This window comes from Prionailurus bengalensis, chromosome D2 (assembly GCF_016509475.1).
Source record: "Prionailurus bengalensis isolate Pbe53 chromosome D2, Fcat_Pben_1.1_paternal_pri, whole genome shotgun sequence".
NCBI classification, from domain to species: Eukaryota; Metazoa; Chordata; class Mammalia; order Carnivora; family Felidae; genus Prionailurus; species Prionailurus bengalensis.
The window spans coordinates 30,934,407-31,073,200 of NC_057351.1; the positions used below are offsets into that span (position 1 = coordinate 30,934,407).

The 138,794-nt window shown below is 54.9% G+C and overlaps 4 protein-coding genes across 4 annotated transcripts in view; 2 read left to right on the forward strand and 2 right to left on the reverse strand.

The window, feature by feature from the left end:
• The window catches only part of EIF4EBP2 (eukaryotic translation initiation factor 4E binding protein 2), a 20,583-nt gene extending 15,283 nt beyond the window's left edge, over positions 1–5,300 (forward strand). Inside the window, exons 2-3 of the mRNA XM_043596542.1 lie at positions 1,987–2,172; positions 3,092–5,300. Coding sequence (XP_043452477.1) covers positions 1,987–2,172; positions 3,092–3,123 — 218 coding nt within the window. The 3' untranslated portion in view covers positions 3,124–5,300. The remainder of the gene's footprint in view (positions 1–1,986; positions 2,173–3,091) is intronic.
• Positions 5,301–12,686: 7,386 nt separating this feature from the next.
• On the reverse strand, positions 12,687–20,285 carry NODAL (nodal growth differentiation factor). The gene is made up of 3 exons (XM_043596543.1): positions 19,589–20,285; positions 14,784–15,481; positions 12,687–13,355 (listed from the first exon to the last, which is right to left on the reverse strand). Exons 1-3 carry the CDS (start codon positions 19,782–19,784, stop codon positions 13,203–13,205), a joined length of 1,047 nt encoding a protein of 348 aa, XP_043452478.1. The 5' UTR covers positions 19,785–20,285; the 3' UTR covers positions 12,687–13,202.
• A 26,160-nt stretch (positions 20,286–46,445) lies between these two features.
• On the forward strand, positions 46,446–119,598 carry PALD1 (phosphatase domain containing paladin 1). Its single transcript, XM_043596544.1, has 20 exons — positions 46,446–46,704; positions 80,995–81,208; positions 84,021–84,123; positions 85,362–85,541; positions 86,939–87,103; positions 87,927–88,087; positions 88,318–88,393; positions 89,117–89,268; positions 89,622–89,721; positions 89,922–90,026; positions 92,299–92,394; positions 92,834–92,962; positions 93,459–93,575; positions 93,653–93,808; positions 94,119–94,301; positions 95,406–95,546; positions 95,784–95,855; positions 97,879–98,019; positions 115,940–116,095; positions 117,987–119,598. The coding sequence occupies exons 2-20, from the start codon at positions 81,024–81,026 to the stop codon at positions 118,137–118,139; spliced, it is 2,571 nt and encodes an 856-aa protein (XP_043452479.1). The 5' UTR covers positions 46,446–46,704; positions 80,995–81,023; the 3' UTR covers positions 118,140–119,598.
• Positions 119,599–137,263: 17,665 nt separating this feature from the next.
• The window catches only part of PRF1 (perforin 1), a 5,059-nt gene continuing 3,528 nt past the window's right edge, over positions 137,264–138,794 (reverse strand). The window contains exon 3 of the mRNA XM_043596545.1: positions 137,264–138,794. This exon is cut by the window's right edge and continues 614 nt beyond it. Within this exon, the coding sequence (XP_043452480.1) occupies positions 138,280–138,794 (515 nt within the window). The 3' untranslated portion in view covers positions 137,264–138,279.

Genomic DNA, 138,794 nt, shown 5'->3' on the forward strand with positions numbered 1-138,794 from the left:
AGGGGGGCAAATTGCAGGGTAGAGTGTCTCCTGGCCACTTTCTCACCTCGAAGCCATTAGTGTGACTCTTATTTTCCATCCAGCTGAAAAGAAATGACTTCCTGGCATTTGCATGAAAGTGTTGTCGTGGTACTAGCACAGATTTGAATCCCAGGAAAACCACTGAGTTTGCAATTCCTTTTCCAGCCCTTTAGCGTAATGTTGGTATCATTTCTTTAGATTAAATGTTCATCTCCTTCCTTCTTTAGAAACACTGTCCAGAGTTTCCGTTCCTCTCGCAATAAATGCCTCGCTTTTTTCTACCTGCTTCCTCACATTTCAGGTAGATGTGTTAGCTGTTTTATTTGTTCTTCTGTTTCCTGGGGCATAGCTGTCACATGTTGTTTGAGGAAATCTGCCTGAATCAGACTCTCATTATTATGACGGGAGTATTTTCACTTGAGAATTTAAAAGCATTGAGCAGCAGGTGGTGTTTACATTCTACCTCTTTAAATGGATGACTTGGTACACAATCTCATTTTCATATAATATTGCTTTTAACGTCGATGCCCGAACCGTTTCCTTCTCTGGATTTAAGCCTGGTGTGAGCAAGATGCCTTCACTTCCCTTTGTTCCGTAGGCAGGGGTGGCGGGTGCGCATGGCTGCCATCCCCCCCTTCTCCCCTCCCGCCTTCAGCAGACATCGTTAAATGGTGGCCAAGTTCTTTATCACTGAGCCAGCTGTACTCAGAGTCAGCAGCAGAGCCCCAGGCATCCACTACCTTAAGCCAACATCAGGCTCCTCTAAGTTGTTGTTTACTTTTATTTTATTTTATTTTATTATTATTTCTTAATGTTTATTTATTTTTGAGAGAGAGAGTGAGAGAGACCACCAGCGGGGAAGGGGCAGAGAGAGGGAGACATAGAATCGGCAGCAGGCTCCAGGCTCTGAGCTGTCAGCACAGAGCCTGACGCGGGGCTCCGACTCACGAACCGTGAGATCATGACCTGAACTGAAGTCGGACACTCAACCAGCTGAGCCACCCAGGTGCCCCTGTTGCTTAGCTTTAGATCTTATTTCTGGCCATTAGTACCTTGGGAAGACCATGACAGAAGAGACAGCAGCAGCAGGTTTTCTTAACTGTTCGTCAGGTCAAATGCACTCCTCGGAACTATTGTGAAACACTCTGGTGGCACTTCTTGGTATGCAGATTGTTTTGTAAAGTAGAGACGGGCTGCCCCTTCTAGCTTCTACTCAGTTCTTCTACTCTAGCTTCTACTCAGAGACGGGCTGCCCCTTCTAGCTCAGTCTGGGAAGAACGTTGGCCTCAGTGCCTTTAGAAAGCCTTTAACTTACAGGCAGCTATCTATCTGTTGGTGATTTTTTTTTTCACATACTTATTTATTACTTCTTTTGAAACTTTCTAGGGGGCGCCTGTGTGGCTCAGTTGGTTAAGTGTCTGACTCTTGATTTCGGCTCAGGTCACGATCTCACAGTTCGTGTGTTCGAGCCCTGCGTTGGCCTCTGCGCTGACAGCAGGGAGCCTGCTTGGGATTCTGTCTCCTTCTCGCTCTGCCCCTCCCCAGCTGTCTCTCTGTATCTTTCTCAAAATAAATAAAAGTAAGCTTAAAAAAAACTACGTGGCAGGACCTTGGTCAGAGAGAGAAATAAGACCTAGCCCTGGCATAAGGAAGTCCCAGTCTTTACAGAGGGAAATCGATAAACTGGACATTTATGATAGGTGATATGTATTGAGTAAGGTTGGGGGCAGAATTTTTTTTTTTTCAAGGTTTTTTTTTGTAAAGGTAGCGATGTTGGGGCTGAGCCTTAAAAGATGAGTGGCAAAGGAGCCTGGGCCCAGGCAGGGAGGGGAGAACTTAGCCTGTTTGCTTGAACTGTGAACCCTCAAGGCCTAGGTTTGGATGGAATTTAAAATAAATTCCTGGGGAATATTATCTGTTGAGAACCCCTTAATTCGTTTCAGACTCTTCAACCTTGTTTTCCAGGAACGCGAATCATTTATGATCGAAAGTTTCTGTTGGATCGTCGCAATTCTCCCATGGCTCAGACCCCGCCCTGCCATCTGCCCAATATCCCAGGGGTCACCAGCCCTGGCACCTTAATCGAAGACTCCAAAGTAGAAGTAAACAATTTGAACAACTTGAACAATCATGACAGGAAGCAGGCAGTTGGTAAGAGAGGGCTGGTTTTGGGGGACCAAGAGGGTACGCTTGGGAACTCAAATGTCATTCGGCTGTGGGTTGAACAGTTGTCGAGGCCTCAGTTACAATTGACATTCATTCATGTGTCTCTCAGGTTCTCCCCTCCCATCAGCAAGGCTCATGGAAATGTTCTGGAAATCCTGTGTTCTAAATCATAAGCAAATCTAACCCGAGGGCGGCGGGAAATCCAAAACCAGGGAATAGTAAATCCTTAAGATGCGTCATGAAACCAGGTCTCAGGTACTGCCTAGCCTGGGCTGTATTGGACTGGGAGTCCCACACAGAAAACAGAATTGAATAGGTTCCTTTTCCATTGCCTCCCAGAAATAGACCCGTTGCTCACAAGAAGAATGTTCTTTTTGTGGTGCCAGGGGAAACAATATGGTTTGTTTCCCCCATTTTCCAGGACTGCCACCTGCAGACGGAGGGGTCGCTAGGCAGATTTTCACTTGCATTTTTTTCCCCCAGATGCTCCTCCATGTGGGTGGTTCGACTGCCAGTCTTTTTTTTGTTGTTTTTTCAGTTTTAAGTATTTTGAGAGAGACCACAAAAGAGAGCAGGCGCGTGGTGGAGGGGCAGAGAAAGAGGGAGAGAGAGAATCCAAGCGAGCTCCGTGCCGTCAGCGATCAGCCTGACTCAGGGCTCGATCCCACGAACCGTGAGATCCTGACCTAAGGGGAAACCAGGAGTCGGATGCTTAACCGCCACCCAGGGGCCCCGACTGCCACTTTTCCCCCTCCCAGATTAAAACGCCCAGCCAAAGCAAACAAATCATTGTTGTAAGGCAGCAGAGAATGGGAGCGTTTGGATTATTTTTTGACCCACGTGCAGAGAAAAGAGCTGCCTGGCTTTTCCTTTTTGTGCTAAACTTTGTCTTGATTCTAACTAGGGGATGACGCTCAGTTTGAGATGGACATCTGAGTGCCCTGCAGGATCGGAAGAAAAGCGGCAGCACCGAGGCTGTGTCACCGGATGGGGCCCAGAGGACCAACAACCAGCAGACAGGAGGGGCGGTGTCGGCAAGCGTCACAGCCCCCGCGTCCCCTTCTTCCTTCCTCTGGGTGCCAAATGATGCAAAGATGAGCTTCATCTGACTATTTCCTCTCCGTTTCCTGTCCCCCTTCCCAGGTGGTCAAGTTCGCTCCAAGGTCCTTGGCATATTTCCCTAGACCTAAGCAGCCCACAGAGGAAAGCAGTTCAACTCTGGCTTCCGTGGTCATTTTACTGTTGAGAAAACCTCTCCTCCCTCCCCCAGCCCCCTCTTTCTTCTTTTAATCCCAAATCAAGTATCAGCCTACCAACAATTGCCTGCCTGGGAAGCCTGGGGAAGTGATAGGTTTGCTGGGCTCAGCATTATGCATGTTCTAACCCTCTGTCTGCCCTCCGTGTCTCCCATCTGTGGTTCAGAGCTGCAAGAATCTGGGTTTTCGGTCTTCACAGCCACCAGAGGGAAATGATGAGCGAGAAGGGCGCGCTCTCCCTTTTACCTTGAGGTGTTTGTCCTTAGGGGCAGAGCACAGCCTGTGCGTTCTGGTAGCATCCCTGTGTGGTGCCGTTTGGAGGCCCGCTTCCCCACCTTCCTCTGGCAGGAGTGTCTTGTGTCTTTGAGAGCCGAGTTCAGCTTCCCAGGCCTTCGCTTAGCACATTGGTGCAGAAAGGTTTGAGCTCTACCTGAGAAGGGCGTCCTCGGTGAGCAGCGGGGCTCTCCTCCTGTCCTGCCTCCCTGCTGGCATTCCCCTTGCCCACGGTCCTCTCGTCTCTGAGCCGCCCGAGTGGCTCTGTCGCTCCTGGAACAGGCCTGTCCAAGTGACACAGGCGCTCTGGGGAAGGCCTGGTCATCGTGTTCTGCTGGGCGACACCGAAGAATGACCTTGGGAGCGTGGCGAACCCCGGGGGTGCTTGGTCTCAGCAGTCCTTGCTTTTCAGTCCACTGGGCGTTGTGATGTTTGCTGTCTCTGATTGCAGTTTCTTATGTTTTGAGTTTAAAAGGTGACTTTCAGAATGCTCTTAGAAAAGAACGAAACTGTTTTTCTCTGTGGACCTGCTTAGGCTGCTGGGATAGATGAGCATGGGCTTAAAAGTGTGTCCCCACCCCCACCCCCTCCCCGGTTCTCTTCCCTTCCCCATCGTACTCGGAACTGTCCCTCTCTTTCCCCGCTTCCCGCCCTCCCTCCCACCTTGTTCTCTGCCAGGCCATTTTTCAGATATACATCAAAGATACCTCAAGTGTTGGTATCTGATAAGATCTCACTCCTCTTATCTGAGGAGGGGTCTTTTATTTTTAAGATGACTACAGACCTATTTTTAGATATGTTTTCAATACAGTTTTGAACAGCAACTTTTTAATTACACATCTTCCAGCGTTAGGAAGGTGAGAGATGTCCACAGGCGAGTCTGCTGTTCCGTGTCACCCTCCTCTGTCTACCGCAGTTCCCGACGAGCTCTTTGCTTCTCCCTCTAGTTTTGGGTGTGCATGTTTGCGGTTTGTAGTGGGTGGTTTGTAAAACTGGACCATTCTCCTTGCCGTGGGTTGTTTATGAAAGCCTCATTCTTTCCCCTCACCCTTTGCTTTTTCATTCCCTGTCCTCCCTGTCCCGCTCTCCTCACTATTGACTGGCACGGTGATCCCGGGAGAGTGACCCCCTCGTAGAAAGACTTAACGCCTCCGTCCCCTCAAAGAACCACCAGGAAAGTAGCCACTGGTGTCCTGGGAACTTCTGGTTAACGTGTGGTATCCTGAGCCCTCTGAAGAGATCACATCCCAGAGTGAGAATAACAGGCCAATTGCCTAAGAAAGAAAGCTGTTTGTTTTTCTTTCGAGCTATGAAAAGACCCTGTTAACAAACACATTTTAGACAGAAGAGAGGAAGGATGTCTGAGGAACTTTGTTCTGGTTTTTTACTACAAAATGTGAATAGTTCAAAGAGTGAACCTTTTGTGATGGTTGATGTCTCTCAGGAATAAGCTGGAGCTCCAAAATGGGGGGGGATGCTTTTCAGTCTCAAAAATTGATGATCAGAAAAGTATTTTTTGTTTGTTTGTTTGTTTGTTTAATGTATCCCTGTTCTGATTTTAATTAAACTCCAAATTTCACTTTACCTACTCTTGGAAAATCTTCAGTTGCACTGCAATTTGCATGGGAAGGTTGCTCAGGACCCCTTTGTCCCCTAGGAGCATGATTCCTTGGGAATGAGGCTTCTCGTTCTTCATAGCTGACTTTGGCATCCGTGGAACCTGGCTCCAGCTCCCGCTAGGCTGGTTGGACCACGAGCAGAAGAGCGCCCCCTTCTTGATCTTTATTGCTGCACATGAAGACCCGGCCTCCTTGCTGAGCAGCGGGGAGTGCCTTGAAAACATGCCAGCTTGGGTAATATCAAGGTGCCATTTTCCCCTTTTTGGCCATTCTGGGGAATCTCTGCACATAGCTCCCTAATCGAAGGCCATTTTTCTAGCAGCTGTATAATAGAGCAGCGGCCCAGTCCTTTAGTCCCTCTCTGCAAGGAGTTCCTTACTGCTTGGTGCAATTCTCTCCTGGAGGCCACTACTAGGAGAGATACCTTAACCTCCGTGAGTCTGCATTTTAAAGATCATTTCACAAGGCAACAGAGTAGCTTGTAACAGACGGCCTCATAGAATGATTTTCAGGGCAAGCCAGTTCCAGAAGAATGAATAATCTGTCCCTTGGGGAGGGAGTCCCCTGAGGGTACCATTTGAATGAGATGGTTCTTAAAATCTTGGTGATCATTTGTTGCCCTTATGGGGAAACCATGTTTCTGTGCTTTGGGGCCAGTCCATCTTAATGAGAAATGACCTTGTTCCTCCAGATTCCAGCAGGAGACGCCCATTGTCTTGGTCTGGCTTCCTTCTGGTACGGTTTGCCGAGATCCCCACTCGCTCACATTCTCAAGAGCACATTGTAGAGCAGCGGCCTTCGTGTTTGTCCTTCCACCTGTCTTCATTCTCTGTTGCCGTGTAACAGATTATTCCCACACCGTGAGTCTTGAGAGAGCAAACATTACCTGTCAGCTTCTGGAGTTAGGAATTGGGAAGCGGCTGAGCAGGACGGTTCCGGCACAGGGTCTCAGGAAGTTGAGGGCAAGATGTTGGTAGGGTCTGCAGTCATCTGGGGTTGGAGAGGCCACTGCTACGCTCTCTTTGTGGCTCTTGGTAGGAAGCCTGGGTTCCCTCCGCAGGGGTGTCTCAGTAGGGCAGCGTGAGTGTCCTCGCACCACAGGGGCTGGCTTCCCCTGAGCAGGGGGTCCCAGGGAGAGGGTAAGTCTCCCAGGGAGGGAGTCTGCAGTGCCTTTCGTGACGTCTCTGAAAGCACACGCCAGCACCTCTTCCTGATTCTGTTCCTTAGAAGCAGGCTCCGAAGTCCGGCCTGCATTCAAGGGGCCGGGAATTACACCCCACCTAGGAATGGGGTGGTAGCGAAGAATTTGAGGATGTACCTTAAAACCACCTTACCCCCAACAGAGGATAAAATCAGTCCGACGGGGGGCGTTGGTTAAACTAGGTAACACACCAAGAGCGATGCTGCTACTATGTCTCCTGGCTAGAAGGTGAACACTCTTCTCTTTCTCCAAAGCCACCTGCTGGCTTTAAGAGTGACAAGAAATGACATCTCCCAGGAGAATAAAGAGCCATACATTTGCCTAATGACCAGCAGCGTGTGACAATGCATCATGACGAGTCCCAGGCTCGGTGACTCTGAGACTCCATACCACTTCCTGGTATCTCCCGTAGCCAGGAACTGCCAAAGGGAATTGGATCCTCCTAGCGGAGCCCCTAAAGCTGACTTCATTGGAGTCAGGGTTGGTAAGCAAGAGGAGGAAATGGGAGTCAGATGTTGGGTTACCGGGCTGGGTAAAAAGCTTAACGGTTCAGATTCAGGGTGAAATAGATGATAGCATCTGGAAGCCAGGTCCCTGTCAGAGTCTGTGCCTGGCACCCGGTCTTTGCAGCCGTACCAGCTGGAACAGGTTGGGGTTGGCTCTCTCACCCAAGAAGCCACTTCGCCAGTGAAGTCGGAACATCTGGGAATTAGAGATGTCTGGCGGTGCTTGATTGCTCCTCTCAAATCCGGTTTTCTCTGACATGTGCGCCCACCTCGTCCTGGGCTTCCTGAGGGGAATGTGTTCTTAAAGAGAACTGACCCTGTCTTCACCTGTGAGAGGAGCTTAGATGAGGCTAGTCAGTTGAACACATTCTTAGTGAATGTCTGCTGTGTTTCTGGCACGTCCAGCCACGCTGTAGAGATTTCAGACCTCTTCGAGATGCACATTCCTGTCTGGCTTTAGGCCCCGCCTCTTCCCCGGCGTTTTCTTTAGCCCTGCTTGGTTTTAGCGTGAACTTGAACCAGAGGCACTGCTGCTGAGGCGGCTGTAAGAAAAAGGGTACTTCCTCCCCAAGTAAGGAACTCCTCTTCACGGCACTTTCAGATGAGTTGTGTTTTTCCTTCTGATTTTGAGGCGGATTCAGAATAGATGGTCTTTTATTCTTTGTTGTTCGGGTTACCGGCTCTTTGGGACGCTCCGACCTCAGGTCAGACATTAGCCCGCAGCCTGCTACATGTGTGGGATTCACCCCCAGAGTCCCATCGTTCAGTCGGCACACGCTGAGTGCCTCCGTTGGGTCAAGCCAGCTGGTACGAAGGGCTCATCATGTTGGCAGTCATGTCCCAGAACCAGACTCTCTACCCATTCTCCCCTTCTTGGATATTTGATGGGGTGTCAGGCGTCTTGGCTGCTTGAAGCCAGGGCCCTTGGCCCTTTGCATTCTCCTGGAGAGAGGAGGTCGACTGCGTCTCCGTCTGGGTCAGAACTTTCCCCTCTAGGCAGGTTTCTGGACTACGGGCACAACAGCTGTTGACTAATCTGTGAAAACCCAATCACCCTCCCACCCATGACATCTGGGACGGGGTAATACTCATTTTAAAAAAGCATTATTTCTTTGGAAGGGCGATTTCTGTCTGGACTTTGAAGGGGGTGTGGTTACCACACACACACACACACACCCCGGTTCCTTTAGCTTTGGGCTTTTAATAAAGGACAAAATCAGATCTTGAGGCAATGGGGTCAGAATTCTTTTGAATGCTTATACCCCAGGGGCGTTTCCTGTTCTAGTAAGGATTTTCCGGTTGAGCTCTGAAGTTTCCTTGAGGCTAGCTCAGAGAAATTTGGAGGGAAATGGATACAAACTTATTTTTTCAAACAATCATTCACGTCACCTTGCCCATCCTCTGGAATTTAAGTTTCTGTCTCTGGGCTGGTCCTGGAAGTTCATACCTTTTGGCAAAGGTAGATTTAGGAAGGCTCAAGTCCCTGTTCAGATGGTCTTTGGTTTCTCTTTGCTTACCCTCTGCCCGCAGCTCTGGCATACCATCATACCGAATGGATGGCCAGTGCGAAGCATCGCCGAGATGAAACACGGTTCCTGGGGGCTTTGAGTTCTTAACTCCGCTACCTTTCCAAGAGCGGGAAGCTGACAGTTGCCGCAATGCTTGATAATCATGTGGCCGCGCTGAAATTTCCAAAGGGAGCTCTTGCCGGTGCTTAAACCCCAAATTCCTGGACACTCCCGAGACAATTCCGTGAATCTAGCACAGGATACCCATTCTTGCACCCAGGGTACCCCACCCCTCCTCTCCATCTAAATCTTTAAAAGCAAAACAGAAAAACCCAAACCCGAGCCGAGGGTAACTTTTACTTGAAACCAGGAGGGTGGGGGAGGATCACTCGAGATAAGGATGAGTTGCACCTGTTAGCCATCCTGCCCCTGGTGGCTGTGTCCGAGTCCCTGAGTACTGTGAGCCAGTGCCTTTCCTTCCCCTGGAGACGGAGCCCACCTCTTCCCACCTGGGTGCCCAGGGGACAGACCTCAAAGGACGTGTCTTGGAGAGCCCAGAGGACACTCAGTATCCAAGTGTCCATTTTAAGCATCTTTAGAAGATTTTATATATAAGACAAATGCCCTTTCCCGTCTTTGTGCCACCAGTGGCCCATTTCCATGGGCTCTGAATGGAAAAGTGGAGAGTGCCAGCACTTTCCTCGGTCTTCCCCTTCGTCTCCTTTGATGTGATTGTCCCTCCACTCCTCCCATCCATTTCACGGCTGTGGATGGATAGCAGAGGGCACCATGCAGTCTGGAGGCAGCCCTGTGTGAATCCGTGGTCAGTTTTTTGTTGTTGGTTTTTGGTTTTTTTTTTGTTTTTTTTTTTTTTTTGGTAACTGTCCTAAACCAGCAGGTGTTTGGAAATTAGGGAAAAAATTAAATTCTCACCAATGGTTGCTGTTACAGTGAAATCAATAAAGATCTTGAGTATCACCTTGCGTTTTATTTGAGTTTGTAAAATTTCAGGTGACCTCCCATTTGGAGGGCCTTGACTGGTGAGGTAGGTGGACCCAGACGGTCAGTCACTTCGCGTGTGTGTTCTCAGCATTCGTGGAGCACTTTCTTTGTCTATCTGGCCTTGTATATACAGCGAGGTGACGTGTCCCTTTCCTCAGCAGCTTGGTGGTGAACAGGTGCTTGTGGAGCCGGACACACCAGGGAAGGCCCTGTCCAGGAACCAGCCTCGCAGAAGCCCAAACAAGGGCTTTTCCTCTTTCTGAAGAGGGCTGCCTGTGCCCCCAGGAGCACTTGTTAGGCATTCGTCCCATCTGGTCTTAAAACTAGGCTGTGCTGCCTGAGCATCCGATTCCTTGCTATTATTAATCCAGGAAGTCTCCTATTAATACCAAGAGCAAGAACTCCTGTCGTGTTCTAGGTGTGAACAGAGGTCCGCAGAATAAAACGGTAGACTCGAGGAAGCATTCTCCCGTCGGGACAGTGTAGAGTTTCGTTCACAGGCGTCCGAGTGAGACAGCCTTGAATTCCAGGTGGGCTGCTTAGAGGCCTCATCCCTTCCAGCAGGACTCTCTGCTGTAGGCTAGGGTTAGGAACTACAACTTTCCGAGGTGGCTGTGAGGCTCAGCTAGGCTCACGGCAAGCGCTTAGCTTAGCTCAGGGCCTGCTTCGGCAGGAGTTCAGCAAAGGACTGGAGCTCAGCAAGGTTGGCGTGGCGACCAGAGGTAAGCCACTTGGGCCTCCTTTCCCTCAGGAGTGAGCCGAGTCTGGGCGTGGAGCCTGCAGCCACCACCTAGCCCTGGACCTCTGGAAGGACTAAATCTTGAGGGGAAGATGGGGCCAAACTATTTTGGTAGCACTTCACGCATCCTTTACTTTGTGCAAAGGCAGGTAGGATGTTAACTTCCAAGGCAACTTAAGGGGGCTTTGCCCCTAAGAATGGGAGACTGGAGAAGGAGGCAAACCCCTAATGGTGCTACTGGAGTCACAACCGCTTCCCATCTCCTGTGTAGCCCATGCTTCTGCTGCTCTCCCTTTTCGTTGTCCTTCCTTTTCTCCACTCCCACGTGCCACCGGCTCCACCCGCTTCCCCAGCCAAGGAGAGCCAGGCATCCCATTTTCCCCACTCAGCTACCGGCTTAGCACTACTCCAAGTACAGTAGGCCTTTGGCTGGAGAGCAAGTTCAAATCCCTGTTCTGTAAAGCCCCTTCCTGGCCCCCAGGTTAGGGCTCCGTTCTTAGAGACGGTATTTCCTCTGGTTCAAAGCCTTACTGCAGGGCCCAGAGCATGAAGCAGTGTTTCTAGGCTTGACTCCAAGTGCCTCTGGCCAGGCAGCAGGGTGACCTACTGCGGACAGGCCCAGGGCTGAGCTCCCAGCAGGGGTCAGCAAAACGTAGCCCACTCCTCTGCCTCCATCTACGCGCCTTGTCTGTGAGGTTTGTTTGGAGTCCGTAAAGCTGCTAACTAAACACTCCCACAAGCTGTGGCCACAAATAGCTTGAACTTTTGCTCTCCGGGCCCTAGCCGTAGAAGAAATGTTGGGGACCTACCTAGTGAGGAAGATGCTCTAAAGCCTTAGGATGGGATTTTTCCCTCCCAAGAACTTCAGTCTGGTAGCGAAATTGGGTCCAAACATTTGGTTCGAAAGGCCAGGCCTTGACCTAAAGGTAGGGGAGCAGAAACCTCGCGATTCAGGACAGTGTCCCTGGGGCGGCTCCGGAGACCAGAGCTGAGTTCTTGACGCAGCCACTCCTAGCTGTGGGCAGGCCTCTAGGCCGCCGCGGTCTCTCACTTAGGAAAGCAGTGGGATGAAAGCTGGCCTCGTGAGGCCTCCCCACCTCTACTGCTTTCTGAGTAGAACCCGATGCGGAATCCTACTGTGATTCGGGACTGTGGTGAGGGCTGGTCTATTTCCACTCCAAGGAATGCACAGCTCGGATCAGCTTTGTTGCTGAATCAGGGCTTCGAGGTTTCTCAAGCCCAGGCCTGGCTTCAGCTTAGCCAGCCGATGCTTAGGCCAGGATTACTACCTTGACTCCACCAAGGCTGTGGCTGAGTCACGTCTAAAGTCAGGAGGGATTCCCACGCGGTGGGGATCATTCTGGAGCACGGGGGGACAGGCTTCTCGGGAAAGAGCAGCAGAACTACTGTAAACTCCCATCCCCGGTAAAGCGCCCCTCCCCCTCCCCCCCCCCCCCCCCCCCCCCCCCCCCCATCCCTGCCAAGCAAACAAAAAGTCCGTTTTGGCAATGCTTAATGAGTCAACTAAAAGAAAAACAGAATCGCTGCCTTTGGGGTCTTTTTATCCAAGAGGCAAAGACACGCTCTGTTGTTTTTGCGGGAGAGCTTCCTATGAGAAAGCTTGGGTTCTTTCTGCTGTGCTGCTAGGCGGAGCCTGAAATTAAGCCAGACTTAGAACCCTGGGCCGATAAAGGTTGGATAAAGGGGGTACAGCAGGCCCCACACGTTGTAGAGGGGGATGGGGATGAGGCCCAGAGGACAGTCCAGGACCTCAGGCCTGTGGCGCTTCTGCACCCACTAACAGACGTTTTAACAGGAGTGCATTAGGATCCATCCACTTTGATTTCACAGGAAGAGGTTGGGCAAGGAATTACTCGCCTGAGGTCACACGGCTTCTCAGTGGCTGAGCTGTGTGACCATAAACCAAGTTCACCCGAGTCTTCGGCTACTTCACCCCTCCGGCTGGGAAGCTCCGGGGCCTCATTAACAGCACACAATGAGAGGCCAAAGTGAATTGTCACCAACTTTAATAGACTCGGATTGTGTCTGCCCGAGCAGGCTGATGGGGATGACTGAGGGCTCCACCACTATAGTCCAGTGTGGCCAGTTCAGAGTTCCTGCCTCTCCCTTCAAAGGCACCAGCTGGCCTAGGAGGATTTCACAATGGCTTTATTGTTTGTGCAACTCATTAGCAGAGACCCACTCCAGGGAGCCTCTGGACAAGGCCGACAGATTGCCACTGGCCAGCCTGAAAGATGCGGGGGCTCCCCTCCACCAGCCGGAGGCAATAAGAGCCAACTCTTTATTATTGTCTTTTGATTTATTTATTTTTTTATTTTTGAAGTAGGCTTCACGCCCAGCGTGGAGCCCAAAGCGGGGCTTGAACTCACAACCCTGAGATTAAGACCTGAGCTGAGATCAAGAGTAGGGCGCTTAGCCAAACCAACTTGAGTCACCCAGGCGCCCCTTGAGCCAACTGTTTTTAATTTAACACAGTGAACTCAATCTTGGCAGGGGTGGTCAAAGACCACTTTTGAGAATACATAAAAGTTATAGATAATCTGTCCCACCTCAAAAATGAATGCACGTATGCCCCAACATTTGCATATAATTTCTGGGGGTTCACAGGTTAAAAAGTCAAAGAACCCTTTTCGCTAGTGCTTTTATTCACCACTGTCTCTTCAGTAAAGAGAAAACCCAACAAGCCTGCTTCCAGAGGCTTGCCCTCTCTCCTGACGGCAGGAACCTTCCTTTACAGCGTGGGCGCCTTCCTCCTCACATCTGGCAGGCAGAGCAAACTTCCCCCCACTCTCCTCATTGGGTTAGACGGCTATCGTGTCTTTCAGGACCTTCCCGAACCTTCTAGAACCTTCCCAGGGTACAGGCAAATCCAGCTCCCACCAGGATCTCCTCAGAGGCACCCACATTCTTCCACAATCATGTCTTTGTGATGGTCTAGAAGGACTCTGCCATTGTCCACGTACAGCATGCTCAACGGCTTGGTCTTCACTGGGGCACAGCAGGTAGAAGGGACTCGGTGGGGCTGGTATCGTTTCAGCAGGCTCTGGCGGGGGGAAATAAGGTAAAGTCAGTTTCTGGGTACAAAAACAGAAGAAAATGGTTTTCATAAAGGAATCAGCACGCTAACACATCATGAAGTCTGACATGCAAAGTCTAACTTTACAGGCTGTTTAAAAAAAAAAAAAGGAGCTAAACAGAAGATCCTAAAAGCCCTCTCTGGGTAGAGCAGCAGCAAACTTAACATGTCCTTCTATTGTTCTAGCCTAGCGTGCCTACCAATTCCAAGAAACTCCTGGTTTAGTTCCAGAAACATGAAGCAAAAGCGAGTCATGTGGAAATTCTTGTGGGATTTGTTTTGTTGCCCAGAGAAGGGCGAATGGAGTCAATAGGAGAAAAGGTAACAATCCCTTGGCACTCTGGAACTGGGCCCTGTCCCTGTGGTCCAGCAAAGTCTTTTCAGATCCGAGTGTCACCCGCGAGTTGCCAGTTGGGACTATCTGGGTCTCTGCAGGCCCCCTTAATCATGCAGCAGGTAGGTTAGTGGCGGGAAGTCCCGGGAGAGGCTCAGGCCTCCGCCCAGGGAAGGTCCCACAGAGCTCTGGCCCCACCAGTGCTTCCCTTGCATGAGCTCAGCTCACATACTCCCCAGAGGCTCTGAATCCAAATACTAGGGTCATGATGTTAGGCCCTCTTCTCTGTTTTCTCCCTCTCATTCTCCCTTTGCTTTCCTCCACCACCTTCTAGACCTTAGGCTGATGGGTGTGGCACCTGGGGGTAGCCTCGGGCCTTCTCTACTGCAAAGAAACCTCCTCTTTCAGGCAGCAAAAGTACAGTGGGTGGAAATGGTATTATGCCAACCATGGCCCCATAAATGTGGCCCCCATTTCATCAGCGAATCAGACTTCTAGTAATGATAATACAACATCACACGTGCTGGTTATCTGCCCACAGATGTACATGGGTATATGTATCGTCTCCTTGAACCCTACGACATTCCTGTGAAACACGGCGTTGCCGTCCCCATTTCATAGGTGGTAAAACTGAGGCTCAAAGAGACTAAGCAATTTGGTCAATATCACCCAGCTAATCTGTAGGAATCAAATCCAGGTTTATTCCCAAAATCCAGATTCTGAACTCCCTTTCCTAGAAATCAGGGCCGAGGGGAAGCTGAGACCTTCTAGTCTATACCCCGCCACCCCTAATTTTACGAAAAGACCAGGAAGAAGTCCTAAGGGAGCGAGGTGTTCGAGGTTACCCGGTGGGGCATGACTCCTCCTAGGCCCCTCTGAGGCTGGTGCCACAGGCCATCCCTATATCCCAGCACAGCAGCTGGCACACTGTTGGTGCTCGGATAAGTGAATGAATGAACAGCAATGGGATCGCAGAGCTCGAGTCCTGTCCCCCGATCCGGCAGTATGGCCACTTCTCCCGCAGAGCCCGCCGCCTCCCCTCCCCTGGCAGGGCTCCGCACCTGGATGTATGCGTGGTTGGTGGGATGGAACTCCTCCCCCACAGGGTTAGGACACTCGCCCTCACAACGGTAGGCGTTGTACTGCTTGGGGTAGATGATCCAGGAGCCCCATCCGATGAGGTTGAAGTCCACCTGGAACTTGACCTTCCGACACAGCTGGCTTCTGTCCGGCAAGTGGTGCCGGCGGTGCCTCCGGCCCCTCTCCTGGGAGAGCTGTCCCTCTCGGGCCCGCCAGGAGCTCTCCGCCTCCCACAGCAAGGTGGAGCCACCCAGCCGCCTCTGCTCCGGGGAGAGGTTGGAGTAGAGCACGAGGAGCGCACTGGCGACCGGCGGCACGGGAGGCCGCTGCGGACACTCTCTGGCCAAACTGGACGCCTGCTCCGCCAGCTCCCCAGGGTGCTTCAGCCACTTGGAGAGAGGCCTGGTCACCTCCAGGACCATGCTGCCTGAGGAAAAGGTCATCTGGGACAGAGGAACAGTGAACGAGTCCATCCGAAGACGCTCCCGGCAGTCGGCTGGGTCCTGCTCCGCATCCGGCTTTAGCTGGTGCAAAATCTCGATGGAGGGCAGCACACCAGGGGGAAGGTCCACAGGGCCGGCCAGCTGCAGCCGGAGCTCGGCCCACACCAGATCCTCCGCTTGGCTCAGGAAGGAGAAGTCAAAAGCAAAGGTCCAGTTCTGCCCATCGGCGTGCACATCTGGGTGGGGAGAAACCAGGAAGGAAGCAGGGTGAGTGGGGGCCCCCTGTATGCTCCCCAGAGCTCATGTTGCAGCCCATCTGACAGGGACCCTCTCAATCCTCACCCCAACCCTACGAGTTGGGAATGTGGAGTCCATTTTAGTCCAATTCAAATCGAGGCTCAGAGAGGTTAAATTACCTGCACGAGGTGGCGGGGCCAAGAATTGACCCAGATTTGCCCAACCGCAAAGCCCACACTCCAAATCCCGGTCCTGCTGTTCCCACTAAGACACCCCCCAGCCAGAGAACAGCTCGTAGACGCTGGATGCGTTCTCCCTGCTCTTTGGCCAAACCCTGAGCTTTCTCACCTAAACCCTGGGCTTCCCCTCACCCTGTGACCCTGAGCTCCCCAGACTCCCGTTTTCTCATTGGAAACGGTGGCCTGATTCACGGGCACGTGGAAAGGCCCCGAACCTTCTTGGGAGGCCCAGGCAACAGAAGCCCAAGGCCGGCCACCCTCTCCTCCACCTATTCCTAAAGATGGAGGCAGAAACTTCCGGGGTTTTTGACAACCTCACACATTCTAAGCATGACTTTGCACTGACCTGGCAGTTTTCCAACCAGTGGGCTTTCCCATCTACCTGCAAGGTGCTCATCACCGCCCCCTGTCAGGTCATTCACACACCTGGGGCAGACACAGCCTGCACACAGCTGGTCCCAGCCCCCTCCCCCAGCCTGGTCCCAGCCCCCTCCCCAAGATGACAAAACCCAAAATGGATGAAACAGAATGGGGAAGCGTGTTCCATTCATCTTAGTCCCGGACTAATTTGGCCCAATATCTGGGAATAGCATGTATGTGTGCATGCTAAAAGTGACCTTGAACTTGTTTCGAGCCCAGTTTCCTCTCCTTTGCAATGGGAATGGTCATGCCCTGCCCATCTCGGCCTCATCACAAGCTTTCATGGAAATAAAGAGGGTTGACCGTCTGTTGCTAAATAAAAGTCAGGGATTATTCATTCCTTAGAATAAAAACACTGACCCTTTTGCGAACAGATCTCAAGGGTAGTGACGATCTCCGATTTGGGTCCACTCTGGGCAGACCGCACGACAGTTTCCTTTTTTTATTCCCTCCTAGAGCATCTTTGGTGAGATGATGTAAGTGAATTTCCCTGAGAAATCCAGCCTGCATTATTACAAGGAAGCAGTTTCCAGCTTCAGCCTCCTGGCAGCTTCTCCGAGCCCATCCCCAGAGGCTCTTCACTTAATTTCCACTTCCCTCCTCATTAGCACCTGTAGGGGGCAATAACCCGCCCCTGGCTAGCAACTCTCCCTGGAGGTGTGGGGAGAGGCCTGCATTACCCATTGCCCACTGCAGCACCCCCTAGCCACCTGGGGATTCCGTGGGACGCGTAACAACTCCTGGCCACCTGCACCAGGAGTTAAAGACTTTTCATCTCAAGTATCCACCAATGAATGGCCTTTTAGAGGAAGACATTCCAGCTCAGTGATCAAGAGCAGGGGCTCTCGTGCCTCCTATGATGGTTCAAATCCTGCCACTTGCTGTTTAACACTGGGCAGGCTAGTTTCCTTCTCTGGGCCTCAGTTTCCCGCTTTGCAAAAGGGAGCCAGTGACAGTATCACCTCACAGAAGTGTTAGGATTCGCTGAGATAATGTGCAGAAAGTGTTTGGCCCAGCACAACCAACGTGCAATAGGTGTCAGCTGTCATCAACCACTTCCTTATTATTGCGGACGTCCAAGGTTAGAAACGAAGGTGTCCAGATAGGTAGTGAAAGACCTGGACAGAAGAGCAAAGTCAGCCATTACCAGGATGGACAATGTGTATGGAGCGCTCCTTCCCAGTGGGGCGGAGTCTCTGACTCCATGACCCCACCCCCAGCCAAGGGGTCCTTGGGACACAGTGCTGATAGGTTCTCTTAGATCGGTCTCTGGTTCTTGTTAGGATAGGGGTGCCTAATCTTTTGGGGGTCACCGATGCTTGCTACAAGCCAAGAATGCTCTCCCCAGGAAAGAAAGCATCTCCCACTTCCACAGCAAATGTGATTTGTTGGTATCAGGTATCAGGAAAGGGTTCGTGGACACCCTGAAACCTATCCACGCAACTCAACAGAATCGGCCACACAGGCCCCAGGGATATTCTTGACCCGCATCCAATTCTAAAGAAGAAAGTGGTTGGGCCCATGCCCTGGGGGTTCCCTCACCCTCAAACAGGATGCTGAGGCCGAGTTAGGATTCCAGGCTCCGTAGGAAAGGAGGGTGTGGGTATGACGCTAAGTGTCCACTCTACATTATTACAAACTAGCAGTTAATTGCCACTCATTGCTTCCCGGGCCAAGCATTGTCTCTTTGAATCCTCCCCACCATTATCACGGTTTCGCAGATGAGAGAAAACTGCAGGTCAGAGCTGAGGCTGGCTCCACAGCCACAGACGAAGATGCAAACCCAGTTTGGTTAGACTCCAGCACCCCGTTTCCCGCTTTACAGGTGCGGCAAGACAGATAAACCCAAGAGGGAAAGGAGCAGTTAGACCATCCCTTCTCCACCCGTGTCCCTCCAGGCAGGCTCCTCTGGCTGCTTTCAAAAACTGAAACCAGTTCACAACACTGTGAATGTACTTAAAGTCACTGTACATTTTAAAAACAGTAAAATGGTAGGCTTTGTCATGTATATTTTGCCGCATTCACACACAAATGAGGCAGAAGGAAAGCCAGCCCCCGGTTTTACAAAAGGGGAAACTGGTTCTGCAAGGGATACACCAGGAATTGGGAAGCAGGGTTTGAGGGAACTGAACCCAGTTTTCCAGTCTCCCAGACTCTCAAACCACCACGAACCTTCCGGAACTCTCCAGAAGGAGAGAGTGAACTAAAGAAGGGCACTCTCTGCCCCTTTGCCCAGCCTCCTCCCCACACCAGCTTTCCGGTAGAGGGACTGAGCAGAGCCCTCCAGTAATTTCCAAGCCCCTCGGGTTAGCCCCTCGGGTGTCCCTAAATCTGGCTGATCCCCAGATGACCCTTCAAGAGGGGTCATCGGCTGTCTGACCCCAGACGTGGCAGGCCAGGGAGCTAAGAGCCCCCACCCCCGCACCCGACCAAAGGGCTGGCGGGTGGCCAATTAGGTCAGATGATCGGATGTGGATTGCGCCCCAGCGTGGGGGAGGGCCGTCTGGCCCCAGCCGGCAGAGGGAGGCACAGGCCGGCGCAGGGCGGCAGGGGTCTGCCCCCGACCCCAGGAGTCAGGATGTGGATTGCATGGGGCAAGGGGACCCCGCGGAAGGGGTCCCTCCACTCAGCACCCACCTGTCCGTCGTGCCCGATGCCCAGAGCGCCCTGCCCCGACTCCGAGGGTGAAACTCCCGCGTCACCACGGCCGCTGAGCGTTTCCCCCAACCAAATCTAGGCCCCGAACCCGGTACTACTCGGGACACTGGCACCTTCCCGGCCTGGACTCGAGTCCCCAAGCCTGCCTCAGTTCCCGACTTCGGGGCACTCCACCTCTAGTGCCGTATCTCTGAACTATAATCCCTGATGTTTGTTACGCGCTCGGTGCTGGGTTTCGAAGTTCGTGGTCAGCCTCCGGCATCCATTCACCCTGACGCGCGAAAAGAAATTCGACAGAGCGTATGTAGCAATAATAACGACCACTGTATTACCATGCCTGGTTTTGTGCTAAGCGTTTTATGTGCTTTGTCACCTGGCGCTCGCCACACTTTTATAAGGGAGGGACTGCTGTCCCCATTTCACGGAAGCGCAAACCGAGGCGCCCGGAGGTTACTTGGTTGAACAAGACCGCATCGTCGACTGGCGCAATCGGGCTCCCACCCTCCAGCGCTGCGCTCTACCCACCCTAAACCAAGGCCCAGAACGCAGGGGTCTCCGCCCCGGGGCCCTTCCCGATGCCAGAATCCCCTCCACCCGCCGACCCTGCGCGCCGAGCCAGTGCCGACGCCGGTGCCACCCCAGACCTGGACCCCCGATGCTCCTCCCTCCCAGCGCAGAGCGCCCTCAGCGGCGGGGTCCCCAGCCCGGAGCCACCCTCTCGCAGCATTTCCCAGCGCCCTTCCGGAGTCCCAAGGCGCCCCCGGGGCTCGGCGGGACTGCGCAGCCTACCTTGCGCCTGCAGGCTGCGGATGATGTCCGCCCGGGGCAGCGGGTCGCGGTAGAGGCTCAGCATGTACGCTAGAGGGGACGGCGACGAGGGCTGCCCCTGCGTACGGAGGGGCGACGGGGTCACGGTCGCGGCGCCCGCCTGGAGCAGGGCCCACCAGGCGTGCAGGAAGAACCAGGGCAGACGGGGGGCTTGCATGGTGGGCTGGCTGGGCCCGGAGCGGCGCCTCCGCCCCTTTTATCCTGGGCCTTCGCTGCCGCCCCGCCCTCTCCCTCCTTCCCTGGGGGAAGCCTTGGGATCCTGTACCTCCCCCCCCACCACCCAGGGGGGTGGCCCCCAGAGGGACCACCTGCTGCGGGAGGGCCAGACCTGAGCCTGGGAGGGAGGAGACCCGCTGAGCTAGAGGAGCCCATAGGTCCCGCGACCCTCTAGTTTGCCGCGTTTGAGGACCCTGGCACTCTGCTACTTTAGATACTCCAGGCCATGTTTCTGAGGCCCTGGTAAACTCCTCACCCTCAAACTGGCAGGTCAGAATTGTGGCTTCCTTGCTCTGCCTTAACGTCGGATCCCTGCCCTTTCCTGTTTCTCCAAGCTCCAAATGGATGTATGGCTCAACAGCAGCAGGTAGGGAATGACAGTGCATCCTGGAGGCTCTCAGGCCAGGTGAGGCCCCAGGCTGACCTGCGATGCTCCCCCCCCACCCACCCTGGCCAGGTGCCAGCCTTCCGGGCCCTCACCCAGATGGCCTCGGGGAGCACTCCTGGCCTTAACTGGCAAGGCCTGTCTGGATGGCTCTGGGAAATCAGGGGTGACGGTACTGGGAGTTGCTGGAACCAAGAAGGTGAGCTCCAGAGGAAGGCCCCTGGGGACCTGCCTCAGACAGGGATGGAAGTGTTCTCTAGAAGGCAAAGGGCACAAGTGACCAGGATGAAGGACACACTTCTCCATCAGAAAGGGGAAGTGTTTCAGCAGAAGCCGGAGCCCGGGGCATAGCTAACAGGGTGATCCCGGCCCCTGAGAGTGGAGCACGTGTGGTGGGCATCATCCCAGTGATTTCAGGAGAAAGGTGTGTCCTGTGTTGTCCATGGCCTGCAGTCCCTGTCTGGCCTGGCAGTTGCCCCCGGGGGACCTGGGTTTCAGCTCAGGACCTCTCATTTCCCTTTCTCTGGGCCCTGCTTTCCTCAGCTGCTTGGGAGTGATCCTCATGCGGCCTCCCTTCCGGGTGCCGTCACATCAGAGCTGGAACTACCTATAAAGAAATATAAATCCCTGCCCCTTGTCAGGCCCCGGCTGTTTCCCTCAGCACAGGAGGGCTCCTCCTCCCCACGTCCTTTCTTAGCCTGGGCGACATTTACTGAAATGCTCTGTGCTGGGCCCACGTCCAGGCCTTTCACAGGACGCTCCGGCTCCAAAGAACCACAGGCTCGGCCCGGAGCAGGTACAGAGAATGGGAGGAGGCCCAGCAGGTTCAGCTGGGAGCTCCAAACTTGGGGGGTGGGGGGGAGGCAGGTAGCTGGGGTGGAGCTGGTCCACCCAGCAGGAAGGAACCTCACTGTCACCGGGAAGAGAGTGGGGGAGGGGCGGGGACAGCGAGGGGGAGCGGCAAACCACGGGACCTGGACAGTCTGCTCTACCAGCAGCTTTTAGTTCCGTAAAGCTAAGGACCGCCTTGTTTGTTGTGTTTTCACCATTGTACACATTACAGTTGGGATCCCAAAAATCTTCGCTAAGTGAGTAAATCAGGGAATGGCACTGTGTCCGGACTTGCCCGAAGACAAGTGTCACCCGGGGGTGTTTGTTAAACTATTGACTCCTGACCTCTCGAATTAGAATTTGGGGAGAGGGCTTGGCCATCTACATATTTAACAAGCACCCCATGATCCTTACCAGACAACCTTGAGAACCTGGGTGGCCTGGAGTTCTCGTCACCGTTTGGACCCCCGCTCCCTGCGTTCAGGTTCCTTCCTCATCTATAAAACATTACTGGAGATCCTCCTTCCATACGGATTAAATGAAACCATTGTGAAAGTGCCTTGTGGACTCCAAACCCTGGTGTATTTGTAAATCCTTATGTGTGTGGATATTATTATGCTCCCTGGCTGTCATTCAAATTTCCCAGCGTGGGAGCTTGTCGGTTCTGGGTTGTTGGTCCCAGCCCTCGCATCAGACCCTTCCCCAGAGGCAGAAGGCAACCCTCCTACGGGTTGTGAATATACAGATTAAAAACACAATGACAGATTATGGTTAGTGCAAGGGAAACCCCTGGCGAGGACATGGGAACCAAGAATGGCAACAGAGGGGAGTGCCTATAGCTAGACAGAGGTACAGGAATCAGCCTCCCCCAAATCCAGAGCTCCCCAGTCTCCACGTGACCTAGAATCCAGGTGGTCCCTGTTCCAACAGGGACATTCAGCAGTCTTTACCCACCAAGGTTGGGAAAGGAACAACAAAGAAGATACATCTATTTCTCATAGTGGACCAGGAGCTCCTTGAAATTAAGGAGAACGCTTTATTCATCCTGTGTCCCTTGCACTACGTGACACATGGGAGGTCCTCGATAAACCTTTTAGCTAAAGTGAATGATTACGGCAACAGCTAACATTTATTGAGTGCTCAAAGCAATTGGCACTCTGCTAATCACTGAGCTGATTTTATCATCACCCCTACTTCAGAGATGAGAAAACAGAGGCTCAGAAGAAACATGGTAATTGGCTCAAGGCCACAAATTTACAGGTGGGAACAGCCAGTACGTGAAGGGCAGGTCTCTGCTTATCACCTAAACCGGTGCTTTGAGCCTTACTGCTTCCCCGCAGATGAGAGGGTGAACGTGTGCCTTGTACTAGGACGTAAAAAACTCTCAGTCTTACCTTTCCCGGGGTCCAGGAGCGGCAGACAGAGCTCCTTCCTGATGTGTATTGGCCCAGAGCCACGTAGGGGCCTGGAATCGCTCTCTGACCAGCAAGAGCCACTCTGTCAAAGCCCATCCGTCACGGATCTTTCTGCAGCTCCGGCACCCCAGAAGAAACCGAAACTGTCACCTCTTCGGGACAAAGGCTCACGGTCCTCCTTCTCATTTTTCAAGGGTATTTGTCCGTCCAGGATCTGTTTCCTGCAGGAAGGACCAGAACGGCCCTCTTCCCAGGCGGGGAATGACACCTTCTCGCTTCCCCTGCCCCAGACGGACTGGCCGACGGATTACCTGACCTGGGAGATAACCTCTCAGGGTCGTTCCAGCTGCCTGGAGGAGGGAGAGCAAAGTCCCTCGCGGTTCTTGAATGCTTTCCATCAGGCTGTTCCACACCCTTCCTCTACGTGAGTAACATATGCGGCATGGTTAAGTGCTGGGGCCGTGAGGTCAGGCTGCCAGGAGGCAGAGTCGGGATCCCTCTCTGTCACGATCTGAGTGTATTAGACCAGTCACTGACCATCTTGAAGCGTCTGCTTCCTCGGCTATGAAATGGAGATACAGGATAGGTAGTATCTCCTTGACAGGAATGTTGTAAGTAGTAAACGTGAGTAAAGCGCATAGTGCCGGTAGCATCCGGCAGTTTGTGGATTCATTCATTGAACAAACCTGCTTTTCTTCCAGTGAGTCTACAGCAGGTTAACTGCAAAAGCTAGATTTTCTCGGGGGGCTAGGCAAGAAGGCATTTCAGGTCTGCACATATTTAATGAGCATTTCCTCTGTGCCAGTGTGACATTGGCTATCTTACTTTCCCAGCACACCTCTGCATTTCATGTGCCCCTTTTTCTGCATGTATGTTTCCATCGTATGCCCCTGGTGAACTGCTTAATTACCAACACACCTCTTAAAAATCCCTTCCTCGGGGTGTCTGGGTGGCTCAGTCGGTTAAGCATCTGACCTTGGCTTAGGTCATGATCTCACAGTTCTTGTCGGGACACGGGACACAGCCCGTGTCGGGCTCTGTGCTGACAGCTCGGAGCCTGGAGCCTGCTTTAGATTCTGTTTCCTCTCTCTCTCTCTCTTTGTCTCTCACGCTTTGTCTCTCTCTCCAAAATAAATAGTAAACAATTAAAAACATTTTTTTCGAAAGTCCCTTCCTCTGCAGACCTCTCACCAACTCCCCAGCAATTGAGCAGAGGACACTTCTAAGTATGGCACTCATAGATCAGTTGCCCAAATTCTCTTCAGTGGCTGCCACTGGGCTGTGAATTCCCAAGAAGCAGGGATGGCTCCTGACTCACTTCTCCTGAGGCGCTAGCCGCTGGTTCATGGCTGAACTTTGCTTGCTGTGATTTGCGGCATAGATGAATGAATCCAATAGTGGAAATGGTGGCTCTAAACACAGGCTCTTGGCTTCCATTGTGGCTCTCTGTGATCTGGAGATAGAGACCCCGCCCTCCCCGCCCCCACAATGCCCTTGTTCCCCAAATGCACTCCAGCCCCATGGAAATACCGACCCTTCCCCCAAAGTACAAAGCCATTCTTCCTCAGTCCAGAGTAATTTTGCCCCTTCTTCATTCACACAAGACACTCCTGTTTATCCCAGTGTCCAGCTTAACGGTTTCCTCTTCCACAAGGGCCTTCTTACGTGGTCTCTCTCCCCCTGCAGGCTCTGATCCGAGCCATTCTCTGTTGAAGGTTGAGGTCCTCGAGCCCTTAGGAGTTTTCCACCAGGGAGCCTGCTGCCTGGCTCACTTTGCATTCTTCATCCTTAGCAAAGGGTTTGGCGCTAAGTGGACGTTACAAACCATGCCTGTGGCCAGCCTTGGCTTATAGCGCTCTTTTGTCTACTCCCAACAATGTTTCGCAACGTTTTTATTTAAATCGCCAACACAAAAAAATGCTTTAGATTTTGAATAACATAGTTTTGCCTCTTTTTAAAGTAATCTGTACACCCAACCTGGGGCTCAAACTCACACCCCTGAGATCAAGAGTCTCATGCTCTACCGACCAAGCTAGCCAGGTGCCCTTGAATAAAATAGTTTTATTTCATCATTTGAGAAATGGAAAGGTCTTGACCCTCATTTCAACGTGGCAAGTGTTCCCTAAAGCTGAATAGTACCTGCTTTCTTTAGGAGGGTCTGTTCTCTACACGCCACAGTCCCCAGCTCTCCTTAACATGCTATACCCATCTGCCCGGCCCCCGGGACATATGAGTTTGAGACCCCTGCTGTAGGTTGCATGAGAAAAAGACACTCTGGAATCAGTTAGGAAACACGGACTCGGGAGTTTTCTCCACAGGGACTAAGCCACAGACTGTGGGTACCCAGCCCAGGCTGGATAAGCTAGAGATAATCTATTATTTAGTAAGTGCTTACCATAATGTGCTTGCATTATCTAATTTACCCTTCCTATCCCTGTGAAGCAGACTGGATATTTACTCCCATTTCACAGGTGAAGAAACTGACATGGAGCTTGCTCAGGACCGAACGCCTAGCGAGTGGTAAAACTGTGCTGGACCCTCAGTTATTCTGATCCTGGAAGTGATACTGGACACGACCGCACCCAGCACAGTCATTTCCTAGCCCCCTTGCACAGAGAGGCCTCTCCCTGCTTACCCCATCTCAGCTGACCTCCTGCACTCTGTCATGTCACCATGTTCCTTTCTTCCGTGCTCAGAAATTGATTTGTTCGGTGCTGTTCATTTTTGTCTGTTCCCTCCCGCTCTGGGCGTTAAGCCAGATCCACTGTCTGTTCAGTTCACCACTGAACCCCCGGGCTTGGCACAGTTCTGACCCATGCAAGTGCTCAGTACATATTTATTGAGTGAATACATTGAAGCCGGTCCCTGGACTGGGGGGCGCACAGGTAAGATGGTAAGGATGGGGAGACGCTGCTTGATCCAGTGGCCACAGGTAAGCCCCACAGGTCACCAGCTTCCTCTGGTTCCAAGTTCGTCCATCTCGCTGTCCTCAGCACGTGGTGGTGGGGGGGGATCATAGTAGATGTTCAATAAATGCTCAGTATCCCTCTCTTAGCATGCTGATGTTTTACATCAGCAACAGAATGCCTCCTTAGTGCTCCTGGCTCCTTAGGGCCACGATTCATGTTAGGGAGTCCTGTATGCCACCCTCTCACTTCCTTTCTGTCTCCGGATCCTTTCACGAGCTGCGTGATCTGAGCAAGGCTGGCATCACCCTCCTAGAGGGGGACCAGCCTGACATAGTACAGCTGGTAGGGGCCAGGCCTGTCTGACTCCGAGTCTCATGCTCCCTCCAGCCCCGGCTCTCCTTCCCAACCCCTCCTGGGTAGAGCCCAGACTCAACTTGTGCTTCCCACAGGGTCAGGAGGTGAAGGCTCAGCCCGCCCTGGGAAACAAACAAAGAGACCACCAGGAGGATCCCTCTCCTCCCACTGGGAAGCTTCTCAGAGATTCCCATAGCCCAGCCAGCCACCCCTGCCTCCTGCCTCCCACCTCCCTATGTCCTCCCACTGAGACTCACTGGTGCTGAAATTGGGCTGGAGTTGGATGACACAACCTAGTCTGGGGCTGGAGAGCCTGTGCGAGTGTGTGTGTGTGTGTGTGCGTGCGTGTGTGTGTGTGTGTGTGTGTAGGGCAAGGAAAAGAACCAGAACTAAGGGCAAGCACTCAAGGGAGCACATACTGTGGGAATAAGGAGTGCTTAGGGAGTGCCCCCCGGGTGCCAGGCATGGGCTATGCTGAGAGGTCTATGTGCACTACGACTTGGGGTCTCCCTAAACTGATCGCAGTAATCCCCTGGAGCACTTAGTAAAGATAAAGGGAGCCCCAAGAGTCAGGGTGCACTTTTAGTGCTCTTTGAAATGTTAACCACATCAAAAGTATAAATGCTAGAAACTTACAAAAACCATCCGTTGGTAAGTGTAATTATTTAAATTCCTCTTGTACTTACTTGGTTTCGTGAATTTGTAATAAGACATTTTAAATTTAATTTTGTCGTTTCAGTCAACATTTGCTATCTTCCAAAAAACACAAAATGAAAATTTCATTATTTGAAATTCAAAACAACCCAAATGTCCATCAGTGGGTGACTGGATAAACAGATTGTAGCGTATCTGTACGTCGGAATGCTACTTGACAATTAACTGTTGAAACAGGCAATGAGGCTGGCCCTCAAAATAATGATGCTGACTTAAAGAAGCCAGACAAAAGATAGTGTATACTGTTTGATTCCATTTCTGTCCCATTAAAAAAAATTTTTTTAACGTTTATTTATTTTTGAGACAGAGAGAGACAGAGCATGAACGGGGGAGGGTCAGAGAGAGGGAGACACGGAATCTGAAACAGGCTCCAGGCTCTGAGCTGTCAGCACAGAGCCCGACGTGGGGCTCGAACTCACGGACCGCGAGATCATGACCTGAGCCGAAGTCGGCCGCTTAACCGACTGAGCCACCCAGGCGCCCCATTTCTGTCCCATTTTAGAAAATGCAAACTAGTGATTGTAGAGAAGCGGTGCAGAATGTGGCTCAGGGGTTGTCTAGGAGGAGAGGAGAGATGGAGAAATTACAAAGGGGCACAAGGGAACTTGTGGGCGTGATAAATACATTCAGTGTCTTGATTGTAGGGATGGTTGTGTAGTATGTCAAAGCTTACCGAAATGCACACTTCAAATATTTGCAGCTGTTGTGTATCAATCATACCTTACTACAGTTGTAACAATGGGGGCAGCTGGCTGGTTCAGTCACCAGAGCATGTGACTCTCGATCTCCGGGTTGTAAGTTCGAACTCCACGTTGGGTGTAGAGATTACTTAAGAAAATATTTTAAAAAAGGAAAATACGGTTGTGACGATGGATGCAAACATAATAAACCTTCGAAATATGAACATTATTATTCAAAATCCGTAAGACTAACTACACATAAAAGAAAATTAAGCTGCAATGTTCTTTGTAAAGTTGTAGCATTTATGGTTCTGGAATAGAAGTGTATGTAACAGACTATACTTCCGCTAAAGCTTAAAAGGGCACTGAGACTTTTGGAACATCAAAGTCCGCCAGCTCTATAGACTCACTTGGCGAGTCTTAATAAGTGAGACGGAAAACAGCACCATTTCTTTCATTGTCTTTTTTTTTTTTCTTTCTCTCTCTTCTGTCTTTCCAGAAACCCACAAGCGTGGCGCTGCTGTCGGCTTTCTCTACAGTTGGGGGTCTGAGGCTCAGAGGGGCTGGGTGCATTGTCGTTAAAAGCAGTGCTGGGATCCCAGTCCCGGGAAGTCTGACGTCAAAGCCTGCGCTTGGGGTAACTCAGGCAGGGTGGAGGGACTTGTATTTCCAAACTCCACCAAGCCCTGTGCCCCGTTAGCTGCTGACCACAAGGCTGGCCAAATCCCAGGCTGGTGCCTCCCCCACTCACATCAAAGGGCCCCAGACTTCAAAGGCAAGTTGAGGGGAGATGCACATACCTGGCTTTCCCAGGAGAGCCCAGGAGAGCTAATATGATTAACCAGAGACCCAATGGGGCAGGAAGAGTCTTCACGGAGCAGATAATTCAATGGAAGGAACTCGAAAACATTCTCACCCACCACCCACCCTCAGCATCTTTCATTCTGTGGCTACTAACACTCTAGACACCTGGGAATTAGGGGTGAGGTGGGGGCTATATCAAATGTGTGTCCATTCCACAGACGGAAAAACATGCTGGAAACCAATTGTTTACCAATTTTGTGCCAGGCATAGTGCTGAGTGTTTTGGACACATGCCTCCCATTATATTCTGTAAGTGTAATTATTCCCATTTTACTGATGGAAAAACTGAGGCTTGGATGGCTTAAACACTTGCCCAAGTTCAAGTCGGCACTAAGCAGCTGAGCTGGTATTGGAGCCCAGGTCCGTTTTGACGCTAGCCCTCATTCTCTATCCTATCATTTGGAAGAGGACAAAGAGCTAAGACCCCAGGTCTTAGCTTCCCTCCGGTGTCTTTCCTTCCGGTCTTTCCTTCACTCCGGTGCGAGGGCGACAGACACAGGAGGTGGCACTGTGCCTGGCTGCCCACTCACCACATTCGCATCTTTGGGGGACAGGGACTGGGTAATAGTCCCCACGATTTGAGATGTTATAAATCTATAAGACCCCTCACGTCCCCACCCCATCCCTTGGCTCCCCTTGTCCGTCCTCCCTGTGGACTGCACCCTCAGAACCATGTTCTTTCCCTACTGGGAAGATTTAAGATCCCAGGACCCTGTTTCCGCCTGTACCTGCCTCAGGTCCTGAGCTGCCCTAGCAGGGCTGAAGGGACTGGTAACAGAGACCTACAGGGCCCTGCCCTGGGCGGCATCCCTCCAAGAAACTCACGACCCTCAGGGGGCCTGCACGGGGAGAAGGTTTTGGTTTCAATCAGTACCAATTACACTTGTGGTAGTTTGCGGGGAGGTGAAGGGAGTTGGGCCACCTAAGATCTCTCAGCTCAACCCAGACCAACATGGGACCTTGGCCAGGGCACATGGCCTCGTGGAGCCTGTTTCTGCATTTGGCCTGGTTCCAGGGCCCTTACATCATGTCCCCTGTTACGCACCTCCTCTTAGGCTATGAGCTGCCAGGGGACAGAAGTCTCCTTTGACCCTGCGCCCAGTGCCCTGTGTACAACGGGTGCTATAAATGAGGCCACAAAGGGCACTTTTCTTGTCAGAGAGCTTGCTTTCCCCATGAAGGTTGGTTGGTTGTTGTCATAGGGAGGTGGCCCAGGCAAAGGAAAGGAGCCCCCGCTTTGGAGGAGTCAAACCTGTGCCCGTTAGGGTGAGTGCCTGCCTCTGGTTCGCTTCTGTGTTTGTGGAGAGGGTCTTAAAGGGATGTGAGGGGGCGGTCGGCCTCTCACGTCTGGCGCTGTGCGGGTACAGCTGACATGCCCAGAGGTCACGGCGAAGGCCAGGGAGTGAGCGAGTGCGGGCACCCTGCGGGACCCGCTCCCAGGGCGGGGGAAGGGGGGAGCATGCCAAGGACCACCCCGATGACTCTGCCAGCAGGCCCAGCTGCTGCAGCGTGCCAGGGGACAGGAGGCCAGAGGCAGCAGTGAGTGTCCCTCCGGGGCCGTTCTGGCGGGGAACGCTCCCTCCCCAAGTCCCAACCTGAGCCCGCTGGAAGCCTTGGCTGCCCTGTGGGTTCCGCCCAGAACTCAGTGCCCCCCTGGGGCATCTCCCCGGCCCTGCGGGTCCTGGGAGCCCCACCAAACAGGGGCAATCTGAGGTGAGCCCCTGCTTGGGCAGCAGGGGGGTCAGGGCTGTGGGGGCAGCTGGATGTGTGCCCCTCCCACTGCCCCATCCCCACCTTGGGCCTCTGTCCAGTAGCCTAATTCTCCTGCTGCTGGCCTGGAGGCGTGGCATGTACCTGCTCTGTGAAACGGGGCCGGCAGGATGAAGTCCTAGTTCAGGGCCATGTGCAGAGCCCCCACTTGGTGCCAGGTTGGCTCTGGAGTGGGGGCAGGACAGTCAGGGTGGGTCACACACCCCCCATCCCCCTTTTGTTCTCTTCAGTGCTTCCTACCCCAGAAGCTGCTCTCCCTGCGCTCAGGGAGAGCAGGGGCCCTCCCCACTGCCCTCCAGCCACAGGGGAGCCCAGGCGACAATAGCAGGTGCCGCACCGTGCCCCAGCGCACCGGAGGCTGACCCAGCGACAACGCGGGGTTGTCTCTGCTGGTGCTCACAGCTCTACAGGATGGGCCCTGAGAGGTCAGGCCCCTTGCTTGAGGTTATGGAGTTACCCTGAGGCCAGTGAAGTGTAAGTTTCAGACCCTTCTGAGGCTCCCCCTACCCTCTTTTGTATTTGTACTTTTGTATTCTTTCTCTTAAAGCCTCCCTCCCCCAACAGTATGAGGCTCAGGCCCCTGCAACAAGTGATCTCTCTTGGGTACCTCCTCGGTCTGCTGGCCACCGTCATGCTGCCCAGGGTGGGTGGGGGTCAGGGACTAATGGAGATGGGGAGCCTGACAAGGAGGGAAGGGCACCCAGACCCGGTCAAGGGGCTTACATGACCTCGCCATGATTCTGGGCTTCCCGTGACTCCAAACATCCTGCCACCGCCTCCCCCCCCCCCCCCCCCCCCCCCCCCCGCTCCCTTTGCCCGCTGTGGAAGGAGCCAGCTTGGGCAGAGCCCTTGTGTTTTCCTCATCAGAGGGAGGGGCGGGCATGACAGGGGTGGCTGCGGAAACCAGGGTGAAACGGGGTGGAGCAGAAGAAAGAGGTTCTGGAAAGCCGCTGGGTCCCATAGCCCTGCCAACGTCGGCCCCTAATCCCATCAGCGCCCTGACACCCCATCTTCACAGCTGCCCCCCACCCCCTTCCAGATGCTTCATCTTCTCCCCACAGCCAACTTGTTGATGGGTGCTGCCTCCCTACGATCCCTGCCTCCCGGTCACTCCCTCACCCCCAAGAGTGCCTCCCCCCATCACCCCCACCCACCTCAGAACCTGCCAAGCCTGGGCCGTGGGGCACGGTGTAGCCAAATTGGTTCTAGGTCATGATCTCACGGTTCGTGAGTTCGAGCCCCGCGTCAGTAGGACTCTGCTGTCAGTGCAGAGCCTGCTTGGGATCCTCTCTCTCTCTTTCTCTCTGCCCCTCCCCGGCGCATGTGCTCTGTCTCTCTCTCAAAATAAATAAACTTAAAGAAATGACCTCCGAGGAGAGGCCTCTCCCCACCACCCTGTCCAAAGATGACTCCCCCCGACACTCCCTCAGATCCCCCTGTATTTTTCCTTCAGAGCCGCTGAGGCTACATCTTGACTTGGGGGGCTACTGGTTTATGTCTGCCTCCTCCCCCAGACTGTAAGTCCACCAGGGCTGGTGGGTTTACTGTCTGTGTTGTTCTGCATCTGTACACTTAGCACGATGTTGAGTTCACAGTGGGCGCCCTGGAAACACCTGTTGTTGAGGGAGGGGAGGAGAGGCTGGCTGCTGAGGCTGTACCTCTGCCGTCTGTCCAGCAGGTGGCCTCCCAGGACAGAACATCATCAGCCCTTGCATTCCAGGATGTTCCCTCGGGGCAGGGGGAGATGTAAAAGGCAGGTGTGGGAGCCAGCCTGCCCTCTGTCCTTCTTGGACACTTGTGGCTCTGCATCGTGGTTATTTTTACCCACATCTCCTGCAGGGGGCTGGTGGCAACTTAAGCCAGAGACCAGATCTAACCCATTTTTTTTTGCCTTGGTGACCATGCAGAGCTCGGTAAACCAATGACAAGTGGGAAAAGGAGGTGACTCGGTCCTGTGGAGAGGCTCTCCTCCGGATGGTTAACGTTAAGGCTTTGGACCCCAATTGCCTGGGTTCTAATCCTGGCTCTGTTGCTTACTAGCTGTGAGATTTGGGGCAAGCTCATTAACCAATCTGTGCCTCCTTTTCTGCAAAAGTGAGACTTGCACTTGCCACAGAGGGTCATTGTGAGACCAGAACGAGGAAATGCATAGAAAGTATTTAGAATGGTACCTGGCGTGGAATCAATGCTCGGTGAATGACAGCTTTTATTATTTTTTTTTTTAATTTTTTTTTTTTTACATTTATTTATTTTTGAGAGACAGAGAGAGACAGAGCGTGAGCAGGGGAGGGGCAGAGAGAGAGAGAGACACAGAATCTGAAGCAGGCTCCAGGCTCCGAGCTGTCAGCACAGAGCCCGATGCTTGGGCACGGCATACCCCCCCCCCCCCCACACACATACACACACACAGGAAAAAATGCAGGAACAGCACTCAGCTCTTCCGGCCACAGTTCAGACAGGCCAAGGTGCCTCCCTTGCCAGGACAGGGGAGCCCAGCAGATGCCCTGTCACCTTCCTGGCACTGTGCCCCCTGCTCTCAGTGCCACTGGCTTGACAGGACAGGTTGCCATGGCAGCGGGTGGTGGGCCTGCAGGGGCACACTGGCTGGCCTTGGTTGAGCTCTCTGGCTTTTTAGAAGGGGCTGGCTTCTTGCCAGAACACAGGCCCTCCTGCCCCCCAGACATTCATTCAGCTGGCTTGGGCAGCCATGGCCACACCCAGAGCCATCACGTTTCCCTGCCCTGGGAACTGGGAGGCTCACTCTGGGTGTTTCTCCGGCCCTGGGCGCGGGCCCCTTTTGCCCATCCCTCACACTCTATTAGAGATGTCTGATACGGGCCTCCTTTCTCTTGTGCTCCATGGTGAGCCCCTTGAGAGTTCAGGTTGTGCCCGGCACATAGAGGCCTGTCTTACAGGTTTGTAGGATGACTGAAAAAACAAAAAAATGAATTCCCTCTCAGCACCTTGAAGAGAGTAAAGTTGCAGGACGTAATCTGACCTGCTCCAGAGATGGCCTGTTCGTGCCACAAATATTTATTAAGTGACGACTGCTGTCTGCCAGCCATTGCTGTGGGTGGAGTTAAGATGTGAATCCAGATGGGCATGTTTCTGCTCTCAGGGAGCCGACATCCTAGTAGGGTGGGGGAAACATACACAAACAAGCAAACCGAGAAAGGGAAGCATCCGATGGTGATGGGTGCCGTGCTGGGGACGATCCCAGGGTGCACGGCAGCAGGGAGGGAATGAGTGGCGGCTCCAGGTGGAGGCGTCAAGGAGGCCATGTTTGACCCAAGGCCTAGACAGAAGGAAGGAAGTTCTGGAGGAAGAGCATTCTAGAAAGAGGGACCAGCAAGTGCAAAGACCCTGAGGGGGACCTGCGTTGGCCCGTTTGAGGAACTAAAACAAGTTAGGCTGGAACTCAAGGGGGTGAACAAAAGAACACAGTACAACAGATCTTACAGTCCCAAGCTGACGGGTTTTCACGGATGTGTATGTCCCTGTAACAGCGACCTAGATCAACACATAGAACATGCCCAGTGCCCCCAGAAAGCTCCCTCAGGTCCCGTCCCGGTCAGTGTCACCCCTCACCCAAAGGTGACTACTCCCTGACCTTGACCATCACAGGCTAGTTTTTCCTGTCCTAGGACTTCAGTGGAGGAAATATGCTATGTTCTCATCTCTACCTGGCTTCTCTCCCTCATGGGGCGTCCGGGATTCATCCAGGGTATTGCATGTATGGCTAGTTCATTCATTTTAGTTGCTGGGGAGCTTTCCATTCCGAGATGACACCACGATGTGTTTATCCACTCTCCTCTTGATGGATATTTGAGTTGTTCCCAGGACCTTCTTGGTAGAGGCTGGGTCTCCTAGCCTCCTAGCCTTCATTGGCCTGACAGGTGCCCCGTGCTCCGGGACTGCTACCAGGGAGGAGGAAGGGGAGAAGTGACTTTGGGATTTTAGGGTCTTTGCCTCCCACACACTGGTCTTCCTGCTCAGAGCTTGGGAAGGCTTTTTGTGTGTGGGAGTGGGGTGTGTGTGATTTGTGATTATTTTCTTCATTCTGTGGGTTGTCCTTTTTTATTTTTATTTATTTTATTTTATTATTTTGTTTTTTGAGAGAGAGAAAGAGACAGAACATGAGTGGGGCAGGGGCAGAGAGACAGGGAGACACAGAATCTGAAGCAGGCTCCAGGCTCCAGGCTCCAGGCTCCGAGCTGTCAGTACAGAGAGCCTGATGCGGGGCTCGAACCCACGAACTGCGAGATCATGACCTGAGCCGAAGTCAGACGCTTAGCCGTCTGAGCCACCCAGGCTCCTGGGTTGTCTTTTTTTGAAGTTGTGGTAAAATATACATAATGCAAAATTGATCATTTTAACTAACCACTTTTAAGTATACAGTATAGAGGCAGTAAGGTTATTCGCATCGCACAACCGTCACCGCCATCCATCTCCAGAACTTTCTCATTATCCTCAGGTGGAATTCTCTACCCATTAAACACTAACTTGCAGAGGCTTTCGGGATAGTGGTTTTCAGAGGGGCGGTGGGGGGTGGTCGTCCCCGAGTAACTTGGGGGAAGCCGAGAGGAAATGACAGAGCATGGGACGAGGGGTTTCTGGGGAAACCAGGGCCCCCGAGTGGGACACTCAACATGCCCACCTCCAAGACCCTGCCGGGGCTTTCCTGACCCCCTGCGCTGGGCTCTTTATTTCCTTCCTGCCTCATCCTGGCTGCTCCCTCTCTGCCCCTACAGAACGGAGGACATTTTAACAGTTGCATTGTCTCCTGCCAATGGCAGGTCAGCAGTGCACCCCCACAGGCCAGGAGGTGGCTGGTGGGCCCAGAAGGAGACTTGTCTACAGGTCTCTAAATGTCAAATGTCAGCCAGGTGTGAAGTCAGAGCCAGGAGACCAGCTTCCTGGGGGGTAGGAAGCCTGCTGAGTGGCGAGAGAAAGAACAGCTTCATTCTCTTCTTGCCCCCGCTTAGAAAGGAGCCTCCCGGGGCCTCTGGAGGTACAATAACACTTAAGGTCTCTCCTGGTTCTGGAGGTTCCCACCGGCTTTTGAAGGCCCCAGGGGTGCTAAGCCGAAGACATCTGGGGCTGGGGGGCATGAGATGGGTATTTCTCAAATATTTGAAAGAAAGAGGTACTTAATGAAATGTGATCCCATTTGTGAATCTGGTGGTCCCAAGGTTGGGGGGGAACAGGACCAGTGAGGACCGAGGGGAGTGACTGGGAAGTGAGTGTCAGCTTCACGTTAGGAGAAAGAAGGACGTCCTGTACCTGTCACAGTTCTGCAGGGAAGGCTCCCTAGGGAGCAAGCCCCCTGTCCCTGGGAGGATTGCAGCCAGGGAGCAGTTTGCCGTCTGGGCACAGAACTCTGGAGTCAGAGGGGGCTGGGGGCCATTGCATGAGTTCTTCAGTGACTCTGTGCCTCTGTTTCTTCCGAAAATAAGGATAGTAATGGGATATCCTTTTCAAAAGTGAGTAACGGGGTTGTGGGTACGAAGTCTAACACAGTGCTGAGCGTGTAGAATGCACCCAGTGAAGGGCCCGGATGTCCTGGGGAGCATTCCGAGGTGAGGTGAGGCGTTTGGTTGCATCCTCACCAGCGGTCCTCCAGCCCTGATGTTCCATGGAAGGGGAACCAGGGGGCTCATTGTGACAGCGTTCAGAGTTACCTGGAGTTTGTCCCCTGCCACCAAATGCACAGTCTGTCCACCTACCCACCACAGACCCGGTGTGAGCAGAGGGCTTTGTGTTTACGTATAAGACAAGAATTATTTACTCCACTTTACAGATGAGGCCAGAGAGGTCCCTGGACTTGCCCGGTGTGGACGTGGTGAGGCAGGAGCTAGGTTAGGGGCTCGGGTCTCCGCAAGCCTGGTCAGGAGCCTGAACACCCAACCTGTCTGGTCATGGCCCCCATCAAGCCCGCCCCTTGGTTTTCTGCTTGGTTAGAGGGGCTTGCCAGGGTGAGGGGCACCTGGCAAGGTTTTTAAGGAAGCTTCCTTTCTTTAGGTCTCAAGCGTGGATTTCCCTGTCTTTGTCCCAGGAGGAGCCCCTGCCCGGGAGCACGGCAGAGTCTGGCGTCAGGAGAGCCACCTCGGATGAGAGTCATCACCACCTGAGCCTCAATGCTTCGGGAGGTGGGAGTGGCACCTACCCCTCAGGTGGGTTGAGCGCAACCAACATGAGAAATTCGAAAAAGCCCTTTGTAACCCCAAAGGCATTTTACAGGCCTTGGCTCCAAGCTTGGCCTATAGTAAGTACATCCAGACTTGATTTTCTTCCTTGTTTCCTCGGCCAGGATCACAGTGGAAGCACCACTCTGCTGATCGTAGGCTTATACGCCAATTATGAAGTTCCTAGTCTACGCCATGCCTCGGGCTGGGATGCAGAGATGAACAGAGCTCGCGCCCCTGCCCTCGGGGAGGTCCCTGCCCAGGGGCGGAGGGGACAGGCAGGCCGTGACCGGAGGGTCAGGCCACGGGTGCCAGCCTTGAGGTGTGCCGCTCGGAGCTCCCTTCCAGAGAACTCGCTGCAGGACGCAGTAAGCTGACTGCCCCCGGCCTCCACACCTTCAGGATCCACATTCACACGGAGGCCACCGTCTCCCTGGGCCGCTCCCGGCCGGTGGCTGAGCCCAGCTGAGGCACCAGCGTGGGCCACGTTTGCCAGATGCAGGACCGCTTTCCTGGGCAGTCTTTGCTCCGGCCGTCCCTCGGCCTGGCCGCGATGCGCAGTGCGTGACGTGCTCGGGGCCTGTGCCGGGTCTTGGGCTCTTCCTCCCCGCCCTCCTTCCTGTGCCTCCTTTCATAGATGGCAGGCCTGCACTGCGCTCTGAACACGCTCCCTCTTACTCCTGCCCCAGTCTTTCCCACGCTTTCCCCCCGGTGAGCTCTTGCATGGCTGACCTGGCCTTGCTGTCTGCTTTCCGGTGGGTCGTTTCTGACGCAGAGTATAAAATGGCACATTCTCTTCTGGTAGCAGGCCACGGGGGACATCAGATGTCTCACTCGGTTGCTGGGTCGCGGGGGCCGCCAAGTGTTGTGGTGGGGAAAGGCGAGCTTTGAAGCCAGGCTGCCCGGTGAGAAGCCCACTCCGCCCCTTTCCCAGCAGTGTGCCCTGGCCAGCGTAGTTCACCTCCCCGAGCCTCAGTTTCCTCATCTGCTAAAGGAGGCTACTCCTGCCTCCTGGGACGGAGGCAAGCTTTCAGTGAGTTAATATACGTGCTGCCGAGGCGAAGCGAGTTAATGCACACGAACAGTGGCACAGGGTGAACGCTTAGTGTCTATCCTTCCCGGTGGGAGGGAAGACTGTGCGGAGGAGGGGGCAAGATGCCGTCTCTGAATCTGCTGCCTCTAGTTCCAGAAAGCACCGTGGATTTGGGGGGCCGTATGTGCTCCTCTGAGCCTCGGCCGGCACACTCGTAAGGGGAGTTGCCATCACCTGCTGCCCTGTCAGCTGCAGGTGGGAATGTTGCATCCGTGCTAATGGGTGGGGGAAGGCCAAAATCTTCGTTCAAGGGCAGGCGGCTAAGAGTTGGAAGGGACTATTGGAGCTGGAAGAGCGCCTCGGAGTTTATTGGCCCAGTGGTTCCCAAACACCAGACTCGACTGCGGCCTTAAAACCAGCCAGGGGGCTTTCCCAGTTGCCAGCCCTGGAAATCCTGGCTTAGGAGGACTGGAGGGGAGCCTAGGGGTCTGAGGTTGAATCTTTCTTGCTGGCGATTCCAACGCGCACACAGGCAGGCTGGGGAACAACTGTCCAGTCCTGGCCCAAGATTTACCCCTGACTGCCAGGGCAGTGAATGCCTGTGTCACATAGCCCACATAGCCTGGGCCCCGGGGGGCGGTGGTGATGATGGTGGAGGGGTGCCTGTCCGGGCCTTCCAAGCCAGCTGAGCTACAGTGGCCTCCAGTTTCTGTGAATATGCACGGTGTGCTTTTATGCTTCTGAGTTTGTTTTGGAGAGGAACAGCCTCTAAGGAGCTGGCCTGTTTCCCTGTGGCTTTGAGCTGCCCATGCCCACTGCCGGGTGCCTCCAAGACAGCAAGGGGACAGTAGGGTGGTGTCTGTCCCTTCTGAGAGGCCAAGTTGTAGGCCATTACGGACACAGAAGGAGACTGGGGCAGGTAGTGAGTTCCTGGTCTCTGGGAGCAGTCAAGCAGAGGCAGGGACCACTGCCTTTGGGGATTTCATACAAGGAGTCCTTCCGCATCCGGCAGGGTGCACTGCTTCACCTCTCAGCCTTTGTTTCTTTAAACCGCATTTATTACATCCATTGTATTCTGGCACGGGTAGGGAGGAAACCGTGTGATATGGAGGGGTTGCTTTAAGATACGCCAACAAGAACACCAAAAGAAAAAAAGAGACAACAGTGGAGGAAGCAAAATCTTGATAGTTGTCTATCTGAATGGCGGGTACATAAAATCGAGTATACTAGTCTCCATCTTTGTTCGTATAGAAAATGTTCAAAATAAAAATTAAAAATGACTTAACTATTAGACTATGTCATAGACGGGGCGCCTAGGTGGCTCAGTCTGTGAAGCATGTGACTTCATTCAGCTCAGGTCACGATCTCATGGTTCGTGGGTTCAGACCCCACGTCAGGCTCTGCTCTGACAGCTCGGAGCCTGGAGCCTGCTTCAGATTCTGTGTCTCCCTGTCTCTCTGACCTCCCCGGCTCACACAGTCTCTCTCTCTCAAAAATAAATAAACATTTAGGGGCGCCTGGGTGGCGCAGTCGGTTAAGCGTCCGACTTCAGCCAGGTCACGATCTCGCGGTCCGTGAGTTTGAGCCCCGCGTCGGGCTCTGGGCTGATGGCTCGGAGCCTGGAGCCTGTTTCCGATTCTGTGTCTCCCTCTCTCTCTGCCCCTCCCCTGTTCATGCTCTGTCTCTCCCTGTCCCAAAAATAAATAAACGTTGAAAAAAAATAAATAAACAAACATTTAAAAAAAAAAAAAAAAAAAAGAACACGTCATAGGTGCATGGGCTGAAAACGTCGGCTGTACCAAAGGCTAATGAGTGGAAGGTGAGTGGGCTTCCCATTCCGAGGCCCCAATTCCCCTGCGAGGGCTAAGCTCTCTCCCTGGAATCTACCATAGCCTGTCAGAGACGGAGCATGTGTATACAAATCTATGAGGTCATTTAAAAAATTATTTTAAACTAAATAGCACACACACACACACACACACATTCATACCCTTTTTGCAGCTCCTAAGTGCTAGAATATTAGACATTCTGTCCTACAGTTTCTTCTCCTGGCTCCCTCCCTCTTGCCTCCCCTCCTTCCTTCTTAACTCAGCCGCAGAGTTGAGTAAATAATTTTCCTGAACCCTCAGCACCTCATCATGATCGACGTAGGCAAAGCTTTTCTCCTGTGTGGTTCTCTTTGTTTTATTTTCCCTTTGTGTCATCCTTTTCCTCATAGGCACCCGTGGTAGAGGGTGGGATAGATGTTTTCGTGTAATGTACATAGCCTCGCTTAGAGAGGCTCCGGTATTTTTCTGCGTGTAAGCGTTGTTACTTTCCATCGAGGGTATTTTGCGGCCCGTTGAGCTCTGCTGATGAGTTTGCCCCGGAACGCTGCATTTTCCATGTTCGCTCCGCATTTCTGCGTGTCCCCCTGGATTGTTGGGTGGAACTGTTGTGCAGGATTCCGTGGTTGGAATCCCCGTGGCTTATCCATTCCTCTCGAGACAGGCCCTGCACCGTCACAGACAACACTGCCCTGACCTTCCGTGTCCACGTCCACGTCTGGACTTGGCTCCCAGCTCTCGAGATCCTTTCCCATCGGCCCACATACCTCTGCCTTGTGTTTTAAAACAGCTGCGTGGTATTTTCCGCTTCCGGATGCTCCGTGGTTTATCTAGCCGATCCTCTCTCTGTCCACAGGCTTTTTGGTTGCTCCCAATCTTTCACCACTGCCAAGTGTGAATACCCTTGCACAGTTGTCAGTTGGCACGTGTGTACAAATGTGGGTGAATTTCCCGGAAATGGAGTTGCTGTGGCAGAGTTTGTACATGTTGTCCGACAGTGTGACAGTGCCCCTCTCCTGCCCCGCCACGGAAGCTGCCTTCTAGCCCGACGGTTCTTTGGGGCTCGGAGAGGGTGAGTGACGGGGCTGGGATGACACAGCTGGTGAGTGTTGACACTGAGACTGGAACCCCGGAGGCTGAGTCTCGGCTAGTGATCTTTCCAAGGCATTTATTTGGCTGGCTCCTGGGTGTCCCAAGCTGTCCCTGTGTGTCCCAAGGACCTTCCCTGTAAGTCTGGGGGCTTCAGCCCCTCCTGGAACGTGTCTGGTAAGCAAGTGCTGCCCACTGGTCTGGTGAGGGGTCTGCCCAGGCGCTTGCCACATGAAGGCTTCGGGAAGATGCCGTGTCGGGCCTCTCAACCCCCGCCCTGCCCCCACCTCTCAACCCCCGCCCTGCCCCCACCTCCCCTGCAGCATCTTCATAAATGGTTCTGTCAGGCTGAGGCATCCTTGGGAGCCTGAGTGGTGTTGCTTGGAGACAACTGGGCAACAGATCTGGGTTATTTAAAGGAGAGAGAGGGAGGGAGGGAAGGGGTGACAGCCTGTTTATTCAGGAATGCATGATCTCCCTGCTGCAGGGTTTGGCAGACCCCCTCTCAGCCTCCCCCTACCTCCTGCCTCATTATTCCCAGTGTGCAGGGCCTGGGATTCTTCAGTGAGACCCAGCAGAAGGCCACTTGGAGCTCCTTTCTGATAGCAGTGGGGGCAGGCGATTCTCTGTGTGTTCTAGGGAGGCACCATGCAGGTGCCGACTAGGGAAGGCGGAGGAGGGAGGAAGTGAAGGCAGACAGACGAGGTCTCAGAGGGAAACTTCTGATGATAACAGTAGCCACAAGGACTGTTATGTATTGGGCTTCCTCTCAGCTAAGTTTTGAGAGCTCTAAAAACCCCGTCAAGGGAGATGTGACTGTCCCCATTTTAAACATGTAGAAACAGAGGCTCAGAGGTGCTCAGAGACTTGCCTGAGGTCGCACAGCTAACAAGTGGCAGAAATTGAATTCAAATTTGGGTTTGTCTGATGCCGAGGCCGGGGCAAATCACCTCACGCTGCCGGAGTTGGCAGGGCCCTTGCGGGTGGCCCCGCTTTCATCCTGAGCTGAGCTGGGAGGTCATGCTGAGTTCCCCCCAGCCCCGCTCCCCCAGCATCCTGGTCCCACCTCCCCGTTGCAGGAAACACCTCACTCTGAAACGATCAAAGTACCTGTCTGCCTCTCCCTCGGTCTCTGAGCACCTAGGGTGGGGTAGGATCTTGCTTATCTCTGTGCCCTGAACCCAGGGTCAGGCATATCGTAGGTACTTAGAGAACATTGTCACGTGGAGCTTGGATGCCTGAGCTCTGAGACAGGGGACAGCTCTCCTTGAGACAGGGTCCTCACCTTCACCCTGACACCTCTGCAGGGACCAGAGCACAGGGACCTCCCCCCACCCAGCTTTCTCTGCCCCCGTTGGACAGATCTGGGCTCTTCAGCATCTGCCTGGGGCTGGGTTTCAGATCTGCAGCCCCTCGCTGTCTTGCTGGGATGTTCTTGGGCCGGCGTGGTCTCATCAGCTGGGAGCCCTGTGAAGCACAGGGTTGGGTGGTGAAGGCTGCTGGGCGTGGCAGCCTGGGGTATCTGGCCCTATGTGGTCTGGGCCACCCCCCTAGAAAGAAGTTAACTCTTCAGTGCCCTAGCTTTTAGAGAAAGCACAGCTCCAACTGGGCTGTGGTGAGTAGGGAGGTGGGGGCAGAATGGAGAGGGACAAGGCAGGCAGGCTGTGCAGAGGGACGAGTCAATACGCGTGTGAGTCCTGGGCTTGTGCCCTAGCTGGCGTTGACCCCTCAACCTCCTCTGAACCCCAGTGTGATGCTTTGGGGGACTTCTCGCGGCCCGCCTTCAAATCAGGCCGTAGTTTTCCATCTCACAACGATGGTGAGAAAGGCCACTCTGTGCCAAGGTGGTGCTGTATACTTTGACTTCCTCACCCTGTTTACGTCCAATAACCACCTGCTCAGGTAAGTGTCATCGTCACCCTTTTACAGATAAGGTACTAGAGGCTTTCAGAGGCCCCCATCATTTCTAAAGTAGCCCTACCCGTACAGTCTTCGATACCGTTCTCTTGTATTATTTTCTCCATAGCATGAATCCCTCTGGAATGATCTTGCTTCTGGTTTTGTTTACTTGTTTATTGCACCATTCACCCCCACCTTACTAAAATGTCAGCCCCACGAAGGCAAGATCTCATCTGTCTCATTCCCTGCTCGTGGCCTAGAACGGGGCTTGGCATACAGAAGGGGCTCTGTAAATGTTTGTTGACTGACTGACTGACTGACTGACTGAATGGAATATTTGTTGAATGAATGAGCCAGGATTTCTTCTCCCTTTTCTCTTTTCTTCTGATGGAGAACTCTCTCTGTCGTCCTTGAGGAATGTTCTGGAAACAGAACCACCCTCCTCTCATATGTCCTGGGCAGTCTTCAGTTAGGCACTGAGTGGCCCCGGGGGAGGGAAGGGAGGTCCCCCTGCCCTCAGGGGCAGAATTTTCAAACTGTAGGTCACAGGTAAAATCAGTTTTGTGTACTGCAATCAGCAAGAACAGAAACAGGACAGAATGCATGAGAAAGTGTCAGAATGCACCACACACAGGAGGCTATGCATTTTTTTTTGGTGAAACGCACACATTTTCAAGTCTCGGTAGAGCTGGTGGTCCCAGCACAAAACATATTTCTTTCTTTGAGTATCAGTCAAAAAAGTCAGAACCCAGCGTATGAATTTCAGTCAGGAGAGATGTCATCGTTGAACCTAGACCCGAAAGAGGGTACAAGCAATAAAACGAATGACCCTGCTGATAACTACAATGCCAATTATTGAACATATATTCTGTGCCAGGTGGGGGTGCTCAGGTCCAGGGCCCCGCACAGAGGTGAGGGGCAAAGAGTCCTGAGCAGACAGAGATCCTGTCCGCAGGGAACGCTGCCTGGAGGAGGCAGAACTCAGTCTTGAAGAAGCCCTCTGCCCTGGCAGGTTCAGGGCTGGGTCAGGGCACGAGTACAGGTGACAATAATGGTAACAATGCCAATAGTTGACATCAGTGAGCTCTGGCTGAATGCCAGACACCCCTTCAATCCTCCAGACGTTCCTGGGAAGCAGGAGCCACTCTTATCATTTTCCAAATGAGGAAAATGCGACTCCCAAAACGTGGGAACTTTTAGGTGGTAAAGTTGCTGAGGCTAGACCCAGGGCAAGCGTGCTCTGCCCCAAGCCCATGTCCGTAAGCCCTGGGTCATGCTCAGAAGGGGCTTGAACGGATGAGGGGTGGGTGCTGGGTCCTGGAGAGGGGGCAGTGGGCCTGGAAGGCCAGGCAGCCACAGCAGGACCCCAGGCAGCCAGGCAGCGGGAAGGGGTCTGTGCTGGGTCTCAGCAGCAGATGTGTGATGCTGGAGGCTCAGAGACCGCCTGGCTCAGGGGGAGGGACCGCAGGCTCCAAGACGCCCAGCGATGCTGGTGGGCCCGTGTGAATCCCAGATCACGACCGTAACAGTGCCACGGGGAGCGAGGCGAGGTCGGCTCCCTGCCCTGACTCTGTCTATTCCCCGGGCCCGGCGTCCCGTGGCCTGCAGTGGGCTTGGCAGGGAGTGAGGAGCAGAGGAGAGCAGGAGGGTCTGTTTCTTGTCTTTCGTCAAGTCTCATCTCTGCTGGTTTGAACTCAGCTCCCCTACCTTCCGGCGAGTCATTTGTGCCTGTCAGGAAATAACTCTTGGCCTGAGTGTTCCCATGGGGGACCCGGGGCGTCCACAGCTTATGTTTCTGCGCAGGGACTGAACGTGGGAGTTGTCTTCCAAGAGCAGCGGCACCTCGCTCGCTTGGGCAGAGGGGGAGGCCACGGGCGGTTCTGGAAGTGTGAGTAGTGGGGTTCTTGGCTGTTCTTGGTAGCTTTGGGCTGTGGTAGGTTGGTTTGTGTGTGTGCTACACGTATAGGCATGTGGACCCATGCTCACTTGTGTTGGACACTTGTGCAAACGCTTCTTCACATCTCTGCAAACGTGAGCTCACACGTGAGCAACACAAGCGTGTACGTATGCACACACGAGTGCATACATTTGTACAGGGCCACCTACTGGGCCCTGCCATTCTTTAGTCGATGAAGTGATGTCTTGGGTGCTTGTGTGTGTGTGTGTGTGTGTGTGTGTGTGTGACGTGGGGTGGTGGCAGGGCTGGTGGGGGTGCCGGCAGAGTGGGCATAGGTCCAGAGCCCTCTAGTTTCTGAGGTCCTGTTCTGGGACCATCAAACCTTTCTCTGGGACTTTTGGGCTTTTGCTCTGAGCTTCCAGACCTCTCAGGAAGCTTCTGGAGAAGTTTGGGCCAAAAGAGTTGGCACAAGGGATTTTTCCATTCTGCCTGGGGCTGGGGAGAGAACAGAACGCCTTCTCTTGGGCATACCTAGGGCTGCTCTGTGTCCTTTCCTCCTCCCTCAGTATTCAGCCCTCTCTCCCTCCCAGGCTTAGGATGGGGCAAATCTGGTCCTGAAGGCTTTCTTGTGGTTGTCCCCCCCCCCCCCCTGCTGCCAGCCCCATGATCATCAGGGACTTGGCAGAGCCCCAGGAGCTGGGAGTGAGCTGGCGAGTCTGGGCGCTGTGGTCTGGATACAGTCTGTGGCCTGTCCCTGAAACACCTTCGAGCCCCCGACCCTTTACTTCTGGGGTCCACCAGCTGAGGCTCGAGGCTGTCTATTGCGGCTAGAAGGGCTTTGATTGCTGGCTCTCCTGGGGACACTTCTGCCCTGGGCTTTTCTGCTTGATTCAACTAGAACACCTACTGTGTGCATGGTGAATACAAATGAATGAGTCCGGCACTGCGTTGGGGACCAAAGGACGGGTCAGAGCCAGAATTTTGTCTTCCAAGAGCTCAGTCTAGACCACTACAGCCCCCAGCACCTGTTGGACAGCCAGGGAGGAAGAGCAGTGTGTATGTACGTGTGCGTATTTGTGCACCTGCGTGTATGTGTGCATGTTTCTGTGTGCGCTCATGCTAGTGCTGGACCCTTACTTAGTCCTGGCCTCAAGGGGGCGTTATCCAGGAAGGCAGCATCCTCAGGATGGCAGCAGGGGCATCAGTGGGGAATCTGGCAGGGGGTGGGTGAGTTAGGCGTCCCAGCACCCTGGCTTCTCAGCACCTCCTTGAAGGAGAGCAGGCCAGCTTATGGATGAGGAAGTTGGGGATCAGAGAGTTTATGTCATGTTTCCCAGACCACACGGCCAGTAGTAGACTGTGAGCCAGTTTGAGCCTAGCTTTGCTGGATTGTGACGGCCATCAGATGTGCATCTCTGGCCATGCCTGGACTTTCTCCGCCCTTCTCACACATCTCTGTCGGGGAAAAGGCAGGCCTGGAGCCGAGGGCAAATCTTCCCTGGGCCTCAGTTTCCTCATCCACTAAAATAGGGGTAATAACAGTACTTAGCTCATAAAAATCATCCAGGTGAATGAAGCATTTGAAAGGTGCTGGAGACCTGGTAATAGAACCACAAACGACGACCATTTCTTTCGTCTTCATTTATTCCCAGGGCGAACTGGGGTGCTCTCTGTTCAGCCCAGCGCCCTCTGGCCTGATTTTGGAAAGAGGTGAAGACAGCGCTGCCTTCCTCCGGGGGAGACCTGGCTCCACCGACTCCGGCTCCAGCCCTGAGTGGGGGCGAGGCAGGTAGTGACAGGTGAGGAAGAAGGATTTCCCGTGTGGAGAGAGGGAGGAAGTGACTCACTAACCACAACAAAGCTAGTCTCCCGGAGAGGAAGCAGCGGCGGGAGACTGAACGCACATGGGGACCAGCGGGGGCGTGCGAGCCACCGGCCCACGTGGGCTGCTGGGGCATCGGGATGGGAGCGGGGGCACCTAAGGGGCGGGGCTTGTGCGTGTCACTGCCGACAGTCCTGGAATAGGGGCAGAGGGACCCCTCCCCTTCCAAAGTTTCTGCCCCACTCTTCCCTTTAAGCCTCTGGGAACTGAGGGGCGTCCAGGGCTTGGGAAAAAACCCACGACTGAGAGGACAGTCTGCTCTTTACGCCCGTTGACACTGCGGTGGCTGAGGCCCAGAGAGGTCAATCGTCTAGCTCAGGTTGCACAGCACTGTGGGGCATGTATTCAGGCTCCTGATACTCATCTGGGTCTCACCGAGGCACAGCCTGGCTTTAAAAAGCAGAGAGGGGCGAGGGAAACCCCGGCCTGCAGATCTCCCGGGGAGCTGGAGTTTGGGAGGGGGTGTGGCGCCGAAAGCCTTTGCTTCTTTCAGCCAGGGAGGCTGGATGGAGGCTTTGGGGATCTTCCAGAAGGAGCCGAACTAATGACAAGGGAAGAGGAACTGGCTTCACAGGCATTCTCCCCCGCCCCAAACTTTTCCTCCTAGCAGAGGGTGGGCGGGCAGAGGGAGGAAGCGGGGCCGGAGAAGGTGGGGCTAGCCGTTCCCTCTCCGCCCGGGAGCTGCGGATGCCAATCCGGACGCGGCTTGGGTGAGTGTGTCTTTAAATCCGAGCCCCCCGCCTCCTCGGCGGCTGGGGCGGGGGCTCAGGCTGGCTGGTGGTGGGGGGGCGGCAGGCGCGTTGATTGGCGGCCTGGCCGGGTCCGCCCCTCGGCGTGGGGGGCGCGGGGCGCGCGGGGCGCGCGGGGAACCGAGCTGCGCGCTGGCTCTGGGGCGCGCATCTCCCACCGCAGGCTAGCGCGGGCTGCAGTTCTCCTGGCCTCGCCTCTTGCGCCCGGCCTGCCCGCCTCCGGAGCCGCCTCTGCCCACGGATGGGCTGGGGAAGTTGGGAGGAGCGAGCCGGAGCCCGCGCCGGGCGCGCCCCGCCGCTGCCTGACTCGGCGCCCGCAGTCCGGGCGCAGCGCGCCAGCCGCAGGAGCGCGGATGCCCCCCGGAGCCGCGTGTTGGCAGGTACCGACGCGTCCGCACCCGGGGCTGGCGAGGGGAGGGCAGATCTGGAGTCCCCTGGGCAACCCCGGCCCGGGGGCTGCTCAGACCACCCACTCCCCACCCCCCGGGGCGCATGCCTCCTGGGCTCCCCGGAGGGGAGAGGTTCTGGGCTCCCATCCAAACCCGCACGGAATTAATGCCTGGGAGAGAAGCGGGACCTCAGTAAAGAGTGGGAGGTTACGGAGTCGTTTGCCGGGCGCTGGGCTATCTCCTCCCCCACGGTTTCCCTCGCACCAGGCTAAACGTGGGCTGGCAGCGCCTCCACTCTTTGGGGCTAGGCCTGGGACACTGGGGCTAGGCCTGGGACACGGCGTCTGAGCCAGGCTCACTGTGCAGTCGGGAGGAGGGAAGCCGCCTCATGATCTACTCATGGGGTCCCTGGGCTCATCTTTAAGGGGCTTGGGGCCCATGGAACTGGTTAGAATTAAGAGGTCACAGTGGGCTTTGCTTCTGAGCCCCTTTGGCCCTCTCCCTCTCTAGGCCTGGGTCTCCCAGGAGATCCCCTTTTCATCTTTAGAGATTTTTCCTGAAGAGTCCGTGACTTGTAGGAAAGCAAAGTGGGGTGTGGGAGACCTGCTGCACCTGACTCGAAAGTAGCCAGGATGGCTGGAATGTGTTCTTATCTCTTGGGGAGTCAGAGATGCAAACAAGCTTCCTGGCTTCAAGAAGCTTCTGGGATTCTTTCCTCTCGCAACCAAAGGTCTAGGGACCAACTCTTTGGCTTCGGTGCAGAGCAGCTAGACCCAGTGTCTGAGCACCTCTTAAATGCCACGCCCCGGGCTCTGCTGGGGAGGATGGGAGGATGGGAGGGTGCTGTCCTCAGGTGGCTCAGCCGTATGGGGAATACAAGACAAACATACAGAAAAGTTTGCTGTTATAGGCTTTCAATACCAGTCCCGGACTAATAATAATAGTTGAAAGCCAAGAGGCTACCCATGATTAATGGCTAAATGAGTGACACAGGCTGCGATCCTTGGGGGAGGAGCTGGAATCTCATGCAGTCATATGCATGTGTTCAAATCTGTTTAAAATGTTCCAGCACCATTCCCATCCCTCCTTGTTACTCTGCTCATAGTGAGGACCTCTCACCACCTCTGTGGACAGGGAGCAGCGGGGGGGTTCAGGAGATTCTCTTGCTTGTATGCGCCCCCAGCCCCACTCTCGGTCGGTCTTTCCCTGCTGGTAGCTTTCTGAAGAAACCCCCTTGGTTTTTGGGGTCAGGCTGAGCATGGGACTCCCCCAGGTTCTTTGGGGCTTGTGAGATTTGAGGTCTAGTTCCAACCTTGTAGGAGGTTCCGAGGCCAGCAGGGGTAAGTCCTCACTTCATTTCCGAAGAGCCTCTATTGCTGGGGGCTGGGGATGTTGTTGGAAGGCTAGAGGCCCTGAGCCCGAGTTTCCTGTGAGTCCCCTTGCTGGCCATCAAGTATTGAAGTTGGGGTGATGGAGGTGGGTGGGTAGGGCAGGACTGGCTTGATGTGGGTGGTACCGGGGCAGCCCTGACCTCACTCTGAGGTTCTGCTCTGTCTGGGGCTCTGCCCCCCTCCCCCATCATCTCTGGTAGCTTTCTGCTCTCTGGAACAATTGGTGGAGGTGGCATTGTGCTTGTGCCCATGGCCTTGGGCACCGTTCTGGGAGAGGGCGTTGCTGAGCTCCCCCCCACAGCCGTGGCTGGCATTGTGAGCCCTTGTGCGAATACACCCACCCGCCTGCAAACAGTTGGCACACACAGAGTCACCCGGGCACAGGTGGGGGATACTGGCGTGGGCAGAGATGTGCGCGTGCTTGGGTTTACAGCTGCGTGGGCAGAGACAGAGAGCAACTGGATGCGGACATGCGTGAAGACCCGGGAAGGCAACGGAAGTGGGCAAGCAACCCAGGGGTATAGACGGGTGCAGGGGCAGCAATGTGGACACGTGAACGTGGACCACACTCGGGCCACCGACACCGTATGGGCGGATTACACCTTCACGGGGGCTCGAACCTCCCCATACAAAAGGCAGATGTATAATGGGCAGGCACATGGATGGCGGGCGTGGATGTGAGCTCACATGCGTGGACACGAGACATGGAGTCACATGGAAGTGACTCGAGTCCCTGGGCAGACGTGGAGCTGGCTGTGGGCTCCCGGGGGATATGGGCACATATACCTGCTGAGTCACCTGACGGCAAGGCCAGGACATGGACCCAGGTGGGTCTCAAGATGCAGTCGAGGTGTGCACTGTTCGGTTATCCCCGTGACTCCGTGCGGCAGCGGGAAGTTGTCCTGTTTAGGGTGGTGGGGGTGCAGGTGATCTGTGGTGTGGTTTTGTCTCTAGACCCCCACTGGGGTTTGGAGCCCCCAAAGAGCTTGGTATTCTGTTTTACTCCGAGAATCCTTTGACCTCCCCTCTCCCTAAGTTACAGGGCTGGGTACGTGCTGTAAGCACCAGCAGGGCCTCCTCGAACCTTTGAGTTTCATCTTCCTGTGGTTTCCAGAAGTTTCCTCAAGTGAGGCTGTGTGGCCTGGGTAGAGGAGGAACCTGACTGGGGACTCTCCTTCTGAGCCCAAGACTGAGGGTCTCTGGCAGGGAAGGGACCATTCTTTTTTTTTTTTTTTTTTTTTTTTTTTTTTATTAATTTATTTTCTTTTTTTAGTAACCTCTACACCCAACATGGGTTGGAACTCATGACCCAGAGATCAAGAGTCTCAGGTTCGTGGTACCTGGGTGGCTTATTTGGCTAAGTGTCTGACTCTTGATTTCAGCTCAGGTCATGATTTCACAGTTCACGAGACCTGCTTAGAATTCTTTCTCTCTCTCTCTTTCTCTCTCTCTCTCTCTCTCTGCCCCTTTCCCGCTAGGGCGCTCCCTCTCTCTCAAAACACATAAATAAACTTAAAAGAAAAGTCTCAGACTACCGACTGAGCCAGCCAGGGAAGGATCATTCTTAGGGGAGAGAAAGAGTAGACACGCAGTGGGGTCCTTGGTGAGACCATTGCCCTCAGGTGTGGACTGCCCCTCCTCTAAACCCTGGGCCTGGACAGACAGGGAGGGGGGCCCCCACCTCTGGCTGTGGTCGCTTCCGCTCTGCCCCACCTGGAGATTGGGAGCCTGCTCAGAGTCGAGACGTAGCTTGACACTTAACTTACGTTAAGTGACATGTAACTTACTGCATGACCCTGTGAGAGTTACTTAATGTCTGAATTAACTTGCCTTTAGCGTGAAACTCCTCATCTTTAAAATGGGGCCAGTAACCCCTAGCCCTTGAGAGCGTTTTAAAGGTTAAATGGGAGAAAAGCAGTAGAAGGCGTGTAGCCCAGGGTATGGCACAGAGCGAGTGCCTGTCAGTGGAGCTTTGATCGCGAGCCTTCCCCTGTGGCCAGGACCCCCCACCCCCACCCCCATAGAGCTGCTTCAGCAGGCCACGTGCCTGGGAAGGCTGGGCAGGCAGACACCTCTCATCTGAAAGCTGGAGGGCTTTGTCCTCACCCCTTGCCCACCAGCCACTCCTTAGCCCTGTGGGATCTCCACATGCAGGGTCAGGAAATAGCAGGCAGGGCGTATGGAAGCTTGGGTCTGCCGCCTGCCAGGCCTCTGGGAGGGGAGCCAGTGGTTTGCTAAGAATAGCCCCAAATCACGGCTCTGCCTCCCAGCAGGCAGCCGTGTGCCTCCCCAGTACGGGCCAAACTGCAGGGCCTTGGATGTTTCTTACAACTGGCGCTCGGCACCCGGATGGGGCCGGGAGCAGCAGGCTCAGACTGGGAAGAGGTTCTGCCACTGTCCCTGGGTCTTTGGCTGGGACCTGGGGAAAGAGAAGGCCTGGGAAGCACTGGCCATTAGAGTCTCTGAGTTCCTCTTCCACTCAGAGCCTGTCCTAGCAACTGCTCCCGGAGCATCTTCCTGCCCGCCAGTGGATCTGTAGGGATGGAGAACACCGGTTTGGAATTTCGGGTCCTGTTCTCACTAGCTGTGTGCCCCTGGGCAGCTCACTTACCTTCTCTGTGCTTGATTCCTTGTGTGGCAGGGTTAATGATAGTAACTCCCTTATAGGGATGTCGCAAAGATGAGAGGAAGATCTTTCATGGAGAGCCCTTGGGGTGGCACGTGGGCTCATAGTAAGTGCTTAGTAAACATCAGGTGCCGCTGTCATACCCTGATTACTATTTTCTCAGCAGAAGGAGAGATGTGTGAGGCCAGGGTGTTTGAGCAGTGCCTGATGGTCGGAAGGCAACAGGGTGCCTCTAGATGGGGGTTCCTGACCCTGGGTTCAGTGCGAGGTGCAGGGGACCAAAGGTGAGTGAGACCCTGTCCCTTCTGGGTGAGAGAGGCACATTCATACGTTGTATCATACCCGACTGGCACCTTCCCAGGTCTGTGCCATCTGTGGTGGGAGCTGGAGGCAGCCGGAGGGAGTGGCCTGCTAGGGGGTGGGGCAGTGCTTCAGGTGGGCTTTGAAGGATGGCCAAGAGTTTGCAAGGGTGAGGCAAGGCTTCAAGCAGAAAGAGCAGCCCGTGCAGAGGTGTGACCGCTTGGTGTGTTTAGGAACGTGGACAGATCCGTGCACATGGGGAGGGGACCCGCACTTCGCATCCTGGCCCGTCCAGAGAGTCCTTGCATGCTGGGACCTTCTGTCCCTCCCACCCTGGGCTCCGAGGCAGCCCTGGTTTCCCTGTTAGGACACAAGCCGGAGGCCTCTCACTTTCCTTTTATGAATCACGTCTGCTCTCCCCTCAGTCTCCAGAGACCCTGCTGCCTCTTATAAATGCCTGCCAGCCCTCCCTGGGGGCGCTCGGTTTTGAGCTGGGGCTCCAGACGGTTCCTGCTTCAGGCACATGCTTATTTTTGCTCTTAGTTAAGATACCCATAGGTTAATAGGTCTCCCTTCTTGGGAATGAACTGAGAGCCTTTGAAAACTCCTTAGCTTTTCCTGCGGAGCGAATGTCTGTCTAATAGTGGAATTCTGGGACCTTGGGAGGTGTTTTGTATATTTCCTATAACCGACTTGTGAACTGGCGTTAGCTCCGAGGGGTGCCCCTTCTTGGCTGGGGTTCTCTGATGAGAAAGACACAGGGCATCTGGGGCTACCGACATGCCCAAGGCAGGCAGTAGGGAGCATCTGGGAACTGGGTGTCTCATGCTGACCCCAAGGACTCCCAGGGAACTAGGGCTTTTGGAAATTCCAGGAGGGAGGGTGTGGTGTTGGGAGGGCCGTGGGTCCATTGCGGTGCCTCCCGCCCTCGCCCATGAGGAACGACCCCACTGCCAAGGGATGGTGTTGGCCCCATGCAGGTGGGTGCCCTCAGATGACCTTGGCCTTGCCAGCCTCTGCAGCCTGCCAAGCCCCAGGGCCTGCCTGCCTGCAGGCTGCGTGGCTTCTGTCCAGCACTTCCCCAGAGTGTAAGACAGGGACGCTTGGATGTTTTGAAGATTGTTGGATGTTTAGAAAGCACAGAGGGGAGTTTCCCCTCCTCTTTTCTTTTCCTTTTCCTTTTCCTTTTCCGGGAACTGTAGACCCCATGAATAAGTTAACCCTCTTCTGCTGGTCCCAGGTGGCCGTCGGACATGTCCTCTCTTCCTGGGGTCCCTGAAGCTGGTGCTGACCTCTGAATTCTCTGGGGCGGCCCTCCATCAGAGCCCCAGGGCCCAGCCAGGATGACCTCATCCAGCCTGGAACTGATGGGACCTCTTCCCATCCACATCCTGGCCCAGCAGCTTTTCAGCCTTAGTATGATCATCTTCTCAGTGGGTGCTCACTCCCAGCCCCATTGGCAGCCCAGCTCATGGACTTTGGGGGTCTCAGGAGTTCCCAGGGGCTGCTCTGTTGGCTCACTCCAGGGCCTGTTGGGAAGAGAATCTGGTTTTCAGATGCCCCAGAGAGAAGGGCCCTCCTTGGAGATCGGGCCCCTTGAGGGAGGTGAGCAGATCTGAGCAGATCTCTCCTCTACTGGGCCCCGAACCAGGCCTGAGGCATAGGTGGATAAACCCTAGACTGGCATTTCACTGCTGCGTTTGAGCCCAGTTTCTCATCTGCAAAATGGGTGTAGTAAGTCTTTCCCTCCCTCCCTTTAAAAAAGTTTTTTTTTTTTAAATTGAGGTGACATTCACTAGACATAAAATTAGCCATTTTTTTCTAATTTTTAAATGTTTATTTATTTTTGAGAGATAGAGAGTGATCGAACGAGCACAGGGAAGGGGCAGAGAGAGAGAGGGAGACACAGAATCTGAAGCAGGCTCCAGGCTCTGAGCTGTCAGCACAGAACCCGACACGGGGCTCGAACTCACAGACCGTGAGATCATGACCTGAGCCGAAGTCGGTCGCCCAACCGACTGAGCCACCCAGGCACCCCTAAAATTAATCATTTTCAAGTGTCCAGTTCAGTGGCCCGTACATTCACAATGTTGTTCAACCACTGCCTCTGTCAAGTTCCAGAACGTACCCATCACCACAAAGGGAAACCCGGACCCACTGAGCAGCTGCTCTCCTTTGTTTTACGAGTGTGATGCGGTATGTGTACCATGAGATTCATGCACTCTATAAACACACAGCTGCATGAGTGTTGGTAACTGCCAGGGACTTACGGCCACCCCCTCGGTCCAGTCTGGCATCACTTCGCCGCCCGGAAGGCCCCCGTGCCCCACTTCCTCTCTTCACCAGGAAGAGGTAATGCCATCAGCGGTTTGCTGAATATCCCGGGTGTTTCTTCTGTGCCTCTGGGTGAATTTGTGTAGTTTTGATTTGGGGATGTAACTCGCCCTGGGGCCGTGGCCCTGGGGCCTGCCTTTTCACTCAGCTGTTGGTCTTGGGAGGGTCCCAGCACTGCCGCGGGAGCTCCTTGCACACCCCCTGGGAGCCCAGGGCCCAGAGACGGGAGCCTGGGCCATGCAAGTTGGTGTCCCTCTGCCCCTGGCTCCGAGCTGGGGCTCAGCCGGGCTGTGGGGAGACAGAGTGAGGGCTTCCTGAAGGTGGTCCATTCAGAGCGGGTTTCTGGAGGAGGGAGGCGTTGGAACACAAGAGATCAGACTGTCCTGGGGGTGGGTGAGTTGGTAGCTGGGCATCTGGGTGGACGTGCGTTCCTGCTTCCGTCACCACTGCCTCCCAGCCGCGCGGGCTTCCTCTTCCTGCCTCCTGACATGTCGCTGGAAGGATTAGGCCCAAAGAGAGAATGATTTGTTGGGCGATCAAAGATGGAACCTGGAGGCCTCCCTTCTTGTCGCAGTGAAGATGCACCTTATTGAGGCAACAGGAACCCTGCCTTGGGTGTGGGGGTGGAAGGTGGGTGGAAGGTGGGGAGTCTGTGGCCTCCTGAGGAAGAGGGGCCTCCTGTGCTCAGATTTGCATGCTCCTGGCTCTACCTGATCCCAGCCAGTTGGGTCACGGAGGCTCTGCATCCGTATTGTCATGCTTCTTTCCTTGACCATTGCCATCCTCGTATAAATGGGCCACACTCTGTGCGTACTTACAAACATCGGTTGTTTTCATTGTTTTCAAGTTTTTCCTAGTTTAATAATTCAACATAGTGTCTCACTACTGTTGTATGAAGTGAGTCCCGTGACATAGGAATCTTGAGTTGTGTTCCGATATGGGCTTGTCTTGTGATTTAGGATTTCATCTCAGCCTCCTTCTCTGAGCCCTTGGGGATGGTCTAGGGGGAGGGAGAGGGGAGTGAGCCTTGAAACTAACAACAGGTGGGTTTGCTGATTTCCCCTGTGATTTCTACAGCTTCATGTTGCTCAAACCTGGGTAACATGTGGACCCTTCCCCCTTTTTAAAATCGCTTTTTGGGATATAGTTCAGATGCCATACCATTTCACCAATTTAAAACATACGATGCAACTAACATGCCTGGGTGGCTCAGTCGGTTGAGTGTCCAACTTCAGCTCAGGTCATGATCTCAGGGTTCATGGGTTCGAGCCCCACGTCAGGCTCTGTGCTGACAGCTCAGAGCCTGGAGCCTGCTTCGGATTCTGTGTCTCCCTCTCTCTCTGCCCCTCCCCCACATGGGTGCTCACGATCTCTCTCTCAAAAATAAACAAATGTTTAAAAAATAAATAAAACATATGATTCAGTAGCTTTTAGTGTATTCACAGAGTCCTGCCTCTGTCACCACCATCTAATTATAACATTTCATCAACCCTAAAAAGATACTCTGTACCTATTAGTCGTCACTGCCTATCCCCAGCCCACTGGTCTACTTTCTGTGTCTATAGAGTTGCTTACTCTGGACATTTCATATGGAATCATACAGTGTGTGTGTTTTTGTGGACTCCCTGTTAAAGGAAAAGAAAAGCCTCACTTGTTGATTTAAATGTTCTTATTAGAACATAACTAAAATGTGTCCAGATATAAAACTAGATAGGAATGACTCAGGCTTACTTAGTTTCTGTATGACCGTGAAACAAACATGAAACACCAATAAAACCAGAAAGCCAACCCATTGCGGAGGAACAGTGTTAGTTTATTGGAAGGACGTAAGCTGCACCTGCGTTGCCAGTGTTGTGTTGACAGTAGAGAGCCGGGACTCTTCTGTTTTCCCTTGCTTCTGTCGCCTGAACTTGCTGTACAAAGTGGCATTAATGAGGTTGGCTGCGTAATTCTGATCACTCACTTTAGAGCCCAGACTGCCAGTGAGTAATCCCCAAATGTCTGTTTCAGTAGTGTATCGTTTTGTGTCTGTTGGTCTTGGGAGGTCGTGGAAGCTCTGCATCTGTGGAGCTTGTTTGAAGGGAAGGGTAGAATAGTGGTGTTCCTGGAATCTGCCTATAGTAGCTCTTAAACCCACTTCTTGTGGGGATCAGGCGTTTGGCACTAACAGGTGGGTTTTGCTCAGTGCGCACAGATGCTGTTGACATGAACATGGTCCCGACTCCTAAGAGGCTGGGCCTCTGGGCACATCCAGGCTGCCATGGGCTATGTAGGGGGTGGCTCAGTTCTCCACCCCACCCCCTCCTCTGTTTGAACCACCACCTTTGTTTGTCCCGTGTGCAATGATGTCATTTGGCCTTCACAGAAGAGGAACTCGGTTGTAAACAAACTTCAGCAGACTTCAGCCCCAAATGGCATGGCAGTGCTTGCTTACGAGGTCACTCAGATGACCCAGGGCATGCTCTCATTACTTTTTTTTAAAAAATTGAGGTGAAATTCACATTACACAGAATTAACCATTGCAAACATTTTTTTCTTTGTGTTTATTTTTGAGAGAGAGAGAGAGAGACAGAGCGAGTGAGCATGTGCACAAGTTGGAGAGGGGCAGAGAGGGAGACACAGAATTGGAAGGAAGCAGGCTTCAGGCTCTGAGCCATCAGCACAGAGCTCCATGCGGGGCTCAAACTCACAAACTGCTAGATCCTGACCTGAGCCGATGTCGGACACTTCTCCGATCGAGCCACCCAGGCGCCCCTTTTTGCTGAATAATAAAACCATTGTATGGATATACCACATTTCCACATGTTTTAGTCCGTGTATCAGTTCATGGACATTTGGGGTGTTTCCACCTTTTGCTTGCTGTGAATGGTGCTGCTGTGAACATGGGTGTACAAGTATTTGTTTGGATGCCTGTTTTTAGTTCTCTTGGGTATATTCCTAGGAATGGCATTTCTGGGTCATACGGTAATTAATTCTATGTTTAACTTTTTGGGTTTGATATTCGACAATTAGATAGTGGTGATGCTTGCACAACATTGTGAAGGTACCAAATGCCACCAAATTTGTACTTTAAAAGGGTGACTTTTATGGCGTGTGCATTAAATCCCAGTAAAAAAAGAGACCGAGCTCACAGATCCCAGAGCAGACATCCGTGGAGTCTGGATTGAGTCACGTTGTCAGCGCTGGAAAGCCCACGGTCCTGAGTTGCCTCGTGGGGTCCTGCAGACTTCCTGCGTGGTGGGGACGTTGGGTCCCAGCTCCATGGTCCCTGTTTGGGGTGCTAGGTGAGAGCGGTAGGAACCCAGTGGGCCAGCTGGCCGCCTGCCCTCCACCTTAGCTCATTCCGTGTCTTTCTGGCTTCTCATCGACAGGTATTCACAGCAGAACTCTGTTCCCTCGGTTTCCCCATCTGTGAAGTGGGCCTGTGAGCAGCCGGCCTTGGCCGTGGCCCAGGCTCTGTGGGCAGGGGAAGCCTGGAGACGTGCCGTGCTGACTTCCCCTCTGGATCCACTTTTTCCCTCTCTGTCTTTCGTATCGCTTTCCCCACGGGCCTCAGGACCAGCTCGTCTTTCTTGGCAGGTCTCCAGGGCCTGCTGCTTTCTTCTGAGGCTGCTGCGGGGGGCGCGAGACCGTGGCTCTCTTGTCTGCTGGGTCCTCACTGCACGCTTGCCTCCCCCCGTCTGTCTCATCTCGTTCTTTAGGCCAAACACCTGAGTCATCCATTCCTCTGTTTCTCCCACGCCTCCGCAGGCCCTGTCGGCCTCCCTCTCACAGCGGATCCAGGGTGAACCTTTTCCCTCACCTTCCCCACGCCACTGGCCGAGCCTCCAGGGTCCCTGGCGGACTCCACACAGGTCCCTTTTCTTCCACCTTTGTTCCCCCCTCGTTCCCCGACAGATTCTTCTAACGTAGCAGCCAGGGTGACCTTGTTAGGATGTGAAAGTCAGAGCAAGGCATTTCTCTGCCCAGGGGCTCTGGTGGCTCCCCATTTGCTCACAGGGAGAGCCAGCGTCCTTAGTGTGGCCTCCAGGACATCCCCATCTAATACCCACCCCCTCACTCACTCTACACCACCCAAACTGCCTCATGGCTCCTCCAACCCACTGGGAACACCCCCACCTCAGGGCCTTTGCACAGGCTGTCACCTCCACCTGGGATGCTTTTCCTCCAGAGAGCCGCATAGCTTCCCATCCTACTTCCTTCAGATCTTTACTCAAATGCGAAGCCTCCCTTAGATACCCCGTCCAAAATCTCATGTCTAACCCCCATAACCCTTTTCTTTCTTATCACTGTCACCTCTCCATACACTATATATTTTACTAATTTATATACCATGTTTCTGTGCCTCCAGCTAGCATGTGTAAGGCAGGATTTTTGTTTTGTGTTGTCAGCTCCTAGAACAAATTCTCCCTCCTAGGAGATGCCCCAGAAACATTTGGAAGATGTCTGCCTGAAGAGGGCACGAATTAGCCCATTTTATAGATGGGGGAACTGAGTCTCAGGTTGACCTGAATCTAGTCTCTTGACTCCCATCCAGTTCAGTGTTCTTTTGCCGAGCCATGGTTTCTACCTCCTTCTCCCTGTATCCCTGTTTCCAGGGAAAGCCATGCTAAACCGTGTGGGTTTAGGCACTAGGCGTTAGGCGCTAGGCGCTGAGCTTCGCAGATTAGATGACTTTATTTCGATTTGAATCTCACAGTGTCTTGAGAAGAAGGAACTGTCATTGACCCCACTGTACAGACAAGGAGGCGGAGCCATTTCATATGGGCAGAAGGGACAAAGATCGATAACTTCTTAAACCAGTGAAGATGTGGGGACACTGGCCCCCTTTTTTAAAAAATTTTTTTAACGTTTATTTATTTTTGAGACAGAGAGAGACAGAGCATGAACAGGGGAGGGGCAGAGAGAGAGGGAGACACAGAATCCGAAGCAGGCTCCAGGCTCCGAGCTGTCAGCACAGAGCCCGACGCGGGGCTCGAACTCACGGACCGTGAGATCATGACCTGAGCCGAAGTCGGACGCTTAACCGACCGAGCCACCCGGGCGCCCCAACACTGGCCCTTTTAAGCAATGCTGGTTGCTGGGCAAAAGGCTGCCGACTTTTGGAAGATGGTGGAATCGACTACAGCTTTTACACGCACATTTTTATCTAAGCAGCGTGAATTCGGGTAGCCTGTTCTAAAGACGCAAACTATCAGGATGTGAGTCTGCGCACCGGGATTTTGTGGCCGGTGAGCTGGAGACCACATGGTCTCCTTTCAGTTCTGGGTTCTTCCCTCCCTCGGGGCATTTGCCCCTGCTTGCCTGGCATGCTTTCTCACGTGGCCCCAACCTTCCCCGTCCTCAGGTATCAGCACAGACCTTCTGTGACTATGGCACCTAAAATACATCTTTTCCCCACCTCGCTCGTTGCCTGTCTGAGCTTCCCAGTCCCGCATCACAATGTACACGGTGTGTCGTGATTGTATTTCTTTGTTGTCTCCCTCCATCCCTGTCTCCCTCTCTTTTCTCTCTCTTGTTGGAATGGATGCCTGCTCCATGAAGGGGCAGGACCGTGCTGGTTGGTTGACACGGGGGATACTTAGTGGCCATTAGCTGAAGGAGTGGTGCTACAATGAAATGGCGTGCCAGCATGAGACAGACGGGGTTGGGGTTCCGTGTATGAACTGGAGGGGCGTTTGTGTTGTCTACTTAAGGGGGAAGAAACCTTGTAGTTTACGAGGTGGGCTTAGAGGAGTATGGAAGGGCGTAAACTTTTTCTTTATAAATCCATCTGTCTTGGACAGCAAGTACACGTACTTATGGAATAAAAAAGCCTGGCCAACAACAGGAAAAGAAATCAGAGAAGGAAAAAAAAAAATGTACCCAATCAGAGGGAGCATCAGGATTGGAACCCCGGCCCTTCTGCCTCCCAGGCCACATTCTTCCGCACCACCCAACCCTTTCCACACACAGACTCTCTGTATAGCCTCGCTGCAGTCTTCAGAGGAAGGCGGAGTGTGAGTTACTAGCTGTTTGTTTTTCATTCTGTAAATCAAGATCTAATTTACAGACAGGAAGTCAGAGCATAGTTTGATGGATTGTAACAGGTGTATCACCTGGGTGACCCCCTATCCAGACCAAGATGTGGAACATTTTCAGCACCCTGTAAGGTTCCCCGGGGCCTCTTCCTGGTCAGCGGCCTGTCCCCACACTCTCAAGTGTCCGTGCTTTGGAGTGCCCTCCCGAGGGTTAGTCTTGCTCGCTCTTCTACTCTGTGTAAATGGAACCTGCGAATATGAACTGTTGTTATCTGGATTCTTCTGGCTTCTGTCTACGTGAACCCTGTGAGCTTCATCTGCGATGCTGCAGGCCTCGGCGGGTTGTCCCTTTTCATTGCTGCGTAGTATTCCCCCGTATAGGCGTACCACCACGTGCCGATTTTTCCCCGAGAGATGGGCTTCAGGCTTGTGTCCGGCTTTTTGTGACTGTGAAAAAGGCTGCTGAGCACCCCTGCCTGTCTCTTGGTGGACACACACACACACACACACACACACACATTTACTTCTCTAGGATGTATGTATTCCCAGGGGTGCTTGCTGGGTGCTGGGATAGAAGGCTCATTTTACCAAGTAGGAAGCGAAGGAGACTTCAGAAGATCTGGAAGGGGGAAGGGACTTGCCCAAGGTGACACAGTGACCCAGGCCCTCTCACCCCTGTTCTTACCCACCTCCCGCCCCCAGGGTGCACCTGCTTCTCAACCCAGCCCTGTGGGTACGGTTGTCCGGCAGGCGTCCGTGTGGGGGGTGGGCCTCTGGAGGGTCGTATTTCCAGGTCTCCTTACACTGGGCAAGCCCACGGAGTTCTTGCTCATGCTCCTCCCCCTCCATCCCTGGCCCTAGAGATGGTGGGCGGGCCACAGTTTGCCTTCCTTGGTGGTGGGTGCTGGGACCGATGCGGAGCTATTGTTGTTTATTGGATGCTGAGGCTGGCCAGCTGGCCGGGCACAGGCTGGGATTGGCATGTTTCGGCTACCCTGGCATTTTTGGCCTGGGAGTGTAGTGTGTGCACGTGTGAGTGCATGTGCACACATGCACGCACGAGGTGTGAGTGTGGCCCTGCATCTCACACTCACTGTGCTCCTGCCTTGTGCAGACCCCATCTCGTACTGGGAGGAGCCTGGCGGAGCGGTTTGGGCTGATCGGTGCACCCCTGACTCGGGCCCAGGAGGAATGCGTGTGCCTCTTTCCTCAGCACCCACCACCTAGGTCTCTGATGGCATGAGTTCCCTGGGAGGTGGTGCCTTTAGCTCTTTCCGTGCCTGTCCCACCTCTTGACCCTGAACTATCCAAGGGCGGGCACGACAATTAACATGGGCATCCACAAAAGCAGTTTTTTGAATGAGCCCTTTTAAAAATTAAGATAAAAAAAAAAATATATATATATACCATAAAGTGTGCCCTTTTAACCTTTTTTTTGTTTGTTTGTTTTTGAGAGAGAGTGTGCACAGGAGAGAGGCAGGGAGACAGAGAGAATTTCACGCAGGTTCATGCTCAGCGGAGAGCCTGATGCAGGGCTTGATCCCACGACCCTGGGATCATGACCTGAGCCGAAATCAAGAGTCAGACGCTCAGCCTCCTGAGCCTCCCAGGCGCCCCCACTTTTAACCATTTTTGATTGTACAGGTCGGTCGTGTTACGTACGTTCACGCTGTCGTGCACCCATCTCCACCGTGTCCAGAACGGTTTCCTTTTCTGAAACCAGACTTGGTGCCTGTGAAACGCTGACTCTCCACCACAGTATTATCCTCGGTTTACAGATAAGGGGATTAGGCTCAGAGAAGTTGAGTAAGTTGGCCAAGGTCACACAGCAGGTCTTAGGCCAGCCAGGATTGGAGGCCGGGTTGGCCTGCCGGCACAGCCCATGCTCCGCATTCCCGCCCCCAGGGCAGTGCCCAGGCCAGGCTCAGAGTCATTTCCTTGAATGCTTCTTGTCACCTCTCCACAGCTGAGTGTGGAGCTGATCGGTGCCAGCTGGTGCTCAGGAAGCAGTGGCAGCGGCCCCTCCTCCCTGGCCGGGTCCTCGTGCCTGGGCCCCAGCTTCTGTTAAAAGCGCCTCTGTGGAGCAGCCACCCTGGGCGAGGCAGGGGTCTGCGGGGATGTGGTCCTCAGTGCCCCCCGGCACAAGGCTGGCAGGGGCCGCCGGGTCCAGGGCGGCTGACGGCAGGATGTCGCTGTTGGCAGGACTTTCCCTGTACGAACAGCCAGCCACCAGGAGCTTCTGGATCCAGAGGATAGATAAACAGGAAGAGGGAGAAACTTAAAAATATTTTTCTTCCCCTGCTGTGCCCTGGTGTTTTCTCCCTGCCCTGCCCTCGGTCGCCAGAGGCTTAAAGTGGCCGAGTTCTTCCCCCGACCAGGAGCCGCCCAGAGACCTGGAGAGCCAAGCAGGCGGGTTTCAGGTCTTAGGGTTTCAAGTTTTGTTTTGCCTGGTGGGCTGGGATGAGCCTGGGCGTTAGGGCCAGGCGGGCCCGAGTTTGAATCCTGGCTCCGCTGTTCCTTTGCCGTGTGATCTAGGCCAGGCCACCGGCCCGGCCGTGGGGCGGAATGGCGGTGATACGTGGCCCGCGGGAGAGTCTGGAGGGATAGCACAGCGGTGGGTATTTGTTGGGCGCTGGCTGGCTGTGTGTGTGCAGGCGGGCGTGTACCACGAGCACTCTCTCTGTGAATCCTCACGGCCCTCAGAGCAGGCCTGGTTCTTGTCTTCATCTGACGGATGTTGGAGCACAGAGAGGTTGAGCGTTTCTGTCGAGATCACACCGCTGGCGGTGGCGGAGCTGAGGCCGAAACACGGTCCGTGACCTCCGCGCCCTGCCGTGCTATGGTCTGGCGTCACGTACACAGCGAGGCACACGGTACCATGGGTATCGCGAATTTCTTTCCCTTCTCCTGTACAGAGAAACCCGGTGTAGTTGGGGATGCGGGGCGGTGGGGTGAGGCCTGCGGAGCTTTGGGCCCCAGTGGTCCCGGAGTCATATCTAGCCCTTGCTGAGGTGGCTCCCCGTGTGTTGCCTCTTCCAGGCAGCCCTCTTAGGTTGACGCAGGGCATCATCATGCAGCTCTACTGTTGCCCCGGTCTGGGCAGCACGCCTCACCCCACAGAGCAACATCCTGACTCTCTGGCACAGCCCCCGGGTCAGTTGAGGCTCACCCCAACCCCACCGCATCCTGTATTCTGGCCTCACAAGTACCTTGATACTTCTAGGAGACTGCACAGTGCCAGGCATTTCTTCCTCCATTCCTTCTGCTGTTTCCTCCGTGCAGAATGCCTTTCTTGTCTGTCAAATGTTGCTCATCCTTCAAGGTCCAGCTCGGTGGTCTCCTCTTCCAGGAAGGCTCCCGTGAGTTCCCGACCCTGAATTAACATCTCCCTCCTCTGTGCAGCTCAGTGTAGTGGGAGAGGTCCTAGAGTGCCTGTCCTGTTGTCAATCTCTCTGAGCCTCAGTTTCCGTATCTGTGGACTGGGGATAAAAGGAGTGGGGGAGAGGAGAAAGCCAGGATTTTCTCATTCCGGCCTGTGTGGACTTGGCTAGAGCCCAGTGAGGAATGGCCCTCTTAGGGTTAACTCCTTGCCATGTCAGGGACGGAAGCAAGGGCAACAGAGGGTGAAATGAAGTCACTTCCCTGCCTGGGGGTCTGCCATGTGCCTGGCCTTCTGCATAAATCCTGTTTCCTCCTTGGCCTCCATGTGCCCACCCACTCCTGGCTCCCATGACCCCGAAGGTCACCAGCAGGTGGGGCTCCCGATGGAATGTTGGCCTGTCATTCATCCGGCGAGGTCACTTCCTGTCTGGATCAGCCGTCCACCTTTCCTGCCATAGCCTTCCACGTAGAGGTTTCATGGGAGTGATGGGTGTGGGTTTCAAAGGAGGCTACCTGAGGTCAAGTCCAATGTCCAGCCTGCACTGTACTCTGGGGGGCATTTCCTTGGGGGGCTCTGTGGGCATCCCCCAGGGCTGTCCCTCAGGCTCCTGGGCCTCCAGCTCTTCCTCTGTGGAACCTGGGGGGAGGGGCTGTGTGTCAGAGGAGCTCAGAGCACTCACTGGGTCAGGCCAGGACATCCATGACCTCATTTAACCCTTTCTCCGCCTTAGGGAAACAGGCTCAGGAGGCGGCCCAGGCTTCTGGTGGGGGACAGTGCTAGGGTCCTCGCAGGTCTTTCTGACTCCGACACCCAAATGATTTCCATGGGAAGGTGTTGAGCTTCCCAGCAGTAGCAACTCAGGAGAACCCTCACTCCTGTGACCTTTTTCTGTGGGGTCCGGGGCTCTTCTTTTTTCTATCAATAGTATATGTTCATTCTAGAAAAATCAGAGAAAATAAACATAGGCAGGGAGATTAGGGGACCCATCCATGACTCCAGTGTCCAGGGATAACTCTGGTTCACCATTCATGTTTGGAGATTTATCCTTGCGGACATTTCTCGTGTGTGTGTGTGTGTGTGTGTGTGTGTGTGTGTGTATGTGTGTGTACCCTTTACACTGTATCTTTTTTCCCTAACTAACTAAACATACAATAGATACTTCCCTATGTGAGTGAGTAAACTGTGACTTCTTGCATTTGAAACGTTTAAATTGGAGTTGACCATGCACAGAAAAGTACACACATCCCAAGTATACAGCTTGATGATTCTACAAAATGAGGAGAGCCTCCAGCACCTGGACCCCTGCATCTCATCACCACCCCCTCCTTCCTGCCGCAGATGGGACACCTTGTCTGAGTTTTAGGGGAACGGAATCATATAGTATGTGTTTATGTTGGCTTTTTTTTCACTCCACATTCTTTTAAGTGACGTTCCTCAGACACTCTTTCCATTTTAATGACTGCATGATGACGGCCACGATACATTGGACTTTGACCACTGTTGATGTGAAAGATGTTTTGTCTTTGGCTAATGTAAGCAAAGCTATGTGGGACAGTTCTGTGGCCATATCTCTGATTGTTGCCTTTGAATCAGTTGATAGGAGATTTGCTGGAAGTTCTGAAGGTATTTTAGAATTGGTGCCAGATTGGCCGCTAGGGGGCAGTGCTAGTTTGCATCCCGCCAGGTTGCTTGGGAGAGAGCGGACCCCAGGCCCCCATGCTGGCATTGGGTGTTTTCCTGCTGTTGTGCCTGTGTATACCATGATAGGCAATATGTGGCATTTCATGGTTTCCAGAGTTCAAATTACAAGTTAGGTTGAACATTTTTACCCTCACATTTACCGTCCATTTGTATCTCTCTTCTGTTGGGTTGTTGGGGTTTTCTGGGTTTTTTTTTCTGTTATGCCCTCGAGATGTACTTGTTTTCCTGTTTGAAAAAAGGTACATTGAATATGATAAATAATAGAAATATGTCAAAACTATCTTTATCCGGTTTGCCTTTTGCCTTTCAGCTTTGTGGTTTTCCTGTGTTGGTTAAAAGCTGACCATTTTTAAAAGATTTTTATAAGTAATCTGTAGACCCATCGTGGGGCTCAAACTCATGACCCTGAGATCAAGAGTTGCAGGCTCAACCAGGTGCTCCTGCAGATCACTTTAATGTGCGGTTTAACAGCAGACACTTGGGTTCTCATATCTGCTCCCACGTTCAACTGTTGTGATACGTTGCTTCGATTGAAGTATGTGAAGAAAATCCAGCTCCACACAGATAGGTGGTTGGAAAAGGAAGGAGCATTTTATTAGCCTCTGGGTATTTTCTTTTGACACTACGTAACAATTCAGCATGTGATAGTTTCTTACAGGTCGGTTGAAATGCAGGATCTGCAAACATATTAAGGAATTTTTCGTATTTCATTGCATTAAAAGCCATGGGACTATCTTGCACTCTGAGTGGATCTTTTTCATTTTTTATTTTTTATTAAATTTTTTTAATGTTTATTTATTTTTGATAGAGAGAGACAGAGCATGAGCGGGAGAGGGGCAGAGGGAGGGGGAGACACAGAATCCGAAGCAGGCTCCAGGCTCTGAGCTGTCAGCACAGAGCCCGACGCGGGGCTCGAACTCACGAACCGTGAGATCATGACCTGAGCCGAAGTCGGACACTCGACTGACTGAGCCACCCAGGCGCCCCTCTGAGTGGATCTTTGACACAGGTGTGGTTTTGTAACATCACATAGGGGTCATTGGGAAAATATCGGTTCCCTGGGTTATACCTATCTTCCAAATTTAGACGTTTCGGCAATTTTCAGAAATTACATACGTTAACATCGTCCCCCATATCATCGCAAACTCTTTGTGTTTTGAGAGGCTGTCAGACTCACGGTGGCTGATGCAAGTTTTCCGAAACTCTGATGTTTCCCTTTAAGCTCAAACTTGATCATTGGCAACAAATGCCATCGGTTGCCTTCCTCGAAAGGACAGGCTTGCCTGGTTCATTTTGAGAAAATGTCCGCCAGATACCCAATTCTGAATAACTGGCGTCTGTCTGTCTGTCTGTCGGCTGGTTTTCTGTGCACAAAGAGGCTAGTTTGGCAGACAGCTCTGGTGGGCTCACGAGTGCCGTCCCCCCAGACACCTGTCGTACCCCCACACAGCCCAGGTACGCACCGTCATCACACAGAACAGTAGCGAGAAGACGTGTATGCAAGGCTGAGCTTCAGTGAAGTGAGCTCTTCTGCTTCATCCAGGACCTCCTTAGGTGACACTGGCATGTTCTGTCACTGTGAGTGACTCGGGCAGCCTAGTTCAGGGCCAGTGTGCTGCCTCTTGCTGAGTTTTACCTGCTGCCGTGGCTTTGCCTCCATCACTACAGTGAGACAGCAGGGACATCTCGGAGCTGTCCTGAGAACAGCGTTGACCTTGTGGACTCCTGGAAGGTGTTAGGGCCCCCGGTCCTGCAGGGCGTGCCGTCGGAGCTGTGGACCAGATGGTAGGTGAACGGCCTCAGCGCAGTGCTTGGGCCCGTCTGGGGCTCCGGGATATCGTGCCCGCTGCCGCCGTCATCCTCTCCCCGCTAACAGACCTGAGGCCGCACCTCGGGGGGTGGTGGTGGTGGAGATGTTAAGCCATTTGGGGTTAGAATTTCGTCGTTTGTGATTTCAGGTCCTGGTCAAGCTGCTAGTGTGTTTGGTCCTCAGGAGTGAGTGAAGAGCCCAGGGGAGTTCTTAGGGACCCCGCTCTTCTTGTCCCTCTGGGAGGCGGGGGGAGTGTGAGTCAACGGGAGAGACCCGGGGGTCTCAGCCAGGCGATTCCCCTGCAAGGGTGGGGCCTGTTTCTCAGACAGGGGGCCCTCAGAGTCGTCCTCCCCGCTTCCTGGCCTGAAGGGGCCTCCACAGCCTCCTGCCTTCATGGCCCTTCCTCACAAACCTCCTCCCAGCCCCCACTTTCTTAGGGCAGTCGAAACGTGGCTGCATTTACAGAGTGCCTGTTGCGTTCTGGGCCCGGGGCTAAACCCTCCTGTACCGTCTCATTTATGCGCACAGCGTGGACACCCACAGAACCGATCTTTTGGTTGGGTGTTGTTGTTCCTGAAAAATCTGCCCGGTTTAGTTCATTCGGGTGGCTACGTTGTGCCAAGCCCTGAGATGCCATCAGAGGCCAGCCCCCGCCCTGGCCTGGGGGGCTTCCGGGTGGCAACAGCCATGCTGGGATGTGGTCTGGGGAAGGTGAAGGAGGCCTCCTGGTTCAGCGATGGGAGTCCGCGAGGCAGAGAGAGCCAGTGGGGCAGGAAGACGTGGAGTGCATGAACGCGAGGCCGGTGTGTGACCGGCAAACTTCATTTGCGGCTCAGCGAGGAAACTGACATCTGTGCGGTCACTGGAGGAAAGCTGACTGGGTTGGACCGATTGAGAGATGGGGCAGCCTTGTCCTGGATGGGTCATTTTAAGAATTTTCAAAGGCCACAGTTTCTGCCCTGCATAGACTCTAGAACACCCCACCCCAACCCCCTGGGCTGTAAGAGGCACCTCTGCGTTATTCTTATTTTTGTCATTATTGCTAATTATTTGCAAAGGCCCGTTGAGATGTCTGCTCCAGGGATTGAAAGAATTTCACTTTGGCTCGAGGTTAGAGAACAAGGGTGGGAGTTGGGGAGCCGTAGGCCGAAGGGGAGGCTGGGTGTGCTTGGGGGGAGTCATGAATTGCTACGTGGTTCCTCCTTGGGTCTAAACTGACGTCTTTCATGCTGACCTGTCTCCTCTGCTTGGCGTGTTCCCTTCTGGGGAGCCGGAGAGCTCTTCCTCGGCAGGGTCTTTCCTGGCCCTGGGTGGACATGCTCCGTGAAGCAGATGGGCAGGGAGGTGCAGAAGAGAGGCGTAAGGAGACGCCTGGACCCGGCCCTGCTGTCGACTGTCCCTGTGACTGTGGGCAGTTGTCTGGTCTACTCTGGACCTCAGTTTTCTCTTTTATAAAGTGAGAGGAACAGACTGGGATCTCAAAGGTACATCTGACTCTGAGATGCATGTTCGTGAACAAGGTGGATTTAAACTGTGTATCGTGTGTGTGTGTGTGTGTGTGTGTGTGTGTGTGTGTGTGTGTTGGGCGGGACAAGGCCCAGGGCAGGTAGGCGCTGGTGGGAGCCCCTGCCCTGGGTACAGACCTGAAAGTTTTATCCTCCCCTCCCCCGCCCCCGGCCCTCCCCTGCCCCACCCTAGGGGTCCCCTGTAGCAGGGTGACTTCCTTCATGTTTGTTCTGCAGCAAAGGCAGATGTTTCCTACAGCTGGCCACTCAGCCTCCTGCCCTATTTTTAGCTCCATTGTTACCCATCCAGGGCATCTGGCGGCCTGGGGTGTATGACAGGCTGTGGCCCTGGAAGCGGTTCTCTTTTCTGGGTCCAGCATGTTCTTTGCCTTCTACCAGATCCGTGGCTTAAGTTTCCTTCATCTAGTGGGAAAGCGAGGGTAGCGTCGGGAGAAATGGGAGAGGGTGGCTGGGTGGTGCATGAGAAAGAGCCCGGGCTGTGGAACCAGAGGCCTGGTTCTGTTCTTATGTCATGCAGTAAACTCTCTGAGCCTCAGTTTTCCCGTCTGCTAAATGGCACAATTGCCTGTGCTTCTGCTTTTCTCGTAGGATTATTCTGAAGCTGAAATGGGACTGTGAATGTGGAATTTATTTAGGGGAATGATATTTGGGACCCACAACTATTGTGGGTTTAGCCCTGTGGCGGCCCTGGAGGAGCACTGGTCCAGAGTGGGGAGGTGAAGCGTGTCCTTACCAAACCCCAGGCCAGGGAGCTCGAGGCTAAGGTTGCTGGGGTGCAGGCTGCACGCTGGCAGGCTTGGAGAAAGAGGGGGCATTCCCACTGGACGTTGACGGAGGGAGTGAGGGGGTGAGGGTGGGGGGGGGTGATGTCTCTGGTTGTGGGACCAGGGAGGACAGATGTAAGGGGGCAGGGAAGGGCTGGATGTGCCCTGGGAGGTCCGAGCAGGAAAGGGCTTTGAGCGTCTCCGGCCAGCCGCTCTGGAGCGGTCGCTGACTAGGAGAGGCCCCGTGCTGGGTCTGGAGGCAGGAGGGTGTCCACGTCTCTTCCTGAGCTGGCAGCCAGCCCAGGGGCTCAGCTCCTGGCTGTACTGCACACTGGGCTATATTGCGCGTCGGACTTTCACAAAGGATCGGTTTTATACAAAGGGTTCAGCTGCCAAAACTGAACTTGAGTTCAGTACTGGGTTCTACTGAACTTGAGACCTCTCGGAAAGCCCAAGCTGGAGAGGAACATCTACCGGTGCCTTTGCTGCTCTGTACCATAGGCCGTCTGGGACCGGGGGTTGCCTGGAACTCTGGGGATGTGCAGGGTAATAGGGGCGGTGAGGGTGGGAAGAGGGGTCTTGAGTGCCAAGCAAGGGAGTGTAGACCGGAAGCTGCAGAGGTAGAAGGTTGGGGACGGACCCCAGAACTGGGTCCCGGATCTTCGCGGCTCCTTGAAGAGATGCTTCAGGCCCCTGTGGCATTCCTGGAGGTCAGAAGTGGGGTTCCAGTCTCAGTTCTCACTGCCCTTTGGGGCCCAGTCCCTGGAAGCAGCGAGGAAAGCGTCAGCAAGGCCCTGTGTGGGGTCTCAGGAAACTCTAGGCTTCTGCTGACCCTGATACGCTCACATGCCCAACTTCTTGGAGCCGAGCAGGAGAGCATGTCCGGGCACTCTTAACCCTGTTCTCCCCAGGGTCCTCCCCCCAAACAGTCCCAGGTGCATGAAACCTGGACGTGGACGGAACTTCAGACTCTCAGGAACAGAATGATTGCCCTCCCAGAGCTGACGGGGCCTTCCCTGGGAATTTTTACATTCCCCTCCTCTTGCTCCCCATGAAAAATCCAACAGGCAGGGGCCCTCCCATCCAGATAATACCTTCTTATTTTCCGGGAGATCTGCTCCTCGGTAAGGCCCCGAGAGGGACACAGAGAGACTCCACGCGGGAGACACTTGCATTCTCTCTCTGCCTTTTTGGAGCAGTGGAGGCCAAGCGTGTGTGTAGAGCGTGGAACAAACAGTTAGCTGCTTAGAACTTTCTAAATCTCTGCAGCTGACTCGGGGAAGGTTGCTGCACCACACCGTGTAGCCATCAGCGGTGCCCTAATTGTCTCCTCAGCTGCCCCGCGGGCCTCGGTGGCCAGAGCTGGTATCTTCTATATCCCTTGAACCCCCATACCCCAGCATGGGTTGGGCTCACAGGCTCCCGGCGTCGCTCTGCCTGACTCTTCCCAGCAGAGAAACTTGACGTTCTCCTGCAAAAGGGGAAAGAAGTAAGTTCTGTCTTGTTGCCATGTGGCACGTGGTCATTGAGGGTCAAACCTAAAAATAATGGAGTGCATTAGTTAGGATTAGATTTGGCTGCGAGTAATAGGAAAAGCCAAATGACCGTAGTTTATACAAGATGGAAGTTTATTTCTAAGTCCTGTCCAAACCCAGAGCTTTGCGGCCCACGCCTGGGGTGGTGGTTCCACTCCATGGATTCCTTGGGGGACCTTGACCTCCGCCATTCCGAGGCGGTGGCTTCATGTGCTCGTGGTTCCAAGATGGCTGCGAAACATCAGTCATCACATCTGTGTTCCAGACAGCGGGATGGAGGAAGGGGGGGAAGGGGGCTCAGAGGCAAGGTTCTGGAACTTGCCATGGGACACTGCGCCTTATGTTCTATTAGCTAGGACTAGTCACGGGTAGCTGCAGGGCAGGCAGGGAGTGTCCCCCTGCCCCTCGTCTGGTTTGTTTCATACACACAGTGGGGAGGGAGGGAGTGGAGGCATTGTGAGCATTTTGGTCAAACTTGAGGACGTTCACAGGCTGAGAAGCCGGTCCGGCACTTCAGGGACTGATGGTCTCTCCCAGGGAGATTTTCCCAGGGGGGAGTCCGTCCTGTCTTGGGACCAGAAAGCCACATGCCCCAGGGCCAGCAAGAGGGAGCAGAGAAGCCCTCTAGAGGTTAGGAGGCAGCCTGGTGGCAGTGGTCAGAGCAAGGGATGTGGGCCAGGCTCTCCTGAGGGGGTCAGGGTCTGCCCAGGAAGTGAGGCCTGTGTCTGGGCTGCTGGGGCCTGAGCCAGAGGACAGACTCCCTCCCTGGAGGTGGCCCGGAGGCCAGAGGACTCATAGACTTGGGGAAAATACAGAAGGGCTTCAGGTGCTGTGACACAGGGGGACAGGACGTTGCCCCAGGGAGCCCTCTTCCACCCCCTCGAGGACAGGAGGGCCCCAGGACTGCCTTCCTGCCATGACACCCTGTGCTGGCACATTGCTGACATTTGCTACATTTGCTCGTGTGCATTCTCGTTCTCTCTCTCTCTCTCTCAACCATCCAAGAGTGACAGACATCAAGGTGCTTCCCCTCTAGACGCTTCTGCCTGGGTCTCCTAGGAACACAGTATCCACAGTATGATTAACTTCTTTATTCAACATACTATCCATATTCAGATTTTCCCCATTCTGGCCCCCAGAATGTTCCTTATAGCCTTTCCTCCCCTCCCCAATCCGAGCCCCCACAGAGGCAGAGCTTTCTGTCAGGCAGAGCTGACCCGCATGGGGAGCTTCAGAAGTGGGGGGGCTCCCCAGGCCTGGAGGCAGGCAAGTGGGGGTGCCGGAAAGGACCCTTTTCCTTCCTGAGGGTCCCACATTTCAGAAGCCTCAGGGGCCATGCTGGAGCATGTGGTGACAAGTGTGAAGGTCTTTGCTGGCTGCAGGGCAGGCGGGAGCCCCTCCTCTGCCTTCCACCTGTCAGGAGCCGACAGCTTCTCCCCCTCACAGAGGGCAGGGCCTCCCCCCACCCCCCACCCCGCCCCACCTGCGGCCTCTCCCAGCTTTGGCACCCCATCTGCAGTGGGACCTGTGGCCCTTGCTGGCCCCCACTTGCCACAGCTTCTCAGCTGGCTGCCCAGTCCCTCTGCCCACGCTGTTCACTCCCGGCTCCAAGCCCACCCCAGCGTGCCGTCTCCGGGTGTGACAGAGGTGACCTCTCCCTTCCAGAACTTGGGCCCTCAGAGGCTCCCTGCTGTTTGCAGGCGGAAGCCCAGAACTCAGGGCCCACCCCACGGGGGCAGTCCACCCGCTGAACATTCCTCCACTCTCTGCTTTTAACTTTTAGATCTTGTTTTCCGTTTAGAAAAAAATAAAAGCAGTTCAAAAGCATACGGTTTAGCAGATAAAGGTCTCCTGTGATCCCCGACCACTGGTGGCTTTATTTTATGTTTTGCTCTCCTAGTTGTCAAGAGGAGGCTGAGGGAAGGAGGCTGTGGAGGGATAGGTTTGGGCGGCCCTCGGAGACGTGAATTGAGGGGCTGGGCCTTGCAGCAGAAGCCAGGCGACTCTGCCTCCACTAAGCCGTGGAGCCTCGGGAAATTCCTGTTGGTGGCCCCGCTTAGCTGCCTTTTCTGTAAAGTGGGGACACCTGGGTGGCTCAGCCAGTTAAGCGTCCGACTTTTGATTTGAGCTCAGGTCACGATCTCAACGGTTCATGAGCTCAAGCCCCGCGTCGGGCTCTGTGCTGACAGCGTGGAGCCTGCTTGGGATTCTCTCTCTCCCTCTCTCTTTGTCCCTCCCCTGCTCTCTCTCTCTCTCTCTCTCTCTCTCTCTCTCTCTCTCAAAATAAATAAATAGACTTAAAAAAATAAAGCGGGGGTCATAAACCCTATGTTGCTTCTTTTGAGGTTGTTGACATTAGCGAAGATAGAAAAACCACAGAGACACGAAAAATCCCACCAGGCTGTACGAGGTGGAGTAATTTTCATGGGAACATAGATGGTAACAGGCAGAGGGCAGTGGGGTGGGGTGGGGGACAAAGACACAGCCGAGGAGCGTGGTGGGGGGAAAGGGGACGCCCTAGGTGAGGAGCTGTGACCTTTGTCCAACTTTGAAACTATTACAAATAACTATACTTAAAAAAAAAAATTCCCAAAGTGATCATGCTCATTGTAGGAAATTGAGAAGCGAGGGATAAACCAGAGGAAAATGAATACCTCCCTGAGTGCCCCCACTCAGGAATATGCACCATGATGTCTAAGTAAACACCCTTCCTGTCATCTGTGCCCTCTTGTTGCTGGGGGCCACCCTTGTCCCCATCAACGACGGGCCAGGCAGGGCGGGGAATAAAATAGAGCTGACATGTTCTGTGATCCTGTGTGCAGCTCCTCCCTTGGGCCAGGCAGCTGACGGAGCCAGGAAGGACACGGGATGGCCCCTGCCGGGAACAGCATGCAGTGGAGGGGAATGGAGTGTTCCGTCTCGTGATGCTCATAGTGGGCTCTGGGTGTTGCGAGGCGGAGGTGGGTGTGTAGTCAGGGGGGGCTTCCTGGAGGAGCTGGGCTTTACCATCTAGGGTTGTGTGGAATGTGGGAGGGTGGGGGGGGGGGAGGAGGGCCGTCCAGGTGAGAGGAGGATTGGGTGGGAGCGGCTTCTCTCTACACCCTCTTGTGGAGTACTGCCGGGTGCCCACTGCCCTGTGAGGCCTGGAAGCTGCAGGTGCCTTAGGCTGGTCATATGTTCATCTCATAAATACTTCCTGAGCATCTGCCGGGCCCCAGGCGCCGTCCTGGTGCTGGGGCCACGATGTGGATGAGTCAGGCACTGACCCTGCTCGTCGAGGGAGGCTGAGGTGACACCCATAACCCCATCAATGAGGCAGTTAGGAAATAAAAGGGGCTCGTGGATGGACAGAGGTTGTGCGGGCTGGTGTGGGCAGACAGCATCACCAGGGGCTCGGAGAGGCCTCCGTGAAGAGGGACATCTGAGCCAAGACCTCAGGAAGGGGCAGCCATGTGAACAAGCTGAAGAATGTTCCAAACAGAGGGGTGGTAGGTGTGCAGCATTCATGAGGAGGAGTGGGCCTGGGGCAGTGGAAGAAGGAGGGGGCTGTGGCCAGTGGCTGGAGCACAGAGGTGAGGACACAGGGTGAGTGAGGTCAGAGGGTGGGGCCTCCTCACCAGGGGATGGGTCTGGATGTTGCAGTGTGCCCGGAGGAGATAACATGACCTGATTTAGGTTTTTTTTTTTTTTTTAATGTTTATTTATTTTGAGAGAGAGAGAGAGAGAGAGAGAGAGAGAGAGAGAGAGAGAGAGCACGCGAGTGCGCATGAGCCAGGGAGGGGCGGAGAGAGAATCCCAAGCAGGCTTCATGCTGTCAGCACAGAGCCTCATGCAGGGCTCGCTCTCACAAACCATGAGATCATGACCTGAGCCGAAATCAAGAGTTGGGCGCTGAACCAACTGACCCCCCCAGGTGCCCTGATCCTTCTGGCTGCCGCATGGAGAATGGATTGTGGGGGCACAGGGAAGGGGACACCGGCTGGGGGCTGCTCTGCTTGGCCCGCTGAGGAGCTGGTGGCCTGGACCTGGTGACGGCAGAGGTTGGAGGAAGCTGGAGGAGGGCCAAACCATTCTTCTATGGGGACAGTTCCAGAGCGGGCAGAGGACTTGCCCGAGGCCACAGAGCAGGGCTGTCCTGATTCTTGATTACAGCTGGAGGACGCCTCCATAAGCGGCCCACCAGACAGAGGGAAATGGGGAGTTATGTCTGTGCTAACTGTGCGTTACCAGGGAGGACACCCCAGCCCCGCTGGAGGACTGCTGAGCCCAGGTATTCCTCCAGACCTTTCCTTTTATAGGCTGTGTCTGGGTGAGGCCCCGTCAGGGAGGTTCAGGTCCAGCGGTGGCAGGGAAGGGACGTGGAGAAGGGGGAGAGAGAAGTGCCTTGAGGATGGGGCCCTGGGGGAGCCCCCGCTGCATGTCTGGCTGGCTAGGTGTTGCTTCCTGCATACTTGCCAATTTCATCCTCCTACAACCCAACCCGGGAGGCCCAGGAAGGGTCGTCCTGTCCCGGGTTAATAACAGGGGAAACTGACACGCAGAGAAGTGAAGCCACGCCCCCAGAGGCGCTAAGGGGTGGTGGAGATGGGAACCAGTCAGTTTTGGGCTGGCGCTTCACAGAGTCAGGACCACTGTGTCCCCAGCGGGGTGCCAGGCCATTGGAGAGTCACTTACAGCTTCCGTGAGCCTCCACTCTTCTCTCTGTAAGTGGGAACGCTGACACTGACTTCCCAGGCGTCCTCGTGCCTGTAGTAGAATTATTTTTACCTGCAGCAGTGCGGGGCTCGACTCTGACGGCCCCGAGCTGGCCGAGGGGTGCCCTCCGGCCCGCAGAGCACTGAGACCCAGCAGCACGGCCCAGTAGAAACGTAACGTGGGCCACCTGCGTCATTCTCAAGAGTTACGTTGAGAATGTGAAAAGAAGCAGGGGCCCCTTGGGTGGCTCAGTCGGTGAAGTGGCCGACTCTTGGTTTCAGCTCAGGTCATGATCTTAGGTCGTGAGTTCAAGCTCCACGTTGGGCTCAGCGCTGGACATGGAGCCTACTGGAAGAAAAAAAAAAAAGAATGTGAAAAGAAATAGATGGACTTCATTAAAAAAATTTTTTTTAACGTTTTTATTTATTTTTGAGAGAGAGAGAGACAGAGCATGAACGGGGGAGGGTCAGAGAGAGGGAGACACAGAATCCGAAACAGGCTCCAGGCTCTGAGCTGTCAGCACAGAGCCCGATGAGGAGCTCGAACTCACGGACCGCGAGATTATGACCCGAGCCGAAGTCAGCCGCTTAACCGACTGAGCCACCCAGGTGCCCCTTCATGTTTGTCATTCTAACGTATTTCCCCGATGATGAATGATGCCAGGTGTATATTTCTAGCCTTATTTGGCATCCGTATGTACCTTCAAATCTGTTGCCAATTTTTAAAAAAAAATTCTTTAATGTTTTTATTTATTCTTGAGAGAGAGAGAGAAAGAGAGAGAGAGGGAGACACAGAATCCGAAGCAGGCTCGATGCTCTGAGCTGTCAGCAACAGAGCCCGACGCGTGGCTCGAACTCACGGACCGCGAGATCATGACCTGAGCCAAAGTTGGACGCTTAACCGACTGAGCCACCCAGGTGCCCTGCCAATTTTTTTTTTTTTAAGATTTTATTTTTCTGGGTGCCCAACTGGCTCAGTCAGTAGAGCATGTGACTCTTGATCTCAGGATTGTGAGTTCAAGCCCCACATTGGGCATGGAGCCTACTTAAAAAAAAAATGTTTTATTTTCAAGTAATCTGTACAGCCAACATGGGGTTTGAACGTACACTCTGGAGATCAAGAGACACATGTTCCACCGACCAAGCTAATCAGGTGCCCCATCTTTTGCCCATTTTTAATTGGATTTCTTGTGAATTTGGTAGCAAGTTGTAAGAGTTAGCCCCTCTTTTTTGGGAGGGGACTCAGGGTTAAATGAGGTATTCTATGTCAAGTGCTTTGCTCCAAGAGATCGACCCCTTGGCCCTCGTGGGGCCTCCTCTCTACAGTCAGGGTCACTAGAGGCTAGCTCAGGGGTCTGTTTAGATCTGCCCCCCCCCCCCAAGGCAGGCACAGGCATCACACACTCCTGACCACATACCCTGATTTGACTAGCATAATTACACGTTTGTACACTATCTACTCAACGTTATCTCCCTATGCTCACAGCGGTCTTCCCCTTTGCCTCAGTCTAGAGTCAGTGTGGCCCAGTCAGGGAGCCCTGGAGTGGGGAGGCAGGAGCTCTGGGTTTTAATTCTGTCCTTGTGAGTTGGAGGACATCACATTCCCGCTCTGGGTCTCCGTTTCCTCGTGAGTAGACAGAGAGGGTTGGACTTGTTGACCTCCCGGGGTGTAGCCGGCTCTGAATCTGCTTTTAGGGGCCCGTGGTGACAGTCATTTGTGTTGGCTCCCGTAGGCACATCTTTTCCTAAAGCGGGACTTGAGATTTTGCAAGGGGGTCTGAGGTCCATCCCGGTGGGCAGGGAGGGCAGGAGAAAGGACGGGGCCAGGTGGTGGCTGGGGTCCATAGCTCACATGCAGCTTTCCGCTTCGGTCCCAAGAGCCCAACTGTGCTTTGGAAAAGCCCGCGGGGTTTGCCAAGCCTGAAGGTCACGGCTGCTGCACCAGGATGGGGCAAAAAGGGGGGGGGGGCTTGTGAGCTTTGGATTAGAGATGGGGAAACTGAGACCAGAATAGTGGCGATCCAGTTCTACCAAAAACTGGATGAAAAGAAACAGACTTGGACTCACGGGGTGTTTCAGGCTGTGGCCTTGGGAATCCGCTCTTGAACCTCTCGCCTGTCCTCCCTACTCCAGGATCCAGAGTGGTCATCTGCAGCACCCCCTTGGCTTGAATACCACCATTGACGAGAAGCTCATCACTCCGCAGGCTGGGCACTTACATGCTGTAGCATCAGGCGGGTAGTTGACGAGCCAGAGCTCATATTCCAGCTCCTAAAGTTGAATTCTTCCTGGGGAAACAAGGTCACCTCTCTGCCAAGGGTTCCGGACATTGTTTCTTTTTTCTCGAGAATGACTGGGTGTGGAGGCCGGAGGGTGCATGTCTGTGTGGGGGACTTTCTCAAACGCCGTGATAGCTGTAGCCCAGATGTTTCCGTGGCTTCTTTAGCTGGCGGCTGAGGGCTTCTGTGGGAGCAGTGAGTCCCAGAGTCCTCACTCCCTCCGTGGGAAGCCATGCATCCCTCCACCTCTCTGGGTAGGCTGTGTCTGGGGTGCTCTGGCAGAGCATGGAGTGGATGAGTGGGGGTCGTACAGATCCAGGAGGGAGGGAGGGGGCAGTGTGGGCAAGCTCCTGCTCTCAGGGTGAGCTGTGAAGAGGCAGGGAGGCAAAGCAATGAGGAGCCCTTCCCAACGCCACCGCTCACCAGGGGTCAGCCGTCCTCCTTTGAAAATGGACAGTGAGGCTGGACCTTACAGGGTTGTTGGGTGGTTGGTGCTTCGTAGATGCTTCGACATGTTAACAAACAGGAGTAAAGGAGAAGGTGAAAGAGTTCCTGGGTTTGGTGGGAAAAAGTCTTCCCTCAAATTACGGTTTTCTTCCTTTCTTTCCCTTTCTTCCTCCCTCCCCCTTCCTTCCTTCCTTCCTTCCTCCCTCCCTCCCTCCCTCCCTCCCTCCCTCCCTCCCTCTTTCTTTCTTTCTTTCTTTCTTTCTTTCTTTCTTTCTCCAAGAATCCCTAGCAATCTGGCAAAAACTCACGGACCCCCTTTTCAGACTGTTTTCAAGTGCACAAAATATATGGGATGACAGAGGGAAGTAAGTTGCATTCAGAGAGCTATCAAAATACAAAAAAACAAATTGGTGACGTGCTAATACAGGTTGTTAGTTGTTATTGTATTAACTAGATCACCTAGTAGGTACATTAAGGTTAAATTTTATTTATTTACTTTTTCAGAGAGAGCGTGAGAAAGCACCAGAGGGGCAAAGGCAGAGGGAGAGAGAGAATCTCTGAGCGTGGAACCTGACACAGGGCTCGATCCCACGACCCTGGGATCATGACCTGAGCTGAAACCAAGAGTCGGACGCTTAACCGACTGAGCCACTCAGGGGCCCCACTGATGTGTCTTTAAAAAATAAAATTTGGGGGCACCTGGGTGGCCGTGTGATGCAGCCTGCCTGTGAGCTCTTTGGCTCCCGTGTCCCGGGCTCTGCAGCACGGTGGGGAGGGCCTTCACGTTGATCGAAGGAAGTGCTGGGCTAGTGGAATTGTTAAGAAACCATCCAGGCTCATGGACCCCTTCTTTCAGTTTCCCTCACACACCCCACCTTCCCCATTCTCCCCCCAAGCAGAGGTTTGAGCACCCGGGACCCCAGCAACTCCCCCTCCCCCTGGGCTTACCGCCACAGTAGGGGTGGGACCACCGGGACTGCCGGTCTTGGGAGCCAGATCCACGTGAATCTGGAAGAGCCTTTGGGGCCATCCCGTCCCTCACTGTCATTTTACAGATGGGGACGTGGGGAAGTTGCCCGGGGCCCCTCAGCACGTGGCCAGGAGGATGAGGCCCCTGTGCTAGTTAGCAAGCCGCGCTCCAGGCAGGGTGGGGAGGTTTCAGGGGAAGAGTGTAGAGCGGGAAGCCTGGGGATCCCGGGGCTTCACCCTCCTCTAGACTGTTTGGAAGCAGGTCAACTTTCAAAGGATATTGTCCTTCCTCCACCTGGGAGCCTACAGCTGTGCACATATGCCCTTCTAGGGCCCCAGCTGGGGCCTGGCGTCGTCCGTGGAGCCCGTGAAAAACAGGGGTGGCTGGGGCCGGAGCCGTGGGAGTGGCGCAGGGTAGGAGGGGTGGGGGGGGGGTCAGCCACAGCTCAGCACGAAGGGAGCCGGGCCTGGCCGTGGCCGGGCAGCCGTGATCAGCTGCGGCCTCCTGTAGGCCCTTCCCGTGTCCCGTCGCCTGTGCCCTCGTTTGGGACAGCTGCCCATGTTGTTGTTGGAGGAGGCTGTTCCTATCTGTGCCTCCTTGGCCCAGACTGCCCGGCGGGGTCTGGGGAACTTGGGTGAGCTGTGTTGGGGGCCTGCCACAGCAGGTGAAGTGGAGAGAAGTTTCTGGCTCTGGGGCCCACTCGTGCAATCTGAGCAGCCTGTGTTTCTGTTTAGGAACAGAGGCTCATCCCCTCCATTTTTGACAGGGGGGAGGGGGAGGGGGGGCAGGGAAGGAGACAGAGACAGGGAGGGAGGGAAAACTTGGACCCTGTATGATGGGACTCTCATAAACACAAGGTGTGCGTGTTAACAAGGCTGTCACATGGCTGCTGGGAGTTTTCAAGGATGACAAGGCTGGGCCGGAGGGAGAGAAGCAACCCTTTCCCGACAGGAGAGGGACAGGGACAGGGACAGGTGGTGGTTTGGGAGGGTTGGAGGAGGGGTGGATGAGTCTAGTCATTCTGTTTAGGTGGCTCTGCGGAGGGGTAGCCTGAGTACTCCCCCAGGGCCCGGGGGAGAGAAGGCACAGTGAGTTCAGCCTCCAGACTGACCCGCTGACCCCTGACTGCCATCCCCTTCCTGAGGTGCTACTCCCGGTTTTGAGACGGCGGGCGGGGGGGGTTGCACCCTCCTGTCCTGATCCTAGACCATCAGGTCCACCAGGGCCAAGGGCTGCTGGACCCTCGGAGCTCTGCGAGCCTGTCTCCCACGCCTTCCCTTCGGGCCACATAGAGTTCCCGGCCCCTTGCCTGTCCGGAAGCACTGTGGCTCTCCGACCGGGGCCAGGCCCTCTCACGCCCTCTAGCAGCCCCTCACTGGTCCCCAGCCGCTTCCCCAGCCATTCTCTCACTTGTGTTAAATGGGCCTTAACTTTATTACCCAGTGTTCGGAGGAGAAAAAAACAAAAGAAGACACAAATTAGCCATAATTGCATCGCTTGGTGATAACTCCAAATAGCATCTTGATGGGTATCTCCCAGATTCTTCTGCCGATACGCTTTCATGAATTAAAATGGGATGGCAGGCGGTCCTTGCCTTGCAGCCCTGTTTCCTAGATGTCTTTCCAAAGCCATCATGATGATGTTTTTAGTGGCCATTTAGCCTTCCGCCTTAGAGATGTCCCGTACTTTACCCAACAAAGCCCCTGTTGTTGGCTGGAGGTTGTTTCCTGTGTCTTTTGCCATCGTAACCAGCACTTCTGGGAGCGACCCATCTTCGAAGCCTGGTTTTTGCATACGTCCTTCAGTATTTCTCTGGGAGAGAGCCCCACCAGGGGAATCACTGCATCTAGCAGGTGTCCAGCCTGCCTCATTCAGGGCCGAAGCCTTGGCCGTTGATGGTGGTATTGATGACCGTGATGTCAAGTTCAAGGGCCTGGTGCTCTCACTAAACCCTTGATCTGCTGAAAGCTCATGTTGTCCGGATGTCCCCAGCCTCATTCTGTGATATTCATGCCTAGAGTGTCCTCCTGCACCCTGTTCCCATCCACACCCTTCAAATCCAAGCCTGACTTCCCTCTGTACCTGCTGTCCCCCCCCTCCCCCTCCCCCCCCCCCTCCCCAGTCTTCCCACTTCCCCGTGTCTGGAGGGCCTGGCCCAGTCACTCAGAGCCCTAGGTCCTGACCTGGTGTGGAGGGTTATCCCCTTCCTAACAGTCATGTTTTTGCCAGAGGAGTGTAACTGTAAGGGGTCAGGGGCCGTGTGTTTATCTTTTTATGTCCGTCACCCTCCCAAAGCAGCAGCAGAGGGCCAGGCACATAGTAGGCACTCGGCAAACGCGTGGAAGGCAGCACACCTGCCCTCTATCTCCAGCTACAGGGAGAGCTGGCCCTCGCTGGGCCTCAGACTTGGCGTCTACGCAGGGGAGGTACAGGTGGGCCAGGTCCCCTCCTGCTGTGGATTTCCCCACCCCTTCCTCTACCACGTGCCCTCTCATCCCACAGGTGTTGGGGCCTGAGGCTGCCAGCAGACTATGGGTACAACGGCCAGCACAGCCCAGCAGACGGTTTCGGCGGGTGCCCCCCTCGAGGGCCTCCAGGGCGGTGGCCCGATGGACGGTCAGCACTCACCCAGTGTCCACTCCTTCCAGACCACAGGCTTGCACAACAGTAAAGCCAAGTCCATCATCCCCAACAAAGTGGCCCCCGTCGTGATCACGTGAGTGGCGGGGGGGGGGGGGGGGGAGAGTGGCCGTGTCCCCAGAAGACATGCCTGGAGGGGTGGTGGCATGTACCACCTAGTCTACAGACTGCCCTCACAGATGAAGACACTGAGACCCAGAGAGGTTGCGCAGTCGGTCTGGAGTCACACGGCAAGCGAGTGGCTGGGCGGGTCTCTTAGCTTGTGTTACTTCTCCTGTCCACAGGGCTTAGAAGCATGGCGAGGGACGAATGGCTGTGGGGGTGGGGTGGGGACACCCTTTTGAAAATCATTTGTGGCTGAACATTTTCAAAGGGAGTTTATGTACTTAGACGCATAGAATTTAGACTTTTATTTTTCCGCAGCTCGTAATTACGGTTCAAAACTGAGGTTAATACCAGGTGGTTAAAGGGCTATGGCTTGAAAGGCTGGGAGCTGTTGGTCAACTCTCTTAATTAGGTCCTTCAGGCACAGTCCCGGAAGAGGCTGAGGGTTTGTTCCGGCACCACATTTTGAGACCTCTGGATACACTGCATGCATCCAGAGGAAGAGGGCCAAGAAGGGGGCTCTGCAACCCTGCCTGCCCTGTGGGGTCACTGAAGGAAGGGGTGCTGTGAACCAGAGGCCCGGGGGCAGAAGAGGCATTGGGTCTGTCCCCTGGTGAATCGGGAAGCCTTATCTTACATGGACTCTGCCTCTGGGCCCCTCCAGGATGCAGGAAGTAGGACATGATGAGCTGAGGGTGAATTGTGTTCCACACACAGAGGCTGGGCAGAGACCCAGCAGATGGGACTTTCTGTGTAAGGAAACCCGAGGGGTGGGAATGATAAATCCGGCCCGCTGGCTTTGGGGCCTGACAGGAAGATTGTCATAATCCATTGCTGTGCTCATGATCAAGGGAGAAGAAGAGATGTTACATACAAGAGACTCGATGTGTATTCTCTCTATCAGAGGTGACACATCTAGGTTTGGCCCTTGAGGGGCGGTATAGGAGACGCACATCCTGGGCCTTGCTCTGTGCCCTGGGGCAAAGCATGTTCCCTCTCTGGGTCTCATTTTTCCTATCAGATTATGTGGGTTTTGATGTACAGAATATTTAAAATTTTTTTTTTCAACGTTTATTTATTTTTGGGACGGAGAGAGACAGAGCATGAACGGGGGAGGGGCAGAGGCAGAGGGAGACACAGAATCGGAAACAGGCTCCAGGCTCCGAGCCATCAGCCCAGAGCCTGACGCGGGGCTCGAACTCACGGACCGCGAGATGGTGACCTGGCTGAAGTCGGACGCTTAACCGACTGCACCACCCAGGCGCCCCGATGTACAGAGTATTTAACCAAGTGGTATAGCTCAGGAAGGTCACGGGCCTGCTGTACAAATCTGCCACAGTGGGACTATGCATGCCTCCTGGAGCCAGCGTGAGCACAGCATCCCTTGGGTTGTAGTGTGTTTGGGTGCAAGGGACCTTAGAGATCACCTAGCACAGGGGCTGGTGAACTGTGTCCTGTGGGCCAAATCGCACCTAGAATCCGTTTTTGTGAATAAAGTTTTATTGGAACACTGCCGTTCCTATTCATTTATGTACTATCTGTGGATGCTTAACACTTCAGGAGCAGAGCTGAGTTGTTGCAACAGACACTGTGTGGCTCACAAGCCAAAATTATTTACTACCCAGTTCTCGATACAGAAGGTTTGCCGGCTCCTGATCTAACACGTTTCCGATCAGATGTGAAAACTGGATCTAAATACCCCAAACCGAGCTTCTGGGGGTAGAGGATTTGCCCAGCACGCGGTGAGACGAGGCAGAGCTGGGAGCGGGATCCCCGGTCTCTTGACTTCTCGTCGAGTGCTCCCCTGCCCCAATCATTCCTCCGCCCTGCCTTTCCTAGGTGCAGTTCCTTCGTAGAGAGCAGACGCCGGGGCCCGAGTGCCGGGAGGCCGTCTCACTGTCATAATCAGCACGGAAGCGTGTTGTGTCTTGAGGGCACAGACCCGCCCTGGCTTAGCATCTGCAGAAATCTGGTTTTGTACCCCTGGGTTTTGTTTGAAATGGCCCTGTGCGGAGGTAGCGGGGCTACTAGTAAGAATTATTGTATCAATAGACGCTTACTGTGCCCAAGGCCCTTGGCTGAGCACTTCCCACACAGCAGTGCACTGAATTCTCACAGCAGCCCTAGGAGCTGAGAATTACTGGAAACGGAGCCACAGAGAGAGAGTGAGGAACTCCAAAGCCAAGAAATGGCCGAGCGGTGGAGTTGGGTTCGTGCCCGGGTCACGGAACCCCAAAGCCAGAGTCCTGAGCCACCTCACCGCGCTGCGGGCTTGTTCTCAGAGACGGTGGGGGCGCCAAGTAACCCTCGATTTGGAGACCTTAAACAAGGCCTTTCTCTCTGCACCAGAGTCCAGGAGGTGCGCCAGGCTGGAATGGCCACTTTGTGATCAGCTAGGCGTCTCCTCTCTCGGTGCCCCGCCACCATCAGTATCTGCTTCTCACCATCTCTTCTGGACGCTAGCTGGGAGGAGAGAACGTAGAGGCACCCACCTTCCCTTTAAGGGAGTGACCCAGAAGTTGCCCCCAGCACTTCTCCTCGTATCCCATTGGCCAAAACTAAATCACATGACCAGCCTAGCTGCGAGGGATGCTGGGAAATGTAGTCCTCAGCCGGATGGCCAATCACAGTTCCAGGTTTCTGTACAGGGGACACAGGCCGCCTCTGCCACAAACTTGTAGCTGCCTGGGCTACAGGGGTGGCCTTGTTGAGGGGTCTGGTGAGGGTGGAGGGTACCCTGATCGTCAAGGTTTTCTGACTTGGGCTCCATTCTGCCCTGGCAGGTACAACTGCAGGGAGGAGTTCCAGATCCACGACGAGCTACTCAAGGCCCATTACACGCTGGGCCGGCTCTCAGAGGCCACCCCTGAGCACTACCTGGTGCAGGTGAGGTCAGCCCTGCCCTTCCCTCCCCCGGCGGCCTTCCCCACCCCCATCCTGTCCTCCTTCCTCACAGGTTCCCTCACTCCTCCTTCCCCCCCACCCCACCCCCTCACCTCCCACCGACCCCGGCCCCTTCTCTGCTTCATGTCCTTACCCCACCCTCCGGAGTCCTCACCCACTTCCTCTCACCCTCTGGTGTCTGGGGTCACTGCTCTTCTCTTCTGCCAGGCCCCTGCCTGGCCCTCGCCTGCCCGCACCCCTCCCTCGGAGCAGCCGGAAGAATAGGTACCGGGCCTCAGACTGCTCCCCTCGGCCTGGGGATCTCCATCCCGTTCTCGAAGCTCCAGAACTTCTATTACTTAGCTATTTTCCCCCTCAGATATCCCCTAGAAAGCGAGGTCCCCAAGGACAGACGCCTTTTCATTTTTCTGGTTTACTGCTGTAGCCCCCAGCCCCAGAACGGTACTTGGTTCTAGCAATGTAGGTGCTCAATAAATAGTGAATGAGTAATCATGCCGATTAGGCTATATTTGTTGAAAGAGTAGCCGGGATTTTCTGGCATTTGGAAGAACTGGTTCCGTTTCTGATCGGTCAGGCAACGTCCTGTGGGTCGTACTGAAGGCAGGGGCCTGGACAGGTGATGCCAGAGTTCATTTGTGCCCAGGAACGAACCGTCCTGGCTTCTCTTGCCCTCCCCACCTTCCACTCAGCAGTCATTACATCCATTCACTCCAGCTGGGGAGGGGAGAGACCTGGGCAGCCTCAGAACTTCAGGACCTTAGGAAGGAGCTAGTTTAGTCTTCCTCTCGCTGATTCCTGGGGCCCCAGCTGTGACTCCCTGCTTGGGCCCCTTCTCCATGCCCTTCCACTGTCTGAGGGAGACATAGGCCTTCCTCCTGGAGAGCTTCGGGCCCCACCCTAGAGTCAGACTCCGTTTCCTGCCGCAAGATGCCTCTCCCTGCTTGCTTTCCTCAAGGCCTGGCTTCGACGCTGCCTCCTACACGAAGCCTTCCCTGATTCTCCATCAGGAGGAGCTGTCTTTCCCTTTCCCATGCTAGATGAGACCCTTCCTGGGATCACAGATGGTCACATATTTTGTCTTTTCCAGAAGTCTGCAGACAACTTGAAGACCATGTCCCCTGCCCCATCTCCCTGCTCTTCATCCTCTGGGGCCTGGGACAGGGCTGTAGAAGATGTCCCTGAGCCATCTGAGTGACCCCTCATGTCTCTCCCCCTGCCAGGGTCGCTACTTCCTGGTGCGGGATGTTGTTGAGAAGATGGATGTTCTGGGCACCGTGCAGAGCTGTGGGGCCCCCAACTTCCGGCAGGTGCGGGGTGGGCTCACCGTGTTCGGCATGGGGCAACCCACCCTCTCCGGATTCAGGCGGGTCCTCCAGAAACTCCAGGAGGATGGACACAGGGTAAGTATGACTGCTTCCCAGGCAGGGTCTAGCCCCCCAAGTCTGGCAGAGGAACTCCTTTGCAACTTCAGAGGTTCTGGAGGGGCCCGGCCCCGTGATGGTGGCTGGTGACCCAGACCAGGCTCTGCCAGGCCTTGAATACCATGATGATCACCGTGGTCAGCATAGTTGGGAAATTCTGGGTGAAAATTTATTGCCCTGTAATGTGTGGATACGGGAGGCCTGAGGTCAGAAGCCCCTTACACACCCCACTTTGAGAACCTTGGAGAAGTGAGAGGGTGACAGGGTGACAGTAGGGTCCAGGTCATAACAAGAGTCACACACACGTCAACCCTATGAACGTGGGGTGGTTGCTCCCATTTCACGGGGGGAGAAAACCGAGGCCCAGAGAGGATAAATGACACAGCTTATGAGTGGTGTCCCCAAGACCCGAACTAGACATCTGGACTCGAAATGGCAGCTTTTTTTTTTTTTCAACGTTTATTTATTTTTTTTGGGGACAGAGAGAGACAGAGCATGAACGGGGGAGGGGCAGAGAGAGAGGGAGACACAGAATCGGAAACAGGCTCCGGGCTCTGAGCCATCAGCCCAGAGCCCGACGCGGGGCTCGAACTCACGGACCGCGAGATGGTGACCTGGCTGAAGTCGGACGCTTAACCGACGGCGCCACCCAGGCGCCCCATCGAAATGGCAGCTTCTAATCATTCCTCTTTCCTGCCTGATCCCGAGGTGGGGTTTTGAGTGTCTGCAGGACAGAGGCTGAGGGTCCACTGTGATTTCAGGCTCAGCGTGGGCAGCCCGAGTCTGATTTGACCTGGGATAGCTGGAGAGTCCTCGAGTGAGCCAGAGTGGGGTGGGGTGTGAGCCCCGTGCAGCTCGCGTCTTCCCGGCTTGATGGCAAGGCCCACGGGGAAGGGTCTGGCCGCTTACCTCCCTCCGTGTGTGAGGTGTTCAGTGAATGACTGCACGGGGGACGGGGAGACATCCATTTTTTTTGCCTGGTGTGTACCAAGCCCTTGGCTTATCCAGGGCTTTGCGCCAGGAGCTGGGGGGATGTGGAAATGACCAGGATACCGTTCGCTTGTAAGGAACCTGTAGCCATGAAGGGAGACATACGCACTGATAATGCTAGTACGAATCAGGAATTAACACCATGGCTTCGGACAAAGGGCTGTTGGCCCCGAGGAGAGGGAGAGGCGTCGGGAGCAGGTGGCCTTTGGACTGAGCTTTGCTTGGTGGGGGGGGGTGGGTGGGATTCATGTCGCAGGGAGAGGGTGGGGTGACGGGCGCTTGAGGAGGGGGGCACAGCCTGCACAAAGGCACAGGGGTGAGGCAGCGGGTCGGGTGCCCGTTCCGGGTAGTGGCGACGGCTTCCTTCCTCCTTCGGCTCCTGGCAGGAGTGCATCATCTTCTGCGTGCGGGAGGAGCCCGTGCTGTTCCTGCGTGCTGGTGAGGACTTCGTGCCCTACACACCTCGAGACAAGCAGAATCTTCGTGAGAACCTGCAGGGCCTTGGACCTGGCATCCAGGCAGAGAGCCTGGAGCTGGCCATCCGGAAGGAGGTGAGGGTCAGTGGCTCGGAGGAGGCCGTCCCCCCCGGTAGGCCGCAGGCAGCTGAGCTGGGACGCTGGCCCCCAGCCCAGCTTTGCTGTCCCCCACTTTCTCCCTTGCTTGGGCGAGCAGCTGTCTGCAGGGCCAGCTCACGGGAAGCCAGAGGAAGGGCTGGCTGTTCCCGGCTCTGTTTGCCTGGGCCCCTTTCCCGCCCTGCACACCTCCTCCACACTCAGCACCCTCATTTAGCCGAGGAGTGCCAACGCTGAGGTTCAGCCCTCTGTGAGCTGTGAGGCCCGGGTGAGTGTCTCCTCTCCACGGGCCTCTGTCTGATTCTGAGGGGCCTCTGTTCTCCTCCGTCACGACACGGAGGCCCGTCAAGGTTCCCGAGGCTGTCGACACACCCACCGCAGAGGTGTGGAAGTGGAGTGTGCGGTCACGGTGCCCCAGAGACTGTCATGGGCGGGAACCTGGTTGTCCCCCGTCTCCCTGTGAGGCCTCGTGTCCTCTAGCGCCCAGCTGACTGCACGCCCCCTGTCCTTCAGTGTGATGGCTTAGCTGATTCCTGCGGTGCCCACTGGGAAGGGCACTTCCTCCCTGGCCCCGGTGGGGGCCACGTCACCTTCGTGTAGTGGCCGTCCTCAGGTCGCTGGCCACCCCCATCCCGTCAGGACTCCCAGAACACAGAGCACCTGTGGCCAGCTAGTTCCCGCCGGGGGAGGAGCAGCCGATCCGGGGCCTCCATGCGGTCTACTCACTCTATGGCTCGGCCAGGAAGGCCGGGAGGGGCCTGGAGGTCAGTCATGGCCCTCTGGCCCCCACTCCTCCCTCTAGATCCATGACTTTGCCCAGCTGAGTGAGAACACGTACCACGTGTACCACAATATTGAGGATCTGCTGGGGGAGCCCCATGCTGTGGCCATCCGGGGTGAGGACGATGTGCACGTGACCGAGGAGGTGTTCAAGCGGCCTCTCTTCCTGCAGCCCACCTACAGGTACTGAGGGCCGGTCCCGCCTGGGGTCACCAGATGACTCGGGGCCACGCGGGAGGCCGGTGTGCTGGGCATGGGTGTTCTCGGGCCGCGCTCTCCAGCTGTGGCCTCAGTTTCACCGTCTGCAGGTTGGGCGGAATTCCCTACACCTCTCTCCCCCACAAGAATGCGGGGGCGGGGGGATGCCCAGGGTGGGTAGCCTGTCTGATGGGTTTCTCCCCCTCACCTGGCAGGTACCACCGCCTGCCCCTGCCAGAGCAAGGGGCCCCCCTGGAAGCCCAGTTTGATGCCTTTGTGAGCGTCCTTCGGGTAAGTCAGCTTGGGAGGGGGTGGTGGGAGCACGGAGTAGGGACAGGTCCCTGGAGAGCAGGTCTGTGTCTAGGCCCTGTCTCCACGGAGATGCTCAGGGCGAGTGTGGCCTCTGGCTTTCCTCAGAGGAAGGCTCCCTTCTGTGTTGTGTAGGAGGTCGAGTGTGTGTGTGTGTGTGTGTGTGTGTGTGTGTATCTCTGTGTGGGGTGTGTGTGGGAGTGTATATTCTCTAAGGCCAGCCAAGCATTGGTGGTCTGAGGGACTGGGCTCTGGGCAGGCTCAAGTGCTAACTTGCTGTGTGAGCTTGGACGAACCACCTGACCTCTCTAGACCTCAAGTTACTGTAGCTAAAAAATTCTTATCTGTAGGCTTCTGAGCTGATGTTTCCTGAGTACTGGTGGTGTTTCTTCTCCAGCCCTTTCGGGAGGCCACCTTATTTAATTTGCATCTCGTGGGGTGGGGGGTTGTTAGATACCGGCCTGGCCTCCTGGGCAGTCTCACGGGGCCGGGGCAGGAGGCAGGGCCGAGCTCCCGGGGGCAGGTGGGAACAGATCGGGCTTTGAAGTTTAGTAAAAGAGGCTGAGCCACCTGCCTGTCTGGGTCCCCCTTGCCCAAGACTGTGGGGCAGGGGTGGGCTGATGTCACGACCCCCTCCCCTGACTTGGGCCCCAGCAGAAGGGGTTTTCAGGTCCCCCTGTTGCTGACGGTCATGGTCTTTCCCAGGAGACCCCCAGCCTGCTGCCGCTCCGAGATGCCCACGGGCCTCCCCCTGCTCTCCTCTTCAGCTGCCAGACAGGCGTGGGCAGGACCAACCTGGGAATGACCCTGGGTACCCTCATCCTGTTTCACCACAGCCGGGCTGCCTCGAGGCCGGAGTGAGTGTCCCAAGGGGCTGCAGGGATGAGTGGAGGAGGGGGCGGGCTGCCAGGATGCTGGGGACACGTCAAGGACCCAGGGCCAGAGCTGGAGATGGGGCGTGTGGGGTTCGTTTCCTGGGTTGCCGCAGACTTGCTGAGTCACGTGAAAAAAGTCGCTTGACCTTTCTGGGCCTCAGTTTCCCCAGTAGGGAAAATACTCCTTGCTTCCTTCAACCTGAATGGGGAGGAAGACTTGGAGCCTGTAGCCCGGTGCCCCTCAGCGGCCACGTGAATGGAAGCGTGTCAAGAGGAGGACAGGAGTCGAAGCCTTTGGGAGCACTGACCGTGCTACTGACCCCCCTCCTTGTCAGGGCTGTCCCCCTGCAGACCAAGCCCCTGCCCATGGAGCAGCTCCAGGTGATCCAGAGCTTTCTCCACATGGTGCCTCAGGGCAGGAAGATGGTGGACGAGGTGAGTGAGGGGGCTGGCGGCCGGCCTGGGCGGTGGAGGGGCCTTCACTGCTCCCCTGCTGGGCTCTCTTCCTCCCCTGACACCTCCCCCTTCTAGGCAAACCGTTCTTTCCCTTTTTCTTCCCGTCTGTCTCCGCCATCCCCCCCGCCCCCTCCCTCCCTGCTGCCCTCCCCTCCTCTCTGCCCGGGTCGGGGCGCCAGGTGGACAGAGCCATCACCGCCTGTGCAGAGATGCATAACCTGAAGGAGGCCATCTTGGAAAACCAGAGGAAGCTGGAAAGTGTCCGGCCGGCCGGCCCAGCCCAGGTGAGGCACAGAGAGGGTCTGCTTTTTGCCTGAGTCCTGCAACCTCATTTTGGTAGGACTGTTGACTGGTTTCTTGCCGACGGACTTTTTCCTGGTCGCTTCTTCTCCCGGAGAGGAGAGGTGTTGATAGAGGAGCTGGGCCTGCAGGAAGGACGGACAAGGAAGAGTGGAAGTTTACTTTCCCTGGCCAGGTCTCCTCGCTGCAGAATAAACAGGATGGAGGAAGCGGCTGCTGGCGGGGGTGCCTGGGGCCTCTTGGGCCCAGAGACTTCCCAGACTGCTCATGGCTCCCCCTGCAAATCGGTCCCTTGCTGTGTCTTCGGGGAGGCCAGGGTTTGGTCCAGGGCGCTGCTTCTGGAAGAGCGACGGGCCCTGGGCTCTCTCCGCGGCCCTGTCCCTACGCTCTGGGGAGAGGGGGTTGTCGTGACAGTGTTTGCGCACAGCGCCTGGAAGGAATCTAAGGCCTGCAGAGACTGTTCCCTTAACACTTAAAAAAACGTTATCTCTTGAAAGCAATAGCATAGTACAGAAAATTGAGAAATTAGAGAAGGAAAAGAGGCACCCGTCATCCCTGTGCGGCTTTGGGGCTGGCTTCCTTCCATGTGCTTTGTGATGATCTTGTGTGGGGGCCCGGGGGACGGTTTGCGTCCTGCTCATTGCCTTTCCCTTCACTCTCTCATGCATCCCTGCTCATTGTCCTCAAGATCTTTGCTGGCTGTGTCACTTAAGCCCATTGGGTGGCTCAACCATTGTTGGCCTGGGGGGGGGGGCAAGGGCACGGGCTATGGCCTGACCACCTGGGTTCTGGTCCCGGCCGTGCCACCTACAGGTGTGTGGGCGTGGGCAACCTGCTTAACTGCTCTGTGCCTTAGTTTCCCCACTCGTAAAACGGGGCCACTAATCATAGCCACCCCGTAAGATTGTTGTGAGGACCCACCAAAGTAAGAGCCATGAAGCACTTAGCAGGGAGCCTGGCACAGAGCAGATGTCCCTGGCATGTCACCTGCCGTGGTTTACTAATCGGCCCCTCCTGTGAGACAGTTGAGTTGCTCATCAGTGCAAATTCTTTTGCATCAAGAAAACTTCAAGAAAATGAAGCTGTTCTTTATTTAGGTTTTTCTCCCTCAGTCTAGAACAGAGGTTGGCAAATGACGACCCATAGGCCAAATGCAACCTGCCACCTTGATTTTGTAGATGTTTTATTTTGTTGTGTATTTTTTTCAAGAGAGCATGAGGGAGCACAAGCAGGGGAGGGGTAGAGGGAAGGAGAGACTCTCAAGCACGCTCAGCGTGGAGCCCAACATGGGGCTCGATCCCACGACCCTGGGAGCATGACCTCAGCCGAAATCAAGAGTCGGACGCCCAACCGACTGAGCCAGCCAGGCGCCTCTGTTAAATACGTTTTATTGGAACATGGTCTTGCCCGTTCATTTCAGGACCATCTGTGGCACAGCTGGAAGAGAGACCCTAGAATATTTACTGGCCTTTTATAGAAATAGAAGTTTGCCGACCTCTGGCCTAGATTCCCAAAGATGGGATTAAATGTAATCCAAGGGCATGGCCTTTCTTTCGGGCCTTTATGAATCTCGATTGCCCTCCAGAAGGTGTTACTGACCCAGCAGGAGAACCCTGAGATTGGAGGGTGAAGAGAGGGACCTGGGATTCTCTCTGACAGCTCCCTACCCAGAGCATGCTGGGCTGGGCTTAGGACATTTGTTTGGGGACCCAGCTCTCCCTGCCCACAGCTGTGTGACTGAGCAAGTCACTTCATTTCTCAGAACCTCTGTAAAGTAAGGATAATGATAACGGCCCCCTTGGAGCACTGTTACGAGGGTCTTTCTGTTTTCTTGTGGGGAAGGTCACGGTTCTTAAGGGAGGGCCTCTGGGTTACAGGAGGGTGTTTTTATCTACTTGTTTCTTCAACACGATCGTGCACGGCCCCTGCAATAGGGGTGGCCTTGGTGCGAATGGGAGTGGATCCCAGCCTATTTCTGGGCGCAGAACCTGTGGGGGAGGCTCCCTGCTCCGATAGCGGTAGTCCTGGTGGAGTCACCAGCGGCTTTCCCGGGGCCACAGATGAATCCCAGCAAGTGGGATAGGGTTAGACGCTTGGAAGAACTTCCAGCCTGGCCGAACTGTGTCATAAAGGGAGGGGAGATTGTGTCCTGGGGATTTCAGAGGCTTAACGTCTGCCCTTCTGGGGGTGGGAACGGGGTGGCCCCAGGAGCCCCCTCTTTACCACCGGCCCTTCTTCCCCATCACCTCCTCTCAGGGAAGCAGCAGCCAGCATGGTGTCCGGCAGAGGGCGCTGCAGAGCCTGGAGCGATATTTCTACCTGGTCCTGTTTAACTACTATCTCCATGAGCAGGTGGGGCTGGGGAATGAGTGGACCCACAACCCCTTCTCCTGGGGTCCCTCCAGGCCTCTCCACCACGGTGACTGGCATGGGGTCGCCAAGGACCCCGATGGAGCGGGGGAGGAGCACGGGGACGTGTGCGCTGGTCGCAGAGGAAGGTGGGTGTGGGGAGGCAAGGAGAGACCAGATAGAGTGGTGGTCCTAGAGCAGGTCAGGCAAAGAGCGGGCCCACCTCTCTCTGCCCTGGGTTCGTCTCTGTACCCTTAGGCAGGGTATCAGAGCCTGGAAGGCTCTTGCTTTGGACCTCCTGGTCGTCTCTCTCCAGCCTCTCTCCCCTGCCCTGGACCATGATGGATGTCTCTTGGGGGCTCCCCCACCACAGGGCAGGCTGGGAGAGTTTGGGGTGGCCTCGTGCCCCTGAACTCCCATCTCTCTCCGCCTTGGGCTGCAGTACCCGCTGGCCTTTGCCCTCAGTTTCAGCCGCTGGCTCTGTGCCCATCCTGAGCTGTACCGCCTGCCTGTGACCCTGAGCTCAGCGGGGCCTGTCGTCCCTGGGGACCTCCTCACTAAGGGCTCTCTGGTGAGTGTGGCCGGCTGTCTGGGGACGTAGAAATGGGTGTGGGCTGGCCACGGGGCCCGTGCGCCCTCAATTCCTGAGGGGTTGGGTTACACATTGGTCCCCTTCACGGGAGGCAAAGGGGTGATGGCCTTTGGGGTGGCAGAGTCCTCCTATGGGTGACGTGGGTTGATCTCAGGCCCCGAGAAGCATCTGCCGCTTTGGCCATTGCTGTGGTGCCCTCTCCTCCTCCGCAAACCCAGGTGCTCGGGACAGGGAGTCAGGAAACCTGGTTCTGATGTCTTTGCCACCGGCCTCTAATCTTTGAGCCTCACCTTCCTCATCTGGAGGGTGGCCAGTATCGCTCTGCTCCTTGCCAGGGTGGTGACGAAGTTCCAAGTGTCCAAAAGTGCTTTGTAAACCGTAAAGTGCTGCTCCCCGCCCGCCTCTGCCTGCCTTGGGCCAGGCCCTGAGTCTCAAGGCAGCTGCTGCGGTCACAGGCTTGCTGCTCTCCCCACAGGGGGCGGACGACCTCATCTCCCCAGACGCACTCAGCACCGTCAGAGAGATGGACGTGGCCAACTTCCGGCGGGTGCCCCGCATGCCTATCTATGGCACAGCCCAGCCCAGCGCCAAGGTGGGCACCCCAGGGGTCCCAGGGGGCTCGGGGGAGAGGGTGGAGCCCTTTCACTGATGGCCCTCCTGTCCCCCCAGGCCCTGGGGAGTATCCTGGCCTACCTGACTGATGCCAAGCGGAAGCTGAAGCATGTCGTGTGGGTCAACCTGAGGGAGGAGGCCGTGTTGGAGTGTGATGGGCACACCCACAGCCTGCGGTGGCCTGGGCCCCCCATGGCCCCTGACCAGCTTGAGGTGAGGCCGTCCTGCCTTCTGCACAGCCCTACCTCGGACCCACCCACGGCAGGGTCTTCAGAAGATTCCGTGCTCCTCTTGTAAGATGGAGAAACTGAGGCCCCAGGAGGAACAGACTCAGGGAGGGGCTGATTTAGGACTCCCATTTCGACCATCTCTCCCCGCCCCTGGGTCTGGCTCTCACCCCTGAGGCTCAGGGCAGGGCTGCTCCCCAAAGCCGGGACTGGTCCTGGCCATGGCAGGCTTTGGCCTTCCGGGGTGGCCTGGAGGCTGCCTCGGTGGCCTGACCCTCTGTCCCACCCTCCTCTAGCACCTGGAGATCCAGCTGAAGGCCCACCTGAGTACGCCTCTCCCAGGCACGGGGGGGCCACCGACCCACAGGTTCCAGACATGCCTCACCACACGGGAGGTCTTCGCCCAGCACCGTGGGGCCTACCCCGGCCTGACTTACCACCGCATCCCCATGCCAGACTTCTGCGCCCCCTGCGAGGAGGTGAGGGGGCTGCGCAGGCCGGGCCTCTGTGGGGCAGAGGAGGCCCTCTCCCGCCTCCCGTCCGGCCCGGGCCTTGGCTGGGGGCCTGGGAGCTCGTTCAGCCTTCAGATTTGGCCCAGGTGGTTTATTCACAGCTTCGCGTCTGCATGTGCTTGTATGTGCGTGTGTGCTTGTTATGTGTTGCAGGTGTTTGTGCCGAATGTGTGTCTGTTGGGGAGGCGTGTTTGGAGCGGGTGTGGGTGTCACTGTGGAGTGTGTGTATGTGCGTGGTGGGTGTGTTCGTGTGGAATCTGCGACGTTCTTCTGGTCTTTACCGGGGGATACGTGGAGAACGTGCCTTTGGGGAACCGTGTGTTGTCGTGTGGGTATGGGGTTTGTGGAAGAGGGAGCTGCGGAGTGCTGGTGTATGACCAGGGTTGTGTGGGCGTGGTCTCCGTAGGGTTGTGTCTTTGCAGGTGTCTGTGTGGTTTGTGTCTTTAAGGTATGGAGGATGCATCTGCGGGGGGGTGTGCCTGCCACTTCCGGCATGTGGGTCGCTGTGCGATGTGTTGGGTGTTTGGTGACGTGTCCGTGCGGAGTGTGTTCTGTGCCGGGGGTGTGTGGGGACTTCTGATGTGTACCCTGTAGTAGGTGGTGGCTGGGGCTCGGATTCCCTGCCTCTGTGGGTCTGGTCGCCCGTAGTTTGTCGCCCCCTGGTGGACATGTGCTGCAGTGCTCTGCTGAGGTCAGACCCCTGCCCTCGGGCTGGGTGGCGGGTTGGGCCCTTCCCAGGGAGGCAACAGGGTCAGGGCCTGGGAACACAGCTCATGGGAGTGGCATACACGTTTTGTGTCCTGGCAGTGTGTGTGTGTGTGTGTGTGTGTGTGTGCTCGCGTGTCTGGTCCTGGCGCCTGGGGTAGGGGTGATGGTACACAGGGGTGTGGCCATTTACGTGCACGTGGTGAGTTGAGTGGTGAGCGCACAGGTTGTGAGCCTGACCCCGAACCTGGCACGGGGTATCCTAGGACAGCTGCTGGGATTTGCCGTTTGGGGGGGGGGGTGGGCCATGTTGGGAGCCTGTGGCCTCGAGCACCTGCCGACTTAGCCCCTGGTCTCCCCACCCAGGATTTCGACCGACTGCTCGAGGCCCTGCGGGCTGCCCTCGCCAAGGACGCAGGCACCGGCTTCGTGTTCAGCTGCCTCAGCGGCCAGGGCCGGACCACGACCGCCATGGTGGTGGCTGTGCTCGCCTTCTGGCACATCCAAGTATGCGTGGCTTGCCACGTGTGGATGGGGCAGGGTGGGGCTCGGTCCGGGGACGCTGGCTGCGGCAGGAGGGTGTGGGGGGCAGAGACGGGGCCTGGCGCGGTCCTGGAGCCTCTCCCATCAGTCTTGGGCAGAGGGCACGTGGGGCTGGCAGCGCCCCCGGCAAGGGGCTCCCCGCAGCGGGAGGGCGTGGCCTGGACAGAGGTGCTCCCTGTACTAGCAGCTGTCCTCCCTCAGGGCTTCCCCGAGGTGGGCGAGGAGGAGCTTGTGAGTGTGCCCGATGCCAAGTTCACCAAGGGCGAGTTTGAGGTGAGCATGCCCCAAGGGGCCCCCGGGGGACGCCTGGGCGAGGGGAGAGGGCACGTCTCACTGGCAGGTCAGGGGACCCTCAGAGCTCCTCTTCATGACGTCACCTTCTTCCACCTCATCATCTCCGTGCTCCCCTGCTCCCATTTCACAGTGAGCAAACCAAAGCACAGGTCCACTTGGCTCCGGGCCCTGGTCAATGGCGATTGGAGAAGAGCGGGGTCGGTCTAGCCTGGCCCTGCCGCTGGGCTGCTCCGCCTGGGTGGGGGGGGGGCCCTGGCCACCATCTCGTCTGGGTGACACCGACGCTCCCTGACAGGCACTTGGGACCCAGCTGTGGCTCGTGACCTCGATGCGGGGTCAGGGCCTGTCCTGCCCCACCCCCGTTTCAGTCCAGGGCACTGAATGCATAGCCACTAACGTTTCTAATTTAGTCAGCCCTGTATTGTACGCTTGCCACGTGTCATCAATTCAGACACCCTGCAAGTAGGCGGCTGTGTCCCTGCCCTACAGACGGGGAACGTGGAGCTCAGAGCTGGCATGGGGCTCTCTGGCGTTGGTGCTGTGGTCGGCTCCCGCCTGGTTGGCTGGCCTCCTCACATTGCTCTTGGCCTTGCTGTCCCTGCTGCCCTGTCACCCTGGCCTCAAACTTGTCAAGCTCCCTCAGCTTCTTGGCCTTTGCATATGCTGTTCCCTCTCCGGAAACTCCCCTTTTCCTTCCCCTCGCTGATGTGCTGATTCTTAGATTTTTGTGTTTTTTTAATTGTGGTAAAATACACGTACGATGTAATTTACCATTTTAACCAGCCTTAAAGTGTACATTCGCATTGTCGTGCACGTTCGCATTGTCGTGCAACCATCGAGTACCTTCGCATTGTTGTGCAACCATTACCATCATCCACCTCCAGGACTCTTTCTTCATTGAAAACTGACCGTCCCCACAAAACAGTAACTCCCCATTCCTCCCTCCCCTCAGCCCCTGGTGACCACTGTTCTACTTTCTGTCTCTATGGATTTGACTGTTCTAGGTACTTCAGATAAGTAGGATGATAGAGAATTTCTCCTTTTGTGTTTGGTTTATTTCACTTAGCACAGCATGGTGTTCTTGAGGTTCTGTCGTGTTGAGGGTCTATTAGAATTTCACTCTTTTTTAAGACTGGGTAGCATTCTGTTGTATATACAGACCACATTCTGTTTATCAATTTATCTGTCGGTGGACACAGGTTATCTTCACCTTCTGGCTATTGTGAATGATGCTGCTCTAAACAGGGGAGTACAAATATCCATTCAAATATCTGCTTGCACTTTTAGAAGTAGAATTGCTGGCTCATATGGCAGCCCGCTTAATTTTTGAACAACTTCCGTACTGTGTTCCGTGGCAGTGGCACCATGTTACACTTCCACCAGCAAAGCACCAGGGTTTTCGTTTCCCCAACACCTGTTGTTTTTTGTTCTGATAGCAGCCATCCTGGTGGGTGTGAGGTGGCATCTCACTGTGGTTTTGAGTTGTGTTTCCCTAATGATGAGGGATGCTGAGCATCTTTCCATGTGCTTATGGGCCACCTGCGTGTCTTCTATGGAGAAGTGCCTGTTCAAGTGCTTTGCCCATTTTTGATTTGGTTTGTTTTGTTGTTGCATTATGGGAATTTTTAAACGTATTCTGGATATCAATCCCTTATCCAATATGTGATTTGTAAATATTTCCTTTGCTTCTGTTGGTTGCCCTTTGACACTGTTGATAGTGTCCTTGCTTTTGTTGCCTTTGCTTCTGATGTCATATCTAACAAATCATTGCCCAATGCAACATCATGAAGCTTTCGTCTGTATTTTCTTCTAAGAGTCTCATGGTTTTAGCTCTTTGTTTAGCTCTTTGATCTGTTTTGAGTTAAACTTGCATGTGAATATCCAGTGTTCCCAGCACTGTTTCTTGGAAATGGACCTTGAGGTGGCCCTTAGTGTGGGGTGAGCCTGGGGCTGGGGGCCCCACCTACCCTCCTTGGTTTTCTTGGTGCTCCTCTGGCCCCAGGTGGTGATGAAGGTGGTGCAGCTGCTGCCCGCTGGGCACCAGGTGAAGAAGGAGGTAGATGCAGCCCTGGACACAGTCAGTGAGACCATGACGCCCATGCACTACCACCTGCGGGAAATCATCATCTGCACCTACCGCCAGGTGAGCCTCGCCCGGACCCAGGTGTCCTTCCCCATGTGCACGGCCCGGGTTGTGTTTGACTGGGTGTGAGGTGGCTAGGGATCCTGGGGGACCCTCCTCAGTTCTTAGTTATTTCTTCGCCTTTTGCAAGTGATCTGTGAAATGGAAACACCTCCGCCCCAACTCATCCTGGCTTGACTTTGGAGTGCTTGATGTCCAGCACCGGCGATATTCAGAGTAACCGCTGCTGCAGCCCTGGGACCAGTCACGGTGTGGCCGGTCAGAGCAAACACCCTGTCCTAGACCCCTGTGGTACTGGGTGTTAACCCTTCTGTTCCTGGGTTATGAGGGGCACCGAGGGTCTCGGGCAAGAGTCAGGTTGGTAGATGGGGCCACTCCAAGGTCTTGGCAGGTGGCCACGTAACCACCTGCAGGGAAGCCGTTCAGTGTTTTAGCAGCTGATGCTGCCCGGCTGCCCACCCACGACCCGTGTATGTCTGTGCTGCCCGGGGCTGGCCCCAGATTGATCTGCTCAGTTAAAAATTCTGTTTGAATAACTCTTTAAGTTATAAGAATTAAAAGGTGGGGGCTCCTGGGTGGCTCAGTCAGTTGAGCGTCCGACTTTGCCTCAGGTGACGATCTTACGATTCGTGAGTTCCAGCCCCGCATCTGTCTCTGTGCTGACGGCTCAGAGCCTGGTGTCTGCTTCGGATTCTGTGTCTCCCTCTCTCTCTGCCCCTCCCTCACTCATGCTTTGTCTCTCTCTGCCTCTCAAAAATGAATAAACGTTGAAAATTTAAAAAAAAATTAAAAGGTTGGGGTGCCTGGGCAGGTCAGTTCAGTTAAGTGTCTGACTTTTGATTTTGGCTCCGGTCATGATCTCACAGTCATGAGATCAAGCCCTCAGTGGGGCTGCCCACTGGGCATGGAGCCTGCTTAAGGATTCTCTCTCTCTCTCTCTCTCTCTCCCTCCCTCCCTCCCTTTCTCCCTCACCCCCTCTCTCGCCCCTCCTTTGTGCATGCATGTGTGTGCACGCTCTCTCTCTCTCTCAAAAAAATAAAAAGTCTCCATGAAAGTACAAATTTTATGAAAAATCCAGGATGTCAGCCTATTTAGAAAAAAATGTGCCTTTCAAGTAGTTGTCTGCAGGGCTCTGTCATATACAACCCTCCTGGCCCAGTCATAGGACTTGACATTACCTTTTGGTAACCAGGCTCACCCGCCCCCATTCCAGAGGCCAGGATGCTGCTGACCTCTGCTGGGGGAGGATGAGGATCCCTGAATCCCATGCAGGGCTTCCTGGTGGTGGAGTTAGTGGTAGTGAGAAGTGGTGGGTCAGAGCAGAAGGAAGATATAGAGTCATTCCCCAGTATGGCCACCAGGTGGCCACAGTGAGCTGGGCCTGGGCCAAACTCAAAGGGCCTGAAGAGCAGGTCTTCATCTAGTCTTTTTCATCCCTGCTGCACATAGTTTCACATGGGAGCTTTAAAACTTACCCACGCCTGAGTTGCATCCCTAGAGAGCCTGATTTAGTAGGTCTGCTTGGGGGGCCAGGGAGTGGGTCCTTTTTTTTAAGTTCCCTAGATGCTTGCAATGCGTAGTCAAGGTTGAGAACCACATAGTCTAGGCAGAAGTCCCCAACGTTAGTGAGTTTCAGGATTACCGGGAGGGCCTGTTTAAAATGCATGCTGCTGAGCTCCCGTGCTGAGTTTCCTATTTCGTAGGTCTGGATGTCTGGCAAACTCTCAGATGACGCTGATTCTCCTGGTCAGGAGTGGGGGGGGAGGCGGTGAGGCATACGGAGGGATCTGCTCTAATACTGTCTCAGCCTCTTGCTGTCTTTTTTTTTTTTTAATTTTTTTTTAACGTTTATTTATTTTTGAGACAGAGAGAGACAGAATGTGAACAGGGGAGGGGCAGAGAGAGAGGGAGACACAGAAACGGAAACAGGCTCCACGCTCTGAGCCGTCAGCACAGAGCCCGGCGCGGGGCTTGAACTCACGGACCGCGAGATCATGACCTGAGCCGAAGTCGGACGCTTAACTGACCGAGCCACCCAGGCACCCCTCTTGCTGTCTTTTTAATAAAAACTTTATTGAGCTAAAATTCACATACCATACAAACCAGTTATTTACAATGGGCAGTTCAGTAGCTTTTAGGACGTTCGCAGAGCTGTGTAGCCACCACCACAGCCAGATTTAGGACATTTTCATTACTCTAAAAAGCAACTTCATACCCCAGTTCCCCACCCCCACCCCAGCCCTAGGCAACCGTGAATCTACTTTCTGCCTCTGTGGATTTGCCTCTTCGGGACGTTTCATAAAAGAGGGATCGTACAGGGCGCCTGGGTGGCTCAGTCGGTTGAGCGTCCGGCTTCGGCTCAGGTCATGATCTCACAGTCTGTGAGTTCGAGCCCCGCGTCGGGCTCTGGGCTGACAGCTCAGAGCCTGGAGCCTGCTTCGGATTCTGTGTCTCCCTCTCTCTCTGCCCCTCCCCTGCTCATGCTCTGCCTCTCTCTGTCTCAAAAATAAGTAAAAAAACATTAAAAAAAAATTAAAAAAAAAAAAAGAGGGATCGTACAATACGTGTTCCTTTGTGACCTGCTTCTTTCACGGAGCATCATGTTTTCAAGTCTCAGCCATGTTGTCGCATGAATCACCATTTCATTTCTTTTTATGACTAATATTCCATCGTGTGGATACATCACCTTTTGTGAATCCATTCATCCAGTCGACAGACGTTCAGGTTGTTTCCCCCTTTTGGCTATTAGGAATACGATGCTGCTTAGACGTTGATGTACAAGGTTTTGTATGAAGACGCTTGCACTTCTCTTGGCTATATGTACCTGGGGGTAGAGCTGCTGGGTCACGTGCTAATTCCCTGGTTAATTTTTTGAGGACCTGGCAGACCATTTTCCAAAGCGGCTGTACCATTTAACATTTCTCCTAGCGATGCGTGAAGGTTCCCGTTTCTCCACATCTGGCTAATTATGGTGGTGGTGGTGATTATCGTTTTCATTTGTAGCCTGCCTTCTGGTGTGAAGTGGTATTTCATGATGGTTTTGGTTTGCATTTCCTTTATGACTAATAACGTTGAGCATCTTTTCATGAACGTATTATCCATTTGTCTACCTTCATTTTTTTTTTTTAATTGTTTAATGTTTATTTTAGAGAGAGATTGAGAGACAGAGCATGAGTGGTGGGGAGGGCAGAGAGAGAGGGAGCCGAAGGGTCTGAAGCGGGCTTGGCACTGGCAGCAGGGAGCCGGGTGCGGGGTTCGAACCCACGAGCCGTGAGATCATGACCGGAGCTGAAGTCAGATGCTTAACTGAGTGAGCCACCCAGGCGCCCCCATTTATCTGTCTTCCTTAGAGAACTGTCTCTTCAGATCCTTTGCCCATTTAAACATTTTTTTTTTGTCTTTATTGTTGACTTGCAGGAGGTCTTTATTTATTACAGATACCAGTCTCTTATCAGGTATGTGATTTGCAAAATTTTTCTCCAGTGGCTGCGATTAAAATTCTTTAGTCTGTCTTCACTTTCTTGATGGTGTCCTTTGATGCATGGAAATTTTACATTTTGACTTATCTATTCTTTCGTTGCTCTATGCTTTTGGTGTCATGTCTAATCATGAGGATTTACTTCTAAGAGGCAAATAGTTTCTTCTAAGAGTTGTATAGTTATAACTCTTACATTTAGTCTTTGATCCCTCCTGAGTTGATTTTTATATATGGCATGAGATAGAGGTCTAGTTTCATTCTTTTGCATGTAGATAATCCAGTTGTTCTTGTACGTGTGTTGAAAAGACAATCCTTTCCCCACTGAATGGCTTTGACACCCCTAAAGAAATCCACTGACTGAAAATGTGGAGGCTTATTTCTGAACTTTCAATCCTATTCCATTGATCCATTTGTCTGTTCTGTGCCAGCACAACCCTGTCTTAATTACCATAGTATTGCAGTGAATTTCGAAATTAGGAAATGGGTTCTCCAACTCTGAATTTCTTTTTCAGATTTTTTTTTTTTTGGCTATTCTTGGTCCTTTGCATTTCGAATTTTAGGATTACAGCTGAGATTTTGATGGGGATTGCGTTGAACATGTAGGTGACTTTGGGAAGTATTGCCATCTTAACAATAGTTACTCTTTTGCTTCATGAACATGAGATGTCTTTCCATTTACTTAGGTCTTCTTTACTTTTTTACGTGATGTGTTATAGTTTCCAGACTGGAAGTTTTATACTTCTTATGTTAAGTTTTATTCATAAGTAGTTTATTGCTTTTGTTCTATTGTAGAATTGATTTCTCAATTTCATTTTTAGTTTGTTCCTTGTTATTATATAGAAATACAGTTGATATTTGTATATATATTTTTTAGTATTATTTTTCAAATGTTTATTTATTTTGAGAGAGAGAGTACGAGTGGGGGATGGACAGGGGGAGAGAGAATCCCAAGTAGGCTCCATGCTGTCAGCACAGAGCCCGACATGGGGCTCGATCCCACAAGCCCTGAGATCATGACCTGAACCAAAATCAAGAGTCAGATGCCTAACCGACTGAGCCACCCAGGCGCCCTGATATTCGTATATTGATTTATCTTACAACCTTGCTAACCTAATTCGTTAGTTTTAATACCTTTCTAGTGAATTCTTAGAATTTTCTATTTATAAGATCATGCCATTTACAAATAGAGATAGTTTTACTTCCTTTCTTGTTTTAAAGTTTATTTATTGGGGCACTTGGGTGGCTTAGTCGGTTGAGTGTCCGATTTCGGCTCAGGTCATGTTCTCACAGTTTGTGGGCTCAAGCCCCCCATCAGGCTTTATGCTGACAGCTCAGAGCCTGAAGCCTGCTTCGGATTCTGTGTCTCCTTCTTTCTCTTCCCCTCTCCTGCTCACGCTCTCTCTCTCAAAAATAAATAAATGTAAAAAAATAATTCTAGTAAAAAATAAAGTTTATTTATTTTAAGAGAGAGAGAGAGAACATGAGCATAGGGGAGGGGCAGAGAGCGAGGGAGAAAGAGAATCCCAAGTAGGCTCTGTGCTGTCAGCCTGGAGCCCGACTTGGGGTTCGAACCCACGAACAATGAGATCGTGACCTGAGCTGACATCAAGAGTGGGACGCTCAACCGACTGAGCCACCCAGGCACCCCTACATCTTCCTTTGTAATTTGGATGGCTTTTATTTAATTTTCTTGCTCAATTGCCCTGGTAGGTCCTCCAGTAGAATGTTAAATAAAAGTAGCTAGAGCAGACATCCCTGTTCTGTTCTTGGTCTTAGGGGGCAAGCTTGCAGCCTTTCACGTTAAGTATGATGTTAGCTATGACCTTTTCGTAGATACTCTTGTCATCTTGAGAAAGTTCCCTTCCATTCTCAGTTTATCAGGGTTTTTTTTTTTTTTCATGAGGAGGTGTTTTAATATTATCAGATGCCTTTTCCATGTCTGTTGAGATGATTATATGGTTTTTGCTCTTTATTCTATTGACGTGGTATCTTACTTTAATTGGATTTTGGATGTTAAACCAGCCTTGCATTCCTGGGTTAAATCCGACTTGGTCATGATGTGTATCTTTTTACGTTGCTAGATTTGGTTTGTTGAAGATTTTTGCATCAGATTTGTAAGAGATACTGGTTCGTAGTTTTCTTTTTCCTTTGATGCCTTTGTTTGGTTTGGCAGTAGGGTGATGCTGGCCTCATGGAATGTCACTGTCTCACTTTTGCAGAGGGGATTGACACCTAGACCGGAGAGAGGCCATCATAAGAGCATTAGTCAGCTCGGGCGGCCACAACAAAATACCACAGACCCCATGGCCTAAGCAACAGAAACTTATTTTCTCACGATGTGAATGCTGGAAAGCCCAGGATGAAGGTTCTGACCGATTTGGTTTCTAGTGAGTGCTCTCATCCTGCATGCATATGGCCGCCTTCTCATCATGTCCCCTTATGGCCTTTCCCTGGTGCCTGTATGTGGACAGATAGCAGGGAGGGAGAGAGAAAGGCATGGGCCTTCTGGTACCTTTTCTTATAAGGACACTAACCGTAGAGGTCCCAGGACTGCAGGAAGAGCTAAAAGCCACCTTAATCCCAGTGGTGGGGATTTCACAGGCCAGTTTTAAAAAGGGAAGGACCTTTCTAAGGTTGCCAGTGTGTAACCTTGTTAAACGTATCCGTTTTCAAGAAAAGGAAGGAAGGAAAGAAAGAAACAAAAAGTTTAAAAACCTAACTACCATCAAATGTGGTTGGCATTTCATAAAAGAAAGGATGTTTTAGTACCAGAAAAGTAGAATGGACTTTATCTCAGAGTGGAGAACATTCCTTGAGCAGGTTTGCATTTCTAAATTCCTGTGGACTCATGAAGCCGGTTATGGACCCCGATTTGGGAATCACAGCTTTTGGCCACCGGGCCTCTATGTCCTTCAGTCAGAAAGGCAGAACACCTCCTTCAAGGTCACCCTGCGCTTGACCTAGCGGGACCCAGAGCACGCGTCCTGCCTGAGGTCAGGCTGGCGTGAGGTGCCCCGGCTGCCTCCAGATTAGAAGGGGCCTCTGGCCCGCTCAGTGCATGCGTGTGTGCGCGTGTGGACTCTGGAATGGAGTTCATTAAGGAAGTGGGTTAGATTGTTCTGGGCTGACTGGCAGAAGGAATGTGGATGTGGGAATGGGAGGGGCCTGGGTTCCGACAGCCTCTCTGACCGCCTGCGTCCCCACCTGCCAGGCTGCATCAGTACTGCTTCCTGGCAGGGCTTGGCTGGGCGCAGGAAGCGTTCAGCTAATGGGGGGGGCTCTGAGGACCCCTGCAGGGCCGGAGCATCCTGTGATGTTCCTGGAGCTACCAAGTCCCCATAGAGACCCTCAGATTTTAGTGCTAAAGGACTTACAGAGCGTCCGTCTCCTCTGTTTGCAGATGAGCTAGAGAGTGGGTTGTCTAGGGTCCCCTGTGAGTTGGTAGCAGAGCAGGGATAAGACACAAAAATTCTCACTCCTAGCCCCAAGCCCCTCCCCTGACCATGTCACCCTTCACCTGAGGGTCTCGGTCCCTGTTGTCCCTGGTGGGCTGCAGGCCTCACTACTTGAGGCTCCAGAAAGGCAGCTGCTTCCTCTACCCTTTCCCTCCCGTGGACTGACTCCTCTAGAAATGGGCAGGCGCATCTCACCCTTGGTACCTGGCTGTTTATTTAAATTTATTTTTAATGTTTATTTTTGAGAGAGAGAGAGAGAGAGAGAGAGAATGAGCGGGGGAGGGGTAGAGAGAGAGGGAGACACAGAATCCGAAGCGGGTTCCAGGCTCTGATCCGTCAGCACACAGCCAGACAAGGGCCACGAACCGTGAGATCATGACCCGAGCCAAAGTCAGACACTTAACCGACTGAGCCACCCAGGCGCTCAGCCACCCAGGCGCCCCAAGTACCTGGCTGCTTATTTAAACACAGCAGGCACTGGGGCGCCTGGGTGGCTCAGTCGGTTGAATGTCCGACTTCAGCTCAGGTCATGATCTCACAGTCTGTGAGTTCGAGCCCCGCGTCAGGCTCTGTGCTGACAGCTCAGAGCCTGGAGCCTGCTTCAGATTCTGTCTCCCCCTGTCTCTGCCCCTCCCCTGCTCATGCTCTGTCTCTCTCTGTCTCAAAAATAAATAAAAACATTAAAAAATTTTTTCAAAAATAAATAACAGCAGGCAGGAGGGCTGTCTGTAGCTTGTTATTATAAAGACAATGTTAGACCATAGTTTCAGCTCATGGACACTTTATCTTGTTTGCTGAAGAGTCTTACATCATCATCATATTTCATGTTCACAGAGTCTGTAGAGTGGAAGCACCCAGTGTCACCTGCCGTCCCCGTAGAGGTGGACTGTCACATCGCCCCCCGTTGTGCTCTGGGTGGGTGATGCCACATTGAACGTCGTAGTGTGTGTTGTTCTTTAATCGGTGCAGATAATTTCTGTAGGCTGATGCTTAGAAGTAAGTAAGATTGGTGACGGAGTCGGAAGGTCAGACCTTATTTTTCTTTTAATTATTTTGGAGAATTTCAAACAAAATTTCAAAACTGGGAGAGTGATTTCATGAACCCTTGTGTGCCCACCTCCCAGCTTCAGGAATTACCAATCAGGGCTAGTCTTAGTTCACCTAAGGTTCCCCCCCAGCCCTCTCCCTGGCCCCCCCCCCCCAGATTATTTTGAAACAAGTCCCAGACCTCCTGTTACTTCCTCTGCCAGTATTTCAGCAGGTACCTTAAGGGGAGGAGGGATCTTTTATTTTTTTTCTATTTTTTTAAATCTTTATTTATTTTTGAGAGAGAGACAGAGACAGAGTGTGAGCAGGGGAGGAACAGAGAGGGAGACGCAGAACCCGAAGCAGGCTCCAGGCCCCGAGCTGTCAGCACAGAGCCTGACGCGGGGCTCGAACTCACGAACCGTGAAATCATGACCTGAGCCGAAGTCAGACGCTCCGCTGACTGAGCCACCCAGGCGCCCCAGTGGGGAGGGATCTTTTAAAAAAAAGGTCATTATCATACTTAAAATGACAGTAGCTTCTTACGATCTAATACCTGGTGAGCGTTTAGATGTTCTCACCTGGTCCCACAGAGTCTGTTGGCCTTGGATCAGGATCCAAACAAGCGCCACAGCTCACATGGGGCCGATGTGGCCCGTGGAATCTAGAACCGCTCTGCCCGCTCTTCTTCCCCTGAAGTGTGTCTGCCGAGGTAACGGGCTTGCTCACCGGGCATCCCCCAGTCTGGACCCTGCTCGTTGTATCTCCAGGTTTAGCTGGGCCATGTCATGTCGCAGCCCCTGTTCCCCCTGTCTCCCCGGGTGGAGCCAGAGGCTCGATCAGATTTGGCTTGGTTTCGGCCAGCAGAGTCACAGGGGTGCTGTGTGCCGCCACGCGGGCTCAGAAGGCCCCGTGGTCTCTTCTGTGACCTGGCAGCTGCAGCTGCTCGTCCCCTGCGCTCTTTACTTCATTGAGGGTTTGCAAAATAGTGATATGCTGGCTCTCTCGTTCCCTCTCCACGAATTAACTGCAGTACTTACGGAAAGATACTTGGCCGGGGTGCAGGGGAGGCAGGAAGGCAGGCCCTGAGCTTGGGTTTTCCCGTGATTTGCTCCTGTTCAAAGGAGGTTTGGGAGGGGCTTCTCTAAAGCCAAGGGGAAGGCTGTTGGGGTTGGTGAGCCCTAAGGTCCCTCCAGAGTCTGATAGACCTGCGGTCGGTGAGGAGGGTCTGGGTGACCTGGGTGGGCCGGGAGAAGAAAGATGGAGGGGCTCCTCGGGGGAGGCTGGGAGTTGTTAGAGGCCAGTGCTGGAGGCCAGGGGACCCAGCCCCCATGTGTCCCCACTGGGAACCTGTGTGGGAGGCGCCCCCAGCAGCGGGGGCACTCCTGGCTCAGTCCTTACTCTGTACCTGTGCCTGATGAAGGGCAGACCGTAACAGTGCCTCCATTTTGTATCTGAGGAAGGGAGGCACTGGGCTTGCCCAAGAACCCACAGCTGGTGGGTGGCAGGAGGAGAGAGAGGCCCCAGACCGACTCTCAGGTCACATCCACTCCGGGTGCCACACGGCTTCCCGAGTCGGAGGCAGTTACACCTCCCTCCCACCTCAAGCCCTGCTGTGGGGGAAAAGAACAACTAGAATCCATGATCCTTGCCCTTGTATTCCCAGCCTCAGAAGGCCGGAGGGTAGGAGCGTATCCCAGCCTCGGGTCACAGGTATAGGAGTGGGCTGGGGGGGGGTGGGACCAAAGCTGCATACACATTTTCCATGGAGACAGGCCTTCCCTGGTGTACTAACAGTCTGGGCCGCCCTCTCTGCCTGGGCCCGATTTGGGCTGCCTGGCCTCTGTGGGTTGCAGCTCAGTGATGCCTCCCCCGTTCTCTAGAACGTCAGTGACAGTGGGTCAGGGCCTGATCAGTCCTATGCGTGTGAGGGGGCCAGAAGGCTCAGGGCATTTTAGAAAACCACCTCGAAAGGAAAAAAAAGAGAAAACTCTTTGAACTAAGCCACTCCTTGAGGTTTCGATAGAGGTGAGAAGGCTGGGCCCCAGGCTGAGAGAATCCAAGATGGCCACCAGCCCACAGTGGTGACACCATCTGGTGAATTAGTTGTTTCCTGCTGGGCCTGGAAAGGGAAAATATTTGTGACAGAAACCAAGGTCAGGGCTCCTGGAGGAAGTCCTGCTAGAATCATTAATGCCAGGGGGCCTTTTCCTTAGCCTTGGCTGGTGACGTTAATTCTTAGTGTTCTGTATTTAACACAGTCTAATGTGTCTCCCTTCTGTCCCTTCAGAAAGAGTTTTTTAGAAAAGCTGAGATAAAAGCCCCACAAAGAGAGAGAAAATGTCCTTTGGTCTCAAGTTGAGATTTATTTTATGAAGACTGTAGTGCTTTAACTTTGAGCAGTGCTTTTCGAGTTTTCTCAGAACTTCCTTTTTTGTCTCCTTTGGTCCTCAGAGCCACTGGTAAGGAGATGACTGGGATTTATGAGGCCCATTTTACTGAGGAAGGCACTGAGGCCTAATGACACTGTGACCAGCTTGAGGCAGGACCAGAACCTATCTCCCAACTCCTCTGCCTGTGTTCCTTTCCTTCTGGATGACCATGACCCAGGAGGCAGTTTTATTGTGGTGGAAAAAGGAGGGGTCGGCAAGGACGTCCCCAGGCCCTACTGCATGCCCCGGCCCGGGTTGGTGCAGAGTTGCCAAGAGGTCAGAGACGGAGCTCCGTGTCCCCAAAGTCGAAGGTTGTTATCTTACGAAAAATACAGAGTGAGACAGTTTTGGCTCTGAGCCCCAGGTGGGGTCTCTCTCAGTCTCTCCAAGACTCTGGCTTGGCCAAAGCTGTTCCCTGGAGACCTCATTCCAGTAGGTAACGTGTCTCCGGGGCCAGGGCCATGCGATCGGAGCCACCCTGGAATGCCGTGTGCTGTCACATAAAATACGATGGAGGGAAAGGGTGGCCTCCTAAGGCTCTTTCACACTCAGCCCAAAATTGAGCCAGTGGGTCATCCAGCGGCTGCCAGAACGGGGAGAGGGGGTGTGTGTGTGTGTGCCGCGTGCGTGTGCACAGGCGTGCACGTGTGTAGGGCACGCGTTCTCAGTAGCTGAGACCTCTCTCGCTTTCCCTTCCTCCTCACCGTGTGGCTGAGCTGGAGCAATGTGCACCCTGCAGGGGCGTTTCCCGGTTTATGCAGCAGCAGGCATCCACAGAGCTGGAGCCGTGTGCCAGGCTTGTTTCTAAGTGCGCACCCGAGGCTTGGAACTCTCAGTGGTTTGGGAGGGGTACACACCTCGGCCGCGCCCACTCCGCGTGCACGAGCCGAGCCGCTGCCTCTGTGCGCACGGCTGTCGTTGTCAGGGTCGTGGTTGTCACTGGGGCCGCCTCTTTCTGCTGCTTGTCTCTCCTCTGCCGTGCAGGGTCTCGGCTCTGAAACTCTGACTGCAGGCCCTGCCTGGCCCACCTCGGGCTCTGGAGACGCCAGTCTAGTGAGCAGATAGATGGGCGGGAGGTTGAGTAAGTCCTTGTACGATGAAACAGCAAAACTCGGCCCTGCCTTCCTTATGCCTTCTTGTTCTTTGTCCACACTGCCCGTCTGCCAGGAGAGGGCAGTCTTCCCTAGCGACCTGAGGAGCCCTGGGTGTGGGTCGGAAGCCCTGAGTTCTAGCCTGGGCTCTGCCAGCAGCTCCCTGCACGACCTTTGCCACATTGCTTTGGCCTGCCCGGGCCTCTCCTGTGCCATCTGTCACCTGGGGTCACTATTGCTTCCCCTACCTGCCTTGAAGGGTGGTGGTGAGCACCAGCCGGGGTACTAGGTGAGGTGGGGGCGGGTGTGCAGGGGATGGTGGGCAGCGGGGCTGGGACACCTGGCCAGCCCACTAGGTTATGTGCAGGGCAGTGGGCTCCTGAGGGCGGGGACCATGCTTGGCACTGAAGTGCAGAGCCCGGCTAGGGGTGAACAACCTTTGGTGAATGAATGACGCACACAGAAGCCCATGGTGCCAGGTTTAGTCCCTTCCTGCTCTGAAAGTACCGAACAGGAGGTGTTCTTTGGAAAACCGGTTCCTTGTCTATGCGCCGAGGGCCGTTCTCTCCCTTCTCGGGAGTTACGAAAAGCTTCCGCGTGCTTGACACCCCAGGACAGGCCTGAGGACAGTTTGCAGGGACTCGTAGAGAGCCCCTGGAAGCAGCTGGCACTGACTGCTTGAGGGCCCATGTCCGACAAGGAGTGGGCGGTGTGTTGAACTTTGAGAATGATGGGGTCGGAGCTCTGGGACCTTGCCCTGCGGAGACGAACCAACTTTGAGGGCTGTCTGTTCCCTGCCCAGCCCAGAACCCTGCTTCATCTGGACAGCAGAGGCCACGGGGCCATTGCTTGTTCCAACTGAGTGGGTCGGGGGAACGGCAGCAGGGATACTCCAGTAACAGGGGTGTTGTCTGGCCCGGATTGACTCAGGCCCTGAGCCTGGCCCCACTTGTTCCCCTTGTTTCTCTTTTTGGGCTCCGTTTGCCCGGCAGCCTATGCTGTGCCCGGCTCTCCAGGTGACCCTGGCATGTCACTTCACCTCTTTGACCTTGATCTCCCCTTCCGGAAAGCAGAGGGGTTGATCTAGGTAACCCCAGGCAGTCTGTGATTTGGGGCTTAATAAAAACGGAAGATAGACCCCGATAGTCACTGACTTGGCAGACGTTTGTCACATACCTTCCAAGTGCCGGGCACTGTGCTAGTCCTGGGCATACCTCAGAACGGGGACGCTCCTACCCTCGGGGGACCCACGCTCTCTGAGGGAGACACGTGAGGAACAGCATATGAGTCAAAGTCACGTTGCGTCGGGTAGCGATACGTCTGTGGGCGTAGGGGGTTACAGTCTTACCATCCGATCTGGGTTAGGAAGGGGCTTGATGAAGAAGGTGGCATTTGCACAAAGATCAGAGGGGGTAAATGGGAGAGCCATGCTGACATCCAGACAGAGGGATATGGCAAGTGCAAAGGCCCTGAGGTGGGGGCTTCCTGGTGTGTTGGAGGGGCAAGGAGGAGGAGCAGGGACGGGCAAGAGAGGAGGTCAGCGGCCACTCGGGCAGGGGGAAGGCTGGATGGGGCCTGGTCTGGGATCGATCGTCCAGGCACGATCACACAGACGTTGGTTTCTCCACTGAGTGCCAGTGGGGGCCTGTGCAGTGGGTTGAGCAGAGGAGCCGACTTACGATTCTAGCGGGATCACTCTGGCGCTGTGTTGAGAATAGGTCTCAGAAGTGGGAGGGAGGGTGGCCAGGGAGGCCAGACAGGTGCTTGACTTGAGGTGGTGAGAGGCGAGCTTCATCTGGGAGCGTTTGAAGTGGAGTCAGTGAGATGCCCTGACTAGCTGGACGTAGGGCCGAGAAAGGGCGAAGGTAGGGAGAAACGCCAGGCTTTGGGCTGAGCAGCAGGAAGGATGAGCATTAATATGGGCAGACGTGCGGGCAGGCAGATTTGGGGAGACCTCAGGAGGTTCGCCTGGGACATGCTCTGTGAGTTTGAGAAGCCAGATCGATATCCCCCTGGAGCCCACAAGCAGGGGTAGCACGGCAGAGTCCGGATTCCCGGGGGTGGAGGTGCACATGTGGGGTCCCCAGTGTCCTGCCTGGAATCCCGATTCCAGATGGCACTGGAAGTGTGTTCACCCACCAACCCCGTGCCTGCTTCACGCCTAGTCTGAGCCCTGACACTGACATTCAGGGTGGCGGGGAGGAGGGAAGGAGGGAGCCTGCTTAGAGTCCGGTGCCTGCCCCCAGGCTTGTCTTCCAGACCGATCGTTCCTTGGGGAGCAGAGGAGGCCGAGAAGGGGCTGGAGCACTCAGAGCAGGCTTCAGGAGAGCCAGGGCTCGGCCAGGGCCTGAAGGGACGAGTGGAGCAGGGCCAGGCCTGGTGGAGGAGAAGGGCTTTCCAGGCAGGAGCAAGGCCGGGGCGGGGGGGGGGGGTAAAGGTAGAGAGTCAAGAGTGAGATAGGGTGTGGTTGAGCTCAACTGTGGCGAAAGGGCCCAGGGTGGTCAGAGAGCTGAGCTGGGTGTTTGCAATTCCTGTCCCAGACGGGAACTCTGGCGTCGGGCAGCTACTTAGCCTGGCCCGGCCTCATCTGCAAAACGGGACGTCCCTCTTCCTTCACGGGGTTGCTAGGAGGGCAAGTTAGGATCTAACAGTGACCTCTGGGTGTGATGTGCTCAGTCTGGCATGTGGTATGCAGTCGGCCCCAGACACACCTGGGGAGGCACATCAGCCCGGCCTCCGTGGGCCTCTTCCTTGTGGCCCAGCAAAGAGCGGAGCTTCAGCAGAACCACTGCCTGCCACGCTGGGCCCACGCTGAGGCTGGCCGACCTCAGGCTGGAGAGGGCTGAAATGCCCAGCACCCCGGCCCCCTTTCCGAGGCCTCTTCTATTTTAGGGCTCAGGCCCGGTGGATGAGGAAGCCTTGTCCAGCTCCACCGCAGCTAATGACAGCCTGGCCGGCCGGGCCATTTAAAAATGGTGCCACTATTTTTATCGACAGGAGGTGGCTGGCCTCTCCTCCTCCCCAGACGGTGCCAACATGGGGTGATTTTAAGGAAACCAGGGCCTTGATGGGAAGATGGGTCATTGTCCCAAATCATAGCCTGTGATCATGCAGGAATAGCCCATGGCACCTCGTGGGGGGGGGGGTGTCAGTGTCACCTTTACTTGTGGTCCGAATTTAGAGATAATTCTACCCTACTTACCAGTAGGGCTCAGAAGGACACTCAACCTCTCCACCCTGAATATTCCTCAGACTCTGTCCCCTCTGGTGTCTCTGGGAGCAGCAGGCCTCTGTCCCCATGGGAGCGGGGGGCTTGGAGAGGATAGGGCTTGTGTGGCTGTGCCCCGGGCCAACCCGTGGGCCAACCCAGAGCTGAGGGCTTCTCATGCCTGTAGGATGTGTCGTTAGAGCTCTCTAGCTGAAAGCAGTTTAAAATGGTTCTTGCCTGGTGGATCTGGGGGTGACTTCCTCTCCTTTCTAAGAAAATGTCGAGTAGGCTCCAGGGATGGAGATTGGGAAGGGATGGGGTGATGAGTGCCCAGTGCAGTGTAGCACAGAGTAACCACTTAGGGGTCGGCGGATGGTGGTGTATTGGCCATACTTTGTATCTAGGTAGAAACTTCTTTTAATTTTTTGTCCACTTCCTGATGTCTTTTTTTTTTTTTCAATGTTTATTTTTGAAAGAGAGACACAGAGCACGGGTGAGGGAGGGGCAGAGAGAGAGGGAGACACAGGATCCGAAGCAGGCTCCAGGCTCCGAGCTGTCAGCACAGAGCCCGACGGGGGGCTCGAACTCATGAACGGCAAGATCAGACCTGAGCTGAAGTCGGACGCTTAACCGACTGAGCCATCCAGGGGCCCCTCCGCGTCCTAATTGCTAAGCAAAACTGCACTTTTTTGAGCCCCTGGTTGGTTGGTCCTTAAAACAAGGCACCTGTCTTTCTCTGCTCCATTCATCTTCCTGCAGCAGCCATGGGGCCATTTCCACCCTCACATCCGCCAGAAGCCTTCAGTGGCCCCTTTGTCCATCACATCAGGGCCTGGAGTGGCTTCCACACCCTATTCTGGGCCCCAGCCTCCCCTGTTGCCCCCTCCCCTGTCAGTCTCCCTTGGACACACCTCACTCTCTGACCCCTTTCCTCCCCCTCTCAGGGCACCTTCCTGCCCTGCTTTTTCCTAACCCACCTCTAATATCACCACCTTTTTTTTTTTTAAGTGTATTTATTTATTTTGAGAGGGACAGAGAGTGAGTGGGGGAGGGGTGGAGAGAGAGAGTGGGACAGACGATCTGAAGCAGGCTCCAGACCCTTGAGATGTCAGCAGTGAGCCTGACGCGAGGCTCAAACTCATAAACTGAGATAATGACCTGAGCCAAAGTTGGACCCTAACCGACTGAGCCACCCGGGCACCTTTTTTGATGCCCGTCCTGGTCCAGCCCCCTGCCCTGCCTTGGTCCCCTGACCCGGTTGCTCTGGGTGCTCTGCAGTTGTCCTCTGCCCCCCACCCAGACTGTGAGTGTCACTGCAGGCAGGGCCTACGCACGCTTCCTCTTCCTGTTGTAGCGCTCTCTCCTGCTCCATAGATCACCGTGGCTCTTCATGGTTTACAGGTGCACCTTACACGCTTGAGCAATCCCACCTCCAGAATCATGGGGGCTGACAGGTGAAATGGCAGAACTGGGACCAGAGCCCCATCATGTCTCCCAGGGAGTCAGAGCAGTGGTTGTGGGCCCTCCCTGCTCTGGGGCCCCATCCACTGCCCACCCTCCACTCCTGCCCCATCCCTGGGGACCCAGAGCTCCCTCCAGATGGTGTGGGTGGGCTGGCTGTGCAAGTTTCCGTAACCACTTGCTCCATCCCGGGAAGGCTGTTACCTGAGGCAGAAATGGGGGGTAGGGGCGCTCAGGCCCTGCAAACGGTCCCCCTCCAGCTCCTGGTTCTTGGGGCTGTAGGTCATGTCATGTCTGGGGCCTTCCTGCGGCGGCCCGGAGGAGACACACTGGGCTGAGCTGTGTCCCCGCGAGAAGGCTTTCAGCCATGGCCCGGCTGTTGGGAGGTCGCCCTTCCTGGTTCCCGGAGGCCCTGGGCTGGCTGTGTCCCCTCCCGCAGAGGTTTCTGGCACCCGAGGGAACAGCCTCTGAACTACATCTTCTTCCTGGAGCACAGAGAGCTGCTCTGGGCCCTGGGTGGGGGCCTGGAGGGTGTGGGGTGAGAAGGGGCGGAGGTGAGATGAGGTGCCGTGTTCCCTCTCCGGGGCTCAGCCTCCAGGCTGGGCTGCATGTCTGTGGCAGGTCAGAGGAACAACTCAGACCTGGTGGCAGGGACACTGTCCAGCGGGGGAGCTGACTCCGTATGTCTTGGGGTGCCCACCGATGCCCATGCCAAGAAAGCCTCAAGAGGACCCCATTTAAGTCCCCTTCCTCCTAAGCATTAGCCTCCTGTGAGTCTTCTGTTAATAGGTCACTCCTACCCCCAAACCTTCAGTGGCTCCCCCCATGCTAAAGCCATGGTGCTATACCCTGGCCACAGAGAATCACCCGGGGAGCTTCTTGGAATCCTGATGTGTAGGCCCGCAGGCTCCCATCTGATCAGTCTGGGCTGGGGCCCCAGGCATCTGCATGCCAGGGTGGGAACTGGGCTGGAGTAGAGGGTAGGCTTCCACACTTGGCTGCCAGTCCAGCTCCCCTTCCTGTCCCCTCACACCCTCGTTCCAGCCAGGCCAGCCCCTTCCAGTCCCCACCTGCCGGGCACCGGCCTCACCTCTGCACCGCCCCACAGGCTGCTCGCTCTCTCCACCCACACAGCCCAGCCAAATCCCACGCTCTCTGGGAAGCCTATCTTTAATCATGTGGCTGTCCTTTCTCTCCCCAGCATGTCACCTGGTGCTGTTCTCCTAGAAGCTGCCCAAGGTGGCTCGTTAAACAGATTGATGTCCCTCCACCCAGTGCACACACAGCTCTTTCTCCCCTCAGCCACCGGATCTCTTGTTGATCCCCGGCCCTGGTGGCCTTTCTGGGATCTGTCCCAGCCTTGCGGAGGGTAGGGCCAGGGCCGAGGGCTATATTGACTCCCTTCTGCCCCTGATCCTGAGCCACTTGAGGAATGGGTGAGGAAGTCAGCGAGGGACCGGTTGGGGTCAGAGGCCAAGAGGGGGCTCCCCCTCCCAGACAGCGATACACTCACCTGCCGTGAGCAGCTGGAGGCCACGGAGCCTGGGCCATGGGGGTGTGGAGGTGTGGGGGGTGGGTGAGGCCATGCTGCATCCGCAGTCGGAGCCCTGACGGCTTAGCCTTGCCATCTGTTGGCCTCTCCTGTAACTGGGGCGGTGCCCTTGGCCTTGCTGTCTGAACCCCTTCCTCCTGTCCTGGTGCTGGTGCCAAGGGCAGTCAGGTTGTGAGCGTGTGGTGTGTCTGACTCCCACCCCGTGCCGTCTTCCAGGCCAAAGCGGCCAAATCGGAGCCGGAGGCCCGGAGGCTGCAGCTTCGGAGCCTACAGTACCTGGAGCGCTACGTTTACCTGGTGCTCCTCAACGCCTACCTCCACCTGGAGAAGGCCGACTCCTGGCAGAGGCCCTTCAGCGCCTGGATGCGGGAGGTGAGATGCGGGGGGTGGGCGTGGGGCTGAGGCCACCCCTCAGGCACCCGTACTTGGCGGGCAGTCGGGAAAAGCTGGATGAGTGAGTGCCGGAGGAGGAGGAGGGGGAGGAGGAGGGCGAGCAGGCGTGTGGGGGCCCTCGGTGCGTCCCCGAGGCTGACATTCCCCGGTGCTCCATGCCCATTGTTGCGTTCACCCCTCACCTGTGCCCTGCGAGGGGCAAGATGGTGGCGTGGCCCCTGCCGCCTTCCAGCTGTGACCTCGGACAAGCTGAGCCCTCTAACCAGCAGTCCTCAGCAGTAAGATGCATCTTGTTACTGTCCGTACCACCTCAGGACGTTGTGGGGGGGGGGGGGGAGGGGGAGTCCGTGAGACATACCCGGTGCCACCTTCTGGGCCCTGGGTAAGCGGGGCTGCCTTACGTGGCCACTCTTACTCTCTCATTGTACAGAGGAGGAGACTGAGCACAGAGTAAGTACCGCGTTCACGGTCAGCACTAGGGCCAGTCGGTTCGCTGCAAAGCCCACCGTGTCTGGCCTGAGACACTGCCCTCTCGTTCCGTCTCCGCCGTCCCTCTCTCTGCTTGGCCTCCCGGTTCTTCTAGGCCAGAAGCAGAGCAGCCTGTAATTACTCCTCCGCCCGGACGCTGGTCTCTCCTGACCTTGCCGGCCTGTCCTGACGGTTCTAATCTGGACTCGAGGCTGGAGTTAGCTCCCCTGGGGCAGGCGGAGCGGAGAGTGGGAGCTGGTGACCCCTCCAGAGTGGGCATAGGAAGGGCACGGGGGCTTAGGTAGGAGTGCGGGTGAGGTCAGAGCTGCGGGAACAGAGGCAGAGGGACCATGGCAGTGGCTGCTGGCTGCTGGGTAGTTGGGCTGAAGGCAAGCCTTCAGGGTGGTCCTTGGGCAGATGCGTGTTGAGTCAGGAGCCCTGATGGGGGGTGGATCACACCAAGTCCACATCAGGGCCATCCTCCTGAGCAGGACTGGGCTCGGCTTCTTCTTTGGACCCCTGGGTGGGACGGATGGAGGTCGTGGGGGACTTCAGACACCTCTGCTTGGGCTCCGCTTGGAGAGTAGAAATTGGGGGAACCAGGGGCTGGGCAGGAACTTGATCCCCTCCCCAGCTGAACCTAGGTGGCTCGTGTTGGGGGCGTATCAAGGAAGGAGAGAACTGGTCCAGTCCAGCGTGTGGGCTCCAGCCTCTGGGGCCCTCAGTCCCTCCATCGTGGGGATGAGTGGAGGGTGGCGGGGGGAGGGTTGCCTGGGGACCGTTGGTCTGAGTGGAGCCTGAATCCTCCCCATCTCCAAGGATGGTGGAGAGAGAAGGGGGCTGGTTGTTGAGTGGGTTGAGTCTAGTGCCGGGCCCTGGGCTGCTGGGCCCAGGGCTGCATGGGGAATGTACAGGGAGCCCCCAGCCTGCCCTCCTGCACTGAGGCCTGCGGTGGACCTGCCTGGTTCACAGCCCGAACACACAGCCACAGGGCTGTCGCTGGCTCCTGTCTCCCCGCTGCCTTCTGTGCCCCTGAGCATCTCAGCGGGAACATCAGGGCGGCACAGGCACAGGGGCACTTGGCTTCCTGCGCGGCTGTCCATTTCCTTACTATCTGCTGGGTGCTCTCTGTGCTCTGTAGCCTTCCATCATGGTCCTGGGAGGTGGAGCCTGTTGTCCCCGTTATAAGGGAACTGAAACTCAGAGCGGCCATTGGCGGTCAAAACACAAACTTGCTCGGGTCGCTGAGCTTGGGGAAGGCAGCGCTGGGCCCCAGGCTCACCTGTGTGTTTTGGAGCCCAGCGCAGGGAGGAAGGTGTGGTGATGTGGTGGGTGGGGGGAGGGGGGGCGGGGTGACCCGTCTCCCTGGGAACTCCGCCCCCATCTCTGCTGTCTTCCCCAGGTGGCATCAAAGGCCGGAGTCTATGAGATCCTCAATCAGCTGGGCTTCCCCGAGCTGGAGAGCGTGCAGGACCAGCCCTTCTCCGGGCTGCGCTGCCGGTGGCAGGAGCGGAGCCACGGCCTTGAGCCCGCCGCTGCTGGAGACTTCCTGTAGGAGGTGCTCCCCCGCCCCTGTGTGCCCCCTCCCACAGGCGTGCTCCAGGTGCTCCTCACTGGGAGCCGTCCTGAGGAACCCATTCCCCAGCTTCCCGCAGAGACTGGAGTGGGGTTGGGACCCTTTTTTAAGAAGAGGTTTTGATAGGACAATTAGTGCACAGGTATACTTGTAAACCACAGGCGCACGGGCCCGGCGTGTGCCTTGCAGACCGAAGATGGCTTCCAAGGAGCTCAGTCCCCAAGTAGCCACCAAACGAAGCCACGCTCCACTTGCACGCATGCGCTTTCCTCTCCCGCTTCCGAGCGGTCCTCACAGCCTCAGGTGCAGAGTCCGGTTCCTTCTCTTGCTTTCTCTTGCTGCCTGCCCTCCTGCTCGGCTTCTCCCCTTTTGCTGCCCGAGCACTGCCCTGGGGCCCCTGGCTCCCCGGGGAGCGGACAGGGCTCTTGGTGGCCTCTCGTGCCCCTTCTCCTTCCTTCCCCTTGTCCGTCTCCTGGGGATGGCAGGACTGTGAGGGTCCCCAAGGAGCTGGAAGGGAGGGGTCCTCTCGGGAGGAAAGAGCTTCTAGAAGGTGGATGCGGCCCCAGGAAGAGGCCTGCTCCGTTTCCCGGGCGCCAGGGCGGGAAGGGCTGAGGAAGCCAAGCTCCCAGCAGTGGGTCCTTCTGTGCTTCTTCCCTGCCCTGGTGGCCTAGATGGCTCCAGTCCCCATCTGCTGCAGCAGGAGCCCCGAGGACTGCTGGGTGACCCTGAGGGAATGGTGAAGAGGGCTAAGGAGGGTGTGAGGGCTCACCTGGGTTGCAGGCCATCCGAGCTGAGGACCCCCCCCGCCCCGAGCTTCCCTCCAGAGGGAACAGAAGGGGCTGGTGAGCAGGAGGCTGTCCCGACAGTGGGAAGGCCGCTGGGAGGGGCGGGAGGGTGCGGCCCTGTGGAGTTGAGTCTGGCTCTTCCTTTGGGGACCGTTCTCCGCTGAAGCCCAGGGGCCGGGCGGCCTGAAGGCTGACTACGTGGCCCTCCCTGGTTGGGTGCGTGCGCTTCTGTGGAAAAACAGGCGGATGTGTCTCTGTTCCCATCTCCCTAGCATTGGAAGGAATTGGGCCGTCTTGGCTGAAATCTGCGAAACTACTGTATGTCCATTCCCTCCCTTTTCAGATCTGTCGGGTTTGTTGATTTTTGCATATATTAGAGAGTTTTGATTTCTTTGCAGACAAGGTCTAGAGGAGGGGTCAGAGCTCAGGCTGAACCGAGAGGGATCCTTTGTGTTTTCACGGTTGGCCCTGACTTTCAGCTGTGCTGGGACCACTGGCCGGTCACTGCGCCTCTCTGCCTCAGTTTCCCCATTTGTAAAATGGGAGAATAATACTTGCCTACCTACCTCACAGGGGTGTTGTGAGGACTCATTTGTGACTTTGTTTTTTGTACAGAGCTTTTGAGCATTAAAAAAAAATGGCTAAATGTGAAACGTGCCCCGCCTGCTGATGTCTGTAGTGTGGGGCAGATGTTACAGACATGATACAGCTGCGGTGGGTGGGCAAGGTGAGTTGAAAGCACCAGCCCTTAGTGCTCCCAATTCTTGGAGAAGGTAAGTTTTTCCTGACATCCCTCTCCTTCCTTCACACCCTTCATGTGTTACCGTCTCACTCAGGATGCCCAGGGCTGTCCAGCAGCATACTAGGCTAATTCATACTCAGATGTGAAGGACTGTTGTGTTCAGAGACATGGAGCAAAATGGAATCTCAAGGGTTATGATGGAGGGTGGACCTCAGCCTCTACTCCCTCCTCTCACCCCCGCAGGCTTTCCTTGGCCCCTTCAGGCCCCCAAATGCTCAGACACAATTGCATTGATTAATGTGTGAAGAGGCAGTGAGGAGAGTGAGGCGGAGAGCAGACCCCGGGCTTTCTCCCCACGCTCTCCTAGGGTTAGGGGAATGAAGGACCTCTGGGTTCTAGTTCTGAAGTCAGCTGGGGGGTGGTCAGGATGGAACCCAGAGCCCCATGTGCTGGGGTAGGTGATCTTCCCAGTCTGGGAGGGAAGGCCTCCTGGGGTTACCTCCCCGCACAGCAGAGTCCAAGGATGCCCCATGTGGCTTCTGAACGTGAGTGTGGAGACATGCACACCAGTGTGTGTGTGTGTGCGTGCGCGCGCCTGGTGGGGGAGGGGCGCTTCTTTGCCTGGGGCACGAGGGTCTGGGTGGGGGGATACGCAGGAGTGGATGGTGTTCACGGGAGTGTCCCCCCGGGTACCCTGTCCTCCCACTGCCCCCTGAGGGCCTGGCTCCCGCACCCTTGCACTGTGTTCTTTCCCAAAGGCTTCCGGGGCTCCCGGGGGGCCTGCCACACCGGTTTGTCCCTGTGCCCAGACCAGACGGCCTTAGGTGGGACCCTGCCTGGCTTGGGGGTGTACCTGTGGGGGCCGATGAGCACACGCGGGCTTCCATACATAAGGGTGGGTGTGTAATTTGGAGATACCTGAAAGTGGGCCGTGGGCGGTGATTCGACAGGTACGAATTGGTGTGTGGACAGGGACAGGCCGCCTTCCGGAGCCTGTGGCATTTCAGGGGAGAGAGTGAACGAGTCATGAGCACTGGGTATGACAAGAACGGGTGTGGCACGGGGTGCTGGTAGACAGGAGCTGTGAGGTGGAGTACAAGGTCAGAGTTCAGCCTGGGGCCCGGACTTCCACCGCTCTCTTCTGACAGAGCTTCTCGAATGAGGAAACAACCGAGGTTGTGGAGCCTGGGGGCAGACTATGCCTGGAGTCAAGCCACCTCATCCCAGGACCCCACGGCACCAGTGATCTGAGCTCCTCCTGACCCTGTTTACCCTCCCGGCCTTGAGCAGACACTAGGAATGGGCCATATTCTGTGCAAGAGGGGCCCCCAGAGGGCCTTTGGTTTCCCTCCTCATCCCAAGAACCAGTTTAGGATGAACTGGAAAAATGGAGTGCCCGCCCAGAAGTTGCTGACAGGTCTTCCCTGCCGTGTCCGGTAGGGGACCCCCAGCTGCTTCTGCAGAATCAGCACTGTCGTATCTTTATATTGGTTTTACCTCACAAGAGGCTGTTTGCCTTTTTTTTTTTTAACGTGTATTTTTGAGAGAGAGGGAAAGAGCACGAGCGAGGGAGGGGCAGAGAGACAGGAAGAGAGTGAATCCCAAGCAGGCTTTGTGTTGCCAGCACAGAGCCCGACGTGGGGCTCGATCTCACAAACCGTGAGGTGATGACCTGAGCTGAGGTCAAGAGTCCGACGCTTAACCGACTGAGCCACCCAGGCGCCCCAAGGCGGTTCATTTTTTACTCACCTAGGTAAAGCATGATCAGCTGCTAGTTGTGAAAATTCGAGCAGTATCTTTGTTCCCCCAGCCCCCACTCCCTCTCCCACCCTCTGGCTCTGGAAGACACCCGTGTCCCTAGAGCGGCCCATGCTGGTTGGGCCTTTCTCCTGGCTGTACTGTCCCTGGCTGTGGCATTCCCTGAATACCATGAGACACACCCCTTTCTCTGCTCAGGCAGCGGGAGCGGTTTGGGCATCCATACCCTGGCAGTTGGGTTGTGGACCACCTTGTGTCTCTGAGTCTCCATTTCCTCAACTGTGAATGGGATGCTTATTTGGAGGGTGAGATCAAAGTTAATGTAGGGTACGAGACCCGGAACAAAGGAGCCCGGCTGAGATGCCACCAAAGAAGTGATGTGGACACAGGAGGCTCCTTAAAAGTCAGGGACGCTGGAGCCAGGAGGCAGGTAATGCCAGGGAGTCAGGGGCCGGTGGCAGCCTCCAGCTCTCCGTCCGGGTCTCCTTCCCTCCTAGAGGAGCCGGGACGAGGGGACAAAGGCACTCCTCGGTGTCCCATGCAGCTGTTCTCTGGGAAAGCCATGCTGACTTCTAAATGACCAGAGCGGGTGTGGGGCAGCCTGGTGGGAGGGGTGGTGGGTGCAGGCCAGGGAGAGGCCTTGGGAAGGGCTGACGTGGGGGTGTCCTGGACGAGGCCAGCCCTGGGGGATCCCTGGCTGAGCTAGTGGCCAGCGTTTCTGTACGTTTGCTCACTTGGATTAGGGCAGACCACCCGGCTTCTAGAAAGTTTCCTGCCTTTGGGTGGCCCGGGACCAAGCAGGGTTGGGTCAGGAAGCTCCAGGGGCCTCTAGAGCTGGGCACCTTCTGCCCATTGTGGTGCTTCTCCAACTGGCAGCCTTCCCAGGGCTCTTCCCAGTGCTCGGCCCAAGAGCGCCTCAGGCCACACGGCCGCGTGGGGCCCTTCCTTCCCACTCTCCTTTCGCAACTGTCAGACCCGCATCGTGGGCCCATCTGAAGGCCCTCCCTGCCTTCTTCCCCTCCCCCTTTATCCTTCACAGGGAGTTCCCCAATAAATCTCTCCTACATCTCATCCCTTCTTGGCATCTGTCACTCTGAGGACCTGATGACGCACCCTCACTTTTGTCTTGGCGCCCGCCCCCCCCCCCCCCCGCCCCCGCGAGAGCAACTGCTTTGTCCCCTCTTTCTGGTGACGGTCGGCTTTCTCTTGGCTCTGGCAAAATGACTGCCTGTCTCCAACTTCATCTGTTCCATTTCCAGCCGGACTCCATTGTCTCTTGTACTGCTCTCCCGTCTCACGTGAGGAGCCACGGGTCCTGTTGATGGGGGCCGGGAAATCATGGCTCAGTCTTTGAGGGTAGAGGGGTGAAGGAGAAAGAAGTTGGTACCCCTAAATCTGCACAGGGCGGTGCAAACTTCTGGTTATTTTCTAAATAAGAGGGCTGCCCATTTTGAAGTTTTTGGATACGCCCCCTCCAGTGTGTCCCCTGGAAATGTCCTACCTGCATTCCCAAGGAGCAGGTGACGAGCCTACTGTTCCTGCTCTCGTCAGCATTTCCCGTTGCATTTTTTAAAAGTTCTCGCCAGTTTGGTAGCTCAAAATACAGCATCTCATACTGGTTTAATTTTATATTCCTTTTAAATTGATAGTACGCGTGAACTGTAGTTCATGGATATTGGACACTTACGTTCTCTTTTCCGAATGGTCCGTGTCTTTCGCTGACTTTTCCTTTGCGGTGTTGGTCTCTTTCTTCTTGATTTGTAAAGATGGTGACCCTTCATTTCCCATATATGCTGCATCATTTCTAGCTTTCAAATATCATCAGACGCACACGTTCCCTTAGAGGGAACGTCCTCTCCATTCTGCTGTGGCCTCCGTCTACACTGCAGCCAGTCCGTCCTCAGATCAATAACCTTTGCTTATTTTATTCTGTTCTGTAGGAGAGTACTTACTTTGTCAGGCATTGTAGTTGGCTTTGTTGACGGCCATCATCCCGTTCAGCGCTCCCAACAATACCACAGGGTGATGGTATGACCCGCATTTTCTGGATCGGGATACGGAGGCCGGAGGGCATCTGATTCCAGGCCCTTGCTTATTTCACAGGTGGGTGTTGGAGCCAGCAATACCAGAATCCTCTTTGGTACTGGCCTCCCCTTTGACATTGTCAGTGATTGGAATCCTTCTGGAAGGGTGCCCTAGCTCTCTTCGGTTGGGTGGTGGAGGGGTTGAGGGGGACAGAATGATTTCTTTGAAAGCCCTCCCCTAAGGTCTTGTGGTTCTCGGACTTCATGCTGTTCAAACCCCCACGTACTTTCAAGAGGTTCCCCTCAACACCCACAAGAAGGCTTATTTCCTGTGAGTCATGGTGACAGATTTTCTAAGACGTGGGCCTTTTAAGTGTCATCTCGTACCCCCCTTAGCTTATTCTTTCCTTTTTCTACCCTCTGCTCACGTCACCCATGCACAAGGCCCAGGTGACAGCATGTCTACGCTATCTCAAAGTAACTGTCATTCTGTCTTTGAACTAAATGAGGCCATCTTCTGGGCTGAATTCAACACCCAACGGCTCACGACGGCACCCACTTCCCCCTTTCCACCCTGACAGTTGAGGTCACCGACCTCTTTTAACTTTTGCCGATTGGATAAGGAAAAATAAACAGTCTTATTTTGATCTTAAAACGACTTTTTCAATTACTAGTGAGATGGAACATCTTTTCACACGTTTATTGGCCCTTTGGGTTTATTCTCTTATGTGTTTATTTTTGTACTAGGTTGTCTTTCTTAAATTAATATGAAAAAATATGCATAAATGTTTAGTATAATCTGTTTAATTCCTGGATAGATAGGTAGATAGATATACAACAAATTCTTTTACCCAGTCGGTCTGGGCTTGCCATTATTTATTTTTGAAATTTTTAAAAATCTAGCTTTCTACCTCTTTTATTTTTAGCATTTTTTTATTTGAGAGAGAGAGAGAGAATGTGAGTGGGGGAGAGGGGCAGGGGGGAGAGAGAGCATCTTAAGCACGCTCCACACTCAGCACACAGCCCGTCGTGGGGCTCGATCCCACCGCCCTGGGATCATGACCTGAGCCAAAATCAAGAGTCGGAGGCTCAACCCACTGAGCCACCCAGGCTCCCCGGGGCTTGTAGCCATTTTAGAGGGTACTTTGTCACAGGGAAGCTGTACGTTATGGTGCAGTCAGATTTAGGCACCTTGTATCTTGCCCGGGTACCGGCTGCCATCTCCCCATCCCATCCCATCGGCGTTCTGTCTTTCAGGGATGCGTAGCAATTTCTGACCTCTTCTTACCCTAGCGCTGGCATAGAATTTTCCAAGAGATACCCTTTTTATGATATTTAAGGACTTTGGATAAAGGGAAATCGGGGCGTATCTTTAATTTTGATATTTAATTACAAATAGTATATACCATGTGCCTGACGCTGTGGCATTTAGGGCCCGGGCGGAGAATGAATGGCGGCCTTAGTTTGGATTGTGATGAGGATTGAATGCGAGGACCATACACAGGGATGTGGGCAGGGTTAAGGGGACCAGCTAGGAGTGGGGAGGCACCCAGGAACTACGCGGGGGCAGGTGGTAACCGGCCCTGGACCTGAGTGGGGCGAGGGGCAGCACAGCAACACCTGAACCTGCTACAGACATCCTCAGGGGGCCCTGGGGACCATCCAACAGGAGCTGAGTTGGGTGGGGGGAGGAACCACGGCTAGAGCAACTCCACTGAGCACAGGGCCGGTAGGGGTGGGGTAAAGGCCCAACTTCTCTCTTCTCCCATCTGCTCACCCTTCAGTGCGTCCCTTTGACTGGCAAAGGTCCCAGCAACATGGTCTATGGGGTCAGCCTCCAGAGATGGGGAGCGGTGGGGAGAGAGGAACAGAAAATAATCAGCACAGCTTTCTTCCAAGCCCCGCGTGGACGTCACCCCTCCGGTAGCTCCAGGACAGCCCAAGGAAGTAATATTTTCTTGCTATTGGAACTCCCTACTAGAAACTCCTTCGCTTCTGGAATATGGTCCCTGAGGGACCTTGCACTTCCCCTCAGCTGACCTCTTCACTGAGCAGTTGGGAGATCTGAGACTTGAAGGGCAATCCCTCGGCCAAGGTGACGCAGGGAGTCAAGGGCAGAGCCAGCACACCGACTCCCTGCCCGGTGCTCTTTCTTTCCCCTTCCTTTCTAGATCCACCAGAGCATTTAGATTGATGCCAATCACTAACCCAGAGCCTGGAGACCCAAAGAAACTGCGTTTCCTAAGAACCTCCCTGAGTCTGTGGGTGCCTATCCAGACCCTCGCTTAAGGAGCCTTCCTGCTTTCTTCACGGAGAGTTCCAGGGCTTCAGAGGCTTGAAGCTGTGTGTAAAAGTGTGTTGATACCGTTTTCTTGGGAGAGGATCCAGAGGTGACATCAGGCTCTCAAACACAAAAACGGTGAAACCCAAAGAGTGGGGGGGGGGCTCCATTTTGTGTTCTCTCCAGTGGTTCCCCAACTTTTTTTCTTACCTCGGAGGCATATAGAATTCTCAAAAGAATATGAGGATGTAAAATTCTACAAAGTAAGCCCATGAAAAAGAAACTAACCACTATCACAACACTCCCATATCATAAAAGGACATTTTAACCACCCCCCCTCCCAACCAAATCAAGGACAAATTCTTGGGAGGGGGGTAGTGACAGGCCTTGAAGTAGATAAAGGGGCTGTAACATACTGTCCTCCTGGTCCCTTGTGCTCTTTTGTCCTTGACGGAAAGTGGCAGTATGGCTCTGCCTTTGGAAAGCTCCCTCTGCACCTTCTGCACAGAGAGGCAGCTGCTTAGAGCCTGTGTCCTGGAAGCTGCAGACAGTTCTCCCGAAAGGCACCTGCTGGAGCTGGCGGGGCATGCGCCCTGTGGGGTTCCCGGGGGGTGTTCCCTGGGCTTTCCAGGTGGGGATGAACACGGGTGTGTTTATGAGTTTCGCAAAGGGAGGTCACGTGCTTGTCCGTTGGGCTCAATTTTCCCTCAAGAGTTTTGGGAGAGGCCCTGAGCGGCTGGAACAACTTGCTGTCCCCAACCCCTTTGGAAGGGAGACCCTGGTGGGGGAGGGGGGCCGTGGAGGCCACGAGAGCGCATATGTGGGGGCCATGCACGAGGACCCCACTGCCTCCTGGTTGCCTGCGTCCCTCCCTCCCTCCCGCACTAGGCTACTGCATTCCAGACAGGCCCTCGTCCCTCCCGCCTTGGATGCCAGCAGGTCAGCGTCAGTGCACTGGCTGGTGTTCTCTCCGCCCCCTCCCCAGGCCCCTTCTCTCCTTGGCTGAGGACAGGCAGGAGGACCTGGCTTCATACAGAGATTTTTCCAGGGAAGGTTCGCTGAGAAGGAAAGTTGGCTCCCCCACCAGGAGCGGGTCTCCTGAGAGCAGTGAGCTGTGGACCTGGGTCCTTATGTCTCCAGGAGTGATTCCTGAGCCAACAGGTACTGTTGGGCAGCCGATACGTGCCTGACAAACTGCTTCAAACCGTTCCAACCTCAGTTTCCCGTTTTCTAAATGGAGCTAATGCTCCCCTGACCCTTGATGCCCTCTCTGAGCTCTGGCAGGATTCCCCAACTGTCTGCACAATCGGAGGCAGGACAGGCATCGGCGCATGAGCGGGACCCCTTTGCGATGCTGCTGCACCCAGTGTGTCTGCAGGTGCTCCCGCATTAGGTCCCACGGAAGCACGCGTGTGATCTGAAACGCTGATTTAGCTGCTAGCGTGTCAGGGTAACCGGGCACTTGGAGGAGAAGCTGGTCGCTCAAGGTCACTTAGCAAGTAGGACGTAGCAGCCCACCCACGCGTCTGTTCTGGGAGGGCTTCGGCAATGCTGTTCAACCCCCATGGTACGAAGAAGGGCCCTTTTGCCCAGTTTTGTCGATACGACAAAGACAATAAACGAATACTTTTCAGAAATAGTCGAGGGAGACATAATTAGGGAAGAAACGACCGGAATGTCTATATCACTGAGCCTTCGCAAGGAAATCCCTAATATTATTTTCAGATATGCTACAATGATAGTTGAGAATAAGCTGCTGTATGACCTGGCTGGGGCCCCTGCAGCACCTGCCTTGAGTACCAGGCAAGAGTCACAGGACTCACTCATAGTTTATAAGCTAATTTGCACAGTTTGCTTCATAAGCACATCTGTACGGTTTAAATGGTTTCCAAAGGACTTGAAAGCAGTTTGGGTTCTTAACAAAGTGATGGAATTCCCTGCCATCTCATCTGCCCTGGGAACTGGTTCTGCAGACCGTAGTTTTGTTTTGTTTTTGAAATCACGAACAGATGTTGATGTTTAGACTGCCGGCTCCAGTTAAACACAGGCTTTTCTGCTTCTCCTCTGCCCAGCTTGCTCTGTCAGGGGTGGGAAGCGGGGGGGGGGCTCTTGCCGGGCTGGAGTCCTGTCCCCCGGGTCCCCTCCCTTGAGCTGCCCCTCCAGCGAGGCAGGGAGTCTCCTGGGAGGGGGAGGGACAGCCTGTGGGAAGGAAGAGAGTGGGGTCAACATGCCCAGGACGATGCCCCGCTCAGAGAGAGGCTCGGCCCGTGCACGCTCCCTGCTTTTCCTTCAGGCTCCCTAGAATTCCCAATCCAGCCTTCCTTACCCTCTTCTGCTCCAGAAGACGGCCAAGGGAGCTGAGGGTATGGCTCGGTGAGTGTCCCAGGGAGGGGAACCACGTATGCCCCTCGTTCTGGCCCCCGGAGAGCCATACGCAGCCTGTGGGAATCATTCCCAAATGCCAAGGAGAGCAGAGGAGGCGGTCAGGGTAGGCTGAGAACCCTAGCATTGCCAGGTGGACCAGGGCAGAGGGAGTGAGGAGCCGGAGGGAGAGGGGAACTCCCAATGAGCCCTCTGCTCTGGCTGGAAGGAAAGGAGAAATTTAGGGCGGTGGGCACCGCTTCGGGTCTGCGGTAGCCGAGGGGTCGATGCCGAGGGAAGACAGACTGGGAGGGGGCGCTGGGGGCAGGAGCAGGACATGTACTCTGGACCATTGGCAGCACAGTCCCTGGTTCGGATCCCACCTTTCCCGGCACTGGGCAACGAGGAACACTGGACAAGTCATAACACCTTCCTTAGCCTCAGTTTCCTCATCTGTGAAGTGGGGCTCTTGGGAAAGTGAAATGAAACAATACATATTTGCACAGGGCCTGTCCCATAGCAGGCACCTAAGAAATGGCAGATAAAGGCATTTTATCCCCCCCCCCCCCACACCGGAATGCCACCCTCACCTTGACGTTTATTATGAGCTGGTGCCTCTTACGCACCTATGCCTGAGGCCAGAGGCACCTTGGCTGGCTCTGGCGGGAAGTCCCTTTCTCCAAATACATCGGCTCCCCATGCCTCCGTGGGGCAGTGGGGCGGGGGGCCTGTCTGTCTCCAGGGGGAGCCCCAGAAGGTGAGGATGGAGAACTCACAACTCCCCACAGCCCAGCCTCAGCATTCCTTGCCTGCTTTGTCAGGAGCCTTGCTCCCTCGCCTGCCCCTGGCTCATAGTCCTTTAGGGGCAGAAATAGACATCAACATTCATTCATTCATTTACTCACCAGTGTTTATTGAGCACCTGCGATATGCCCCCCGCCTGTGATAGGGCTCTGGAGCCTGTTAGGATAAGACAGAAAGACTGAGCATGCTAGGCAAGAGAATCCCGCAGCCCAGGAACAGGTGCCCGCCCGTTCAGCTTTGTGCCCCTGCCCCTGCCAGGCGGGGCCCAGCGCTCCGCAGGGGGAAGGCGGAGTGGCGGGCAGGGCTGGGCTCTTGGCACCTGGGAATGCTTGGGGTTGCCATGGCCCTGCCATAAGTGTAAGGATGGCCTCCCCGGGGCTGGCCAGCCGAGCTGGATCTGTGTTTGAGTTCTGATTTGAACACAGCAAGGTCAAGGCAGAGGCTAGCTAAGGGGCTAGTGGCAGGCTATGGAAACAGTCTGGTGGGTTGTCAAAAAGTTAAACGTGGAACAAACGTGGAACAACCACGTGACCCGGCATTTCTGCTCCTCGGCATGTATCAAAAGTAGCGAAAGCAGGGACTCAAAACAGATACTTGCGCCCCGATGTTCGATGTTCGTAGCAGCGTTATTCGCGATAGTGGAAACGACCCAAGTGCCCAGGGACAGAAGACTGGATGAACAACGTGATGCATACGTCCTATGGAATATTATCCGGCCATAAAAGGAATGAAGTCCTGACACGTGCTCTAAGGTGGACGGGTCTTGGGAACATTCTGCTTAGCGACAGGAGCCGGACACAGAAGACAGACATAGTACGATCCCATTCATGTGAGGTTCCTAAAGTAGGCAGATCTGAGACACGGGATAGGGTAGGCGTTACAGGAGGCTGGAGGAGGGGGAGTTATGGTTTGATGGGTACAGAGTTTCTGTTGGAGATGATGAGAAAGGTCCAAGCATAAGTCGAGGGGAGGCTCACACGACATTGCAGGTGTAAGGTTAACGCGGGTGTTGCGGGTTAACGCCACTGAACGGTGCACTTACAAATGGCTAAAGTGACAGATATCATGGGGAGCCTAGGTGGCTCAGTTGGTTGAGCGTTCAGCTTTGGCTCAGGTCACGATTTCATGGTTCGTGGGTTTGAGCCCTGTCATCGGGCTCTCTGCTCTGAGCACCGGAGGCTGCTTCGGATTCCCTGTGCCCCCTCTCTTTCTGCCTCTCTCCCATTCATGCTCTCTCTCTCAAAAATAAACATTAAGAAAAAGTGGTGAATATGATGCTATATATATTTTATGACATTTAAAAAAAATTTTTTTTTAACATACATTTAAAATTTTTTTTCAATGTTTATTTATTTTTGGGACAGAGAGAGACAGAGCATGAACGGGGGAGGGGCAGAGAGAGAGGGAGACACAGAATCGGAAACAGGCTCCAGGCTCTGAGCCATCAGCCCAGAGCCTGACGCGGGGCTCGAACCCACGGACCGCGAGATCGTGACCTGGCTGAAGTCGGACGCTTAACTGCGCCACCCAGGCGCCCCTTAATTTCTTTTTTTAACGTTTATTTATTTTTGGGGCAGAGTAAGACAGAGCATGAACGGGGGAGGGGCAGAGAGAGAGAGGGAGACACAGAATTGGAAGCAGGCTCCAGGCTCCGAGCCATCAGCCCAGAGCCCGACGCGGGGCTCGAACTCACGGACCACGAGATCGTGACCTGAGCTGAAGTCGGATGCTTAATCGACTGAGCCACCCAGGCGCCCCTATTTTATGACATTTTAAACAAGCGAGTGGCATACAGAGGTGCGTCCCCCGAGAGCAGCCCCCGAAAGTGGGTCCTCTTCGGCCCCTCCGACGCATGAAGATGCTTGTTGAGACTGTTCTGAACACACTCTCGACCTCTCGGGAGTCAGACTATGGCGCAAGTGGAACAGGTGCGGAACAGGGTGAGGGGAAGGCCCTGGGCTCTCTGGGATCCGTCGTTTCTAAGATGGGGATTCGTGCGTCCACCTCACGGGTTGCTGGACAGATGAAATCACTAATATGTATCTGCTCCTTAAAACCCCACAGTAAGCGCTCAAGAACGTTACTTATTAGTGTTTCATTTGTGGTGTTGGTGAGGGAAAAAGAATGGCGAAGAGGTGAGGAAAGGCAGGGAGGTCTCAGTTACCCCATCCTGGAAGATGGCTCTACAGAACAAAATCACGTGAAGTCCCCCCCATTGCTGTGGGAGAAGCATAGGCGTGGATGGCCACGATGCCCCTGCTGGGTCACCTTCTCTGCCAGTGAGTGGCAGGACCTTGGGCAAAGGTCCCCAGTCCTAGAGGTGCTGATTCCTGCGAATGTGGACGGGACAAAAGGGGGACAAAGATGATCTCGGGGAGGAGAGGGGGGAGGTCAGGCTCGTTGTGGGATGGTTGAGTCCCACGGGGAGTTTGGGCTTCCCGGGGGCAAAGCCGGTGTCCTGCCAGCGAGCTGACGTCACTGCCCTTTTAAGAGGAAGCTGGGAACCAGCTGTTGTGCAGATTAACTGTGAGCCCAGATGTGCAGTGGGAGCCCCGCAGTAAACAGATTCCAGTGCAGCCCACAAAATAACAGCAGCCGTTCTGGGGCTGGCCGGCTGGGTCTCTGGAAAGAGGAAGGCAAGCCAGGCAGGGCTTCTTCCAAGCATGGGGAAGGTGGTGCTCAAGGGGTGTGCCCAGGGGCATTCGGGGTGTTGGGCCCACCCGGCCATGCCCACCGAGGGCCGGGGCCAGCGCTCCCCCCCCCCCCCCCCTCGCCTCCATCCAATCTGGAAAGTGGTGCAGAAACCAGTGTTCTGGCCCCTGTTTTACAGCCGGGGGCCCAGGGATCTGGAGGGGGGCGGTTTGTGTGATCACGGTGTACTACAGAGAAGGGATTGAGGTTGGGGCTCAGGCTCGGCTCAAATTCAAGGTTCACGTGACAGGTTTCTGGCTAGCCTGGGGTCAATGCGTGGCTGAGATCATTTCATTTTGTGGCCTGGCTTGGCTGCTCTCGGGGGTCCTGTCCGTGATGGGGGTTGATCTCTCTTTGTGTGTGACGCTAATCCCACCCACCCCGTGAGACTCTCAGCTCACCAGGCCCACTCTCCCAATCCCGAACGGTGCCAAGCCAGGCAGGTGCCCAGTCTGGCCCCTGCCTGTGTGTGGCTGTGGCAACCTCGGCTGGAAAAGGCCTCATCAGGCAGCAGGGTGGCAGGGGGGGGCGTGGAGAGGGATCCCATGAGCAACTTAAAGGGGCGGGTCTGCCCTTCTGGGGTCACAACCTGCCTCGGCCGAGTGGGCACCAGCTGTGCCCGGAGAAAGAACTGCCCGGCCAGAGCCGGCTCAGGTGTGCCTGGGGCCACTGAGAAGTGAGAGGCCTGGGTGCGTACAGGGAAGGGCTACCCATCAACTTACTTCCAGGCTCTCGTTTGTGTTGTCACTATCAGAGAGGGGGCGGCTGGGCCACCGGGCGGTGTGTGGTCCTTTCGTGGCAGCCTCACAGAGGGAAGGGTGAGGGCAGCCACTGCCGGCACTGGAACCAGCCTAGGGGTTGGTTCTTCTGCCCGACCGAGCCGCGGACAGAGGCTTTAGACACCCAGAAACCCTGATCCGCTACTAGGACTGGAGGCGATACATGTGTGATGCGAGGGCTCACAGTGTAGAGCAGCTACCTCTAGAGGTGATGAGTCTCCTGCCTCTGGGAGAGTTCAAGCACAGGCTGGAAGACTGGCGGGTTTCATTTGCTTATTCGTTCATTTATGCCGCTGATCATCCATCCAGTATTTTCCAGGCATCAAACTTATGTCAGGTGCTGGATGGGTTGATTCAACTGTGACTAAGATAGAAATGGCCGTTGCCCTTACAGTGGGCCGTGACCTAGACCTGGAAGCCAGGGAAGGCTTCCTGGAGGAAACTACCTTTTTTTTTTTTTTTTTGTTAATTTATTTTTGAGAGAGAAAGCATGGAAGGGGCAGAGAGAGACAGAGAAAGAGAGGGAATATCCCAGCAGGCTCTGCACCATCACTGTGGAGCTCGATGGTGGGCTCACGAACTGTGAGATCCTGACCTGAGCCAAAGTTGTATGCTTAATCGACTGAGCCCTCCAGATGTACCAGAAACTACCTTTGAAACTGAACCCTGAAGGCTGAGAAGGACCTAGGGTAGAGACGAGTTCCAGAAAGAGGAGGCAGCATGTGGGAAGGGCTAGAGAGAGCATGGCCAGGAGAGGAAGCAGTAAGCTCAGTGATACAGGGCGAGGGCAGAGCTGAGAGCGAGGTCAGCATGTGGGACTTGTTAGCGAGTCTGGGCCCCACAAAGAGCGAGTGAAGAGTTTTAAAGATATTTTCTTTTTAGATTTTTTTAAGTTTATTTATTTTCGAGTGAGGGGGAGGGAGCGAGAGCAGGGGAGGGACAGAGAGAGAGGGAGACGGAATCCCAAGCAGGCTCTGCACCATCAGCACAAAGCCCGACGTGGGGCTCGAACTCACAGACCTGTGAGATCATGACCTGAGCCGAGCCCAAGAGCCGGACGGACGCTCAACCGACTGAGCCACCCAGGTCCCCCATGAAGAGTTTTAAGCAAAGCGATGATGTAATCAGATGTGTGTCTCGGCTGGTTTCTCCAGAGGCACACCTTGAGACGGGATTCCCAGGCAGGTAGTTTATATGGAGAGGCGATTCCAGAAAATACCCAGTAGGAGAAGGAGGAATTGAGCCCGGGAAGGAGGCCAGCCGAGAAAGCGTAGGTGGTGAGGCAAGTCGCCGCTGTGGCCATGGCAGCTTAACCCTGCTGGGGAACCCTGGGAGTCGGCGTAGAACATGTCCCCCCGACCGGCCTCGAGGGAGCTGGACCATTTATACGCCACCTGCTTCCCATCGGCCATTGGGTGAAGGCTGTTCTGGGACGGGTGGTGCTTCGACACGGGCCCCGAGCACCTCTGGCTTCTCCAGGGGGCAGGTGCAGTGGGCCCCGCACAGGCCCTCCGGCAGAGCCGTGGGCCACGGGAACGTGGGCTGGGTGCCCGCTCCAGGGCGGCTGTGGGCGGGGGGGGGGGGGGGGTTGGCCCCGAGGAGTGGACAAGAGCCCAGCGATCAGTGAAGAGGCTGCAGGAAGACATGTCTGGGAGATGTTGCTGTCCCGGAGAGGCTGTGGTGATGAGCACCAGGGGACAAAGGTCAGCGTGAGGAAATGCCCGGTCTTGGTGGCAGATGTGGCGGGATCAACACTGGGGAGAGGATGTGCAGCCTCTCAGAACTGCAAGGGCCCTCCACCTCGCCCAGGGCCCTCCCTGCCACCCTCCCCTCCTCCCCCCCCCCCCCACTGCCTGTTCTCCAGCAGGTCCCCGTGGGCTCACACACACCAGACCCTGACTCAGCCTCCAGGGCAGCAGGGCCACACCTCAGGGACCACGCAGGTGTCTGCAGGGAGATGAAGTGCTGTAAAGGAATCATTGAAAAAAAAAAAAACAAAAAACCAAGCAAAAACTGGGCCGTGCTCAGCGCCAGCCTCCAGTCTTAGGAGAGATCACCGGGGCCTAAGAGGGGGCATGAGAGAAAAGCAATGCAGCTGAGCCCCCCCCAACTGGATGCCAGCCTGCTCCCCCTACCGTCCTTCATGTCCACATCTGTCTCCCCCATCAGACAGGCCGGAAGAGGCCAGACGCTGTGCATGGCTGGTGGACGGGACCCGATTTCCAGACGGTGCTCCGTAACCCTGTGTATAACCATCCGTGAAACGATGGGGCCTGTGGACGGTCCCAGCCCTTTGGTGCTCCATGCCCTTGGGAAGGGGGAAGGAGGTGCTGGGGACAATTGAGCAGTGCTTCTAAGGCTGGGCCAGCAGAATGGGGCGGGCGGGAGGCTGGGAAAGGGGATGGGGGGGTTGGAGTAGCCAGGGGAGAAGACAGGATGCCGTGTCATCAACCAGGGTTTTTATTGGCCAAAAAGAGATGCTGGGTCCGGGTGAAATTAGTAGAAAAGGAATTTAGCTCTAACCAATGACCGATGGGAGGTGGTGTCCTGATGTCCACCTCCCTCCACCCCGAGCTGGGATGACCCTGAGGTGTGTGTTCATTGGCCACTTGCTGAATGTGGGCCACCCTCCCCTCCCCCCCGCCCCCCACCCCAGCCAGGCTTCCTGAGATTGCCTGTCACATAAATCACCTGGTTGCGAATCCTAGGCTCACTTCTGCTTCTGCCAGGACCCCACACGGGGGGCGGGTGCATCCCACAAGTCCCCGTCATGTGTCCTTTCCTAGCGGCAGAGGACGATGGGGAAGCAAGAATCAGGCATTTTCAGCCGCAGGGAGTGGGAGTGGCTCGCTTCTCTTCTCGGCGATCAAATCCCACAGACCGGGTGGCTTACAAACAGGAGGAATCTACGTCTCACGGTTCTGGAGTCTGGAAGTCCCAGCTCAAGGTGCTGGCGGATTCGGTTGGGCCCGTTTTCTGTTTGTAGAGAGCACGTTCTCATGTGCCCTCAGACAATAGAAGGGCCTGGGATCTTGGGGCTTCTTTGGTAGGGGCTCTATTTCCACTCATGTTCCCTCCCAAAGCCCCCCCCCCCCGCCCCCATCACCTCAGGGACTATGATTTCAGCATAGTTGAGGGGACACAAACATTTAGACCATAGCAGAAGCCGATGGCAAATTCAAATTATAATAATTTCCGGAAGGTCTGTTCATAAAGGGCCCGTTTACAAAGGTGTGGGGAGCTGTGGAGAAGCACAAGCCTAGTGTGACAACTCAGGATTAGTCCGGTGGGGGTCTGAAGGATGAGAGAGGGTGCGGATGCTGGAACCCAGAAAGAGGGGGACAGGCAGAGGCCTCTTGGGGAGGAGGAGTGACCCGACTAGCCCATGGCCACCTCACGGGGGAGGGGAGCAAACGCACTCTCCGTGCCCGCATCTCCTGCCCACTGACAGACGGTGCAGACAGATCGGCGTCCCGGGCCAGAGCAGGGTGACGGCGTGGGGACAGAACCTCAGAAGGACAAACGGAAGCTATCTGGCACGGCACAGAATCTCCGGGACGAACAAGTGGCCTCAGGTGTGACAGTCTCCCATTGTCTGCGTGGGGGTAGAGGTGAACAATGTCATACTGGGTCTTGAATCAGGGCTGAGGGTGCCAGAGCTGCCCCTCAACAACATCGGGCCGTTCCTCGTCCTTGGTCATCCCACACCTTTTCACCAGTCTCTCCAAAGCTGTGCGTGCCCGGGACTCAGAGCCCCGGCTCTGCCGGGAACGTCCGTAACCACGGTTCGGTCCCTCCCTCTGGGTCTCAGCTTCCCTATGTGCAAAACCAGGAGGGTTAGCAAGATAACCGCTCCGTACCCTTTATGTGGCACCGACCTTCTAGAAAGGCTCGTGGCCCCCTGCCAAAGCATCCTAAGATGGGAGTCAAATGAAGAGTGTCCTTTTGGGGAAACCCAGGCCCAGGGAACAAAGGGATTGCTGGAGGTCGGTGATCATGTGGGCACGTAAACAACTCTCCCCTCTTTGGTTGGGGCTGTCCCCTGGGCCGGGCCTGCCCTGCCCCGGCTCTCCCCAAGGGGTACGGCCCACGCCCGTGTTTATTTTCAATTAGTGCAGCAGCCAGCATGACGTTTCAAGATTTTTCTGGTGCTCTTGTTTGTGTGTGTGGCTGTGAATGGAAAGGTGTAAAAATGTTGGCTTCCACCAGGCTTTCAGAGCCAGCCAGTCCCTCCTGCCCTACTCGGGGATCCAGGGTGAGAGTGATATCACTGCTGAGCTTTTGAGAGTAAAGGTCCACCCAAACCTCAAAGGGCTTCATTTGTAGGGAGTTTCAAAGAGAGTCAGGAGGCCGTGCCAGCAAATCTGAGCCCCTCTGACAGCCGCCCCGCACAGCCAAATCCTGCTAATTCTGGGAGGCAGGGATCTTGCCACCCACCCCCGAGGGCCCGTGTTCTATAAGGCCTGTGTCCCAGGCGCCCGAAACAAAGACCACTTCATTCGACGGTGCAACCGGAGACTCTGGGGCTTACCGGACGCCAAGGCCAGGAAGCCTCGGCCACCACCTTGTTGGAACCACCGCCTTCTCCCCTCGAACTGAGCGACAGGCGAGAGAGAGCCCTCCGCCTTTCAAATGGGTTCTGTTGAAATTACAGTTTTCAAACCGACGGCTCTGGGTCAATCATGGCCCGCACACACGTTCTCTTTGGCTTGGGCCATGTTTGGCCCTGTAGGTTTATTTTTATTTTTATTGCTTCTTTATTTTTGAAGGAGACAGAGAGAGAGAGAGAGAGAGAGAGAGAGACAGAGCACGAGCGGGGGAGGAGCAGAGAGAGAGGGAGACACAGAACCCGAAGCAGGCTCCAGAGCAGAACCCGACTCGGGGCTCGAACTCATGGACCGCGAGATCATGACCTGAGCCGAAGTCGGACGCTCAACCGACTGAGCCACGCGGGCGCCCCTGGGTTTATTTTTACAAAGGGAGATGCATTGCCAACAATCAAAGAAGTGAAGTTGGGGTTTCTGGTTGCTTTCAGAAACTGGAGGACCTGCCAGGCCCGGACTCATGTTCCTGCACAGGGATGCTTGGCGGGCACCCAGCCTCCGGCCCCCTCTAGATAAAGCATTTGCTCTTCAGCTCCACCTGGTCCTTGCCATTTCCTGATGCCTCCCGGCCGGGACCTGAGTATCTGTTGCCTCTGATCACTGAGCTTCTGCTGCTGTTTCTTGAATTAAGAGTTATGAGGGAAGTAAACTCTTTGGGGTCCCCCCCCCATTTCCAACCAAAGTGGAAACCTGCCCCAGGGCGAGCCGCCTGTCCTAGAGGATTGCTGATGTGGAAGTTGGTCTCCAGGACCACGTTCGGGCCCCATCCTCCCCTCTGCCACAACCGTCACCGTCGCGGTCAACGTCACGTCATGTTTCTTAGTCCTCTGTCAGGCTGTGCACGCATGAGGCAGGTCCAGACGGCCCTTGATTTGCCGGAGGGGCAAAGCTTGGCGCGTAAAGACGACAGACCAAGGAGAGCAGCTGGGGCGGGCAGGGTCAGACCCGACTCGATGAAGGACTCGGCCGCCAGCAAGGGCTGCGAAAGGAAGCCGTGCAACGATACCACGTAGCCTGGGAGGAAGAGTCTCCTAGCCAGCTCCTGGCCTAAGCGGTGGCCTGGCCCCGGCTCATTTCCAGGGCTCGAGAAGATCAGGAGGCTAAGGCAGTTTGGACAGCAATCTCAGGGCCGGCCTGTGAATTCAGCCACTTCACTGGGGGACAGCGGTGGGGGGGGGGGGGACGTAAGCCTCAGTTTTCCATCTAATGGGTATATGAGCATCGGTCCTGGCTCCCTCTGTGAGAACCCCTTCAGGCCAGGCCCACGTGTCCTCTCGAGGCTGGCTCTTCTCACCACACCGGCCCACTCCGGTTTCCGGGAAGCTCCCCCAGAAGACCGTGGGGGGCATACTCCAGGCAGGTGGCCCCCTTCAGGTGAGGCAAGCACTTGGCATGGTAGGAGAATCTCAGGTGACCGTGGGACAGGCCACACCTCACCTCGTGCAAGCCAGACCGTGGGTTCTGGTCACAGGTGCCGAGGAGGTCATCGTCCCAGCCGTGGTCTTGGTCCCAGACCTGCACCCTCAGGGGCCCCCCCGTGGACAGGATCACGTCCCCGAAGTCCAGCCGCGTCATCCACTTGGGGTTGTTATCGTTCCACACCGTGCTCACCCTCAGCTCCTGGCCTCCAAAGAAGACCTTCAGGTAGGCGTCCGTCCTAGTGAAAGAGTCTCCCCACAGGCCTGACGCCTGGAAGTTCATGACCTCCAAGTGGGCCAGGCCCCTCTGCCGGGGACAGCAGTCCTGGTTGGTGACCGCTGAGCCGTGGCAGACGCACTGGCATGGGTTGTGGGGGCTCTTCTTCT

Bases quoted from the DNA above. Each gene is read 5' to 3' on its own strand.
- PALD1 (XM_043596544.1), top strand. From the start codon at position 81,024: ATGGGTACAACGGCCAGCACAGCCCAGCAGACGGTTTCGGCGGGTGCC. The intron at 88,394-89,116 runs GTAAGTCAGCTT...GGTCTTTCCCAG, and splicing joins CCTTTGTGAGCGTCCTTCGG to GAGACCCCCAGCCTGCTGCC. The intron at 94,302-95,405 runs GTGAGGGGGCTG...CTCCCCACCCAG, and splicing joins TCTGCGCCCCCTGCGAGGAG to GATTTCGACCGACTGCTCGA.
- NODAL (XM_043596543.1), bottom strand. From the start codon at position 19,784: ATGCAAGCCCCCCGTCTGCCCTGGTTCTTCCTGCACGCCTGGTGGGCC. The intron at 15,482-19,588 runs GTAGGCTGCGCA...CTCCCCACCCAG, and splicing joins CCGCAGCCTGCAGGCGCAAG to ATGTGCACGCCGATGGGCAG. The intron at 13,356-14,783 runs GTGCGGAGCCCT...TCCCCCCGCCAG, and splicing joins CCAACCACGCATACATCCAG to AGCCTGCTGAAACGATACCA.